The 108281-nt window shown below is 35.9% G+C and overlaps 1 protein-coding gene across 2 annotated transcripts; it reads left to right on the forward strand.

The window, feature by feature from the left end:
- The first annotated feature begins 20177 nt into the window (after positions 1-20177).
- On the forward strand, positions 20178-92186 carry LOC140163085 (dual specificity protein kinase CLK2-like). 2 transcript variants are annotated; one of them, XM_072186457.1, is made up of 13 exons: positions 20183-20378; positions 62960-63126; positions 66398-66668; positions 68731-68827; positions 69751-69832; positions 73934-74047; positions 80371-80461; positions 82347-82422; positions 82895-82989; positions 84099-84228; positions 85149-85231; positions 86436-86524; positions 87246-92186. In XM_072186457.1, the coding sequence occupies exons 2-13, from the start codon at positions 62966-62968 to the stop codon at positions 87517-87519; spliced, it is 1563 nt and encodes a 520-aa protein (XP_072042558.1). In that variant the 5' UTR covers positions 20183-20378; positions 62960-62965; the 3' UTR covers positions 87520-92186. The 2 variants fall into 2 exon arrangements, 1 of the variants encoding a protein (XP_072042558.1); XR_011860401.1 differs by lacking the exon at positions 87246-92186 and having other exon boundaries at positions 20178-20378; positions 84099-84575; positions 86436-86488.
- The last annotated feature ends 16095 nt before the right edge of the window (positions 92187-108281 follow it).

A 108281-nucleotide genomic window follows, 5' to 3' on the forward strand; every position in this document is an offset into this window, starting at 1 on the left:
TTTTGAAATGACTTATTTAAAAATGGCGAAATAACGTAAAATGCAATTTGAACACGAATTAGGCGAAATAGGGTATGCTTGAATTTTTAGAGAAAATGTGGATACAAATTCCAATTTTTTGTATTTCCCAAGTAAAACTTATAATTAAAAACAATTTAAAAAAAAAAAATATAAAAAATATTGCAATCACTTATTTCAAAATGGCGAAATAACGTAAAATGCAATTTGAACACGAATTAGGCGAAATTGGGTATGCTTGAATTTTTAGCAAAAATGTGGATACAAATTCAATTTTTTGTGTTTCCCCAGTTGAACTTATGATGTAGAACACATTGACAAGAAAAAAATTTTAAAATTTTGCAATGACTTATTTCAAAATGGCGAAATAACGTAAAATGCAATTTGAACACGAATTAGGCGAAATAGGGTATGCTTGAACTTTTAGCAAAAATTTGGAAACAAATTCAAATTTTTTTGTGTTTCCCCAGTAGAACTTATGATGTAGAACACATTGACAAGAAAAAAAATTAAAATTTTTGCAATGACTTATTTCAAAATGGCGAAATAACGTAAAATGCAAATTGAACACGAATTAGGCGAAATAGGGTATGCTTGAACTTTTAGCAAAAATTTGGAAACAAATTCCAATTTTTTTGTGTTTTCCCAGTGGAACTTATGATGTAGAACACATTGACAAGAAAAAAAATTAAAATTTTTGCAATGACTTATTTCAAAATGGCGAAATAACGTGTGGAAACAAATGCAATTTGAACACGAATTATTGGCGAAATTTAGGGTATGACTTATTTTTTAGCGAAAAAATGTGGAATTACAAATTAGCAATGTGGATACAAATTCCAATTTTTTGTGTTTCCCCAGTTGAACTTATGATGTAGAACACATTGACAAGAAAAAAAATTAAAAATTTTGCAATGACTTATTTCAAAATGGCGAAATAACGTAAAATGCAATTTGAACACGAATTAGGCGAAATAAGGTATGCTTGAACTTTTAGCAAAATTTGGAAACAAATTCCAATTTTTTGTGTTTCCCCAGTAGAACTTATGATGTAGAACACATTGACAAGAAAAAAAATTAAAAATTTTGCAATGACTTATTTCAAAATGGCGAAATAACGTAAAATGCAAATTGAACACGAATTAGGCGAAATAGGGTATGCTTGAATTTTTAGCAAAAATGTGGAAACAAATTCCAATTTTTGTGTGTTTCCCAGTAGAACTTATGATGTAGAACACATTGACAAGAAAAAAAATTAAAATTTTTGCAATGACTTATTTCAAAATGGCGAAATAACGTAAAATGCAAATTGAACACGAATTAGGCGAAATAGGGTATGCTTGAACTTTTAGCAAAATTTGGAAACAAATTCAATTTTTTGTGTTTCCCCAGTAGAACTTATGATGTAGAACACATTGACAAGAAAAAAATTAAAATTTTTGCAATGACTTATTTCAAAATGGCGAAATAACGTAAAATGTAATTTGAACACGAATTAGGCGAAATAGGGTATGTTTGAATTTTTAGCAAAAATGTGGAAACAAATTCCAATTTTTTTTGTGTTTCCCCAGTAGAACTTATGATGTAGAACACATTGACAAGAAAAAAAATTAAAAATTTTGCAATGACTTATTTTAAAAATGGCGAAATAACGTAAAATGCAATTTGAACACGAATTAGGCGAAATAGGGTATGCTTGAATTTTTAGAGAAAATGTGGATACAAATTCAATTTTTTGTATTTCCCCAGTTGAACTTATGATGTAGAACACATTGACAAGAAAAAAAAAAAATTTTACAATCACTTATTTCAAAATGGCGAAATAACGTAAAATGCAATTTGAACACGAATTAGGCGAAATTGGGTATGCTTGAATTTTTAGCAAAAATGTGGATACAAATTCCAATTTTTTTGTGTTTCCCCAGTTGAACTTATGATGTAGAACACATTGACAAGAAAAAAATTTTAAAATTTTGCAATGACTTATTTCAAAATGGCGAAATAACGTAAAATGCAATTTGAACACGAATTAGGCGAAATAGGGTATGCTTGAACTTTTAGCAAAAATTTGGAAACAAATTCAAATTTTTTGTGTTTCCCCAGTAGAACTTATGATGTAGAACACATTGACAAGAAAAAAAATTAAAATTTTGCAATGACTTATTTCAAAATCGGCGAAATGACCGAATATGCAAAAAGAACACGAATTAGGCGAAATAGGACATGCTTGAATTTTTAGCAAAAATGTGGAAACAAAATCCAATTTTTTTGTGTTTTCCCAGTAGAACTTATGATGTAGAACACATTGACAAGAAAAAAAATTAAAATTTTTGCAATGAGTTATTTCAAAATGGCGAAATAACGTAAAATGCAAATTGAACACGAATTAGGCGAAATAGGGTATGCTTGAATTTTTAGCAAAAATGTGGAAACAAATTCCAATTTTTTTGTGTTTCCCCAGTAGAACTTATGATGTAGAACACATTGACAAGAAAAAAAAATTAAAATTTTTGCAATGACTTATTTCAAAATGGCGAAATAACGTAAAATGTAATTTGAACACGAATTAGGCGAAATAGGGTATGTTTGAATTTTTAGCAAAAATGTGGAAACAAATTCAATTTTTTGTGTTTCCCCAGTAGAACTTATGATGTAGAACACATTGACAAGAAAAAAAAATTAAAAATTTTTGCAATGACTTATTTTAAAAATGGCGAAATAACGTAAAATGCAATTTGAACACGAATTAGGCGAAATAGGGTATGCTTGAATTTTTAGAGAAAATGTGGATACAAATTCCAATTTTTTTGTATTTCCCCAGTTGAACTTATGATGTAGAACACATTGACAAGAAAAAAAAAAATTTACAATCACTTATTTCAAAATGGCGAAATAACGTAAAATGCAATTTGAACACGAATTAGGCGAAATTGGGTATGCTTGAATTTTTAGCAAAATGTGGATACAAATTCCAATTTTTTGTGTTTCCCCAGTTGAACTTATGATGTAGAACACATTGACAAGAAAAAAATTTTAAAATTTTGCAATGACTTATTTCAAAATGGCGAAATAACGTAAAATGCAATTTGAACACGAATTAGGCGAAATAGGGTATGCTTGAACTTTTAGCAAAAATTTGGAAACAAATTCAAATTTTTTTTGTGTTTCCCCAGTAGAACTTATGATGTAGAACACATTGACAAGAAAAAAAAATTAAAATTTTGCAATGACTTATTTCAAAATGGCGAAATAACGTAAAATGCAAATTGAACACGAATTAGGCGAAATAGGACATGCTTGAATTTTTAGCAAAAATGTGTAAACAAATTCAATTTTTTTGTGTTTCCCCAGTAGAACTTATGATGTAGAACACATTGACAAGAAAAAAAATTAAATTTTTTGCAATGACTTATTTCAAAATGGCGAAATAACGTAAAATGCAATTTGAACACGAATTAGGCGAAATAGGGTATGTTTCAATTTTTAGCAAAAATGTGGAAACAAATTCCAATTTTTTTGTGTTTCCCCAGTTGAACTTATGATGTAAAACACATTGACAAGAAAAAAATTAAAATTTTTGCAATGACTTATTTCAAAATGGCGAAATAACGTAAAATGCAATTTGAACACGAATTAGGCGAAATTGGGTATGCTTGAATTTTTAGCAAAAATGTGGATACAAATTCCAATTTTTTGTGTTTCCCCAGTTGAACTTATGATGTAGAACACATTGACAAGACAAAAAATCAAAATTTTTGCAATGACTTATTTCAAAATGGCGAAATAACGTAAAATGCAATTTGAACACGAATTAGGCGAAATAAGGTATGCTTGAATTTATAGCAAAAAAGTGGAAACAAATTCGAATTTTTTTGTGTTTCCCCAGTAGAACTTATGATGTAGAACACATTGACAAGAAAAAAAATTAAAATTTTCGCAAGACTGATTTCAATATGGAGAAATAACGTAAAATGCAATTTGAACACGAATTAGGCGAAATAGGGTATGCTTGAATTTTTAGCAAAATTTGGAAACAAATTCAATTTTTTGTGTTTTCCCAGTAGAACTTATGATGTAGAACACATTAACAAGAAAAAAAATCAAAATTTTGCAAAAACTTATTTCAAAATGGCGAAATAACGTAAAATGCAAATTGAACACGAATTAGGCGAAATAGGGTATGCTTGAACTTTTAGCAAAAATTTGGAAACAAATTCAATTTTTTGTGTTTCCCCAGTAGAACTTATGATGTAGAACACATTGACAAGAAAACAAAGTTGAAATTTTTGCAATGACTTATTTCAAAATGGCGAAATAACGTAAAATGTAATTTGAACACGAATTAGGCGAAATAGGGTATGTTTGAATTTTTAGCAAAAATTGTGGAAACAAATTCAATTTTTTGTGTTTCCCCAGTAGAACTTATGATGTAGAACACATTGACAAGAAAAAAAATTAAAAATTTTGCAATGACTTATTTTAAAAATGGCGAAATAACGTAAAATGCAATTTGAACACGAATTAGGCGAAATAGGGTATGCTTGAATTTTTAGAGAAAATGTGGATACAAATTCCAATTTGTTTGTGTTTTCCCAGTTGAACTTATGATGTAGAACACATTGACAAGAAAAAAAAATTTACAATCACTTATTTCAAAATGGCGAAATAACGTAAAATGCAATTTGAACACGAATTAGGCGAAATTGGGTATGCTTGAATTTTTAGCAAAAATGTGGATACAAATTCCAATTTTTTTGTGTTTCCCCAGTTGAACTTATGATGTAGAACACATTGACAAGAAAAAAATTTTAAAATTTTGCAATGACTTATTTCAAAATGGCGAAATAACGTAAAATGCAATTTGAACACGAATTAGGCGAAATAGGGTATGCTTGAACTTTTAGCAAAAATTTGGAAACAAATTCAAATTTTTTGTGTTTCCCCAGTAGAACTTATGATGTAGAACACATTGACAAGAAAAAAAAATTAAAATTTTTGCAATGACTTATTTCAAAATGGCGAAATAACGTAAAATGCAAATTTGAACACGAATTAGGCGAAATAGGGTATGCTTGAATTTTTAGCAAAAATGTGGAAACAAATTCCAATTTTTTGTGTTTTCCCAGTGGAACTTATGATGTAGAACACATTGACAAGAAAAAAAATTACAATTTTTGCAATCACTTATTTCAAAATGGCGAAATAACGTAAAATGCAATTTGAACACGAATTAGGCGAAATAGGACATGCTTCAATTTTTAGCAAAAATGTGGAATCAAATTCCAATTTTTTGTGTTTCCCCAGTTGAACTTATGATGTAAAACACATTGACAAGAAAAAAAATTAAAATTTTTGCAATGACTTATTTCAAAATGGCGAAATAACGTAAAATGCAATTTGAACACGAATTAGGCGAAATTGGGTATGCTTGAATTTTTAGCAAAAATGTGGATACAAATTCCAATTTTTTGTGTTTCCCCAGTTGAACTTATGATGTAGAACACATTGACAAGAAAAAAAAATTAAAAATTTTGCAATGACTTATTTCAAAATGGCGAAATAACGTAAAATGCAATTTGAACACGAATTAGGCGAAATAAGGTATGCTTGAACTTTTAGCAAAATTTGGAAACAAATTCCAATTTTTTGTGTTTCCCCAGTAGAACTTATGATGTAGAACACATTGACAAGAAAAAAAATTAAAATTTTTGCAATGACTTATTTCAAAATGGCGAAATAACGTAAAATGCAAATTGAACACGAATTAGGCGAAATAGGGTATGCTTGAATTTTTAGCAAAAATTTGGAAAAATTTTCAATTTTTTTTGTGTTTTCCCAGTAGAACTTATGATGTAGAACACATTGACAAGAAAAAAAATTAAAATTTTTGCAATGACTTATTTCAAAATGGCGAAATAACGTAAAATGCAATTTGAACACGAATTAGGCGAAATAGGGTATGCTTGAACTTTTAGCAAAAATTTGGAAACAAATTCCAATTTTTTTGTGTTTCCCCAGTTGAACTTATGATGTAGAACACATTGACAAGAAAAAAAATTAAAAATTTTGCAATGACTTATTTCAAAATGGCGAAATAACGTAAAATGCAATTTGAACACGAATTAGGCGAAATAGGGTATGCTTGAATTTTTAGAGAAAATGTGGATACAAATTCCAATTTTTTTGTGTTTTCCAGTTGAACTTATGATGTAGAACATATTGACAAGAAAAAATTTGAAATTTTTGCAATCACTTATTTCAAAATGGCGAAATAACGTAAAATGCAATTTGAACACGAATTAGGCGAAATAGGGTATGCTTGAATTTGTAGCAAAAATGTGGATACAAATTCCAATTTTTTTGTGTTTCTCCAGTAGAACTTATTATGTAGAACACATTGACAAGAAAAAAAATTAAAATTTTTGCAATGACTTATTTCAAAATGGCGAAATAACGTAAAATGCAATTTGAACACGAATTAGGCGAAATAGGGTATGCTTGAATTTTTAGCAAAAATGTGGATACAATTTCAATTTTTTGTGTTTCCCCAGTTGAACTTATGATGTAGAACAGTAGAACACATTGACAAGAAAAAAAATTAAAAATTTTGCAATGACTTATTTCAAAATGGCGAAATAACGTAAAATGCAATTTGAACACGAATTAGGCGAAATAGGGTATGCTTGAATTTGTAGCAAAAATGTGGAAATACAAATTCCAATTTTTTTTTTGTGTTTTCCCAGTAGAACTTATGATGTAGAACACATTGACAAGAAAGAAAATTAAAAATTTTGCAATGACTTATTTCAAAATGGCGAAATAACATAAAATGCAATTTGAACACGAATTAGGCGAAATAGGGTATGCTTGAATTTTTAGCAAAAAATGTGGATACAAATTTGAATTTTTTTGTGTTTTCCCAGTAGAACTTATGATGTAGAACACATTGACAAGAAAAAAAATTAAAATTTTTGCAATCACTTATTTCAAAATGGCGAAATAACGTAAAATGCAATTTGAACACGAATTAGGCGAAATAGGGTATGTTTGAATTTTTAGCAAAAATGTAGAAGGAATGTCCTATTTTTTTGTGTTTCCCCAGTAGAACTTATGATGTAGAACACATTGACAAGAAAAAAAAATTAAAATTTTTGCAATGACTTATTTCAAAATGGCGAAATAACGTAAAATGCAATTTGAACACTAATTAGGCGAAATAGGGTAGGTTTGAATTTTTAGCAAAAATGTGGAAAAAATTTCCAATATTTTTGTGTTTGCCAAGTAAAAATTATGATGTAGAACACATTGACAAGAAAAAAAATTAAAATTTTTGCAATCACTTATTTCAAAATGGCGAAATAACGTAAAATGCAATTTGAACACGAATTAGGCGAAATTGGGTATGTTAGAATTTTAGCAAAAATGTGGATACAAATTCCAATTTTTTTGTGTTTCCCCAGTTGAACTTATGATGTAGAACACATTGACAAGAAAAAACAATTAAAAATTTGCAATGACTTATTTCAAAATGGCGAAATAACGTAAAATGCAAATTGAACACGAATTAGGCGAAATAGGGTATGCTTGAATTTTTAGCAAAAATGTGTAAACAAATTCCAATTTTTTTGTGTTTCCCAGTAGAACTTATGATGTAGAACACATTGACAAGAAAAAAAATTAAAATTTTTGCAATGACTTATTTCAAAATGGCGAAATAACGTAAAATGCAATTTGAACACGAATTAGGCGAAATAGGGTATGTTTGAATTTTTAGCAAAAATGTGGAAACAAATTCCAATTTTTTTGTGTTTCCCCAGTAGAACTTATGATGTAGAACACATTGACAAGAAAAAAAATTAAAATTTTTGCAATGACTTATTTCAAAATGGCGAAATAACGTAAAATGCAATTTGAACACTAATTAGGCGAAATAGGGTAGGTTTGAATTTTTAGCAAAAATGTGGAAACAAATTCCAATTTTTTTGTGTTTGCCAAGTAAAACTTATGATGTAGAACACATTGACAAGAAAAAAAAATAAAATTTTGCAATCACTTATTTCAAAATGGCGAAATAACGTAAAATGCAATTTGAACACGAATTAGGCGAAATAGGGTATGCTAGAATTTTTAGCAAAAATGTGGATACAAATTCCAATTTTTTTGTGTTTCCCCAGTTGAACTTATGATGTAGAACACATTGACAAGAAAAAAAATTAAAAATTTTGCAATGACTTATTTCAAAATGGCGAAATAACGTAAAATGCAAATTGAACACGAATTAGGCGAAATAGGGTATGCTTGAACTTTTAGCAAAAATTTGTAAACAAATTCCAATTTTTTGTGTTTCCCCAGTAGAACTTATGATGTAGAACACATTGACAAGAAAAAAAATTAAAATTTTGCAACGACTTATTTCAAAATGGCGAAATAACGTAAAATACAAATTGAACACGAATTAGGCGAAATTGGGTATGCTTGAATTTTTAAGAAAAATTTGGAAACAAATTCCAATTTTTTTGTATTTCTTCAGTTGAACTTATGATGTAGAACACATTGACAAGAAAAAAATTAAAATTTTTGCAATCACTTATTTCAAAAGGGCGAAATAACGTAAAATGCAATTTGAACACGAATTAGGCGAAATAGGGCATGCTTGAACTTTTAGCAAAAATTTGTAAACAAATTCCAATTTTTTTGTGTTTCCCCAGTAGAACTTATGATGTAGAACACATTGACAAGAAAAAAATAAAAATTTTGCAATCGCTTATTTCAAAATGGCGAAATAACGTAAAATGCAAATTGAACACGAATTAGGCGAAATTGGGTATGCTTGAATTTTTAAGAAAAATTTGGAAACAAATTCCAAATGTTTTGTATTTCCCCAGTTGAACTTATGATGTAGAACACATTGACAAGAAAAAAAATTAAAAATTTTGCAATGACTTATTTCAAAATGGCGAAATAACGTAAAATGCAATTTGAACACAAATTAGGCGAAATAGGGTATGCTTGAATTTTTAGCAAAAATGTGGATACAAATTCCAATTTTTTTGTTTTTCTCCAGTAGAACTTATGATGTAGAACACATTGACAAGAAAAAAATTGAAATTTTGCAATCACTTATTTCAAAATGGCGAAATAACGGAAAATGCAATTTAAACACGAAATAGGCGAAATTGGGTATGCTTGAATTTGTAGCAAAAATGTGGAAACAAATTCCATTTTTTTTGTGTTTCCCTAGTAGAACTTATAATGTAGAACACATTGACAAGAAAAAAAAATTAAAATTTTTGCAATCACTTATTTCAAAATGGCGAAATAACGTAAAATGCAATTTGAACACGAATTAGGCGAAATTGGGTATGCTTGAATTTTAACAAAAATTTGGAAACAAATTCCAATTTTTTTGTGTTTCCCCAGTAGAACTTATGATGTATAACACATTGACAAGAAAAAAAATTAAAATTTTTGCAATCACTTATTTCAAAATGGCGAAATAACGTAAAATGCAATTTGAACACGAATTAGGCGAAATAGGGTATGCTTGAATTTTTAGCAAAAATGTGGAAAAATTTTTCAATTTTTTTGTGTTTCCCCAGTACAACTTATGATGTAGAAGACATTGACAAGAAAAAAAATTAAAATTTTTGCAATCACTTATTTCAAAATGAAGAAATAACGTAAAATGCAATTTGAACACGAATTAGGCGAAATTGGGTATACTAGAATTTTTAGCAAAAATTTGGAAAAAAATTCCAATTTTTTTGTATTTCCCCAGTTGAACTTATGATGTAGAACATATTGACAAGAAAAAAAATTAAAAATTTTGCAATGACTTATTTCAAAATGGCGAAATAACGTAAAATGCAATTTGAACACGAATTAGGCGAAATAGGGTATGCTTGAATTTGTAGCAAAAATGTGGATACAAATTCCAATTTTTTGTGTTTTCCCAGTAGAACTTATGATGTAGAACACATTGACAAGAAAGAAAATTAAAATTTTGCAATGACTTATTTCCGATCTACACTACTCTTCCGACGCTCTACAAATAGGGTATGCTTGAATTTTTAGCAAAAATGTGGATACAAATTTGAATTTTTTTGTGTTTTCCCAGTAGAACTTATGATGTAGAACACATTGACAAGAAAAAAAATTGAAATTTTTGCAATTTTTTATTTCAAAATGGCGAAATGACGTATAATGCAATTTGAACACGAATTAGGCGAAATAGGGTATGTTTGAATTTTTAGCAAAATGTGGAAACAAATTCCAATTTTTTGTGTTTCCCCAGTAGAACTTATGATGTAGAACACATTGACAAGAAAAAAAATTAAAATTTTGCAATGACTTATTTCAAAATGGCGAAATAACGTAAAATGCAATTTGAACACTAATTAGGCGAAATAGGGTAGGTTTGAATTTTTAGCAAAAATGTGGAAACAAATTCCAATTTTTTTGTGTTTCCCTAGTAGAAATTATGATGTAGAACACATTGACAAGAAAAAAAATTAAAATTTTTGCAATCACTTATTTCAAAATGGCGAAATAACGTAAAATGCAATTTGAACACGAATTAGGCGAAATAGGGTATGTTAGAATTTTTAGCAAAAATGTGGATACAAATTCCAATTTTTTGTGTTTCCCCAGTTGAACTTATGATGTAGAACACATTGACAAGAAAAAATAATTAAAAATTTGCAATGACTTATTTCAAAATGGCGAAATAACGTAAAATGCAAATTGAACACGAATTAGGCGAAATAGGGTATGCTTGAACTTTTAGCAAAAATGTGTAAACAAATTCCAATTTTTTTGTGTTTCCCCAGTAGAACTTATGATGTAGAACACATTGACAAGAAAAAAATTAAAATTTTTGCAACGACTTATTTCAAAATGGCGAAATAACGTAAAATACAAATTGAACACGAATTAGGCGAAATTGGGTATGCTTGAATTTTTAAGAAAAATTTGGAAACAAATTCCAATTTTTTGTATTTCTTCAGTTGAACTTATGATGTAGAACACATTGACAAGAAAAAAAATTAAAATTTTTGAAATCACTTATTTCAAAATGGCGAAATAACGTAAAATGCAATTTGAACACGAATTAGGCGAAATAGGGCATGCTTGAATTTTTAGCAAAAATGTGTAAATAAATTCAAATTTTTTTGTGTTTCCCCAGTAGAACTTATGATGTAGAACACATTGACAAGAAAAAAAATTAAAATTTTTGCAACGACTTATTTCAAAATGGCGAAATAACGTAAAATGCAAATTGAACACGAATTAGGCGAAATTGGGGATGCTTGAATTTTTAACAAAAATTTGGAAACAAATTCCAATTTTTTTGTATTTCCCCAGTTGAACTTATGATGTAGAACACATTGACAAGAAAAAAAATTAAAAATTTTGCAATGACTTATTTCAAAATGGCGAAATAGGGTAGGTTTGAATTTTTAGCAAAAATGTGGAAACAAATTCCAATTTTTTTGTGTTTGCCAAGTAAAACTTATGATGTAGAACACATTGACAAGAAAAAAAATAAAATTTTTGCAATCACTTATTTCAAAATGGCGAAATAACGTAAAATGCAATTTGAACACGAATTAGGCGAAATTGGGTATGTTAGAATTTTTAGCAAAAATGTGGATACAAATTCCAATTTATTTGTGTTTCCCCAGTTGAACTTATGATGTAGAACACATTGACAAGAAAAAAAATTAAAATTTGCAATGACTTATTTCAAAATGGCGAAATAACGTAAAATGCAATTTGAACACGAATTAGGCGAAATAGGGTATGCTTGAATTTTTAGCAAAAATGTGGAAACAAATTCCAATTTTTTTGTGTTTCCCCAGTAGAACTTATGATGTAGAAGACATTGACAAGAAAAAAAGTTAAAATTTTGCAATGACTTATTTCAAAATGAAGAAATAACGTAAAATGCAATTTGAACACGAATTAGGCGAAATTGGGTATACTAGAATTTTTAGCAAAAATTTGGAAACAAATTCCAATTTTTTTGTGTTTCCCCAGTAGAACTTATGATGTAGAACATATTGACAAGAAAAAAATTAAAAATTTTGCAATGACTTATTTCAAAATGGCGAAATCACGTAAAATGCAATTTGAACACGAAGTAGGCGAAAAAGGGTATGCTTGAATTTGTAGCAAAAATGTGGATACAAATTCCAATTTTTTTGTGTTTTCCCAGTAGAACTTATGATGTAGAACACATTGACAAGAAAGAAAATTAAAAATTTTGCAATGACTTATTTCAAAATGGCGAAATAACGTAAAATGCAATTTGAACACGAATTAGGCGAAATAGGGTATGCTTGAATTTTTAGCAAAAATAATGTGGATACAAATTTGAATTTTTTGTGTTTTCCCAGTAGAACTTATGATGTTAAACACATTAACAAGAAAAAAAATAAAAATTTTTGCAAAATTTATTTCAAAATGGAAAAATAACGTAAAATGCAATTTGAACACTAATTAGGCGAAATAGGGTATGCTTGAAATTTTAGCAAAAATGTGGAAACAAATTCCAATTTTTTGTGTTTGCCAAGTAAAACTTATGATGTAGAACACATTGACAAGAAAAAAAAATAAAATTTTTGCAATCACTTATTTCAAAATGGCGAAATAACGTAAAATGCAATTTGAACACGAATTAGGCGAAATTGGGTATGTTAGAATTTTTAGCAAAAATGTGCAAAAATTCCAATTTTTTTGTGTTTCCCCAGTTGAACTTATGATGTAGAACACATTGACAAGAAAAAAAAATTAAAATTTTTGCAATGACTTATTTCAAAATGGCGAAATAACGTAAAATGCAAATTGAACACGAATTAGGCGAAATAGGGTATGCTTGAACTTTTAGCAAAAATTTGTAAACAAATTCCAATTTTTTTGTGTTTCCCCAGTAGAACTTATGATGTAGAACACATTGACAAGAAAAAAAATTAAAATTTTTGCAACGACTTATTTCAAAATGGCGAAATAACGTAAAATGCAAATTGAACACGAATTAGGCGAAATTGGGTATGCTTGAATTTTTAAGAAAAATTTGGGAACAAATTCCGATTTTTTTGTATTTCTTCAGTTGAACTTATGATGTAGAACACATTGACAAGAAAAAAAAAATTAAAATTTTGCAATGACTTATTTCAAAATGGCGAAATAACGTAAAATGCAATTTGAACACGAATTAGGCGAAATAGGGTATGCTTGAACTTTTAGCAAAATTTGTAAACAAATTCCAATTTTTTGTGTTTCCCCAGTAGAACTTATGATGTAGAACACATTGACAAGAAAAAAAATTAAAATTTTTGCAACGACTTATTTCAAAATGGCGAAATAACGTAAAATGCAAATTGAACACGAATTAGGCGAAATTGGGTATGCTTGAATTTTTAAGCAAAAATTTGGAAACAAATTCCAATTTTTTTGTATTTCTTCAGTTGAACTTATGATGTAGAACACATTGACAAGAAAAAAAATTAAAATTTTTGCAATGACTTATTTCAAAATGGCGAAATAACGTAAAATGCAAATTGAACACGAATTAGGCGAAATAGGGTATGCTTGAACTTTTAGCAAAAATTTGTAAACAAATTCCAATTTTTTGTGTTTCCCCAGTAGAACTTATGATGTAGAACACATTGACAAGAAAAAAATTAAAATTTTTGCAACGACTTATTTCAAAATGGCGAAATAACGTAAAATGCAAATTGAACACGAATTAGGCGAAATTGGGGATGCTTGAATTTTTAACAAAAATTTGGAAACAAATTCCAATTTTTTTGTGTTTCCCCAGTAGAACTTATGATGTAGAACACATTGACAAGAAAAAAATAAAAATTTTGCAATCACTTATTTCAAAATGGCGAAATAACGTAAAATGCAATTTGAACACGAATTAGGCGAAATTGGGTATGCTTGAATTTTGGCAAAAATGTGGAAATAAATTCCAATTTTTTTGTTTTTCCCCAGTAGAACTTGTGATGCAGAACACATTGACAAAAAAAAAAATTAAAATTTTTGCAATCGCTTATTTCAAAATGGCGAAATAACGTAAAATGCAAATTGAACACGAATTAGGCGAAATTGGGTATGCTTGAATTTTTAGCAAAAATGTGGAAACAAATTCCAATTTTTTTGTATTTCCCCAGTTGAACTTATGATGTAGAACACATTGACAAGAAAAAAAATTAAAAATTTTGCAATGACTTTATTTCAAAATGGCGAAATAACGTAAAATGCAATTTGAACACAAATTAGGCGAAATAGGGTATGCTTGAATTTTTAGCAAAAATGTGCAAAAAATTCCAATTTTTTTGTGTTTCCCCAGTAGAACTTATGATGTAGAACACATTGACAAGAAAAAAAATTGAAATTTTGCAATCACTTATTTCAAAATGGCGAAATAACGTAAAATGCAATTTGAACACGAATTAGGCGAAATTGGGTATGCTTGAATTTTTAGCAAAAATTTGGAAACAAATTCCAATTTTTTTGTGTTTCCCCAGTACAACTTATGATGTAGAAGACATTGACAAGAAAAAAATTTACAATTTTTGCAATCACTTATTTCAAAATGAAGAAATAACGTAAAATGCAATTTGAACACGAATTAGGCGAAATTGGGTATACTAGAATTTTTAGCAAAAATGTGGATACAAATTCCAATTTGTTTGTGTTTTCCCAGTTGAACTTATGATGTAGAACATATTGACAAGAAAAAAAATTAAAAATTTTGCAATGACTTATTTCAAAATGGCGAAATAACGTAAAATGCAATTTGAACACGAATTAGGCGAAATAGGGTATGCTTGAATTTGTAGCAAAAATGTGGATACAAATTCCAATTTTTTTGTGTTTTCCCAGTAGAACTTATGATGTAGAACACATTGACAAGAAAGAAAATTAAAAATTTTGCAATGACTTATTTCAAAATGGCGAAATAACGTAAAATGCAATTTGAACACGAATTAGGCGAAATAGGGTATGCTTGAATTTTTAGCAAAAATGTGGATACAAATTTCAATTTTTTTGTGTTTTCCCAGTAGAACTTATGATGTAGAACACATTGACAAGAAAAAAATTGAAATTTTGCAATCACTTATTTCAAAATGGCGAAATAACGTAAAATGCAATTTGAACACGAATTAGGCGAAATTGGGTATGCTTGAATTTTTAGCAAAAATGTGCAAACAATTTTCCAAAAAATTCCAATTTTTTTGTGTTTCCCCAGTAGAACTTATGATGTAGAACACATTGACAAGAAAAAAAATTAAAATTTTTGCAATCACTTATTTCCAAATGGCGAAATAACGTTTTTTGCAATCACAATAAAAAACAATAGGCCTACATAATAAATACATAAATAACAGGAGGAAAGAGAACAAATCCCCCAGGGAACAAATACACTTCAGCTTAAATATTCCAGGCTAATATCAACAACAACAACAAAAATAAATAATAATAATCTAGTTAATAATACTGGTAGTCTGTCTGTCTGTCTGTGACTCTGTCTGTCTGTCCACCTATAGACGAATCCAAATCCACGCATTCCTACACCTGACTAGCAGCCTTTAGTTGGGTAGCCGTCGGCTACAATGCACCCAAAATGTGAAATGATTCGGCCTTGGCGAAAATTTTAAACTTCATTCCATCACCCGTTTTACACCTTCCGCGAAAACACAGGTAGACAAAAGAATGATATTAAAGTTTACAACACAATAGGCCCTACAGTTCCCTTCGGCAAAACACACTATACATGGTCTATTTGCTGTTGAAGTGACATAATAATCGGATTAACTACACCATATCAAACGCTACAAATGAATGCACTTGCGAACAAAAGGACTATGTATGAATAGATGCGACGGGATTACCTGTGGAATTATCTCTATTGTATATATTATTCTATTAACCCTCCTCGTCCTTGCATCTTCTCTAGGTGTTAGGCGGCTTTTATTTGCACAATGGGGCGCTCAAAACACCAGGTTGGTGCTAGCGGCTACCCAAAGATGGCCGACCAAATCCTGACCATGACTTGGCTCGTTGGATTCGTCTATTTTCTCGGAGACTGGGGGTCGCCTGTTCCTCAAACTTGGTGGGTGGGTGCAGCTTGGTATGAGGAAGAACAAGTTTATATTTGTTAAGGTCAAAGGTCAAGGAAGGGATCCAGTTCAATTGAAGTCTAATTTCAAACACTTCAAATGGCAAATCTAGCCATGCCATATTGTGTTGACCTTGGACCTGAGACTATTATACCTGAATAATAGTCTCAGCCTTGAACTATCAAACAAAAGTTTCTACGGTGACCTTTTAGTCAAACCTACGGTTAAGAGGTCAAGAAAGGTAAAAATTTCAAATTGCCCCTATGAAGCTCAAACTTGGTGGGTGGGTGCGTGGACCTTGGACTAACAAATAAAAGTTTCCACGGTGACCTTTTTGTTAGACCTATTATGGTTAAGAGGTCATAGGTCAAGAAAGGTAAAAATTAAAATTGCCCCAATGGAGCTCAAACTTGGTGGGTGGGTGAACCTTGGACTAACAAACAAAAGTTCCCACGGTGACTTGTTCGTCAGACCTACGGTTAGGAGATCATAGGTCAAGAAAGGTAAAAATTTCAATTTGCCCCCTATGGAGCTCAAACTTGGTGGGTGAATGGACCTTGGACTAACAAACAAAAAATTTTCACGGTGACCTTTTTGTAAGACCAACGGTTAAGAGGTCATAGGTCAAAAAACATAAAGATTTCAAATTGCTCATGGAGCTCAAACTTGGTGGGGGTGTAACTTTGGCCAAGAAAGCTTAGGTCATCCATGGTCAAAGATTTTGAGATCTGCAAAAGCCAATAACCATGACAGCCGAGAACCGCGAAATACGGGTAATCGCCTAGTCAGTATAATTTTGAGTTCAACGGAATGCGTTCATCATGATTATAATAACATATTTTTATCAAAATTCGACTATGGCATAAGTAAGAGACCGTTCACAACACTTGTTGGAGGGGGGGCTGATGCAAAAGGGGGACCTGAAAATTGTTGACCCTCCTCATGGGGGGGGGGGAACCAGTGGCGTACCGTGGCCGCTCCTACCCGGGGGGCTGAAGAAAATCCAATTTTGCCGCCCCTAATTCCCCAACAGCCCTCAAAGGTTGACCCAATTTTTTTACGGTCGTTTGAAAAAGTGAAGAGCAAAGAAAAAAAAACATTCTTCTTCCGCCGCCCCTTCGTTTTGGCCGCCCCCTGCTTTTACCCCGGGGGCTGGCGCCCCAAAAGCTCCCTCCACTTGGGGACTGAAATGACCACAACATTTCCTGGGAAAATTGAGTTTATATGCTTTTCTATGGGGTTGACCCATAATTTTCATGTCAAAAAGGGGGCCCTGAAATTTTTGAGATCACAAAAGGGGGCCCAGAAAAATTTTTGCGATAAAATTTTTTGCATCAGGCCCCCCTTGCAAGTGTTTGTGAACGGTCCCTAAATATAGACCTATTTAGAACACATTTTTCAATTCAGCTTTCAACATGAAAATTCTTGAGTATTTCCTAGTATGTCATTGGTGGTATTTACCAATAACTACACAAAAAAATTACTATTGTCTGTCCAAATAACTTAGACACCCGGTTTTTAGGATATATTTCGAAAAGTTTTCACTTTGGCATAAAGTCATGAAAGAAAAGTTGCTAAACACGGTCAGACCTAACAGAAATTATTAGTAAAAGCGATGAAAAAATATTCTTCCTTGTCTACTTTTATTCAATTTTGACCGATTTACAGCAAGATATCTGGGTCCAGCCGAATATTCTTAATGACTTGAAACTTTTGATGGGATAATCTATTTACAGTAAGGGGTGTTTGAACATTGTAGTCATGCATATTGATCAGTGATGACACCCTTTTTCTTTGATCCTTTTACTAATTCACAATAATGGCGGTCTACTCAAATGCATTCAACAAAAGCATGTTTGCAATCACCGCGAGAGGTCGTCTCACACGCATAACAAATACACTACGATCAAATAGGTTGATGACAATATTTGATTGAATGGACTGTGGATTTCGGTGAAGAACACTGGTTCAAATCCTTTGTTTGGAGCCAATCAATAATTTCATAACTCAAAAGATGTCACAGTTGGTGCATTATAACAAATGATAGGGCAAGTTACTGTGTGTCTGGAGTGTATTGTGAATTATACTCCTCACCAATAACATCAGAACATTCATAGGGCATACAATTTGTATTTTCTTGGAATTGGGCCAAGCCAAAAGCATGCACAGAACAAGATTCAAATACCGCGCCGAATTGTTGTAATTGGTTGAGGGACAACTGGGATCACTGCGTTAATACACTAAGAATAAATATACCAGTAAGACACACTGTCTGCATTTTATGAACTGAATTATATTTTTCATTTTTATAAAATGTTTTTGGTGAGGAGTATAATTAATTTACTATTCATCCATTCATACATACACGCTATGTAACGGCGCGCGTGATTGGTCGAGAGCCGGGCATAAACAGCGTTTATGCCCGGTGTCCCGGATGTGCGATCGCCGGGTAGGAAAATCATGATTTTTAATAATGTTATTTGTAATTTTTTGTTATTATTTTGATGAAATAAGAATCACAAATGTTCTGGTATGTATGAACGGGGTTCATTCATATATTTTCATGACTAAACGGTTGTTTATGCCCTCGGGCCGCAAGCGGCCCCTCGGGCATAAACAACATGAACATATATGAATGTTCATACAATTCATACATACACGCTATGTAACAGCGCGCGTGATTGGTCGAGAGCCGGGCATAAACAGCGTTTATGCCCGGTGTCCCGGATGTTAGATCGCCGGGTATGGAAAATGCAGGAAAATCGTGTATTTTAATAACTTTTTTGTTATTATTTTGATGAAATAAGAATCACAAAATGTTCTAGTATGTATGAACAGGGGTTCATTCATATATTTTCATGACTAAACGGTTGTTTATGCCCTCGGGCCGCAAGCGGCCCCTCGGGCATAAACAACCGTTTAGTCATGAAAATATATGAATGAACCCCTAATTTAGTCATGAAAATATATGAATGAACCCCTAATTCACTATCCAAAATCACAATACCTACAAATCTTTATAATGAGACCTTCCAAAATAATGGTACCCAACTTCTACCGGATTATTTTTAAAGTGTTGAGAAAAACTTTCCAATTTCAATAGAATTTCTGGTAAACTCTTACTCAATGCTTTGGAAACACAAAAATCCCGGGCAAAAATCCCGTTAGGTCTCAGCGAATGTTAACACTTTTCTTTCATGACTTTCCTTGAAAGTGGATATTTTTTCAAATAAGTAACAAAAACTGGGTGTCTAAGTTAATTGGACAGACAATAGCATTCCAAGTAGGCGCCACTTGTCAATGTAAAATTATGAAACATGATCTTTATCCATGGCGTTGTCTTTTTTAAAGACACTTCTTGTTGTCCAAGGCTGTTCTGTATGTAGATTTTACTCCCTGATGTAGTACTCAAAAATACGTAATAAAACCATTCATTCTATAATCATGATCATACAAGAATTTTTAGTACAAGTCATGAAATAACAAATAAATATTTATCATATCTTTTTGGTGTAATTCGTAATTTTGTCATTCTTTTAAATGAACATAATTGAAATTTCAGCGTTGTAAGTAGAAACAATAAGCCAAATCGGCATTAGAAGTTTGCAATGCATTGTGGGACAGTTTTTGCATTTTTAGGACACTTTGTCCTTTGACCTATCAGATATATTGGTTTTTGTGCATACAAAAATAATTTTAAAAAGTTTTACTAGAATAAAAACAAATCCAAAAAATATATTTGTTGTATAAATTAATTATTTAAATATTTTTAATGATAACATTTTTACAATAATAGATAAATAAATAATAATTAGAGAAATTTCCCCGATATGTCAGAGGTCAAAGTGTCCTAAAAGTGCTCTCAAAAACCGGAAGTAACAATGGCGATTGGGCTTATTGTATAGTAATTCACATCCGATACCGTTGGCCGAGTCGCTGAGCAAGACTTCAAGCTATTGGACAAAAGCGGTAACATTCGCTTGTTAGGTTAGGTTACGTCCAATCAAATAACTCAATGCTTGTGTTTTGATAAATCAAACACAGCGGCCATGACGAAGCAACCAGAAAATTTTGGGAAATGCATGAATGTATGGCCAGTCATGTCAGTAGATAAACTAGTCTACTAGATCGTTGAAAACAAAAGTTAAATTTTCACCACATGAGAAAGCTTAGGAAGGAGCCACGGAGTTCTTATTTTCTACTGTGAGGGACTTCCTCACTCTTCAGGTAAAAAATATTTATGATTGACATACATCATGCATGTATGACCATTTTTTTTTATATCAGATAGCATGTACCATGATACCAGGCTAGCTCGTTCACGTAGCGGTTGTGTTGTCCCACTGGCCTACTACCATGACTACACCGCTACGTACAGTACGGGCGCATAGAGGATGTCTTGCAATAAACAGACATTAGGCAAAATAAAAAAATAAACATGTTTCACGTCCCCTCCCGCTTCCTTTTTTGAGGTTTCCTCAAATATATTTTTATTTTTTGAAATTCAGTTATAAGTTTTCTAAAAATATGTCTAGGAAGTTGGAATGCTTTCTATAGCCTTGTTAAGATACAAGAAACATTTTAGGAAGGTTTTGTGATCATTGGAGGAGGTGTAACTCTCAGAACAACAAATAAAAAAGGGCCTCCTCCTTTTTCCAGGCATTATTGTAATTTTTGTATACGCCAAAACAGCTCTAAGTATGGGTATTTACACCAATTTTGCGATAAAAAATAGAAAATAAAAAGCCCCCCTCCTCCTCCTTTTTTCGAAAACCCGGACGTGAAACATGTTTTATTTTTTACTTGGCCTTATTAAATATTAGCGGGATAGATGAGTAAATGGGAGCGTTCACTATAAGTATAACAGGAAGAATTCATGAATTACTGAACAGGTAGAATAATTGAAAAGGTACATTTTATTCATCTAAATCTGTCTCTTCTTACATTTCCTTTTTTCTTTCTTTTCAGTTTCTTCTACATGGGGCTATTTTGTTCCCATAATTTTAAAGAAATATTTGCTGCTTAGTTTCGTTTTCCATGTTATTTATTTATCTAACCTTGATCGAAAAATCTATAGTTTTATGCACGACGACACGATAGTATGTGTGCTTTATCATGTTTATGCACGACGACACGATAGTTATGTATGTGTGCATAAGATAGAACTTTCTGGTATATGAAAACACGTCTGCATAGCGTTGATATTTTTTAAACGCTTTAAAAAACATTCTTCCGAATGTCACTTTTGGCTACAATTTTCCTGGACTAACATAATGTATCTTTGGATTCAATGTGGCTTACTTTTAGAGAAAAAATACATCTTTGAAGTACATTCTGGAGAAGTTTTAGGTCACAGCAGTGCGATGTTCCGGCGAATGATCATGCCCGATTTACTGTCACCGATGTACACGCTAGAGATGACCTTGTTTATGACGTTTTCAATTGGGTACATCCGGGACATAAGGCAAAATAAAAAATAAACATGTTTCACGCCCCTCCGCTTCCTTTTTGAGGTTTCCTCAAATATATTTTTTTTTTGAAATTCAGTTATAAGTTTTCTAAAAATATGTCTAGGAAGTTGGAATGCTTTCTATAGCCTTGTTAAGATACAAGAAACATTTTAGGAAGGTTTTGTGATCATTGGTAGGCATGTTCACAAAATTTTCAAGTAGGATATTTCACATGGAAATTATTTTGTTTAAAAGGGTGATTATTTAACTTAAAAAATGAGGGGTCAACCATGTCTGTAGGTCCAAAATTAGCGAAGTTATGGGCAAATGTCTGTTTTTAAACAAAAACATGTAATGCATCATTTTTCACCACGGCGATCCATTTTACACAAAGGCGATTTTTTTTTATGAAATCTAACTTTCACTGCATGCTGACTTCTGTATCAAGGATAAAGTACCGGCACATTTTAGACTACGTCGTCAAGTTTCTGGTGTCCAAATTTCAAATTTTTGTATTTCCCTTTTTGGATTGAATGTCGCCCTCTATAATAAGGAATGTGGACATGTCTATCATTGGAGGAGGTGTAACTCTCAGAACAACAAATAAAAAAGGGCCTCCTCCTTTTTCCAGGCATTTTTATTGTAATTTTTGTATACGCTAAAACAGCTCTAAGTATGGGTATTTACACCAATTTTGCGATAAAAAATAGAAAATAAAAAGCCCCCTCCTCCTCCTTTTTTTGAAAACCCGGACGTGAAACACGTTTTATTTTTACTTGGCCTAATCAGTCACAGTACATGCGCAGTGTAGACGGCTGGTGGAATAAGCACATGCGGAGTTCAGGATTGGCAAAGCAGCGACTTAGTAGCCCAATAGGATGACTTTTGAAGATTTTCCTCACTACAGTTTCCTGTCCAATAGACACCAATTGATGGTTAAGAAAGTGAGCAACTTTTCAAATCTGGCGTAGGCAATTTATGGTATTTTGCTATCCCATAGATACCAATGTATGAATTTTAAAAACAATCGAGCGACTTTTTAATTATTTGCATGTTTGACTCGCGATTTGGGCTAACATTTTTGGGAACACTGCTGGAGGTCAGTGGGTGCATGTACAGCAGAAACACGGCGTTGATCGAAGCTGTTAGGAGAACAAATATTGACGTTTTTCGTAAGTAAAGGTATTAAGATTTATTCATAACCTCATTAATATACGCGAAGCCTGTAATCCAATCAAAAGAAATTGATTGCCTGACCGCGTGCATTTAATTGCGAGGTCATTAAAACTCACAATGACTCCGGACGCCGCAACAATGACTTCTGCACGCGTGCGCAGTATAAGCTACGCGTTATGGCAACGATACGCCACGCGATGCCGTCAGCGCTTCTGTGATTGGTAGCTCTTGTTGTCGGCGCTGAATGTTATTCGCCTGGTTGATTTTTTTTGTAGGGTAGGTTACAACAATGATTAAAACTGGTTATATTTAACAGCGTAAAATGGCATAAAATAACATAAAATGCCATTTTGATTTGTTCAAAATATTAGATACGACGGTAATGAATGACAATAATAACTTTGCACCATCTATTTTGAGGTCATTGTGTGAAATTGTCAGGTTTTGTTTTGGGCCTCGGTATTTTTCCTCGGGAGCTACCGCTCCCGAGGAAAAATACCTCAGCCCAAAAAAAACCCCTCCGATTTCACACAATGACCTCAAAATAGATGGTGCGCAGTTATTATTGTCTAAATAAAATATTATAGTACAATGTGTTGGTAATATGTCACGAACTATTTCATGATATTTTAGAGACAATAACTAACTTGAGGAAGAAGTTTTTATTCATATGCATGACATTGTACTCTGTATGGCAACTGGCCCATTTCACGGTTAGACGCCACTTTTTGATTTTCAACATATCTGGCCTGGTGTGTAAAAAATAATGGGGTTACAGAATTTACTGTTGGTGATTTTTCATTGTCTCTGTATGGCCTACCTCCATTAGCTTAATCGGCCTTTCTAGTTTTATCTTTCAGGGCTTATTAGGGGTCAGAAGTGGTCAAAAACCACATTTCACTAGCAACCTGGAAACAGACATTTATTTTCCAATGCTGCCACTTTTAACTATGTTGAGCCTACCAGCTGCTTTTGTTGTTTTTATGTACCGGTAGTGAACAAGTTGCACTATACAGCCATACATGAACAAAGTATTAGTTGTCAGTTAAACTAGCATGAGAACCATTTAAATTTCTGAATTCGGATGTGACATTTTCCGTTCACATCTATGTACCTTATTCGGAAACAGGACGGTTCGCATCCTTTCAATTTCGGACCCGTGCACTTTCGCCCCCTTTCAATTTCGCACCCGTGCACTTTCGCCCCCTTTTTAAACCGCGGGTAATGTGCTGCTGTTGATTGATGATGCACGATCGATCGCTTTAACTCCCGGCGGTACAGTGGGGTGTTGTATGTGTATAGTATTGGTTGACTTTTGAGTGTTGATTGTCTGTGTTTGCAGTACCGGTACTGGGTTCAGCGTGTACAAAAGCAAATAGTATGTTGATGGACTCTCCGGTTCGATTGAATTTAATAGGCCTATATTATTACGATATATTAAATGTGCTTCGACTAAAGATTGGTATTCATTATGTTTTTGATTTGTTATTTTGTTTTACTTAGGCCTATTTTATTTTATTTCATTTCTATTTTATTTTATTTTAAGCCTATTAATTATTTTTATTTTATTATTATTATTATTATTATTATTATTATTATTAATTATTATTATATTAATTATTATTATATTATTGTTATTAGAATTATGTTACCTTATTAGTAGTATAGTACTTTATAATAGGCTATATAATTTAGTATTCAATTATTTATGGCCTATAAAGTATAAAATTTATAGGGCCTAATATTGATATGGCCAAAAATATGATGGCTTATAATTTATAATTTTATCCCATCTTTATGTTGCCGACTTGATCTTCTTTGACATGACACTAATGGAAAAAAATATTTAGCAAATTTCTCAAAGACAAATGCGCACAAGCAAAACAAATGCCTGCAGCAGCTTTTGCGATAATGCTGTGCCGACTTTCACCACCTTTCTTCACCGCATGAGTATTACCTGCCACTAGTACGCCGAAAAGCGCCGGGCGTGACATGGGTTCAATCAATGCAATGGTAGAGCCTACGGTGACTAGGCAGTAGCACGCATATATTCGTCCCAGAACACACCCGCATCGGATCGATTGCTTGACAAGTCTCCGGCCACACGCTGCGTGATTGTATAAAGTGTGACTCCTTCAACCCATTATGTAATGAATGACTTACGCGAAAGCGCCGGGTATGGTGTGGGTCCAATCAATGGTAGGGTACCGTAAACAGACACGCAAAAGTGCCATATGCCTCTTGACGTACGATCGCAAAATATTATTAATCAGGAAAGTTTTCTGTTCGTTTTAATGAGAAATGTAAATAATGAACCAAATGTTTTAACTTTTATGTCTTTTAATGAATGATGTATTTTGTCTGTGTTCTTAATTAATTTAATATATATTTCTACAAGTGTTACGTAAATTGTATAAAACAAAGAAATGTCAATACTTTTAATGAATTTTGATATATTTGATGTATGATTTTTTGATGTTTATGCATTTTTATGTTTTTTAAAAATTCTTACATATATAGGGCTTATGTATAATTCTACAAATTGTTATGTATATTGTTTTTATGACACAGAGCCCCTGTAATAGCAGATTTATCTGAAAGGTAGCCCTGTATAAATATGGTTTTAATAAATAACATAAAGTAAATAAACAAAATTTGTGGAAAAATGCTATCCAATTCTGCATTGTAAATGATTGACATTTATGTGTTCATGATTCATTTTGTTTACTGGCCTGTCAATCACGGACTCATTATGACGATGCTTTATTAACACCACGGCACATCTTATATCTTAATCTGCTTAATATGCCGACAATTTTAAGGCGGGATGTTTGAACTCGAAGATGTCAATAATGTAATATAGCATCTATTTCTTTATAATAAAGATCGTAAAGGAGATGAATTTCTTTCTTTATTTTTCTTTTCTTTTTCCTTTTTTTTCGTTTTTATAGTGCCTTTTTTCTTCTTTTTTTTAATCAAGAAAGCTGCTTTGTCTTTTGAACCCTGTTTTGTTTTTTGGATGTTGCTGCACATAATAAACAGTTTTAAACAATCAATTTATTTCTATCAATTAGATTTGTTCAGTTCATCTTAATTTCTTTGGATTTCGTTTTTCTTTCCCTTTCTTTCTTTCTTTCTTTCCTTTCTTTCTTTTTTTTCGTTTGCATGATCAGGCTATAGGGGTCCGACGCATAAATGACATCTATCTTAAAGGAGTATTTCCATATGACATTGTTGTGTCATACTTTCATTGTTTTTAATTTTATCCATTGCTTGTTGACACTTGTATCCTTTTGGATCCATCCTTTGGTCGTCAGTTGGAACAAATTTTCACTGTTTTTATACATTTATAATTAATAATTAAATATAAATTTATTATTATTATTACTATTTATTATTATTACTATTTTTATCATTGAATTCTAATTATTTCATTATTTTGGGTAAGCCTGCTGCTAAAATATCTGGCCTGTAATATATAGGCCTACTGAGAAAAAAAAAAATCGTTCCTCTATTTTGTTATAAAATATCCTTTCTTTCCTTCCTTCCCGGGTTTATCATGACTTAATAAGTGCATGCCCGACGGCCCCAGCACTATAAACATACTACGCCGCACCGCCGGGAGTTCAAGCAATCGTCAATCGATCGTGCATCAATCAACAGCAGCACAATACCCGCGGTATAAAAAGGGGGCGAAAGTGCACGGGTGCGAAATAGAAAGGGGGCGAAAGTGCACGGGTCCGAAATTGAAAGGGTGCGAACCGTCCAGCATTCCCTTATTCAATGTGGAATAGATCGACTAATACTTAACATGAATGGCAAACTAATGTGTTTTAGTAAAGTTCAGAGTCTTGTTACTATTTGTTGAACAAATTACACTTGTTGCTCTTAATATGTAGATACAGCGATATTTTGAATTTTTGCCAACAAATTCCGTTCACAATTTTGTCACATCCGATTAATTTTCCAAATAGTATTTAATTTATTAACAAAATGTGGCAGAATTTTTTCTCCTTGATTTTTAAAAATCTCCTGCTATGAGCTATCTAACGACACCATTTAATGAAAACTCCTTCATCAACTTAGCTTGCAGATGTCATTTCAAAGTTTCCGTTCACATGTGTCACATCCATGGTACCTGTCACATCTAAAATAGTTTCTTCAAAGAACTAAGACAGGAATGGGACTAGGATGCCAGTTTGAAGTTATTTCATTACAGGTTTGTGGGGGATCAAAAGGCACAACAAATCTTTAATTCAGTATGCCTTCTTTAATTGTGACAGGAGATTCAAAAAGCTTCAATTTCCGTTCACATGTCACATCCTCAAAATTAGTAGTTTTAGGCCAAAATACTTAAACAACATGATATTTGACTTTCTAAAATAGGTTTATTATTTTGTACATGTCATATATGATTATTTCATAGCTTTGTCTTTGTCTTTAGAAGACAGTATTGTATAGAAATTACAGAAGCGGATGTGACATTTTCAATTGTGAACGGAATATTTCAGTAAATTATAAACATTTTGCTTGTCAAAAATATAAAGGGTCAGGAAAAACGTTTTAGCATTGCTCAATTCAATAGAATCTCACAAAATATATGTGTTAGAAGTGCCCAAAGCTTATATTTTTGACAAGCAAACTGTTTATCATAATGAAATATTCTGTTCACAATTGAAAATGTCACATCCACTTCTATAAATTGTAAACAATGTTTTAAAATGAACACTAACACAGGTTGATATGTTTCAATATATCCCATTTAATTCACTGAGTGTGTGAAAACTCTTTGAATCATTATTTTCTGAAACATACTCTGCTTTACAGTGTGTGGTTTCCGTTCACATTGACATCAGTCACATCCAAAATTGCACAAACATCAGAATCTTGAATTTGACCCGTGTTTTCAAACTGGCTGATATTATTTGTGAACAAACTACTCAAAGCAATTTGCTACCAGCTACAGAGAGTGATTTGCCAATAACGCCATTTCAAGGATCAGCTCCAAGTGAATGGACTGTCAGAGAAACAAGTCCAAATCTTCCGTCCCCAAGTGAAAGCACTAGTGACAAGACACCGGTAGATGTAAATGTTCCAAGTCTAGCGATAGTATCTCGCGGAACTGTTCCGGAAGCAGCAGCTCAAAGAAAGCACGGTCAAGTCCATCATCGGTGCCACGTCGCTCGCAGAGGAATGCACGGCCTCCGCGGAGACTAATTCAAGAGCTGTAACAATGTCACAGAAGAATTATGTATATACGTTTTAAAAGTTCAACTGTTTGGAGTTATGCACGTTAAAAGTTCAACTGTTTGGAGTTATGCACGTTTTTTTCATGTTTAAAAGACATTAAGAAGTTTTACGCAGAACTTTGTATTCATCGTTTTGGAAAGATAAGGATATCCAACATTGGCGACGAGATAAAACCGTTTTAAAAGTAGGTATATCACCTCAAAAATAATCGCAGCAGAAATGCGTTATTTAATGTTCCTACATTATTAAGCTTTATTAAAGCATCAAAAATCAAAAAACAGAATTGAAATTGGTCAATGCATTGTGATGTAATGTCAATTTAAAGATGCTCGTAGATGGTAGTATATGGGGAATTGTGTTTTTTCAAAACTTTCATACACAATCTTGCAAATTAGGTTTTTCTGAATCAAAATTTTGTGAGGATTCCAAAAATCATGGGTGTCATTTTTTTAAAGCTGTTCTTGGGTGTTTTTGGGCGGATTTTGGGCGAATTCTGATTTTCAGTATTTGGCATATATTATGGCATAAAAATCAACTTATTTAAGTCATATATTGCATTTAAAGGCTTTTATATTATCATTCCAAACTTTAAATACACTTTAATATGAACTACCTCAAATATTGAAGAAATGTGTTCAAATGTTTAAATTTTTGGGTGTTTTTTGGGCGGATTTTTTTTTTTTTTTTTTTTTTTCATTTTTGATGGGTGTTTGGGAGCTGGAAAGTTGCCTTGGCAAACTAAATCCTGTGGCCTTTTTTTGATGACAATGTGCCACCTATCCTGATATGTTGTTTAGGTCCGAAGTAACATATTTATAGCGGCCTACATGTCTACAAAATTCCAGATGCAGCAGTTGGTGGCCATCTTATTTTTCAAAACGGCGCCCATTTTGGCAATACATTCCCAATATTGTTCAAACTGACCCTTCCTATTGTGAATTTATTGGTACAGTAGCATTTGTTTTAAGCTTAGGATATTATTTATGACGTATGCACTAACATCGACGACTTTGATATTCAAAATGGCCTCCAAAAATTCAAAATGGCCGCCAAATTCAACTTATTTCCTCCAAACATTATAATGAGCATTGTAAAATATAAGTTTAAGCAAGTAACATGTTAATTAATATACCAACACATACACAAACTCCATAATACACTGCAAATACACACCACACCACCCCACACCCACATTCAAATGCTCACCTATAATTATGAATTCACTTTCTTCGATGACATTTTGTTATAAAATAGTTCCCGAATTTAAGATCTGTAACCTTATTCCACCTTAAATGTCTTCATCTGTCTCCTCAGGATATGATAATGATAATTATGTTCCCGCCAAGTTTGATGTACTCTGGGCCAGCGCATACCCATACCCTACTCCTACCCAGCCCTGGGACTCTTAGGCCCATCCATGGACCCAGTGGCCCATAACCTGATATGTACTCGGGGCCAGCTAGCACATAACCCCATCCTTGGCACCCCCCTGCCGCTATGACCCTACGCCACTGCTAACCACATCCTTAGTACCCTACGTCTCTTACTCCAGTACCCTTGCACAGTCGTCATTACTCCTAATCAGGGCCGTTCCTAGGGATTTTGCCGCCCTAGGCAAAGCCTCTCCCTGTCGCCCCACCAAAGCACACCAAAAGAGAGTTAAGGGGTTTACCCCCTTGAAAACTCATCATTTTTGACCTATTTGTATACTGCCTACGACAGTTTGAATTCAGCACTTTTTGGCAACTTATTAAGTTGGTGGTATAAAAGCGCGCGAGAAATTTTGCCATTTTGAATCTAAACTGTTGAAATGTGGTGCAAAAAAGGAATAAATTCGCGAGAAGCTCGAAAAAATTGCACTTTTGGGACTAATATGGCCAAATATGAAGTTAATTTGTCAGAAACCCACATACTGGCGTCAACATTGGGGGAGGGGGATGATTGTGTGGACCATCCCCCCTGGCAAAATCTTGGGGGGAATTTATCCCCCCATCTCCCGGGATCTACGCCTATGGTTTTCCTTCTTTTTGTCTCGCCTGAATGTTCAGGGAGAGACTTAGTAATCACTGGGGTGTGTGTGTGGGGGTGTGTGTGTGTGGGTGGGGGTGCGTGTGTGTGTTCGGAAAAAGCTTGTGAACGCGTTATCTTGAGAACCGTAAGTGCTATGATGATGAAACTTTACAGGGGGTAGCATAACCAGAGGGTGTCGACCTGATTAGATTTTGAGCGCAAAATATGGTAATTAAGTACCTAATTTGCATAATTTATGCGTAATAAGCAAAATACCTTGTGAACAGATTATCTGGAGATCCGTATGGGGTACAGTGACGTAACTTGGTGGGGAGTAGCGTGGCCAGATGTTCTCGACCTGATTAGATTTTCAGCGCAAAATATGCTAATTAAGTACCTAATTTGCATAATTTATGCGTATTTGATGCGTATCAAGCAAAAAAAAAAACTTGTGAACAGCTTATCTGGAGATCCGTATGGGGTACAGTGACGTAACTTGGTGGGGAGTAGCGTTGCCAGATGTTCTCGACCTGATTAGATTTTCAGCGCAAAATATGCTAATTAAGTACCTAATTTGCATAATTTATGCGTATTTGATGCGTATCAAGCAAAAACCCTTGTGAACAGCTTATCTGGAGATCCGTATGGGGTACAGTGACGTAACTTGGTGAGGAGTAGCGGGGCCAGAGGTTCTCGACCTGATTAGATTTTGAGCGTAAAATATGGTAATTAAGTACCTAATTTGCATAATATATGCGTAATAAGCAAAATACCTTGTGAACAGATTATCTGGAGATCCGTATGGGGTACAGTGACGTAACTTGGTGGGGGGTGCGTGGCCAGAGGTACTCGACCTGATTAGATTTTCATGAGGTCAAAGGTCACATACAAGGTCAAAGGTCAACTGAGGTCACCAAATCTTTTAATAATTAATTTTCAACTGTGCATCACATATCCCAATAACAGCTTCATCGGTCATGTAATTAAGGAAATATGACGACTTTAAGATAGTCGCTTTCTTTGTAAACTATAGCAAAGTAGCACTTTCAATGAGTGATAACTCGTAAAGGAAGCATCTTTCTGTTTTGATTTATTTGATGAAATAGTTCTTTGGTATTGCCAAATTTGATTTTTCAGCGCAACATACTTTTTCCAATTTCGCGAGGTCAAAGGTAACATACAAGGTCAAAGGTCAACTGAGGTCACCAAATCTTTTAATAATTAATTTTCAACTGTGCATCACATATCCCAATAACAGCTTGATCCGTCATGTAATTAAGGAAATATGACGACTTTAAGATAGTCGCTTTCCATGTAAAGTATAGCAAAGTAGCACTTTCAATGAGTGATAACTCGTAAAGGAAGCATCTTTCTGTTTTGATTTATTACTTTGATGAAATAGTTCTTTGGTTTTGCCAAATTTTTGGAAGGTCATTACGGGGTCATCCGAGGTCACTCAGGGGTCATCTGAGGTCAAGTGATTAAAAACTCGTATGGGCATGAAACTTGGTGGGTACAGTCATCATTTAAAGCCAAATTTTTGGAAGGTCATTTTGGGGTCACCAGGGGTCATCTGAGGTCAAATTAGTAAAAACTGTCGTATGGACATGAAACTTGGTGGGTACAGTCAACATTTAAAGCCACATTTTTGGAAGGTCATTTTGGGGTCACCAGGGGTCATCTGAGGTCAAATTAGTAAAACTGTCGTATGGACATGAAACTTGGTGGGTACAGTCAACATTTAAAGCCAAATTTTTGGAAGGTCATTTCGGGGTCATCTGAGGTCAAATTAGTAAAAACTGTTGGATGGACATGGAACTTGGTGGGTACAGTCAACATTTAAAGCCAAATATTTGGAAGGTAATTTCGGAGTCACTAGGGGTCATCTGAGGACAAATTAGTAAAAACTCGTATGGGCATGAAACTTAGCACGAGGGGTACAGTCAACATTTAGAGCCAAAATTTTAGAAGGTCATTTCAGGGCCACCAGGGGTCATCTGAGGTCATATTAGTCAAAACTGTTGCATGGGCATGAAACTTGGTGGGTACAGTTACCATCGGCCAGATAATCGTGCCCAGCCGATAACCGCCAAATTCATTTACCTCTCTACCAACAGTTATCGCTAAAGCAGGCGGTCACAAAAGCAGGCGAGACTCGTGGTTCGAGAACCGCCTTGTCTGTATTTTTTTATCTCATTTTTTGTTCTTCTTCGACACTTAGTGTTTCTGTTTCTTTTTTCCTCTCTTCTAGTTTTTCTTCTGTTTTTCTTTTTTCCTTCTGTTTTTTCACCGCCCATTTTCATCTTCATTTTCTCCGCCCGTAGTTTCTTTTTCTCCGCCCCGTTTCTTCTTTCTTTTTCTCTGCCCCGTGTCTTCTTTCCTTTTCTCTGCCCCCGTTTCTTTTCTTTTTCTCAGGTCCCCCTTTTCCTTTTCCGCCCTGTTTTCCATTTCTCTTTTCGATCCCTCTTTATTTTTCCTCCCATTTTTCTTTTTATCCGCCCTCATTTTTTCTCCCATTTTCTTTCTCCATTCCCGTTTCTTCTTTTTTTTGCGCCCCTCTATGTTTGCCGCCCTAGGCGACCGCCTTACCTGGCCTAATGGTCGGAACGGCCCTGCTCCTAATGTCATCCCTGGGACTCCTAACACCAAACCTGGAACCCCCAAACTCCATCCCCAGTACCCCTAACCCTATCCTAACCTTAAACCTACTACAGGACCTTTAACTCCATTCCTAGATCTAAAACCTAAAAAGTCTGTCCCGAGACTAGACAGACCCCTAATCCCATCTTCGGCACCTGTAACCCCACATACGGTTCCCCTTACCCAGTGCCCGGTACCCCTTTCCCCGTTCCTGTATGGTACCCAGTACCCCAACCCTGGGAACCCTAACTCAATCCCCAGTACCTCATCCTATCCCTGGGACCTCAAACATGACCATGTGACCTCTAACCCCAATCCTGGAACCCATGACTGGTCACTAGTCCCAGTAACCCTAACCCCTTCACCGGGACTCATAACCCGTTGTACCCTTTACCCTGCACAGTCCTCAGTACCATTAGTCCCATCCTCTGTCCCTGGTACCCATTATCCAAACCCTGAGGCTGAGGCACTTAACTCTATCCCCAGTCCCCTTACCATATCCCTAGATCCCCTAACACTGACCATGGGGCTCTCCCCATTCCTGGAACCCCTAACCCTCGTCTCCGGAATCCCTAACCCTGTTCCTTGATACCCCAGGCCCCATTGTTGATACCCCTAATCACATCCCTGGAAACACTAATCCCTTCACCTGGACCCATAAACTGTTGTCCCTGGGACCTTTGGGGAACCCTGTCATTGGTACACCTAACCTTCTTTCATGGTCAACCCTAAACATGTCCTTGGTATTTCTAACCCCATCCTTGATATACCTAATGTTGTCTCCGGTATTCTTTATCCCATCCCTGGTATCCCTAACTCCATCCCTAGAAACCCTATATAAGTCCATCCCCCAGGACCCATAACCCATGTGTGGGATCACTCGGTACCCTTTACCCTGCAGTTCTCAATACCCCTATTTATTTTTTTCTGTTTGAAGGTGTACAGGAAGTTGCCATGGTTTGGGGGTATATTTTTTAGCAATATTGATATATCGAGGGGTGGGTTTTCAGTGGAGACCAATGCAACCAAATGGGCACATCAGGACCAAAAGTGCCCTTAAATGCACCCAATTAGGGCAAATTTGGGTGCATTTTGTGAAAAATTGGTATACTGATGGGTTGCAGAAACAGCAAAAAGGTATAGAAAAGTCAGCATCCGAAAATCTGTGTGGCACATCTCCGTTCAAAATATTTGAAGAACCCCCTCCCCTGCTGCCATGGGCTTATGGATGTATTGATACAGCCTGCAGCCCAAACTAGCACCACCAACTGCTCTTGTTCTTGTATAAAGGATACACGTATGGGCCAATAAACATTTTCTATGACATTTTAAAATGTTATAATATGCAAAATGAAGTCATCATTTAAATGTGATAAACAGATATAGGTCAACTTACACAAGGGGTGGGGGTGCATTTAGTATCGGATTTGTGTGTGTTATTATTTTAATATTCATGGCACATGTCCAATCTCCTATTTTACCAACTTGATATAGGCTCATTGTATGATTGAAGGAAATAAATTGATTTCGGTGGCCATTTTGAATTCTTGGCGGCCATTTTGAATTTGAAAATCATCAATATTGGTGCTACTGCATGCCAACATGATAAAACTAATACAACAAGCCTAAAATTGGCTACTATGCCAATAAAACCATTGCTACTGTGCCAATAAACCACATTGGGAAGGGGCAGTTTGAAAAATATTGGAAATATTTTGCAAAATGGGCGCCAGTTTGAAAAACAAGATGGCCGCCTTCTGCTGCATCTGGATTTTTGTAAACATGTATAAATATGTTACTTGTGACCCACACAACATGCTAGGATAGGTGGCACATTGTCATTATCAAAAGGCCACAGGACTTATAAACTGGGTAGTAGGGCCTACGGTCGAGTTTTTGTATCAAAAAGTACCCGTACATGCATTCGCTATAAGTGACGTAAGGCTACCATAGCAACAGATGAATACAATTGTTGACTATATCGCTCTGCACTGTACAAAGTGTACGTGGTACATATGCATTGAACCATAGATGTCAAAGAACAGGGAAAGACCTGGACTGTAACTCTATAGAATATTCATATCATGCTGATCACTCGCACCTGTAAGATTAGTATTTTTGGAAAAGAGCGGTATTATATTCAATCTATGAATGCAGACATACACAGGAGATGAGTGCAACCTGTTTGTAGTGCAGGGCGATAGAGTCAAAAATTGTATATATCTATTACTATGGTAGTTAATCCAATTATGACGTCACTTCTACGGCGAAAAGTGAAAAACTTGTTATCTTTTCACATTTGAAAACACTCTATATATATACATTATAAATTGCACCCAAAAGCACCCAAAAAACACCCAAAAACACCTACAATCACCCAATTTGATAAAAGTGTCTGTCCAAATTTCTTCTGGGATAACATTTGACCATTAATTTTTATTAAAAAAATATTCAGCACACATTAGTTCATATAATACAGCAAATAAAATGGAAATCGGGCTGAAAACATATGAATTATTGAAAATATGATAGTTGCCAAAACTGCCAAAAAACACCCAAGAACAGTTTTTAAAAAATGACACCCATGATATTTTGATTCTACATAAAATTCTGCTTAAGAAAAACCTTGGTGGCAAGATTGTGTATGAAAAAAATGAAAGCAAAAAATAAATGACATTTCCCCATATACTATGGAATGAAATCCTGCCACAAATGGCTGTAATGACAAAATTGGCACATTTCGAGATTTTGAAGGTTTATTTGGACGCTTGCTTGGAAAAACAGGGTTAATTTAAATAGCACATGTTAAATGCCTATCTTTCCTGACTTCGTTACAGAAAACAAAATAAAAAAATCCATCATTGAATAATTATAATAAATTAATCAAATATACTATTTTAGCCATTTCGGCCAATCTGCAGACAAATTAAATCTCAAAAAATGACTAAGTTCAGCTTATTAATATGCAAAATTGATGCCAATAGAAAACCGTACATGATATAAAGGAGCGGTTTTTTTGCACACATATGTATACAAAGTTCTTTAAAAAAAAGAAAAAAAAAAAAAAAAAAGTAATTAATTATGCAAATTAGGTAATTACAGCTAATTATGTATTTATGATATTATTATGCAAATTAGGCATGAGTAATTTTGGGTTTTTTTCAATATTTAATGAACGTCTGTTCATTCATCATAAATCTTTTAAGTATGATCCTGTTATGAGGTTGAATAAATGAACTGCAGTTAATTATTTAAAAACAATACAAAAAAATTAAAAGTTTGACATTTTGACGGTGTCTGGAATATAATTTTCATTTTTACTGTAAACATGGTATGTGTCACCATTACTCAAAGCCAAGTCCGAAAAGTAAAAATTAAAATTCAGTTGCAATGAGACTTTAAATTAACATTTTGTCATCTGGATTAACAGGATAATCGGTAAAATGAACAGCAATTTTATTGTACCGCGTTTAGAAAAATAGTCTGGCCTTGGACACACACAATGGCTTAGAGCTATTGTGGTTTGGAAAATTACTCCCTAAAAAAAACATTGATTAATGTTTTGCTTTAACTGGTTTTAGGGAAGTGTTTCATTTGTTGTCGACGGAATTAATTTACATGCTAAGAAAGATTAGTATTTCAGCTAAATGGTGGTAGTTCCTTTACTTCAGTAGGCCTATATTTACTGATTTATGAGCGATCTTCAAAAATCCATAAAAACAGGCAGTAGTTCTTAAACAAAACAATTTTTAATTTGGGGGGACCCGATGGTAGCCTCGGGAAGGCTTCACACACCATATATTAAAAATTCAAACAATTTGGATAAATGAAGCATATCAAGAAATTCATTTATCGACATGGATGTTTTCTAAAATTGGCCAAATTTGAAGCGCGCCCTTTTCAATTCACTGTTATGCTTGCATGCACAGTGTAGCAGAATTATTGTGCAGCCACTGTGACATACCTATTAAAAGACTTTTGCGAAGGAATTTTGGTATTGGAAGGAAGCTTAAGTGTTATAGACAATAACAAACACCAGTGGAACTTTTGTGATCAAGGATAAGACGGATTTTGAACCATTCGAGTTTCGCGGTAAGCTTACCTTTTGCATTTCTTGAGCAGACGACATTTTGCAACAGCGGCGGTATCGCGGTAGTATTTGAACACTGACGAATTTTACGGACTTTACGGAATACGATTGTAGTAGTATTTGAACACTGACGAATTTTACGAACTATACGGAATACGGTTACTTGTTTCTCTTGTCACGATGGCAAAACAAACACCTATTTTTCATGAGTTTGATGCACAAGACGGCGATGTGGAGTGTTACTTGGATCAATTACAACAATATTTCATTGCGATGGACATTGAAGACAATGATGAAAATGCAAATAAAAGAAGAGCAATCCTTCTCTCCAGTGTGGGTACAGATGTGTACCAAACTTTACGGGATCTGAGTTACCCGCAGCAACCAAGTGGTAAGACTTACAAGCAACTTACAGACATGATGAAAAATCATTACAGACCACAGAGGTTAGTTGTGGCTGAGAGATTTCGATTTCATTCGACCAAACAGGCAAGTGGTCAGTCAATCACTGATTATTCTACGCAGTTGAAGAAGATGGCAGCGTTTTGCGAATTTGTGGGGATCAGCTAGAACAAAATTTACGAGACAGATTTATTTGTGGTTTGCAATCAGAGAATACACAACGGAAGCTACTATCCCGTAATTACACATTTAAAGAAGCGGTTGACATGGCTCTGGCGGAAGAGGCAGCACTGAAGGATGTACGAGATATGAGTGCCCGGGGACAGGGTTCAGTCAACAAAATTGGTAAGGGAAACCAATATCATAATAATAGATACAAGAAACGTGATCAACAACAGCAGACATGGCAGAGTAAACCAAACACGAGTGGTAACCGTCATGACCGTAAGCGCTGTGATAGATGTGGATTGAATAATCATACGAGAGATCAATGCAAATTCAAGACGTACACTTGCTACAATTGCAACGAAATGGGTCATTTGAAATCAGAATGTAAAGCTCCGAGAAGGAGGAAGCAACCAGCAAGTAATTATGTTGATGAAGATGAAGATCGTGACGATGATGAATATTATGGTACCTTAGGGGATTCTACTTTTATGATTGAAGGTGATGACGATGTGCAAGATGGAGATGGAATTCATTACTCCAAACCGGCAGTGATGGTTCAAGTTAACGTTCAAGGTATACCGTTGAATATGGAGGTAGATACTGGAGCATCATCATCAATGATAAGCTACAAGGTCTTTGAAAAACATTTCAAACATTTGCAATTGGGGCCAGTAGAACGTCCTTTACATGCATATTCTGGCACACCGTTGAATCTTGCAGGACAGATTGTAGTTGATGTTAAATATGATGGTCAGACAGCACAGTCGTTACCCCTCGTAGTCGTATATGCTGACAGATATGCACCCCCATTGTTTGGTAGAGATTGGTTGGCAGTCATCAGACTTGATTGGCCAAGTTTGTTTCCAGAAGCAGGACTATACAGCATCAGTCATTCATCAATGGACAAGTTGAAAGGAAAGTACAGTAAAAAATTTCAGTCGGGTCTAGGCACGGTGAACGGAGTGAAGGCGACGCTTCACGTCAAGGAGAATGCAGTTCCTATTTTTCACAAGGCTCGCTCTGTACCTTTTGCACTACGTCCAGCTGTTGACAAAGAGTTACAACGAATGCAAGACGAAGGCATTATTTTTCCGGTAGATTTCAGCGAATGGGCTACACCACTAGTTTGTGTACCGAAGGCTGACGGAAATGTGCGATTGTGCGGAGACTACAAGGTTTCAGTCAACAAATCCATCCACACCGATGAATTTCCAATGCCAACACCTGAGGAGGTTTTCAGCAAGATGGCAGGAGGTCAGAAGTTCTCCAAGATTGATCTGAAGTGTGCATATCAGCAAATGTTATTGGATGACAAATCACAAGAAACCAATATCATAATAATAGATACAAGAAACGTGATCAACAACAGCAGACATGGCAGAGTAAACCAAACACGAGTGGTAACCGTCATGACCGTAAGCGCTGTGATAGATGTGGATTGAATAATCATACGAGAGATCAATGCAAATTCAAGACGTACACTTGCTACAATTGCAACGAAATGGGTCATTTGAAATCAGAATGTAAAGCTCCGAGAAGGAGGAAGCAACCAGCAAGTAATTATGTTGATGAAGATGAAGATCGTGGGTCGCGCTAAGTTGCGTTCTTGCGCGCCACGCGCATTTTTTTAAGTTTGAGCGCATCTATTCATTTTTGCATACCAGTTCGGGGGTTTTCATGCGCGCAGAAAAATGAAAACATGTGAAAGAAAAATAAAAGCTTCGATCTCCAATATTTACGACCTGTCCAGAAATTATGTAACATAAAATGCAATAACATAAATGTTGATGTGAAGTCGCCGTAGCATTGTAACATAATTTAAAAATAAAAATAAAATACACACCTCCAGCGTAATTTAACACAGATTGTGATATTGTATAGAATCACTGATGAGTTTTATTGCAGTACTGAATGACGACACGTACGTGAGTTGGTAATTTCTAATTCTAGGGATCGGTAAGGAATGCTTCAAGGGTGGTGTGTAGAGATATGCCAGCGGTGAAATACGAGGCCGTAGAAGGAAAAGGTGACAAAATTTGCCCTTGAATTATGTTTTATAGTCAAAATACTCCAGTAATTCAATAAATATCATGATATTTGGCCTAAACTTGAACTCATTAGCAATGAAATGTCATTTTTTATTGAGTAAATCATGGCTTTTTCACTCGTCACATGTGACTTGCAATGCTGTTGAATTCTGCACTTTGCCAAAGTTGAACTGCATTTTATGGAATTCGGCGAACTTTTATGGCATAAAGCAACACTTTTATAGCAAGTACACTGCGTGGGAACTTTCTTTAAAAGCCAGATAGTTGGTTAGGGAGTGATCGTTATTTACGACAGGGGGTAATGGCCCGGGGTAATGGGCGTTTTGAGGGGGAATCCGAATTTTTTTGGGTCTTGAGCCTGAGGGGGGAACACAAAATTTTTTTTCGTTTTTTGAGGGGGGGACGCGAAATTTTTTGTCGATATTTTTTTGAAAGCGCCCATTATCCCCTGCCGTAAATAACGATCGGTCCCTTACATGACATTGCCTTAATAGCGAGAATCGCGGCGTGAAAGGGAGATCGCGTTTTTGCCAGGCCATAAACTATTTACACATAACCAAAATCACAAAATCTGATACTGATATATTGAAACGGGCATTCAATACTTGACTAGAGAACCCCTCATTTTAGGATTTGAGCGCATATTTTAACACTTTCAGGGGTTCAGGGGTTCTGAGAACCCCTGGATTTAAAACCTAGTGCTACCCCTGATTTCGTGACGATGATGAATATTATGGTACCTTAGGGGATTCTACTTTTATGATTGAAGGTGATGACGATGTGCAAGATGGAGATGGAATTCATTACTCCAAACCGGCAGTGATGGTTCAAGTTAACGTTCAAGGTATACCGTTGAATATGGAGGTAGATACTGGAGCATCATCATCAATGATAAGCTACAAGGTCTTTGAAAAACATTTCAAACATTTGCAATTGGGGCCAGTAGAACGTCCTTTACATGCATATTCTGGCACACCGTTGAATCTTGCAGGACAGATTGTAGTTGATGTTAAATATGATGGTCAGACAGCACAGTCGTTACCCCTCGTAGTCGTATATGCTGACAGATATGCACCCCCATTGTTTGGTAGAGATTGGTTGGCAGTCATCAGACTTGATTGGCCAAGTTTGTTTCCAGAAGCAGGACTATACAGCATCAGTCATTCATCAATGGACAAGTTGAAAGGAAAGTACAGTGAGATATTTCAGTCGGGTCTAGGCACGGTGAACGGAGTGAAGGCGACGCTTCACGTCAAGGAGAATGCAGTTCCTATTTTTCACAAGGCTCGCTCTGTACCATTTGCACTACGTCCAGCTGTTGACAAAGAGTTACAACGAATGCAAGACGAAGGCATTATTTTTCCGGTAGATTTCAGCGAATGGGCTACACCACTAGTTTGTGTACCGAAGGCTGACGGAAATGTGCGATTGTGCGGAGACTACAAGGTTTCAGTCAACAAATCCATCCACACCGATGAATTTCCAATGCCAACACCTGAGGAGGTTTTCAGCAAGATGGCAGGAGGTCAGAAGTTCTCCAAGATTGATCTGAAGTGTGCATATCAGCAAATGTTATTGGATGACAAATCACAAGAACTTGTTACGATAAATACGCAGAGAGGCCTATTTCGCTACACACGATTACCGTTTGGAATTTCTTCAAGTCCAGCGATTTGGCAACGCTTCATTGAGCAAGTGCTTGCAGATCTTGATTACACCTGTGCCATAATGGATGATGTGCTAGTGTCTGGCAAAGACGACACAGAACATCTTCGCAACGTGGAAAAAGTGTTCCAGCGATTTCAGAAGTACGGTCTGCGAGTCAAACCGGAGAAGTGTGTGTTCATGGGAGACAGAGTAGAGTACATGGGTAGGAGGATATCTGCGAAAGGCATTCAAGCGACTGATGAGAAGATCAAAGCCATCAAGGAGGCACCAGTACCGCAGAATATAACAGAGCTAAGATCGTTCTTAGGCATGGTGAATTTCCAAGCGCAGTTTGTTCCTCATCTATCGACTGTAGTTTATCCACTGAATGAGCTACTTGGCAACAAACCGTGGGAGTGGACAGAAGCTTGTACAAGGGCATTCAACACAGTGAAAGAAACGCTCTCATCAGATAAGTTACTTGTACATTACGATACCAAGTTACCATTGGAACTAGCAGCAGATGCTTCACCATACGGTCTAGGTGCAGTAATTATGCATGTATTTGACGACGGTTCACGACGAACAATTGCTTATGCATCAAGAAGCCTCAACAAGCACGAGAAAGGTTATGCACAGCTGGATAAGGAAGCACTGGCAATGATGTTTGGATTGAAGCGGTTCCACAAGTATCTGTATGGAAGATTCTTCACAATCTTGACGGATCACAAGCCTTTGGAACGGATATTAGGACCGAATAATGCCATACCAACGCTTGCTGCACAACGTCTACAGAGATGGGCAATCACTCTATCAGCATTCAACTATGATCTCAAGTTCATTCCATCTAAGCAGAATGCATTAGCCGATGCATTATCACGTCTACCTTTGCCTTTTGTGGATGAAGAGACCGACGCTATCTTCAAGGTGGAGGATAAGTTATTGGACAGTTTGCCCATCACTAGTAAGCTGATTAAACAGGCAACACAAACAGATCCAGTATTGTCTAGGGTATTGGAATTTACCAGAACCGGTTGGCCAGCAGAAGTTGAAGATTTACGATACAAACCATATTTCCACCGCAGATACGAGTTATCGGTCGAACAGGACTGTATTCTGTGGGGATTGAGGGTAATCGTTCCTGTGAAATATCAGAAAGATATCCTGGAGGAGTTACATGTTGCACACCCAGGAATGGTCAGAATGAAAGAAATGGCTCGTAGTTACGTATGGTGGCCTAACATGGATCAGGAAATTGAACAAACGGTTCGACAATGTACAAGTTGTCAGCAAACGAAGAATAGACCAGCTCCCGCCCCATTGACACCTTGGATGTGGCCCGGATCTCCATGGCAACGAGTGCATATTGACTATGCCGAGAAAGATGGTCGTCATTTCTTGGTTATCATAGACGCCTATTCAAAGTGGCCAGAAATCATCCTGATGAAAAACAACACATCAGCAAGCTCAACGATTAAAGTGCTTAAAGATTTGTTCAGCAGATATGGATTTCCGCTACAAATAGTCAGTGACAATGGTCCACAGTTCCGAAGTGAGGAGTTTCAGCATTTTCTGAAAGTTCATGGTGTGAAGAGTGTTAGAGTAGCGCCATATCAGCCGTCAAGTAATGGTGCTGCAGAGCGTATGGTGCAGTCTTTCAAGAGGAGTCTAAGTTCATCTAAGGATAGTAACCAAAGTTTGCAACAAAGGCTAGATAACTTCTTGATGATCTACAGAGCGACAAAGCATGCAACCACTGGTAGCACACCAGCCAGTTTATTTCTGGGCAGAGAGATTCGCACACGTTTGTCATTAGTACGGCCCAATTTACAAGATGCAGTGACAAATAAGCAGAGTGCACAGAAATCAGCACATGACGTCGGTACCAAATACAGAGAGTTCTTCCCTGGAGATTCTGTTGTGGTCAAAGATCTTCGCAAAGAGGAAACTTGGTGGCCTGGTATCGTGGCAGAGCGTACAGCGCCTAAGTCGTACATTGTGACGCTTACGGATGGAAGAGTATGGAAACGACATGTAGATCACTTACGGCGTGGAGAGGTGATGCCATCACGACAAACTACTCAAAGCAATTTGCTACCAGCTACAGAGAGTGATTTGCCAATAACGCCATTTCAAGGATCAGCTCCAAGTGAATGGACTGTCGACCATATTATGACCTTCAAAGCTGTGAAATATCAGAGTCATTCATTGATTATTAAAATTGTTGAGTAAACCTTTTCATGTCAATTTCCTTTTTTACCACAAAATTACATTAAAGTGGCCATAAATTTGTCATTACACAACAAAATTTGCCCAAATTTGGTCAGAAGGGAGCCTATGACATACTCGTTTATTTTAAATATCTATGATATATGTATTGGACAGTCAAAGTATAAATATACACTACTCAATATTGATCAAATTTGTTAAAAAATTACATAACATGAGATAATAAATCATAATTTTCTTCAAGAAGTAGAGAGATTTAAGCTGGGAATTGATATTTTTATGAAAATCTAGTCTTCTTTGGAAAAGAAAACCCATATTAAATTAAATTTAATCCATTTTGAAAATTTCGAGTTTTTTTCACTAAAAGTGGCGCCTAACCGTGAAATGGGCCAACTGCGTACATGTATCACACGTACATGTAAACAAGTACGTTACATACGATAACATCCTTGCAAGTTCTAACTTCGTATCACAAGCTATCGGTTGTTCATACGTAAGCTGGGAATTGATATTTTTATGAAAATCTAGTCTTCTTTGGAAAAGAAAACCCATATTAAATTAAATTTAATCCATTTTGAAAATTTCGAGTTTTTTTCACTAAAAGTGGCGCCTAACCGTGAAATGGGCCAACTGCGTACATGTATCACACGTACATGTAAACAAGTACGTTACATACGATAACATCCTTGCAAGTTCTAACTTCGTATCACAAGCTATCGGTTGTTCATACGTAAGTTAGAACATTTCGAACAAATTTAACCCCGTTCCCATTATTTTCTAAATCTGTTCTTTCTTACATTTCCCTTTTTTAGCTTCTTTTTTATTTGCTGCTTGTGATTTTCCGTTTCCATGTTTTTTATTTAATTCTGTTCTCATTATTTTAGCTTCTCTTTTTTCTTACATTTCCTGATTAGTTTCTTTCCTTTTTCCCCGTATTTATTACGTCCTCTTGATCTCTTGTCTCGGACGTGTTCACTCGTTATCATAATCCTGTGACCCGTCCATGTACCTTTAAATTGTCCTTTATTTTTCCTTCTTTCCGTATTATCATGTCCACTGGTCTCTGGCTCGCAAATCGCGTGGCTCTGCGCCGTTTACGCACGCATTGGCGTAGTGCGCATTACGCACGCGGCGCCGACGCGCTGCCTGCCAGCTGCAACCGATTTTCATAACAGAAACCCCGTTTTTACCCATATTTTGCAGCCAATTCTTGACCGTTTCCAACCAAATAAAGTACAATGCATTCCCTGTATAATCCTTGATCTCCTGTGTGAATTTGGCGACATTTGGATCCAAACTGACGGAGCCTTTCGATCTTCATACCCACATACAACATTAGCCTAAATAGTAAGATTCGTAATTATTATTTCCCACCGTAGGCCTACTCTAACTAAAGTTCGGTGATTGAAGGAAGTCCCGTTAGGCGTTACATGTATAACGTGAAAACTACCATGAGAGGACATTATCGAAGTATGCATTCGGCAGTGTGTAAATGGCCGCTGTTATTTTCACTTGGCGCAAGCGCAGATGGCTCATTTTTAGATGACGTCACCACCATAATCGGTTGGAAAAAGCTTCCTTATGAATGAAAATTAGCAGCGGAGTTTCCGGAGTTTTCCGAATTATGCAAATACGCAACCTATGTCCCTATGACCTTTTTACGTCAGAATATTAATAAGCATCATGGCGCCCACTGAAAGAAAACCTGATGGGAATTGATTCAGTTTTCAGCAAATTATGCTACTTTTTTGAGCAGCTTATCGATAAATAATTCCACGAATGTGAGCACGATATTTTGAAAATCTGTATAATGCAGTGGAATGTGGTTAAAAAAATTACTTAAATAAATTTTGTTTGGGAGTCGGGAAATTAACTGTAGTAAAATTTGACTCCTCAGTTGTTGGAAATTCTTTCTTGGAACAAATAAAATATATTTTGTTTGAAATAAGTCAAATAAAAAATTGTTTACGTTGCTTAATACGTATTGCATTGTTCGAATGGTCTATAGATATTTCAATGGAAAACAAGAAATAGCAAAATATCAGTAACATCCCATTTTGCCGTAACCCCCCGCCGTGGTCGACCTAGGGGTTCTTTTCACGCTGAACACGATGGCGCTATTCACAACATTCGAATCTTAATCGTTTAGCCCGAAGAGCATGTTAAAAACATAATGTCTTGTTATGACAGGATTACCCGATATTGCAGGGTTAGGGTAAAACTCTGTGCGCCTGTACTGACGTATAATAGTATAGGCGCATTCCGGGGCAGCTCCGCAGGTTTTCATGTGCGCAACCGATTTCTTCGAAACCTCATGCTCACCTCCTCCTGACTTGCTCCAGTAGTTGTTTCATATATTTTTTATAAGTCATCCATGGCCTTTAAAGAAAGTATTTCCTCTTATGAGCAGAAATTTAAGTTATATTAGCTCTGTTATATCTTGCACTGTCACGTACGATCAATTTTGTCAGGCGGCGGATGACATGATCGAGCCGGCAACTTATGAAACCGCCCGGCAGTATGGCGTTTTCCAATATACTCGGTTAGTTTTGTGGGGTTCATTATCGAACCCCAACGGTTTTAGCTTATATTATTTATCAACATAGGCCCATTTGTTCGTGATATTTCAAGCGTTTTAAAGTTTCAAAATAATCCCATTCAATTACACGGTTGACGATGAAAATTTACTGAATTTAGAGAATGCAATGCGGCCACCACCTGAATTTTGTGAAGTCATTTCCTGGTTTAGAGTTTAGGGTTGGGCGATATCGCAAAAAGATCGTACATGTTTGTTTTTGTTGTTGTTTTTTTTCTTTGTTTTTTTAGCTGATTAAATTGAAATAGCAGTGTTATACAAATGTAGTAATGTAAATGAATTATTTCTTGGGATAGGTATTCACATATTTTATCATGTATAAATATTTACTGTTTTTAAACTTTTTATTATTATTATTACTATTATTATTATTATTATTATTATTATTATCATCATCATATCTGTATTTAGGCCTATACTAAGTATTTACTTTTAATTATGTGAATATTTGTGCATTTTCTTTTCTTATTTAATTTTCTTTTCCCATTTTATAAATCTATTTATTTATGAAAAAGTAGTGTTTTTATTACAATGATTTATTAACTGTTATTTATTTATGTTTATGTGTTTAATAAATTAGACCAAGTAAAATAAAAAACAAATAATTATGAGCCCACCGGGGTAAAATTTCCAAACGGCCCGCCAAAATCCCTCCCCCTCCCCCATCTCGGCCTGCCAAAATCGCTTGCCACCTCCCCCCCCCCCTCGGGCCACCAAAAAATCTTTGCTCCCCCCCTTTGATTTTGAAAAAGTGGATTTTGTACAGAGTACATGTACCATAGATGACATTAAACAAATTATGGGTAATGTGCTATCTCCAACTTGAGAGGGGGAACCAGTGGCGTACGGTGCCGGAGGGGGGAATTGCCCCTGGCAAAAAATTGCCTATTTGGTACCCCTCCCCCTAGTATGCAAGGAAAAAAGAGAAAAAAAAGGAGGGAGAGAGAGAGGAAAAGAGAGAGGGAGAGGAGGGAAAGAGATGTGGGGAATCCATATGATATGCAGTACCATACGATTATTAAAGCCTGGCAAAAATTGATTTTTCATCAAATTTACCCCAACTTTTCATGCATAATCGAGGACAAAATTTTGCCAAAAACAACCACTTTTTTGTGGTTTTCAATGACAAGAATTTCAAACACCCCTTTTCAATGACACTTAATATTGACATAAACTTATCGCATTTTCCCAAGTACCCCTTTTATCCAAATGTCGCGGACAGTGCAAACTATGCCCCCTATTTTGATGATATCACGGTCAAAACAGTTAATGACTTGAACGTGAAATCCGTAAGTGTAAATCAAACCAATTTTTTAAGTTGCGGATCAAATCTCGACAGAGAATTCATGCCAATACAACATTTTAATAATTTGACCTCAGATGACCCCTGATGACCCCCTAATGACATTACCAAAATATGATTCTAAATGGTGACTGTATCCACCAAGTTTCATGCCCATATGACAGTTTTTACTAATTTGACCTCTGTTGACCCCGAAATTACCTTCAAAAAATTTGGCTCGGGGGAGGGGGGGGGGGGGGCACGGCGCAGCACAAATTCAGCGTCCCATAGGATAATGTGTGAATTCGGCCTTCTTCAAGCGCCATTTCTGGTGTCCCTGCAATACTTGGCAAAATAAATTTGGTATCAAATTAAAGCTCTGTTTCTCTAGATTCCAAAACTTTTGTCGGCATATATCGATGACCATTGACTTTTTTCGCTATTGCAAAAAATGCAAAAAAAATAGCTAAAAATATACTAAACTCACCACTCACATTTTCTTAATCCGCCACAGAGAATTGAATACCTGAGTGGAAGAAGGGCCCAACTCCATTTTTTTACGAAAATGAGTTAGACCCAGCATTTTATTGCCAGCAGATTGTGCTTCCTTGTGTGTGAAAGATGAGCCAAAATCCACCCTCCAAATAGTCTACCAAGTACGCCTAATCATGGTTTTCATGGAAGAAAGGCCCAACTCCATGGAGTTGGGCCCTTCTTCCACAAATATTTGGTTTAAGAGGAATTTTGTTCATCCATGATATCTGCTTTTCACTACAATGCTAACATATTACATGCTTCTACTTGTGCAATTAATAGATAATTATCGAATTTATGTACTGTTTATAACATATCTGCTTACGGAACTGGCACTTGCAGTATATTAGTGGAAGAAAGGCCCAACTCCAGCTCGTATTAAGACCTGTACCGTTGCCAAGGAAACATTATATATAATTTTGAATGTGTGTAATATTGTATGTTCATGTATTAAAGGTCCCTGAAGATGAAAATATTCTGCCTATAAAACTTTTCCAAATATTAAGTTTTTTCTTAATATCTCAAAAACAGTTTTGATGGAGTTGGGCCCTTCTTCCACTCAGGTATTCAATTGCTTTTGAGATCAATTGTCCATTTTTTTTCTGCATGTTATCATTAAAGACACTTGTCAAATTCATATGAGCCAATATTGAGTGATTTAAAGTGAACATGTCGGTAGATATGGTCGCTACAATCTCATATTCACTATGGACTATATTAGCCGAATTTCGTTGTTACATAAAATGCGGAGTGATTTAGTGTTGCGTCCTCTTATTTTCAAAATCCACATTTATTACTCATTAAGTAAACTAGAGAAAATTTGAAGCTCAACACCGAAGATTTCATGTCTCTGCAACATTCCGTTCAAGAGAAATGATGTTTTAAAGATCAGTACCGTACCGAAATGCCGAAAATCAAATATTTCGACTTTTCTTCACATATGAGCCAATATTGAGTGATTTAAAGTGAACATGTCGGTAGATATTGTTGCTACAATCTCATATTCACTATGGACTATATTAGCCGAATTTCGTTGTTACATAAAATGCGGAGTGATTTAGTGTTGCGTCCTCTTATTTTCAAAATCCACATTTATTACTCATTAAGTAAACTAGAGAAAATTTGAAGCTCAACACCGAAGATTTCATGTCTCTGCAACATTCCGTTCAAGAGAAATGATGTTTTAAAGATCAGTACCGTACCGAAATGCCGAAAATCAAATATTTCGACTTTTCTTCACAAACTTTTTCACAAACTTAGTGACAGACGAAAATTTGAGCACGTCTTTGAACCAAGTTTAATTTCTTTTCTAGATTATCAGTGTTCCTATTTTGTTTTGGAAATCATTTATAACTAAAGAAGTATAAATCCCCCCCCCCCCCCCCGTTCCAGTGGTAACAATTACAATCTTTTTGCGTAGGCCTACTGAACATTCAGCAAAACGGCTTCATGCAGATTAACAATGTCTATTAACCTTAAAATCCATTTTTGAGTATTTTTGGACGCATATCTAGACTTTGCAGGCGCCTACTCAGCCAATAAAGTGTTTTTTCCAATAATTTTTTCATGGGGATGACTTTTTAAGTTAGGCTGGCAGCCTAACTTATTTCTTTCTTGCCATTTCTTTAAGTAAGTTAGGCGGGCAGCCTAACTTATTTCTTTCTTAAGTTAGGCGGGCAGCCTAACTTATTTCTTTCTTGCCATTTCTTTTTCTTAAGTTAGGCGGGCAGCCTAACTTATTTCTTTCTTGCCGTTTCTTTCTTTCCTCTTTCTTTCTTCTTTCTCACAATTTGCTACTACTGCCACATGCTTGATCGGATTTTGACCAAACTCAGTCACAAGCAGTATTGGGTAGCTGGCTACAAAAGTTATGGGTTGTTTAACGTCAGAGGTCATCCAAGAGGTTACAGGGGTCAAAAAAGGTCATTTTAACAAAAAATGCTCCCATTGAGCTGAAATTTAAATGCAATGATCCTTATGACATTCTAAACATATTGAAAACATTTTAGAATTTATTGAAGGTCATTAAGGGGTCATAAAGGGGGTCAAATGTCAAGTTTTTTCAAAATGCTCCAATTGAGCTGAAATATAGATGCAATGATCCTTAAGACATTCTAAACATTTAAAAATATTTTAAAATTCATTTAAGGTCATTATAAGGGGTCATACAGAGGTCAAAGGTCAAGTTTTCAAAATGCAAGCTTTCCACGATCAAGGTATATTAAAACCGCAATTAATGAAACAGTCTTATTAAAATTAATACTATCCAGCACAGTATTGCTGCTTGATCAGATCGTCACAGTCATCCGCCTAACTTACCTCGTGCCCTTGCAAAGGGCACAGTTGCTCTAGTTCTTCTTCTTTCTTTCTTTCTTTCTTCTCACAATTTGCTACTACTTCCACATCCTTGATCGGATTTCGACCAAACTCAGTCACAAGCAGTATTGTGTAGCTGGCTACAAAAGTTATGGGTTGTTTAACGTCGGAGGTCATCCAAGGGGTCACAGGGGTCAAAAAAGGTCATGTTAACCGAAAATACTCCAATTGAGCTGAAATTTATATGCAATGATCCTTATGACATTCTAAACATGCTTAAAATATTTTAATATTCATTAAATGTCATTAAGGGTCATAAGGGGTCAAAGGTCAAGTTTTTGAAAATGCTCCAATTGAGCTGGAATTTAAATGCAATGATCCTTATGACATTCTTAACATGTTAAAAATATTTAAAAATTCATTTAAGATCATTAAGGGGCAACAAAGGGGTCAAAGGTCAAATTTTCAAAATGCTTCAATTGAGCTGAAATTTAAATGCAATGATCCTTATGACATTTTTTACATGTTTTAAATATTTCAAAATTCATTTCTGGTCATTAGGGGTTATACAGAGGTCAAAGGTCAAGTTTTCAAAATGCCAGCTTTCCACGATGAATGTACATTAAAACGGCAATTTATGAAACAGTCTTATTAAAATTAATACTATCCAGCACCCAGCACAGTATTGCTTGATCAAATCGTCACAATCATCCGCCTAACTTACCTCGTGCCCTTGCAAAGGGCACAGTTGCTCTAGTTAAGTTAGGCGGGCAGCCTAACTTATTTCTTTCTTGCCATTTCTTTCTTCTTTCCTCTTTCTTTCTTTCTTTCTTCTCACAATTTGCTACTACTTCCACATCCTTGATCGGATTTCGACCAAACTCAGTCACAAACAGTATTGGGTAGCTGGCTACAAGAGTTATGGGTTGTTTAAAGTCAGAGGTCATCCAAGGGGTCACAGGGGTCAAAAAAGGTCATTTTAACCCCAAATACTCCAATTGAGTTGAAATTTATATGCAATGATCCTTATGACATTCTAAACATGTTTGAAATATTTTAAAATTTATTTAAGGTCATTAAGGGGTCATAAAGGGGTCAAAGGTCAAGTTTTTCGAAATGCTCCAATTAAGCTGAAATTTAAATGCAATGATCCTTAGAACATTTTGAACATTTCAAAAATATTTTAAAATTCATTTAAGGTCATTAAGGGGTATAAAGGGGTCAAAGGTCAAGTTTTTGAAAATGGTCCAATTGAGCTGAAATTTAAATGCAATGATCCTAATGACATTCTAAACTTTTTAAAAACATTTAAAAATTCATTGAAAGTCATTAAGGGGTCAAAGGTCAAGTTTTCAAAATGCTTCAATTGAGCTGAAATTGAAATGCAATGATACTTATGACATTCTTAACACGTTTTAAATATTTTAAAATTCATTTAAGGTCATTAAGGGGGCCATACAGAGGTCAACGATCAAGGTATATTACAACGGCAATTAATGAAATAGTCTTATTAAAATTAATCCTTTCCAGCACAGTATTGCTGCTTGATCAGATTGTCACAGTCATCCGCCTAACTTACCTCGTGCCCTTGCAAAGGGCACAGTAGCTCTAGTTAAGTTAGGCGGGCAGCCTAACTTATTTCTTTCTTGCCATTTCTTCTTTCTTCTTTCTCACAATTTGCTACTACTTTCACATCCTTGATCGGATTTCGACCAAACTCAGTCACACGCAGTATTGGGTAGCTGGCTACAAAAGTTATGGGTTGTTTAACGTCAGAGGTCATCCAAGGGGTCACAGGGGTCAAAAAAGGTCATTTTAACCGAAATTGCTCCGATTGAGCTGAAATTTAAACGCGATGATCCGTATGACATTCTAAACATGTTTAAAATATTTTAAAATTTATTTAAGGTCATAAATGGGTCAAAGGTCAAGTTTTTCAAAATGCTCCAATTGAGCTGAAATTTAAATGCAATGATCCTTATGACATTCTAAACATTTTGAAAACATTTTAAAATTCATTTAAGTTAAATTCATTCAAGGTCAGTAAGGGTTCAAAGGTCAAGTGTCCCAAAATACTCCAATTGAGCTGAAATTTAAATGCAATGATCCTTATGACATTCTAAACATGTTAAAAATATTTTTAAAATTCATTTAAGGTCATTAAGGGGCAATAAAGGAGTCAAAGGTCAAGTTTTCAAAATGCTTCAATTGAGCTGAAATTTAAATGCAATGATCCTTATGACATTCTTATCATGTTTTGAATATTTTAAAATTCATTTAAGGTCATTAAGGGGGTCATACAGAGGTGAAAGGTAAAGTTTTCAAAATGCCAGCTTTCCACGATCAAGGTATATTAAAACGGCAATTAATGAAACAGTCTTATTAAAATTAATACTATCCAACACAGTGTTGCTGCTTGATCAGATCGTCACAATCATCCGCCTAACTTACCTCGTGCCCTTGCAAAGGGCACAGTTGCTCTAGTTGCCATTTCTTTCTTCCTCTTTCTTCCTCTTTCTTCTTTCTTCTCACAATTTGCTACTACTTCCACATCCTTGATCGGATTTCGACCAAACTCAGTCACAAGCAGTATTGGGTGGCTGGCTACAAAAGCTATGAGTTGTTTAACGTCAGAGGTCATCCAAGGGGTCGCAGGGGTCAAAAAAGGTCATTTTAACCGAAAATGCTCCGATTGAGCTGAAATTTAAATGCAATGATCCTTAGGACATTCTAAACATGTTTAAAATATTTTAAAATTTATTTAAGGTCATTAAGGGGTCATAAAGGGGTCAAAGGTCAAGTTTTTTCAAATTGCTCCAATTGAGCTGAAATTTAAATGCAATGATCCTTATGACATTCTAAACGTGTTTAAAATATTTTAAAATTCATTTGAGGTCATTAAGGGGCAATAATGAGGTCAAAGGTCAAGTTTTCAAAATGCCAGCTTTCCACGATCAAGGTATATTAAAACGGCAATTTATGAAACAGTCTTATTAAAATTAATACTATCCAGCACCCAGCACAGTATTGCTTGATCAGATCGTCACAATCATCCGCCTAACTTACCTCGTGCCCTTGCAAAGGGCACAGTTGCTCTAGTTCTTTCTTTCTTTCCTCTTTCTTCTTTCTTCTCACAATTTGCTACTACTTCCACATCCTTGATCGGATTTCGACCAAACTCAGTCACAAGCAGTATTGGGTAGCTGGCTACAAACGTTATGGGTTGTTTAACGTCAGAGGTCATCCAAGGGGTCACAGGGGTCAAAAAAGGTCATTTTAATGGAAAATGCTCTGATTGAGCTTAAATTTAAATGCAATGATCTTTATGACATTCTAAACATGTTTAAGATATTTAAAAATTTATTTAAGGTCATTAAGGGGTCATAAAGAGGTCAAAGGTCAAGTTTTTGTTAAAATGCTTCAATTGGGCTGAAATTTTAATGCAATGATCCTTATGACATTCTAAACATGTTTTAAATATTTTAAAATTCATTTAAGGTCATTAAGTGGGTCATACAGAGGTCATAGGTCAAGTTTTCAAAATACCAGCTTTCCACGATCAAGGTATATTAAAACGGCAATTAATGAAACAGTCTTATTAAAATTACTACTATCCAGTGTTGCTGCTTGATCAGATCGTCACAGTCATCCGCCTAACTTACCTCGTGCCCTTGCAAAGGGCACAGTTGCTCTAGTTCTTCTTTAAGTTAGGCGGGCAGCCTAACTTATTTCTTTCTTGCGATTTCTTTCTTTAAGTTAGGCGTGCAGCCTAACTTATTTCTTTCTTGCCATTTCTTTCTTTCCTCTTTCTTCTTTCTCACAATTTGCTACTACTGCCACATTCTTGATCGGATTTCGACCAAACTCAGTCACAAGCAGTATAGGGTAGCTGGCTACAAAAGTTATGGGTTGTTTAACGTCAGAGGTCATGCGAGAGGTCACAGGGGTCAAAAAAGGTCATTTCAACCGAAAATGCCCCGATTGAGCTGAAATTTGAATGCAATGATCCTTATGACATTCTAAACATGTTTAAAACATTTTAGAATTTATTGAAGGTCATTAAAGGGTCATAAAGGGGTCAAAGGTCAAGTTTTTCAAAATGCTCCAATTGAGCTGAAATTTAAATGCAATGATCCTTAAGACATTCTAAACATTTAAAAAATATTTTAAAATTCATTTAAGGTCATTAAGGGGTCATAAAGGGGTCAAAGGTCAAGTTTTTCAAAATGCTCCAATTGAGCTGAAATTTAAATGCAATGATCCTTTACACATTCTAAACATGTTGAAAACATTTTAAAATGCATTTAAGGTCATTAAGGGGGTCATACAGAGGTCAAAGGTCAAGTTTTCAAAATGCAAGCTTTCCACGATCAAGGTATATTAAAACCGCAATTAATGAAACAGTCTTATTAAAATTAATACTATCCAGCACAGTATTGCTGCTTGATCAGATCGTCACAGTCATCCGCCTAACTTACCTCGTGCCCTTGCAAAGGGCACAGTTGTTTCTAGTCTTTCTTTCTTTCTTTCTTCTTTCTTCTCACAATTTGCTACTACTTCCACATCCTTGATCGGATTTCGACCAAACTCAGTCACAAGCAGTATTGGGTAGCTGGCTACAAAAGTTATGGGTTGTTTAAAGTCAGAGGTCATCCAAGGGGTCACAGGGGTCAAAAAAGGTCATTTTAACCCAAAATACTCCAATCGAGCTGAAATTTATATGCAATGATCCTTATGACATTCTAAACATGTTTAAAATATTTTAAAATTTATTTACGGTCATTAAGGGGTCATAAAGGGGTCAAAGGTCAAGTTTTTCAAAATGCTCCAATTAAGCTGAAATTTAAATGCAATGATCCTTATCACATTCTAAACATTTCAAAAATATTTTAAAATTCATTTAAGGTCATTAAGGGGTCATAAAGGGGTCAAAGGTCAAGTTTTTTAAAATGCTTCAATTGAGCTGAAATTTAAATGCAATGATCCTTATGACATTCTAAACATGTTGAAAATATTTTGAAATTCATTTAAGGTCATTAAGGGGCAATAAGGGGGTCAAAGGTCAAGTTTTCAAAATGTTTCAATTGAGCTGAAATTTAAATGCAATGATCCTTATGACATTCTTAACATGTTTTAAATATTTTAAAATTCATTTAAGGTCATTAAGGATGTCATACAGAGGTCAAAGGTCAAGTTTTCAAAATACCAGCTTTCCACGATCAAGGTATATTAAAACGGCAATTAATGAAACAGTCTTATTAAAATTAATACTATCCATTCAGCAGTGTTGCTGCTGGATCAGATCGTCACAGTCATCCGCCTAACTTACATCGTGCCCTTGCAAAGGGCACAGTTGCTCTAGTTCTTCTTTCTTTCTTCTCACAATTTGCTACTACTTCCACATCCTTGATTGGATTTCGACCAAACTCAGTCACAAGCAGTATTGGGTACCTGGCTACAAAACTTATGGATTTGTTTTACGTCAGAGGTCACAGGGGTCAAAAAAGGTCATTTTAACCAAAAATGCTCCGATTGAGCTGAAATGTAAATGCAATGATCCTTATGATATTCTAAACATGTTTAAAATATTTTAAACTTCATTTAAGGTCATTAAGGGGCATAAAGGGGTCAAAGGTCAAGATTTTCAAAATGCTCCAATTGAGCTGAAATTTAAATGCAATGATCCTTATGACATTCTAAACATATTTTAAATATTTTAAAACTTATTTAAGGTCATTAAGGGGGTCATAAAGGGGATAAAGGTCAAGTTTTCAAAATGCTTCAATTGAGCTGAAATTTAAATGTAATGATCCTTATGACATTCTTAACATATTTTAAATATTTAAAAATTCATTTAAGGGGTCAAGTTTCAAAATGCAAGCTTTCCACGATCAATGTATACATATTAAAATGGCAATTAATGAAACAGTCTTATTAAAATTAATCTTATCCAGCACAGTATTGCTGCTTGATCAGATCGTCACAATCATCCGCCTAACTTACCTCGTGCCCTTGCAAAGGGCACAGTTGCTCTAGTTGTAATCTTTGTTTATCATCGTGATTGAAATAGAACACATTTTGTGAAGCGCATCTCTTATTTTGCGCGAAGAATGTAAAAGGAACGCGTTCATGATGCCGGCCGTTACAAGGGGGCGCAGCATTAATTCAGCGTCCATGATACAGGCGTTAACATTGGGGGATGATTGTATGGACCATCCCACTAGCAAAATATTGGGGGTATGGATTTTTTTTCCCAAAACACCAAAAAATATTAGGTCTTTTTGGGGGAAAAAATCCATATCTTCAATATGAAAGGTCAAAATTTTCAATTGACAGTCGGCTTTTCCTCCCTGCTACATACACTTTAAGAATATGTCATTAGATTTATATAATTTACTTCGAGGACTGTTATATATCAAAAATTTGAAAAATATTAAATTTTTATAATTTGTCATAAAATTTGTATTATATTGTGATTTTCAAAAAATGAAAATTATTTGATATCAGAAAGACATGCTTCGTATTCAGAATGCAATTCGATAGGTCTGAGGTGCTCTCATGTCCCACAAAAATACTGTCGAAACGCATAATAAACGCTCATTTTGGATCCTTAATTGCGCATATGTATATTGTATAATAAATTAAGAGGAGAGATTAAAATTTTATTTTCAGCTAAAAATAAAAATAAACGTTACTCGTAAATTCAGTGTTATTTATTTAAATGTCACACAGTACCACGGTATGATAAATGGGGGGGCATCGAGAACGAGGGATAGGGAGAGAGTGGTAGGAAGGGAGAGATACGCACCGGATACGCACATTTATTGCTTTAAAATTAGTTTATAATAAAAACATTACTTGACCAACATTTAAAAAAGCCTAATGTGTGAAATTGTGTTCATTAAACATTTTAAATACACCATGGTTAGGATGGTCAAATGGTAAAATGCAGCCCTCGAATTAAGGATCTGAAGGGGCACGGCAACTTTTTTAGGGCAAGTTGATAATTGCCGTGGATTTTCACTGAAAAGGCAAGGCAGCACGGCAATTTGTAATATTTCAAAAGGGCATCAAGGCAACTGTTGAAAATTTGAGAAGGGCACCAAGGCAATTTTTCAAAAGCGAATAGATGCATTGCCGTCAGCTGAAAATTCGACTCTCAACTTTACACTAAAATAATACAAAGCAATCAAAAATCAACAGTTTAATTTACTTAAATTTTGCGATCCCTAGTTCTGAGCTGCAAAACTGACTCGAAACAGCGATGAAACAGCTGTAACTTTGGTAATGATCAAATTCGCCGGTATAAAAACTATTTCGTGCAAAAAATATCTAGAGATGGGCTTACATGTACCAGATAAGACGATACCGGAAGGGTATCGCCATCAGTTTGCAATGGGAAGTCAATGTTTGCTAATCGAGAGATTAATTGATTTGCCCAGCGCTCAGATTTTGTTCACGACACGATGTCGAGGAAGCTTTACTGCTTAGTTACTAACAGCGTTTCTGATTGGTCGATAGTACGCTGAAGGTGTTTCTCTGACCAATCGAGAAAATTAAGTGATTTCTAGCAACCAGATAATGTATAAAAGCCGATGTGATTGGCTGAATATGGGTATAATCAGAAATAATGGCACCAAAGTGTGACAAAAGTGTCAAAATTACAAACAGTGTTCAGAGATGTAATTATTGTCTTATTGTAAGCAAAACATATCTTAATTCAAGAAAAAATAAAAAAATAACTTCAGTAATATTACTAAATATATTTTTTCAACTGGTTTATAGGCTAAAGTAGTCCAAAATCTTCAGAAACATAACACAAAAGATCCATGTCATTCCTTGTTATATTTTGACAAAATTATGCAAATATGTAATTCTTTGAGTTTTAATTAATTGCTTAGACACTATACTAAAATAGTCATGTAGAATTTTTGTCAAGGAAACAAAGTTTTGGAAAAAAAATTAAAATTTTCATTTGAACACCTAAAAATTTGTGGAAATCATGAACAAAAGTTTTTATTTGTCAAAAGAAACATCTTGAATTATTTTCTGTTTATGTTTATATCATGCAATATGATGTGCAAAAACTGTGTTGAAGTTTTTAGCATCACATTGTTCTTCAAATTGATGTAAGGAGCCATCAAAGTAGTACAGTTGTGTAACACTCCTGACACTGTACACTACCTGTATGGCCTGAAATATTTTATAAACTACATTTTCTAAAACAGTCTTTGTAATTTTTTGTTGACAACATCTATGGCCCTCTCAAAAAAGGCACAGAATGTAGGTGATTTACGTTCATTTTTGTTTTTCGAGCCCAGCTTACATGTTTTTGTAACACTCCTGACACTTCGCTATAGTAACTGTATAGCCTCAATATATATAAATTTGCAAATCACATTTTCTAAAGTAGTTTTTTTTTTTTTTTTGGTGACACTATCTATGGCTATCTCAAAAAGGGGCAAAAAATTGAATTACATTAGTTCAATTTTATAGTTGAGCCTATATTACTTACAATTGATTGTCAGGAGTGTAACATTTTGGTCGAGCTATGAAAACCATGTTTTTATGTACATATTTCTTGAATATGAAGGTCTTTACATCATGATTGCAGCAGTTTGGCTTCAGGAATATAGTTTCAGGGCTAAAAGAACACCAACAGACTGGTAATTTCTTCAGAAATTTGAATTATTGCCAATTAATTAATTCTGTGTAACACTCCTGACATTGACTATTTAGATAGCTGTAGCAAACATGTTCAAGCAATGGCAAATATTTTTCTTGTTTTTGAGTTCCTATCCCAATGCACTTATAAAATAAAAAGTAATGTATGAATATTGCCAACTTGGTGTATGAAAAAAATCAAGTTGAATTCTGATGTAACACTCCTGACGAGACAGAATTTCTCTTTTAAACCCGCTCTAAAAAGAAAACGGTTTTGATATCATGCAAGTTTTATTTTTTCCAAGTTTGGCCCAAATGTTGCTTTTACTTTAAACAGACTGAAATAGATTATTACTGTCATCATAACCTTACAATGCTACGTAATCTGGCGAGAAGTGATTTTTGGAACATATTTTATTTTTCGCACCATGTAGTCTTCACATGTTCCTAAGTAGACTATTAAGCGACTAATATGAAAGAATTTGGTACTTAATAATAGCAGACACTTCACAAAATGCCATGAAAACCCATGCTACACTTTGCAACTTGTATATTTTTTACAGTGCATGATTAAAAAACAAGTACCTCTTTTCTTGTCACGCTAAAGTGTAACACTCCTGACCCTATGGGGAAGAAAATTGGGCATATTATTTTTTACATGACAGCTATGACACTACAAATTGCTGTGGTTAAAGAGAAAATCATAACACACTTTTTGAAAGATGAATTTTTTTTTGTTTTTTTTCATTTGCACAGCAGGCATCGAAAACCAAACGGTGCCATTATTTTTGACTTTACCCATATGTAAGCTTACGTAATACGTAGGGGTAATGAATATTAATTCACAACAAACTATTGTGTATACTGTGATTGATAGCTGGGTTACGATGCTCAAAATAGCGATCGTGTTCAATATTTTCGATCTAATTTTCCACAATTTTGCGGGGATTTAACCAGTACTTGTTAATGATTTTATAATGAAGGGGCAGGGCTGGCGGCTAGGGCACCCACGGCAACTTCATTTAGGGCACGACAAGTGACTGCCGTCGGTAAAGGACATATTTTGAGGGCATTGCGGCAATGGGGGTGGGCACCCACGGCAATATGCCGTCGGTTAATTCGAGGGCTGGTAAAATGTAATGATTTACACACATAGACAAGCACGCATATCCATCGATTTACCATAATAGAAAATTAAATCCTATTATTCTTTATGTTTTGTGGTCAATCGTACATACTGTGCGTTTTCAATGGACAGATGAGCAACGATTTACCTTTACCATGAATAGGGTTTCACACTTTCAGTGTACATAGTTATACCCACAGAAGAGACAACGTAAATCATGTTTTAAAATGAACTTTGCCCATGTGAGATTGCATATATAGTGAACTGAAAATTGCTCCTTTGCAATGATTTTATTGATTTATAAGAGCCCATAATGTAGGCCTGCTCTAAGAATACGCGATTTTGGAGGCCAAAAAACGCACCCCGATTTTTAATTTTTTTTTCGCGGATTTGGAGAGTCCCTGGGCCTAACATCAAGTGCTACCATCATTAAAAAAAATTTGGAAAAAAAAAAAAGAAAAAAATAATAAAATTGCGTTTTAAAAAAAATATTTTGCGGATTTAGAGAGTCCCTTGACCTAGAGTGAAGTGCTACCATCATTTAAAAAAAAAAAAAAATTGGAAAAAAGTTACCAAAAAGTTACAAGTTTGTATCCAAATGGGATCAATTTGTAACTTGTGTTCACTGCAAAGTCTATTGAAGATATAAAAATGCATTGGTTTTGTACAAGTCTATATCTTAGATCGATTTTGAAGTGAACACAAGTTACAAATTGGTCCCATTTGGATACAAACTTGTAATTTTTTGGTAACTTTTTTAGATTTTTTCAAAAATTTCAAAAAACGCAATTGGAGCCAAAATACGCAAATTGCGGCGCAAATAACGCAATTGCGTATTCTTAGCAGCCCTACCATAATGCTACCCATGTTTGCTTCTTATTCCAGAACCACCCATGTGTAAAATGCACCCTATGCTGTTTTGGGCTTAAGGGGGTTCAAAACGATGTTTCTGGAAAACAGAAACTGAATTTAGAACCATTTGAATAGATTGAATAAGTTAAGCTAAATACACTGAGCAAAATAGTTTTTGTTTGAAGGAAATCGGTTGTCAAGATTATACATGTTTTTAGTTTCTTTGTATTCTATTGTTTTTGCCAATATATTGATGAAGTTAAAGGAGTATTTCGTGATCCTAGCATCCTCTTTTTATGACATTTTTCAGTACATATCCACGAAAAAGCATATTCCCAAAATTTCAGTTGATTCCGATATTGCGTTTGTGAGTTATGCATTATTATGTGTATTACACTGCTCCATAGACAATACGTTGTAATTTCGTTCTGGTGCACCAGAGCGAAATTCAAATTTCACGATATCTTTGCTAAGCGAATTAATGTGCAAGAAATATTTTGTACATAAACATTATGTAGCCAGAGGTTTTCAGTGATATAACGTTTTTTGAGAAAAGTGGGGGGATGAGGCTGTGGATCACGAAGTGCCCCTTTAATGAGGAAAATTGGCATAATGTGCTCATGAATATTCATGTTTGCCAATATTATACCAATATCTTATGAATAAACCTTCATACTATTATTTTATATGATTTTGACATGAAACTTTGCCAATGTGTTTCTATGGCCTAAAACATTAACATGTGATTTTCCCGCCCATCTAATTTGCATATTTGCATAATTAATTAGCATTATACTTAATGCAAATATGCAAATTAGATGGGCGGGAAAATCACATGTTAAAGGTTTAGGTCATAGAGACACATTGGCAAAGTTTCAGGTCAAAATTTTAAAGGTAAAAGTAGTATGAAGGTTTATTCATAAAATATTGGGAAAATATTGGCAAAAATTAATATTAATGAGCACATTTTGCCCATTTTCCTCATTAACTTCATCAATATATTGGCAAAAACAATAGAATACAAAGAATCTTTCAACAGCAATATCTCAAAAACCGTTTGTCCGATTTGGCTCAAATTTTGGAATTAAGATTATTTTGCATATCTCTCTGCAACAAGTCTATTTTAATCTCAATCAGAGCAACTTGATTTTGCCTTTCGTACCACCTTAAAGCGTCTAATTTTGAGTCTATTTATGAGACTGCATTTGAGGTCTGATCTTCTGGATTGTATACTCCCCAAATAGTGGTCTAAATTTGTGCCTATATTTAGTAATCCCTCATTGTTACTGCCAAACCAATTTTAGAGGATCTGCTGCAGCTGAAATATCTAGGCACTTTAGGTTTGCAGTGTGTGGTCCTAAACCCTCAATATAATTGTTTCTTGTTTCCCTTCTCACCCAGTTGTTGGTCTCCAAGATAAGTAGGCCTAATAGTGGTCCAATTAACATTATTGTTATCTTATTGACTATGCAGCTCTTAAAAATTTGGCCCTGCTTTATATTAAGGTGAGACAGGTGTAATCGGTTTTTGTGTGAAGATCATAGAAATTCAAAACTTGGTACAAAGTAACTGATATAAACAAAAAATACTCAAATGTTAAGCATATTAATTAGCTAATTTGCATATTTAATTAGGGAAAATGAGCTACAGCACCATTGGTACTATTGTTTTATTTTGTTCTTCTTTTTTTCCCATGCAAATGATTTATTCATCATAAAAAGTCAAAAAAAAAAAAAAAAAAAAAAAAAATATGGGGTCATACCCCTAGCCTATTCCCAGATCCCTCATTTTTGCTAAAAATGATTGTGCCGCGAGCCTGCAGCCAGCCCTTTTTTTAATAGACCTTTTCAAATCAAGATCAGAAAAGATTGTTAATATACAGTAAGCTAAGGGGTCAAATTGCCATTGGTGACAATGAATTAAGCGGAATCACATACCCTTTTGAGTGAAAATACAACATATTTGGCAAAAATCAACATGAGTCATCACAGAGAAATATTTTCTTTAGAAAGGTATTGAACTAACACTTCCACTATTTGGCACTTCACAATGTGACAGTAAAAGAAAGAAAATGCAACTGTTTATCGTCTGCGGCACATTTGATTTGGTCTTCAAGCCATACCCAACGCTTGACCATATCTTTCACACAGATTTGTGTTCAGACATAATAGTTGCGTTTGTGTCAGCGTCAATAACCCGGAATTGTAAACAGGGTCATCCATAACAAACTTTGGAAAACTTCAATATGAAAAGCTCTATTGGATAGTAAAATAAGCAGGCACTCAACTTGGGTTAGCTAACCCTATTTTTGGTTTTTGTTTCTTTCAGTACACCATGCCACGTTCAAATCACCGCCATAGATCACCAAGTTCCACTAGGTATTCAAACCATAGACACAGAAGGAGAAGGAGGTCATCAACACCAGAACCTCGTGCAAGTAGAGTGTATCAATATCAGAGTGAAGCATACAACACACGCTCATATAGGTCAAGGAGGTGGGTCAAAATATAACACTACATACCGTAAACTGGGCCTACATTGCCACTACCGGGGTAACTTTGCCACCCGACCGGTAAAATGATATGCCTTCAGTGCACAAAAATAACACAAGGATTCCAGTTAGCCCATGTGAAAATAGATTATGTGCCATATACATACATTGTATGTAGTTCATGTACAGTAAGCCAAAGAATTAAGGTACCAATTGTGTTCACCTCTGTATTTCCTAAATAAAGACAAATAATGTCAAAATAAAAACAAGCAGCCAATACCTGTACTCTTTAGCTCTGATTTAATACCTTATTACTGGTTGAGAATTAAAGACAATTGCGATCTAAAACCTAATGAAGAAACGAAATCAAAAGTTTCATGTTCTAATCAATGAAAGCACAACGCTAGTTTTAATATGCTAATCAATGGAAGCACGGCGCTAGTTCTCTTGTTCGCGAATGCTTTGTGTACAAATCAATTGGGCATGGAATGGAGCAAAGTGCAACTTTTAAATTGGCATCTTCCTTGGGGTTTTGGTTCATCGTGTCTTTATTTCTTAAACAATTTCAACGAATGAGGTCTTAAATTCAAGCTAAAGGATGCAGCTGTTTACTGCTGGTTCCAATTATGATACATCTGTCTTTGTTTAGGATATACAGGGGTGAACATAACTGGTACCATAATTTTTTGGCTTACTGTACATGTATATGGTGGTTAGTAACTTTGGAACATCATTTTTCAAATTTGGGGGTTTTTTTTACATGTTTTTAAATTTTGCGAAATATCGACCCCACAGCCGTAAGTACTGACTTTACAAATTCACCCAATGTATACTTTGATACTTTAATATGTCCTTACTACTGAGATAAAATATCAAAACCCTCAATCTATAGATTTGTACCCTGACCCTCACAGCCTAGTGAAGTGTTGGGGCTACATTGCCACCCCATATCGGGGTAACTTTGCCACCCTATGATTTGCCATTTATATGCTAGGCTGACAGTTTCGAATATATTCTGGAATACCCTTCAAACCAGAATGAAATCTACTAGTAAGATGGTTCTAAGGAAGTTCCCAAATTATCTATACTAATAGTTCTTATTATTTCAGATCAGGTCAGCAGTACCATGGGGCTACTTTGCCACCCAATGTATTGACTTCTAGATTGGTCAGATACAATGTACACTGTAGGTGTTTCATTATTGCTGTTATTTTTTAAAAACCCAAAGGGTGGCAAAGAAGCTCCAATCATTGGTAGCACTTGCTTCAAAATAGGCCTGGCTAAGTAGCCCCATCGGCACCCAATGTTTTTTTAAAAAAATGGTTTTCATACTAATTACTACATGTATATATCGTGCTATCGTGTGTGCAGTGTGCACCTTGGTAAGCTTACTACATGTACACACAAGATAGCATGGAAATATCAGCATTTTTGAAACATCTTCATTGAAAAAAAATTCAGTCCATTGCTACAATGTTATGTTATAACGCACATAATTTGTTAAACAGTTTCATCTGTAGGATTGGTTTGGTTATCAAAGGTTTAATTATGTAAACAAATCCAGTAAACTACTCACGTCTTTAGCTTTCGCCATCTTGTATGATGGCTTTCTCAAAAGTGACTTGGTTCACTGCTTCTCCCGCGGAAACCGGCTGTAGCCTCATTCAGCGAAAGCTAAAGACGTGAGTAGTTTACTGGATTTGTTTACATAATTAAAGATAATTTGTTGCATTAAATGAATAATTTAGTCAATTATTATGCGTACATGGGATGGCTATAAAATCAGCAAATTTCAACATGCCGATGCACCTCTAAATCAAGCGTCACATTGTTCAGTTGAACTTGAAATTAAAGCCTGCATCACCTAAGCAAAGTTGCTAAACTAAGCCGATACACATGCTATTGCTATGTTGGCATGTAACAAAAGTAGCTCAAAATTGTTACTTCAATCTGTACTTTTTACAAATTTGTACAAATATTTCTGAATATCTAAATCCTGAACAAAACTTGTTTGTTTTCTCTAGCTGTATTCCTTTTTCCTCTTCCAGTCGCTAACAAGCACTTTGGGCATTAGGGTTCAAATATTATCTATCATGTTTTAAGGGCAGAGTAATGGGAGAGAACACGGACCTTTTCGAGCATCATTATTTTTTAATTGTATGTCCAAAGTATATAAAACTATACATTTTTGGAAAGGAAATGAGTCAAGGAATCCCATGGTGACGTCAGATTTGTTCAAAAATCTCAAGTTTTTGAAAAAATCACAAAAATGCACTTTTTTACCCCATTTTTTTGTAAAAAACTAAAAAAAAAATCCATTCGGAGTAAAAAAAAAAATCAGTTAGTTTATCATGGAGAAGAGACATGAACCTCTAAAGGGAAGGTTTTTTTATTTTTTTCAAATTTGTCTTATTTTTCGAAATATTGCAAAAAACATGTGAAAAAAGCAATTTTGTAATTAAGCTAAAAATTGCACATAATGGTGCATATTTTTGTTCAAAACAAATATTTTGAAAAAATGAGAAAACCTTCCCTAAACTTTGATGTGCATATTTTTCGAGTTATCTTGTCACAAAAATCGTACAATATTGTTAAAAATGAACTCTGAGAAATCGACGTTTTAGTAAAAAAATGTCAAAATTATGCACAAAACGTCCTTATATTTTAAAACAGCAAGACTTTCACGCTTGTAAAAGCTGTATCTGGTGCATGGTCTAAATATGCATCTTTTTGCACCAATGAATCTATAATGTCTGTTTTTAGTGCGCCTAAATCCAAAATAATTAAAAAATCTTGGTGGCTTTTTCACTGCAAATTTTTGTTTTGTTTACATCACATTTGCTGGCGTTAATAACATACCGAATCGCCTTGTTTGCGTTGGACATACTGCGCAGAGTTGCGCGCGTCACTTGACGCGAATCGCTAGCAGTAATCAAAATATTTCGCATTAAGCGCATTGCCGACTCATTATTTCCCGCCAATTTACTAAGCTGTCTTGAGCCATGTGACTTTTTAGAGTTGAAAAGAGTGAAATAAATCAAGCAAAAATACAAGTAAATATTAGGAAGTTGTATTTTTATCAGTTTCAAGTGAAAGAATACATCTTAGTGTTGATAAATATCAAGAAATCTCAAATTCGGGTGTGGACAAATGTGTCTCCCCTTACTCTGGCCTTAAGGCATGAGAATTTGCAGACTTGGAAGTCCATAAGGATTGTTTACACAACTAGTGTAGTCTGTAATAATCTATCCCACTTAATGATTGGCTATTTGCAGTCGGAATTATCGTAGAGAGCGATCACCATCACCAGGAGGCCGAGGAGACATTTATCATGAAGACCAATACTACACACCAGTCGGGGGCTTCGACCCAGTGTATATACATCAAGACAGGGACAGCTACACCCACAGATCTAGAGGTAGTGGTGGTCATCGCCATGGAGCCAGTGGAAGGAGGGATGACATCAGTAGTGGTAACTGGCGGACACACCGTTCGTCCAGGAGACACAAGCAGCAATATCATACTTCGGATAGTCGTTCATCTGGGGTAGGTTTTGTTCCAATGTTTATTAAAATGATCCCCTTATCAATAACCCTTTTCTAGTCCAACACCTCACCCCATTACAGAAAAATGTTAGTTTCAGAGAGCTACATCACACAGCGTTCAACCAAAAATCCACTTGTTCATGTATGCCAAAATGTTACTTGAAAATATATTACACTCACATGTCAGAGATATATAGGTCAGCAATTTGAGTATTAGGAAGAATATTTCAGTTTGTGGTGTCATAAAGTGACTGTTCAGAGAGAGAAAGAAGGAAAAACAATATTACAAAAAAGCACAAATGCTTGTCAAGTTCCCTGTCCAATAAAACAATTAGGACAAAGCTCTAATCCTTATTGGATGATCAATGTGTCACTTAGAGATAATTGTATGAATTTCAATATTGGACTACCAGTTTATGTGTATACTTGGCGCATCTACACCACATAGCTGAAACATCTTGATAATTACATGTTGAATTGACATTGGCTATCAGTCCTAAATACTTTGCAATTTCAATAAGTGACATATTGTTCATCTTTGGTCCAGAGGGGTTATGTTTTTGTAACAATGCTGTAATTGATGTTCGCAGATTGAGAGCAGCAGGGTGAGTATTGATGTACCTACATTTGTAGAGATACATACATATCATAATATGTACTTACAAAATATCTCTTGATCAATGGCACATGTTCAATTTCATGAAAGTCCTGTGGACATTAGAGTTGTTTAAATCAGAGCTTAAATTAGGCACTTGTACATGTATGTTTGCAGTTGAGAGTTGTGCACCTACCCCAACTTGCCATAGCAGGTGTACATGTATAACTGTGAATTTAGAATGAAAAAATACTACGGCAATGCTGGGAGGCATGCAGGCAAGTTGTGAACTGCATTAACTGGTCCAATATGGCCAAATGGGCCAGTTTTAATGTAAAAGCTCATGTGAGCCCTGGTTGAATCTTGTGTAAACAAGCCGATCTATGGGTGATTTTCAGCAAACTGAAATTGAACTTTGTGCAATTTGCAAATCTTGATGCATGAGATATGATGACATCTTACATCATTCTAAGGCATACTTGCAAATGATAATATCAAAGAGCATGTACGGAAATCCCTTTTTATTTTTATTTCCCCCAAAGTACTCTGATTCTGTTTTTTTTATTTTAAAATGTGTACCAGTATTCAACCAAAAACTGCATGCAACGTATATACTTTCAATATTTTGACATTGTCATGTGATCAGATAGAATCAAATCAAACAAGATTTCCTCTTTTATGTTCAAAATGCTTTGAAGTTGTTTTTCAACTTTGTGGCATACATGTATGTTATTTAATATTATTTTCATCCAACATAGTTGGTACTATGTAATATAACAATATGTTGTGTTTTTTATACTTTACTTTCAAATTTCCTAATTAAGATATCTGCACATTTTGCTTATTGGATGCTAAAGAGTTCTATAGCTTAGTAAAGAGTTGCAAAGTTTTGTTACCAAGTGTTGACTGGAATGTAGTGCTCAAGTCTTAAAACCTTCAGTGGTTGCTTGTTGCCACAGTACACAAAGTGTATTAGATCAAAATGACTGCAGGAAGATGCTGTGATGTAAGAGGTGGGAGTTTATGTATTATGAATTATGAGAAAATGTGTGTGAAAGTGGTGTGCAGAAATGTTGGCCATATCAAATTATATGCCCAAATTGGGAAGTTTGTTATAGTTTTGATGTGGGTCTAGTGGGTCCTTGATGCAACAAAGCATGTTGTGTTTTTAACAGCCTATGATTATGTAGGCACAGTGGATTATAGATTGCTTATTTTTTTTCCATATGCATCCCCTTGTCTATCTTTTGTATTATATCATGTACCTCGATGATTAACGAATGATGAACAACACACGTACACGAACCTGTCCACCGCATCCATCTCGAAAACCTTTTCCCTGTTGTCATGTTCCGGCGTCGACTACCCGCTTATGATGATGATGATGATGACGACGACGACGAATCATGGTGTTGTGTTGGGTTTGGGGTGATGGTGATGATGTTGTCATAAATTGTCGCAAGAACAGAAGAGCCACAGAGAAGAAGGGCACAGTCGTACAAGTGTGATCGATGACGAACATGGTCATCTAGTTTATCGGCCGGGTGACACCTTACAAGCAAGATGTACTTCAAACCTTATCTTCGTAATTTTTTTTTATTTTTAAGTAAAACGTGCCCTCTATTTGCCTTAGACAGTTGAAGAAACACTAACAATTAACCAAACAACATTGAATTACATGAATTTGAGCAAAATTAATGGTTATACAACAGTTGTACACAAATAATGTAAATTTTCTTAAGCGAAAACACCTGTTTTGGACCTTGTAGACATATGGTGCTAAATGGGACGCTTTAATTTGTCATGTAATTCATCAACACTCACACATACATTAATGTTAATATTTCATGGGACTTTGTCACATTCAAGGCACAAACAACACACCATGCAGCATGCACTTTACACAGTGTACATCATAAATGTTTATTGTATACTGAACATAAACAAGCAGGTGTCCCCTTTCCTCACGTTTGAACCTGTCTGTCCGTCTGTCTTTCTATCTGTGTATAAAAATAGCACAAGTAACTTGGTGCTGTGTTCCATTTTATTTAATCAACTGTTAAGTAAAATTGGAAGGGTGAATCAAATCAATGTTCATGATTAGTAGAGATTTATTGATGAATGTTTGAATAAGTAGTTGTAAGATTCAAGGTTGCACAATTGTTACTTTCAAGTGCCCTAATGGTAGCACAATGTAAGATTTGTGTGATGTTGAAATTGGAAGCAACCTTTATTTTTTATCATGTCATTCCAACAACACGACACATTTTTGAAACGTCAGTTGGACATACATAGAACTTGTTGAAAGAAAAGAAAAGAAAACTTACTTGTCTCTTTTATTCTAGAAATGAACCTTTTTACAGACAGGGAATGGCTTGGTGTGTGTTAGCTTCTTAGTGATTTCTTATTATTATTACCACCTTTTTTTTCCCTCTTATGGAAGAATATCATTGTTAATGCAGTTTCATGTTTTTCCTCCCAAATATAGATGAAATCCTATCAACATTAGGTGAAGGCACATTTGGTAAAGTATGTGCTTGCCGAGACAAGGAAAAACATTCCAGTGATACGTAAGTAATGTTGCATCAGGAGAATGGCAACCCAAATAAGGGAACAAGGACCACTTGAACCCCAAACTGAGTCATACAATTTTGGTAACTTCTTTTATGGGCCCATGGTGCAGTTTTAAAATTTAAGCTAAAGTGTGAACCCTGCTCTGGTCTACATTGGTGAATATGTACGAGAGGGTATCAAAAAGTTTTTGAAATCGCCCAGAAGTGAACAAGCTATATCAATGAAATTTTGTCAGTGCAATCACTGGTCCTAAGTTATGTACACTATGGTGCAAAAATGGTCTCATAAGTATGTTTACTTTTTTTACAGGCGTTAGATGTCAGTAACTGCTTATGTAACCGCATAACCAGCAAAATGGAGAAAATGGAGGCATGTAGCATGATTAAGTTCCATTTTAAGGGTACAGTGCCCAGAAAATCTGTGATGAAATAAAAAAGCAACAGTGAGCACCGAAGATAACTTTCATTTCATCATCGATTTTCTAGGCACTGCAACCCTTCAAAAGCAGGATCTTAATAACGCTGCTTGCCTCAATCTTTCTCAATCTTGCAATTTATGTGTAGTAACTGGGGCAGCAGGTTATTGGCATCTAACGCCACCTGTAAAAAAGTAAACATACTTATGAGACCATTTTGAACCATAGTGTACAAAAGGACCAGTGATTGCACTGACAAAATTTCATATAGCTCTTTCACTTTTGGGCGAGTTCAAAAACTTTTTGATACCCCCTCGTATATGCCTTCCTTGGTGCCCCCAAGGGATTCAGACCTGTAGGTGGAGCAACACATCCACAAAGTGTCAAAAAGGTCTCTGTTCTAAACTTTGGGTGCCTGTCTCCTGATGAATGTCAATGTCATTGGAAGAGATTTTTGCAATTTGTGTTGAGGTCATAATTATATCATAAAAAGCAACTGATTGGAAATGAGTTGAACAGCTAGATATCGCCATAAAACACAACAATCAATCGCAAACTTGGCGCAAACAAACTTGTGATGTGTATTGTTCACACCAATCATGTACCATGGTGCTGCATTGCTCTTATTCACATGTAATGCAGCGTACAGAATGTGGTGTCCATATTCAAATCAGCAGAAATCAATATCTTGACAGATTATGATGGTCATGCACGTTCATTTTTTTTCATAAATTTCTGACTGAAAAGGTCTATTACCAACACAGTTGAACTCCATTCTACTATCTCTAGGCCTAGGCTAGGGTGCATCAAACTCCCCTCATGTCAACCATATTTTTTTGTACCTAGTGTCAAACTGTGCCATTTAACTAGAAAATCATCCCCTCCAAATTTAAATTCAATTGGAGGTCGGGAAGGGGGTTTAAAGTTCAGACAGGCAACCAGTAAAACTCCGGCCGGCAGCTATTGAATTATATATATACAGTTATACATACATTTTAATAGCTGCCATTAGTGAATGTTTTTACAGTACCTCATATCTCAGACAATACTCAATAAAATGCAAATCCATTTGAACTAAGCAAAAAGGCAGCTATTTTCAGACATATTTGAAGTCATAATAATAGCTGCCATGTGCATGTTTCTCTATTTACAGCCATTTCTGCATGGAAAATGGGTCCTTCACGTGCTGCTTGAGCTTAAAGTTTGCATGATAGATGCCTTTTACTTAATGACAAATCAATCAGGCAGCTATTTATTTTTCATTACTTTATACTGAACATCACTGTGGCTGCCATATGCATAACAATGTAATAAATGTACTTATGTTGCTTATCAGTCCATATGATATTGGTAAATTAGGTAGCATCATTCAGGTGTCCGTTTTCTATCTTGCTCCACCACTTGCAAGACATTTTGATAATGTTCCTAACTTTGGGGAGTCTCTGCACTGACTTTCACGCCAGAGGTAGCGCTAAGTTGCTTTTTGGGTTCCCGGACCCACCAAAATAGAGTTTGGACCCCCTGTTTTTAAAATTTTCTGCAAATTAGGGGTCCATGCAGACCCCAGTTTTTCAATCTAGCGCTATTGCAGACATACTATTTATGCTGCATTTGTGCAACTGGGACTCACCAAACTCTACTCCGGACCCCCTACTTTTTAATTTTCTGCAAATTTGGGGGTCCCTGCGGACACGGGAGAGTTTAGTTCTAGCACTACCCCTGTTTCACGCCACGTTCTGCTGCATCATTTACCACATTGACGGCTCTAACATTGCTAAGCGATTGCAGATAAACTGAGGACTCGGGCCAAGTGTCAACATTGTCTGCTAGAAATTTGTCATTGATCTGCAGGATGTTCATAGTGAACCAGGAGTCCTTGCCTGCAAAATCAGCTAGGACAACTGTTGAATAAGTGATATTCTCAGGGTCAGGGAACTTTGGCTTTCCAAAACCTATGCCAAGCGAATACATGGCTTTAATGCTGCTGCATCAGGTTTAAGTTCAAGTAGCCTTCTCGCAAAAGCTTGGCTCTCTTGTACTGCTACTGGTACGTTTCCACTGAAGAGAGCAAGCGGTGCCATCTCTTCGGTGAGATACCACAGATGTCTGTTCAGGGCTTTGTGGGCTTGCATGCACTTGTTGCAACACCAAAATTGATATTGGCATACTGTACAACTGACTATCGTTCCATGACGAAGCAACACTACATGTTATCCAGCAGGAACTTTAGATTATTGTTGCAAATACAACAAATTCACATATCTTTGGTAGCTGGTGCTTTTTTTGTCACAGTGCCTTGCGGAAGCTGTTCAATGTGATTCTGTATTAGAGAGATTTTGATGCTATACAGCAGTTTGGACATACATGACTGCTTGAATGTAATTGATTGGCCCGAGTCTTTAGCTTTACTGCTATCGCTTAGCAATGTTAGAGCCGTCAATGTGGTAAATGATGCAGCCAGAAAGTGTCGTGAAACTCATACAGATTTCCTAGCTATTGCCCAGAGTGAGGAACATAATCAAGTGTCTTGCAAGTGGTGGAGCAAGATAGAAAACAGACACCTAATCTGAGAAAGCATATGGACTGATAAATATTAAGCAATTTATTACATTGTTATTCATATGGCAGCCACAGTGATGTGCAGTATAAAGTAATGAAAACTAAATAGCTGCCTGATTGATTTGTCATTTAGTTAAAGGCACCTATCATACACAAACTTTAAGCTTGCAGCGCGTGATGGATCCATTTTCCATGCAGAAACAGCTGTAAATAGAGAAACATGCACATGGCAGCCATTATTATGACCTCATATATGTCTGAAAATAGCTGCCTTTTTGCTTAGTTCGAATGGATTTGCATTTGATTGAGTATTGGCCGAGATATAAAATAATTAAAAAACTTTCACTAAAGGCAGCTATTAATGTGTGTATAACTGTATGTATAATACAATAGCTGCCGGCCGGACTTTTATTGGTTGCCTCTGTCCGAACTCGATTAAATTTAAATTTGGAGGGGGTGATTTTCTAGTTAAATGGCACAGTTTGACACCTGTACAAAAAATATGGTTGAGGAGCGTTTGATGCACCCTAGCCTAGGCGCAGTCTTTGGAAGTAAACAACATCCAAAATATTAAAAAGGGAGAAAAGCTTGATTATCCCCCCAAAAAAATAGCACAAAAAGCTTCAAAAACGCTCGAAAATACAGGTGTGGGGTGGGAATTTAAAAAATCTTGCCCTCTATAGTTCATAACCAAAATTCTGCATGGTTGACCCGACCAACTCTATAGCGAACATGTTTTTGTGTACTTTATTACTGGCATTCAATTACTAAATGTTTATACTAGTAATTGCGCAGATGACCTTATCCTTCCATCACAATGTTCTTTTACACTGGTCTGGACCTTGGTGAGTTGGACCTTCAAATAATGGATTGTATTTCACTATAAAATGTGGAGCTTTTTGAAACACTTATAATGAATAAATCCAGATTTGTTATTTCCTCTTTAACTGTCACATAGTTGACTCTTCAATTATTATAGCCACAGTGTTGGTCTTTTAGGAGTAATTTTGCTAATTATAAATTGTACCTGAATTTAGGATTTCTTTATTTGACATTTTTTTAAACAAATTGAATGCATTGTACAATGTTTCTTTTTGGTGCCATACATTTATGTGTGAATCAGGTATGGAAAGATTGCACTGAAGATCATCAAGAACACTGATAAGTACAGGGAAGCAGCCAAGCTAGAGATCAATGTATTACAGAAGATACAGCAAAGAGACCCAGAGGGCAGATAGTAAGTGTGTGTACTGTACAAACTGTAAAACAATCAAAAAGTATTCAGTTTGCAACTACAAGTAGTGATAGGCTGTACAGCCCAAAAAAAGGGTGATGTTTCAAAAAGCTTAGGGTACCAGCTGAATTGAAGCAGCTAATCCTCCTGAGCATTTTGACACATTAAAAAAAAATCTGTTGAAAAATGACGGTTGAAAAATGACGCATAAGGGGGGTTTCTTGGGACCCCCCCTATTTTTCACTATTTTGACAATTATAAGCGTTTTCTTTGCTGTTTGTTGGATTCTAATGATTATTTACATGATTTTGGGCCCCCTGAATATATTTATGCAATTTTTACACAAATCGTATGTTTTGATGCAAGTTTAAGAACCAATTTAGGATGTGAGAGCGCTGTTCAGCCTAATAGCTGTTACGTATCCCCCCTACTAAAATTTTATCATTTCTTATTATCAAATCAAAGTTAGTACTGATAAATAACAGCATCTGTCCAAATTTGAACTATCAACCTTATTTCACTTGTGCGTGGTACCCATTTGAAAATGTGTAGAGACGCTTCCATTGACATGTGATACAAAGTTCGTTGACCCCTGTATATTGTATGGGCAGGTTTCCCCCGTATTAAAAGTTAGCACCACGGCCACACCAAATGTGATAAATGGCTGAAAATTGCAGAATATGGATGATTGATGATTATCTCTAGTATGATTAACTTAAAAATAAAAAATGGTTGTGAAAGGGGTCGCTAAAAGGAAAAGCGCCCTCACAGCCTAATTTTACCCAAAACCGTTAATTTTAAGGACACTAAAAAGTTTCATTTGACACAAAGTGCATAAATGACCTTCCTGGACCTAAAACTATGTAAGTAGATACCAAAAATGCATTACATAATCCTTAATGTGATAAAATTCCCTTAAAACTAGAAAATAAAGGTCAAATCTGCCCCCCCCCCTTGTGAGTCGTTATTTCCCCTGCACTGTTTCAATTTTTGGCCGATTTCAATCAAATTGGTGTCAAATTACTCATAACAACAAGCTGCATCAAATAAGCTGGTACCCTAAGCTGTTTGCAACTACACCCTTATACAGCCTATCACTACTACAAGTAAATTAAGTACTTCTTGGCTAAACTGGAACATGCATGTTGCATCCATGTAGCGTACTAAGCGTGTACACAATGTAAGGCGTGTCGGGGACTGTCTTTTGGAATTTGCAGGAGAGCATTAAATAGCTCTTCTGGAGCCTTCAAGGAGAGTTGTTTAGAGCATTTACAATAGAATGTAAGGAGAGAATGGTCAACTAAGGAGAGCTAAAAATCACTCTCCTATATCAGATTAAGGAGAGCAGTAGAGAGTGATTGCTCTCGCTCTCCTCAAAAGACAGTCCCTGGCGTGTGTATGCTTTCTTCTGCAGATCATGTTATGCTTGGAATGGACTCCCTCAAGATATTCATGGAAACTTGCCTTCAATGACTCTCCATACTTTTAAAAACTGTATTTCAGAATTGTGAATTTGTGATTATCAATTTTCACACATTTATCACTTCATCTTCGTGTCTGTTAATCTGTCAATTTGATTGTCTAATATGCACAATGTTAATATTCGCTATCGTAGTCCGACGTCACTTCCTGCCGATATTATACTTGATTCTGAGAAGATTTCAAATGAATTTAATGATTTTTTTGTCAATATAGGACCAAAATTAGCCTCCAATATCAAATGTACTGGGAAAAATTATCATGATTATTTAGAAAAACCATTCAGCAGCAGTATGTATATGAAACCAATCGTAAGTGAAGAAATTATAAAAATATCACAAACACCTCATCGATTCTTGAATTTGTATTGTTTGCCGACGATACCACCATCACCTATTCACATACAGACATTTTGTCTAAGTATGATCTAGTTAATAAAGAATTACTTGAAGTCAATAATTGGTTTAAGGCGAATAAGCTGTCAGTAAATGCAAGTAAGACAAATTATATGGTACTTGGAACTCACCATAAAACATCACGTATATCAAATAATGTAAAAAAAGATATCATATTGTACAATACTCCACTTAATCAGGTTGACAAGACCAAATTCCTAGGCGTGACAATTGACGAAAATTTGACATGGAAAACTCACATTGATAATATATCAAAGAATATTTCCAGAGGTATTGGAGTAATAAACCAAATTAAGCACTTTGTACCAGAGAAAGTTTTATTTTCACTATATTGCACATTAATTCTTCCTTATATAAATTATGCTATTTTAGCATGGGGAAATACATGTAAGAAATACTTAGAGAAGATTTTTGTACTGCAAAAAAAGGCACTTAGAATCATTTCAAATAGTCATTATTTATGTCACTCTGCTCCTATTTTTAAAAAGTATGAATTACTTAATGTTTATGACACATATCATATGGAATTAAGCATATTTATGTATAAACATTTTTCAAATCAGCTGCCTGTAGTATTCGACAACTATTTCATGCAGCAGATAAATCGACATAAGTATCACACAAGAAATGCCGATGACTATAATATATGTCATACAAAAACAGAATTTGCTCACAAAACAATAAGAGCTGCGGTCCTAGGAAATGGAATATTACTGATAAATATATAAAGATGGCAAAATCAGTAAACCAGTTTAAGTTACAAATAAAGAAAAGTCTAATAAAAAATTACATCTAATATTTAGGCATTATTTAATGACCTCCCCCAACCCCAACTATCAATTTCTTGTGTGAACTGTGGAATGTCTATTTATTGAAATGTTATAAATATTTATATTGGTTCTTTCTTTGCATGTTCTTCTCCTCTTTTTTTTTTCTTTTATTTGTTATTTTTGTGTACTTGTATGTTGTAACTTAGGGTAGTGTAAGGGGTGCTCGCTTCAGGCCTTTGGGCCTTTTGAGCATCTCCTCATTCAAATTTTTGTGTCTTTTATATATATTTTGTATGTTGATTTGAATGAAATAAAATGATGATGTATGTATGTATCTAAAACTACTGCAGCAACGTGTATCGTGTATGTCAACCGATGGAGAGTTGTGAACCGAGCTATCAATATCCTTACGCAGATTTTTGATCTTTGCATGAAAGAAGTCGGCAAACTTATTTGCCAAAGACTTGGCGTTATCATGAGATGGAAGAACACGCGATGAAGCCGTTTCTGGTCTGCACATTTTATCCACCAGCCTGAATAGCTGCCGATCATCGCATTCAGCAATCTTATTGCGGTGATAATCACACTTAGCTTTTTCAAGCTTGCGAGTGTAGATTTGACACTGATCAACAAAGATTTGGCGGTCTATCTCTAGTTTGGATTTACGCCATTTGCGCTCATGGCACCGTTTTAAGCGTTTTGCTGCACGCAGATCTTCCGTGTACCAGGGCGCATTTGGTAGAAATGACATAGTTCTCGTCTTAAGAGGAGCATGGCGATCGAGAAGCTCACTGAGAACTTGTTCATATTGAGATACAATGCAAGAAGGATCTTCCGATGGCGCTGTGTATAGCATCGAGGTCTTGATGTCGTCGTGGAACTTAGCAGCATCGATCTTGCGAAGCTCGCGGTAACACACTGTTTTCTTTACAGGTCCGGGACGCGAGAAATCAACGCTGCATTTTACTGCATAATGATCTGACGGTAGGCCTCGGACCACCTCTACCTCGAAACCAAATCTTCAACATTTCTGGTGATTAACAGGTCGAGGGTATGACCATGACGGTGCGTTGCTTCCATAACATGTTGCTGGAGACCAGCAGAGTCCAGAAGATCTTTCATGGCACTGGCGTTTCTATCATCACATACATCAACGTGGAAGTTGTAATCTCCAACCAATATGGTTCTGGTAGGGTCGACTGACACCATCTCGAGCAGCGTAGAAAAAAAAAAAAAAAACGCATTTACTGTCAGTTGGTTTTCTTTAGATGGCGGAGGCCTATATATGATGATAAGCCTGAGGAGCGATGAGTCACTAGCGACAACTGTGAAATCCATATGCTCGAAAGAGGGGAATGTCAGATTTTGGTTTTAATTAACATTAAATCCTTTGTGCGACAAAGACAAATTCCACCCCTCTTCTACCTGTGCGAGGTTGATGGTGCACACGAAAATGAGGCAGTGTGTTGTTCAGATCAGCCAGGGGTGGCTGTCACGATCGCTACCAGTCAACCAAGATTCTGTGACAGCAAGTAGGTCTACATTATGGTCTATGATAAAATCTGAAATTGAGGTGGTTTTGGTTTTCAGTGAGCGAAGCGTTCCATGTCATAAGACATGATTTCGGGAGAGACTTTCTCTTTGGCATGATTGCAGTTTTAATATTGATAAGATTCTTATCACATAACATCACGATGATTTGTGTTGGATTTTCTCTGTCTGACAATAACACGAGCTTGTCTCTGATTATTTATACCAGCACGGCAGCCGCGTCTCTTTGTTTCAATGTTCAGTTTCTTTAACTTCATAAACGTATCATCATTGAGACGATATAAATGTTTGAATGTTCTGACATGTTTGCCAATATTTAGCAGCTATTAGTGTACCAAATCTAAACCCTGTAGCTACTTTATTTGCTGAGAAACGACTGGCCCTTGTGTTAACATTTGGGCCTCTGGGGCCCCTAGCCTAAACCATCTGGGGCCAAAATGGGCAAAAGGCACATTTACAACTCAGGGCCCATACATGTGCCACATATGAGCCCTAGTGTCCTTGTAGTTTTATACATGTAGCTAGCCTTGTCAATCTGTTGCCCCTTATTTTAACATTTGGGGCCCTGGGGCCCATAATATATGACATATGGGGCTCATGTATACTTGTATATATACCCCTGGCGCTATCAGTGTACTAACTCTGGGCCCTGAGGCTGCTTCATTTGATGAGAAACAGCATGCTTTGTATTTTTACATTTGGGCCCGTGACCTTTGACCTCTGGGGCCAAGATGTGCAAAAGATAAATCTACGGGGTAAGGCCCATAAGTGTACCACATATGGGCCCTAGGACCCTTGTAGTTTTAGCGTTGTCAATCTGTTGCCCCTTATTTTAACATTTGGGGCCCATAATATATGACATATGGGGCTCATGTATACTTATATATATAGAGTACCACTGGAGCTATCTGTACTAACTCAGGGGCTTGAGGCTGCTTCATTTGATGAGAAACAACATGCTTTGTATTTATACATTTGGGCCCCTGGGGCCCGTGACCTTTGACCTCTGGGGCCAAGATGTGCAAAAGATAAATCTACGGGGTAAGGCCCATAAGTGTACCACATATGGGCCCTGGGGCCTTTATAGTTTTAGCGCTAGCTTTGTCAATCTGTTGCCCCTTATTTTAACATTTGGGGCCCTGGGGCCCATAATATATGACATATGGGGCTCATGTATACTTGTATATATAGAGTACTACTGGGAGCTATCAGTGTACCAACTCAGGCCCCTGAGGCTGCTTCATTTGATGAGAAACAGCATACTTTGTATTTTCACATTTGGGCCCCTGGGGCCCGTGACCTTTGACCTCTGGGGCCAAGATGTGCAAAGGATAAATCTACGGGGTAGGCACCATAAGTGTACCACATATTGGCCCTGGGGCCCTTGTAGTTTTAGCGCTAGCCTTGACAGAATGATGTGTTTGATGGAGGAGGAAAAGGAGAAGGAGGAGAAGAAACCATAGGATGGCAATATACCCGTCCATGCTTCGCATGCGGGTATAAATATCCAATGTGGTCATATGAACCAGATACAATAAAGAGTTAATAGTAATTTTGCATAAGATGTTTTTTAAATACATGGCGGAATTGATTAATCGATGATGAGCTTTTAATGCTGTTAACATTATTCCATAATTTAGTAGCTGCATATTTAGTAGATTTTTCACAGAAAGCTCTTTTGATAAAAGGAAGCCTCAGACGATCTTTATTTCTGGTGTTTAAGTCATGGATCTTAGACTGTTTTACAAACAAATCATCAAAAACATTTGGTAAAAATCCATTTTCATGCTTGTACATAAATAACCCAAGTTCAAATGTATACATATCCCTGACACTTAAAGTATTATACCTAATCAGTAAGGGATTAGTGCTACTTCTATAATCACTTGCACTTATAATACAAAGTGCCCTCTTTTGAATTTTAAAAAGATCATTTATGTATGATGAACATGCACATCCCCAAGCTAAAATACCATAGTTGATATACGGTAATATCAACGAACAATACAATATATTATTATATAATAAAAACATTTATAATGTATACATTGCATATACTGCACAATGCAATTACAAAATAACCATTGTACTTTTGTTTTTTTCCTTACAGTCTTTGTGTGAAGATGTTAGACTGGTTTGATTACCATGGGCACATGTGTATGTCCTTTGAGATCCTGGGTCTCAGTATATTTGACTTCTTGGTGAGTAAAAGTGAATTTAAGATGGAAATGAAAATATGACTTATACCCACAGAGGAGTAAGATAAGACAGAGCGCGTACCATCAGTCAAAGTCCCCGTGTATTGTATACGGTAAGTTCTCGCATATTCATGAGGGCCGATTGTTCGATCGTGCAGTGTCTAACAATCACGCCAGCGCAGCGTGCCTTCGCAGATACGCAATATAGCGTTGCGTGCTTTTCGCTGATACGCGATAGACCATGAAAATCGCGGTAATTGCGTAGCAGTCTCGCCTGTCGCATTTCATGGAACAATCGGCCCTCATTATCGGATGAGGCGGAGACTTTGACTGGTGGTACGCGCTCTGTCTTATCTTACTCCTCTGTGCTTATACCATATAGCCTATAACGTGGCTGCAAAGTAAATAATGTATGATCAATTATTTTCCCCTTGGAGTGTTTAGCCATGAGTGGCATTTTGCAATAGTGTATTTCTTCTGTAAATGGCCATGCGCCATGAACTGATATGTCATTTAGAGTGGTTATGTTTCATTGTGCTGTAAATTTTGAGTTGTTCCCATTTTTATCAAATAAGCACTTTCAAAACTTCGAAAGTTTCCTAGAATTTGACACCAAAACAATTACAATCAGACCAAAAATATATTAATTTGCACTAATTAAACTAACGAAGATGCAAAGTGGAGGAGGGACACGGTACCACGTAATGTCTGGGAGGGAGGAGCCCGTGCTCATTTTGATTTTCTTGATCAGAAGAATAGATAGAGCTGTTAAATATGGTTTGATTTGATATTCAGTCATAAATTTTGTCTAATTATGTTTACAAGTACTCACTGAGAACCGCAAGTCACAAGAATCACAATTTGTCCATATTCACTACACACAAATGGCAAGAGTTTCAGTCGCAATGTGCGTTTTGGCTTTAGGGATCTTGAGAATTATACACCCTACGTTTTTGTAAAGCTTTTACCACAGGAATTCAAATATGCAGTTAAAATAAATGTGGGATACACTCTAAATAAAATATTTAAAAAAATGTAAAAACATTCAGTGCATGAACTAGCTTATTTTACACACCCTGTATCACCACTTCAGTCAATGATAACATGTATGTAGCAAAACTACATTTTATTAAAGCTCATAGTGTGGCCTGCAACAAAAACTTTTTTGAGGTGTTTCAGTTAAGCAAATGTAATAAATTATCAATTTAATATTAAAATCAGTGTTTTTCATGATATCACCCTATATTTTTTCTTACACACCCTGTATACCAACTTGATTTTTGCACAGTTGGATTCCTTGGAACCAAGGCTTCCCAAAAATGTATACTTTTGCTGTAATTGGGTCTTTAGTTTTAAAGATACATTTCAATAACCAAAAATAGATGTGTAAGTGTCTAAATTTAGTGATGAAACAAAAATTATGACCACTTAGGGGTGGAAGATTTTTACAATTTTGATTCTAGGTTTTTCTTTTTTCCAAATATCTGGAAGGTGTTTTTTTTCACATCTGGAGATCCATATGGGGTGCAGTGACATACCATGCTAAGTAAAATATGCCAAGTAGCTGATTTACATAATTTATGTGAATGTAAAGTTTTCTTTCTTGACATGCCTGAAGTGTGCGATACTAGACACGCTTCATAGCGTGACGCACTGACTGCGTCTAAGGAGGGATCGATGCGTTATAGTGTAATTATCATGCAGAATTGTTTTCGTTCGTTTCCATGTCCCGTCAGCAAGGACCCGAATTGTTTTCTTCATAAATGATTGCCATTGTTTTTTAATAGCACATGTTTAAATGCTTTTCAATATAATTAAATGAAATGTAAATTAAAAATCTACTCAGTACTGTGCCTTCAAGAAAGTCAATATTTTGTTAACACTACAGAAAGACAACAATTACGAGCCCTACACAATGGACCAAATCAGACACATATCCTACCAAATGTGCTATGCAGTGAAATGTAAGTATGTGAGAATTAGGCTCAAAAAATATTGCCTTCAGAGACCGACCCAAAAAATAATGTGTAGAGATTCTTGATCATTCAGCCATGCAAATCCCCTTGGTGCAGAGCTCAGCACAGTGAGTTATAAGGTGGCCAGTTCCATTCCTTGTCCCAATACACCTTGCAGTTACCAAGCATATAGGCCTACTTTGTGACTTTTGGAAAGGGCAGTTTTTGTCTTCAATTGGGTTCATTCAGCCATGAAGTCATGGACATCTTTTGTTTTCACACAACACTTAGTAAACAATCATATAATTATTTCTAAGTTTTATTGGAAGTTTTACTGTAAGATGTTATGACATAATTTTCAGAGGAGGACTTATTTCTTGTGATGTGTTTAGTTGTAGAAACCCTGTATTTTTGTGGAGCATGTTAATTAGAGATGATGCAGTGTATTTATATTATCATTCCTATTTCTTTGCTCCTCTAGTTATGCATGACATGAAGTTAACACACACAGACTTGAAACCAGAAAATGTTCTCTTTGTGAATTCAGACTACAATTTGCACTACAATCCAAGCAAGGTAGGTTTGAATATGGAGCTATACTTTGATCAGCTCGTAATCGGCGGGAATTGTTAGGCTTTTATCATTTTGCCGAAGAGTAATATAATTGATCTGTTTGGCCTATATTGTGTGTGCTAGATAATGTAGACAAAGTATATGGCTTCAATTAATAATTTGTGATGCTTCTGGGCTGTTTTGGCGAGATGTCGCAAGGCAGTTCTCAAAATTAAATATATTTATATTAATCTGCCAATTAGGAGCTGATCAAATTGTAGCCTGCATCTTTTCCTGCAGGACTTTGCACATTTTGAAAGTGTTTCAGACAATTACCTTGCCAAGTATTTCATATAAGACCCAGGTTTTAGGGAATTTAAGACATTTTACCAGGAAAATGCTTCCATCCCAATTTATTTTTGTGGCTCAGCTGCAGAAAGATATATGTATTTATGCTTATTGGTTAAAATCTGTATTGTTACTTGTGGAGAGAGAAATAAGACAAATCATATTATATGACAAAATATTCACTGAAACTGTCAGGAAGGTTGAAAAATACACTTGTGTGTCACATAATACATATTTTGACTCATCCACTGTCTCAAAATGGCGTATTGACACAGAACATCTACATAAATGTAATTAGAAAAACGTATACTATTACTTCTTGTACATACATTCACACATGTATGGATACACAGTTGTAGGCTAAATAAATGTTTTAAAACAATGTTCAGTATAAGTTATGTCACATAAAAATTCAATGTTAAACCTTTTAAAACATGTCCCAGTATTGCTGTAATTTTGAAATTATGTGTCTAAATTATTGAAGTCCAGAGTTGTGCAGTGCAAGTTAAGGATAACAATGTTTTCGTAAAACATCCTGATAGTCAATGTTAAAACATTTGGAATACCATGAGGACCGTTACATGGTAGTATAATCAGTTTGGGACATCCTGGACAGCAGCTGATGGACAAAGGCCTTTCTGCTGCTCAACTAATCGATGTTAACTATAAAGACTAAAGTCCTATCTAAGATTCTTTTGGTTAAAATTTCATGCGTAAGTGCGCTATTTGTGAAAAAGATTGCAAACAGAATGCATGATTTGCTGATGTCTTTTTCTACTTAACAGAAACGTGATGAAAGGATTATTAAGAAGACAGATGTGAGGCTAATTGACTTTGGCTCAGCAACATTTGACCATGAGCACCACAGCACAATAGTCTCCACAAGGCATTACAGAGCATTAGAGGTCATATTAGGTAAGAAACTAGCAACATTTGACCATGAGCACCACAGCACAATAGTCTCCACAAGGCATTACAGAGCATTAGAGGTCATATTAGGTAAGAAACTAGCAACATTTGACCATGAGCATCACAGCACAATAGTCTCCACAAGGCATTACAGAGCATTAGAGGTCATATTAGGTAAGAAACTAGCAACATTTGACCATGAGCACCACAGCACAATAGTCTCCACAAGGCATTACAGAGCATTAGAGGTCATATTAGGTAAGAAACTAGCTTTGGCTCAGCAACATTTGACCATGAGCACCACAGCACAATAGTCTCCACAAGGCATTACAGAGCATTAGAGGTCATATTAGGTAAGATAAAGAATAAACCAATGTTTTAAAGTTTGACATTACTTTTGCCAAACTTTTTATTTTTTGGAAGGTTTTGGGGGAAATTGTATTTGTTAACTAAATTGGTGATCTATGAATGTACCTGAGAGCCTAAAATGCCAGTGCTCTTATGAGCCGCAGATCACATAGCCACCTGTCCACAAAAAGCCATCCCCAGGGGACAGGTATGCCATGCTAGTGATGGCAGAGAACTCAAATAAATAGGAATATAAGTACACCACTTTGCCCCACCATTGATTCTTTCAAGAGACTTTTGAAATCATATTTATTCTGATGTATTATGTTTTTATGATATTTGTAAACGCTATGGTACTTTTGTGTATAGCGTTCTAAATGCAGTGTATTATATTATTATTAAATGTTTACAGATCCAGACTTTGTCTGCGTAAAGCAGTAATATATGATATATCAAAAATTGTTAAACCACATAGGTGTGTTACTTGACAATATTAAAGTACGCATTAAGTCATTGCATTTAAGGTCCTTGTGCATTATTATCGTTAGTAATATACGTATGTTTGATTTTCTTTTCAGAACTTGGATGGAGTCAACCATGTGATGTGTGGAGTATTGGTGCTATTATGTTTGAACTCTACACTGGTTTCACACTGTTTCAGGTAAGCCATGGCAGTCACACCGAGATTTATCAGTCTATCTAACTTACTTGGTAACTCACCTTTTGCTCTAGCACAATATATTCCATTGTTGCACAAGATACTAGTCTATTAGCTGCTTCCTGTTCACTAACCCCATGTGCAATAGACATGTTTCATTATGCTTTGATGAATTCACAGAAAGTGGACCAATATTCAAACAGATCGATATGTGTCTGTCATTATTATGATACTGTCTATTTAGGTTTTGGGTGAATAACAGATATTTACCTTTTGCGTTCATAGTGAGGATTAATTGTGGAATCCACTGTGGAATTTCCCAGGCAGGATTTAGCTATGCGACAGGTAATTAACCAGTTGTAGCTTACCATATACTGCTAAAGCCCCATGGTTCAGCTGTGGTTCAGAAACTACTCTAGTTTTGATATATATACATAGCTTGTCCATAAACAGAGCTTGTCCATAAACAGGTAATGTGGCCTACAGTTCATAGCCCAAGTGTATGATTCGAAGAATTTCATTTGAGCTAACAAAATAATCATAATAACATATTATCTGAAATTGTGTGCCTGTGACAAATGTTTCTATGCAAAACCTAATATAGTAAACATGGCCAACCCCTCAAATTTGAGGCCAAATTTTTGGAAAAGTTGCTCATGAATAAAAAAAATACTAGAACAACATTTTCAAAATATTGTTAACATGTTATTGGAAAATATTGTTTGGCAAACATTTTACAAAATACTTTGTCAACATTTAGTTACATGATGTTAAAGTGATTTGCATCACATTTTCACAAATGTTTTCTGAATGTTATTTTAACGTTTTATACCCTTTATATAAAAATTTTTACAATACATTTTACAGTATACGCCAGCAATCGCAAATGCTATTGTGGCCTTGCCAAAACGTTGCAAGAAATTTGTGGTTGTCTTGACCTCCCTCCTGTGAAATTTAAATTTTGTCTAGCCCTGAGCTGTAGTGCAGACCTTGTTAGATAGATGACTGCGAAATCATGTGAACGCTTTTCAATGGGTCATGAATTTTGCGGCTTGGATTATGTTGCATCAAGGGCACGCTTTATTCCCTATTGAAAACATTGTCACATGATTTTGCACCCCCAGAAGCCTCTTGAAGGTGCATATATGCCATAGTTAACTTTGTATCACACATACTCACATAGTACCATTTTATTGTACTTTTATAGACACATGACAACAGAGAACATTTAGCAATGATGGAGACCATCTTGGGACCTATGCCGAAATGGATGTTGAAGAGAATGAAGAGAACAAGGTAATCACAGTGTTATTTACTTACTAACAGACATTTAGGTAGAGAATGGGGATATGTGTATGAAAAACGGAAGACATTTATAAAAAGGCTAAATATAAAGTCTTCATTTTCCTCAGTACGCCCCATCCAATTACATGCACCCCTCTGGTCTGCACCCTTGTATAACATGTACAATGGGGATATTACGATTTGCATATGTGACATGATCAAGGTTATTGAAAACACCAAGGTCTGTATGCACAAAAGATTTAGACCTGGTCTAAGTGGAATTTAGTCCCAGGTGAAAAGACATTTTCCTTAACATTTGCTATATAACATAAGTTATTTTGTATTAATTCTGAACTTTGCATTTAAATCTTTAAAATTTGCAAGTTACTCTAGGAAGGAATAAGAGTAAAGGACTATTCCTGATGGAACTAAAAAATTCCACTCAGACCAGGTCTAACTTTAAACCCGGTCTAACTATTTTGTGCATACAGAACCAAAGGTCGGTCATTCATGGTTCTAAAGTTATGAAGTTTTGTGATGTCTATTTTCTTATGTATTTTATTGTTTTTTACTTCATATATTTGACTGTATCTCAATTTCATATATTTTTGCCGCCTATGGCCCCCATGGACTAGATCGTGTCATATATTGTGTATATGAAATCTGTTTTTATTTTGATTCAGCATGATTTGTTTTAATTTTAATATAGCATATTTGTTTTTGTTTTTTGTAGGAAAACTAAGTATTTTGATAACAACCAAGTAATCTGGGACCCAAGCAGCTCATCCGGTCGATATGTGCGTGAAAACTGCAAATCACTGCGGCAGTATGCCACTTCCAACAGTGAAGAGCACTTCCACTTCTTCAAGCTGATCGAAGCCATGCTAGAGTATGACCCCAATAAGCGAATCACATTACGGGAAGCAATAGAACATAATTACTTCACGCTGCTTCCCCAGCACCAGAGACTACACTCGCCGAGGGCGGCCCACGGTTTGAGCAGGTGACGGTTGGACAGTGCAAGGCTATAGGATTAGGGACTTTTTTTATTGCAGCTTATAATACAACCTCTTTGTATAATGTAGAAATGAGAATAGGATTTTTTACCTCTGGGTTTATAATTATAGGCTACTGATTTGAATTTCTGTATGATGCACAAATTTGAATCAACAGACATTATACAATCAAATTGAAAGGTGCACAACCACATGAAAATAGCACCAAAATTAAAAGAGAAACAAAGAAAAGATTCTGCATGCAAGTAGTACTACACTATTGAGCTATGTTGTCTTCATGTCTGAATTAGTCAGTTTCAAACAAAGATATGCAATAAACAATTTTGACTCAAATTGCTCCATACGTGACGTTATCATGGTAAATCTGCCATCTTTGTTTGTTACTCATGGAGGGCAGATAATATACCTCTGGCATTCATCGAAAAAAAGCCACGAATTAATGATACTTTAAGCTTTTGTTTGTTTGTTTTATTTCTTCTTTTGCCTGGGTTTCTCATTCAGTGGATGTTTTAAGGTATCCTCTGTTCCTCCATGAGGCCTTTGTATTTCAAAGGTCTGCATGTGCACGTTTTGCAATACATTACACACAGAATGCAAGCAACCACACATTTTTGATCAAAAGTTTACCAGGTGCACAGCAAAATAATAATGATTAAGTTGCCTCTCTCCATGAGCTACACTCAAACATGGTTGAGTTGCCTCTCTCCATGAGCTACACTCAAACATGGTTGAGTTGCCTCTCTCCATGAGCTACACTCAAACATGGTTGAGTTGCCTCTCTCCATGAGCTACACTCAAACATGGTTGAGTTGTCTCTCTCCATGAGCTACACTCAAACATGGTTGAGTTGCCTCTCTCCATGAGCTACACTCAAACATGGTTGAGTTGCCTCTCTCCATGAGCTACACTCAAACATGGTTGAGTTGTCTCTCTCCATGAGCTACACTCAAACATGGTTGAGTTGCCTCTCTCCATGAGCTACACTCAAACATGGTTGAGTTGCCTCTCTCCATGAGCTACACTCAAACATGGTTGAGTTGGTACTTTTTGATTCTACCTCATTGGTTTCATATGGAAGCAGTGTAACAAGACTTGCCATTGAGAATTGGGCTATTCCACTTGAAATCCTTACACCCCCTATGGAAGACATGATCTTAACCTTCTGGCACACAAGGGATCTGAATTTCAAATGGGTTACCTGAATGGGTGGCTCCATTTGAAATCTACACTCTATGTATGGGAGATTACGGTTGTGTCTTCCATAGGGGGTGTATGGATTTCAACTGAAATATCACAATGTGTATGGGTGGAGGAACACAGGATTGAATTTTCATTATTTCTATGCCAATTTCACCCATAGCTATTTTTACAATGTGGTAGTGTGCCCCTTCCTATCACCTGTGTGCCTGCCTGTCAATGCGTTGACTGAAGTTAGAACAAGTGTAAAAGGTTAGTCACAATTCACATAAGGAAAATAAAATCCATGCAGAGAGATGTATTTCAATGAAAGCAAAGCAATATTTTGTCTGTCAAGAATTATTATATTACTGAAGCGTCTTATCAATGATAAAGTAAGGCATGGTAATTTTAAACAAAATGTAGCATTAAAGAAAAAAAATGCTTACATATGTGGAATGAATTATTTTAATATACCAAAGCTAGCTGTGTTTTACAAGAATGAATCATGTGGCTGGTTCCGATGTATTGCAGGTGTAAAACTGATTCAATTTTTGTAGTATTCTCCAAGTTAGTCAGTGATAGCAGATATGTAAACATCAACAGAATATTCTAATATGCTCTGTGATTGTGGCTAATCGTTGTTTGATTTCTTTACAAAAAACTTGTGTTTTTTTTAAGTATCCATTTCCAAAGTATCCATTATGCCATAAATTTCAGCATTGCAAATCAATATTTGCCAAGTACAATGAAATCATATTTATTGGCAGGAAAATAAAATGTTTGTAGCAAGAAGCACAAGCTAATTATTGCACCCTGATGCTTAAATCAGTCCCTCTCAGGAGGTATTAAAATGATTAAATGATAGGCAAATTGGGGAATTGCCACATTATAAACAATGTATCTTTAGTCCTAATCCTATTAGCAGGTGAGCTTAGATGGTACTGCATGTAGACATTTGACAGAAGCAAGTCAAACATATGCATTGAAAAGGGGCACATCATTTGAAACAATTCTGTAGGGGATGGCTTGGTGCTATAGTCTGTATACTTTTCTCAAGTCCGTAATTTAGACATTGCTTTTTATTGTATCTATAAATGTAATAATGAGAAGTACATAAAAGTATACATTTCCCAAAAAGAAATGATGCATTGAATCCAATTAGCACAGCAGATTTCTGCCTATATTAACAGTATTTGAGGAAGTCTCACAATTTGATTTTACTTAACTGACTTGAGGAAGGTATATGGACTATAATAATGAGTATGGTACTCTGATTTGAAGTTGTATGTCAGTGGTAAAGCTAGATTTTGTATCTGGTAACAGGAGCATTATACATATTTTGATCAAACAAGTTATTAGTAATGTAGTGGATGCATCTCAAATAGAAACTGACAAGCAGCATTCAGACTACTGTGATCTAGAGATGTTAAGGTGAATTTGTTGTTGAATTGCTGCTGGCAAGCTACCAGTTGTTTTTAGCAGCTTTGAGTATTATTGTATATTGTGTAAAAGGCAAGAAAAAAGGTTTGTCTCGGGTCAACCACGGGCATTCATAAAATCATGCAGGTATACAATATATAAGTGGGATTTTTTTTCTATTTGCTTCTTTTTTTGTCGAACAAGTAACCAGCAGAAAAAAGTCAAAAGGTAATCAATAAAAAAAGCATTCAGGGTTGCATTTCTAACCAGCTGTGAGACCGCAGACAAACCTTTTTTTTTTTTTTTGGCGTGACAAGGCAGGAGATGGCCAAATGAAGATATATTGTAGAAAATGTTTAATGTATATATGTATGAATTTATTTATAATGGTCCAGTGCTGGCATTGTAAAGGTACGCACAAATTTGTTGTGACCAAGCAAAATGGATTATATAGGTCAAATTTGTTATAATGAAAATATGCAATTTGATTGTGGTTTTTTGATCTACTGACCTAGTGATTGTCATTTGGAACTGAAGGTTAATTTTATGATAGGTGATAGGATTATCAACTTCATCAATAATAATACAACTTCTGAAACTTCATTAACTCAGTAATATGAAAATATTTGTAGCTCAAGAGACTTTTTTACCGGATTTTGTTCAAATCTAATCGAACTTTTTTTTTCCACTTCTATGATTGTCATGATTTACGTCAGTGAATTGGCTCTGTCAGTGATCCATGCAAAGCATTTTTAGGAATGGCTGAAAAGCGAGTAAGTCAATTAAATTATTAGGTGTTTTTTCTCTGAGAGTTTTGTCAAAGGAAGAAAACAGCAGTGTTGATATGATGCTACGTTCATTGCATGTATCTACAAGTGTACCAGATTAACAAATTAAACAAAAGTATGGCCTTTACCTTTATCAGGTTGAGTTCAGTCTGGGGAGTTCTCAGTACAAATGACCATACAGGGATGTGCCACAAATATGGTCAAATTTTCACCCATTTGGTGTAATAGTGACCCCTTTTTCTAGGCCAAATTTGGTATATGGATGAGTCAATGGTTTTTTGTTTTGGAAAATAGCCCAATTTTGCCTCACTGTAGCCACAATTTTGGGGAAAATTGAAAAAACTGACCATTTATTAAATTGACCGAAAATGTTTATATGGATGGGTACAAATAGTAATGAATCCTTTTTCAGATTGTGAGCAGCACCTCCCTGCCCAAACCAAACTAAAGTGACCCTCTCCCGGGCCTACCCAAACCAAACTAAAGTGACCCTCCCCCGGCCCTGCCCAAACCAAACTAAAGTGGCCCTCTCCCGGGCCTGCCCAAACCAAACTAAAGTGACCCTCCCCCGGCCCTGCCCAAACCAAACTAAAGTGACACTCTCCCGGGCCTGCCCAAACCAAACTAAAGTGACCCTCTCCCGGGCCTGCCCAAACCAAACTAAAGTGACCCTCCCCCGGGTCCCGGTTCAGCAGGAAAACAAGACAGTAGAATATCTCACAAGTATGCAATGTTTCCCTTTCTTTTCAGACCAGCAATTTCTGCTTATATTTGTGATGCGATCAAGCAAAATCAGTCGAAACTCAGAAATATTGATTTTGAGATATAGCCAAACAAAGGAAGTATTTACTTTTGTTTCCTCTTGTTTTGGAAACTCTTACGTTGCTCATATCGTTGGTTGTTCAGTTTCATTTAATAGGGTTTTCTGCAAAATGTAGCTTTGTTAATGTTTTTTACTATCATATAAGAAACTGAATATTTAATATTTCTGAGTTGCGACTGATTTTGCTTGATCGCATCACATTTGATGAAATCTTACCAGTGTTTGTCATAGTTTGTGGCAACTTTTATGACCATTGCTTCAAATTGAAGAAATTGGCAATCTATACATCCATGAGCTCTGCATGTTTTATATCTAGAATATTTCCATATAGGTTTGTCAGGAACAATACTGATACATTTATGTGAGAGTCAATGCATATAGATGAGCTCAATGTCTTGTATTTATTTAAAGCATTTGTATTGTGTAAATAAACTTTCCTAAAAAAGATATTGTGAAGATTTGCGATTAGTCTTTATTAATGTGATGTTACCATAGTTATCCCTGTATGTAGGGTATATGATCATGAGTCTTGGCATAATTTAACTGCCCATTGAGTCCAATTAATGTTGACATATTTCCCACCGTTACCTAGGTAACGAAATATACATAGTGGAAAACTGTTCTGGCATAGCGAAAACTATTCTTTTACACCAACCTCCCTCCCCCATGTTACAAAGAAATTTATTACCCCCCCCCCACACACACACACCCACCCACCTGAAGTCCTGCACCGTCATCACTGATCAAAGGGGCCGGTGCGTTCACATTGCCCCCGGGCCCGTAATGGCTCTCGGCGGCACTGTTCGGAACTGCACCAAATATTTTGCAGTTCCGCATGCGGACATTCGAAATTATATGTTCACTACCGCATGGGGAACTGTACCAAAACATTTAGCAGTTCCGCATGCGGACATGCAACAAAATATGTTCACTAGAGCTCAACTGATCATACTTTTCCTACATTCGACCTTTCATGATTTTTGAGTTGACACAGTCATGAAAATAACTAGAGATACTTGACAGACCACTAGTAGCCCAGTTCTGAACCTTTACATTGATCATTCATAACAATAGGTATCTGATGGATCAGTGAAGATAAGAAGTGATTATAATATCGTTATGAACACGGCAGAGTGCCGAATACGCAAAATTGCTGTTCTGAGTAAACGGCGTTTGAAAATATTGGTACTATTCCATTGATCCTTATAAAAATTTAGAACATTCGTGAGCACTCATTTGAAATGTATATTATAGAAGTGAATGTACACGAATTATTTACAATACTTGCATGTTCTGAAACAATCGATATATCCCTCAAAACGCGTTTTAACAGCTATTCGGCTTTATGCTGTAGCCAAAATCATCATAATGTCTCTATCACTGCGCAGAGAGAGGTCGAATACGCATTCAACTACGTGTAAACCATAGCACGCATTCTTGATTTGGGACTTTTGTGTATAAATTACTGGTTGTCTTAAGGCTATGTAGACTTGCCAGACAGCCAGCCATAGGCCAAAAAGATGTTCAGAAATGTTTTTTCAGGCATAGTTTGTTACAAGCTGGCATCGATGTTATATCAAGTCCTTATATAGTAAAGTTTCACATCAGGGGCGTTGCCAAAAAGAAAATTCAATTTTTGGCCGTTTATGGGCCAAAAAACCCCATTTTTGGTCAAAAAAGGGTCTAAATTTTAAAAGTGGTCCAATCTTCTTGAAATGCATTTCAAATTACTCGTCTTGACGAGTAGAGTTGAAAAATGTTACGTCACAATGACCGAAAACGTGGAAAGGTCAATGCACTTTTGGTAATGGGTCAAATTCGTAAAATCTAGTATCAAGGTCCGATTTTGATAATTTTGGTGTCTAAGTATATGTTTTCTTGCATGAAGAAACCAATGGAATAACTTTTAAAGACCATTTGGACAATCTTAGCTATGAAAATACAATTATGTCAGATTAGATAGGTGTATTGTGCAACTTTATCGAACTTCAGAAGTGAATATGACAACAAAATTGAACATAATTGGCATATTTTACATCAAGCACATTAATTGTATGTAATATTATGTAATACTGAAGTATATTTTGGTAAATATAAAGAAAAAACAGTACAAAAACTTATCTTAGAGTAGATAATGGCAAATTGTTTAGAATCATATTTTATGAGAAAAAACAGTGGCATAATGATCTATACCAATTAGGTATCATCGGGTGAGGTTGCCTTCGTAATGAACATGAAATATAAGAAAAGTAATAAAATTGTAACAAGAACCATGATATTAACATATTAGTTAATCTTCTAAAAAATCTAAAAATTCATTTTGAGAAATAGATATTATATACTTGTGCACAAAACTGAGAGGGGGGTGAAGGGGGTAGCAGAACTTCCAGCCAAACTGATAAAAGTCCAAATCGGTATTTTGTCTCTCTATCCCATAAAAGAGTACGTACCCGTAGCTAGGTTATATAAAGTAAAAAATTCTTTTTCGGTTCATTAGTACAAAGCAGTAATATGGATGGGTGTGCTTGAAGAATCGGTCATATTGTTCTCCTTTTTGTGTCGTATACATGCAGATGTTTTAAATGTTAATTTCATAGAAATTAAAGAAAATGTAGTTGTCATCCTTGTTGGGTCTTGGTTCTGATGCTGCATCCTTGACTATTTTGTGAGAGGTATATGTGCACGTATTTCGCGCATGGTGCGTATAAACGCAATCAAACGTGCATGCTCGCTAGTGTCGGAAACGGAGATAACGCATATAGTAATTAACTATAGGCCTATAGTTAGCTCCAAAATGGAAGAGATCCATAGGATTAGAAATCCCCGCCATTTGAGTTTCTTATTAGAGACTTCGTGTAATAGGGAGATCGTCGGTTTCTGTGTCCACTTGTTGATTACGACAAGGTGGGTCACATATCCTGAGATATGGGACCAGAGTATAGCTGGATACTGCGACTCTTAGGCTCCATTCTGGAGTCTGAAAACTGTTACTCGGTGAAACATGAATTGTATGTGATTCACTAGGGGTTGTTATCTTGTAACATTTAACAGGGTCGAGTCCAGGCTATATATAGCAGCTTGCTAGACACATGTTTCTGGACCATGTAAACGGAATACGATAGTCCTTCATCAGTAGCTTGCTGGAGGCCCTAGTATTTCTTTGGAACCTCTTTGATGAGCTTGTCTATTCCTGGTTTAGGTCGGTGCTCGGGTGACTTTGTGTGTTTGGTATAGGTCTGTAGGCCTATCTGTTGCCTCTTCCCTGTGTATATTTGACAGATCTTTGTGGAATTATAGGTTAGCCATTTTGTTGGTGTTGAAGTCATGTTGTCACATAACAAGGTGTTGTGTAGGCCTATATGTCTTCGTGCATATTTTCTTAATGTTTGCGATTAAGAAGAGTTGTTGGATACCTCATCTCTTCAAGTTCTTCAGATGGAGAGATCTATTATGTGTGGGTGGATCATCTTCTTCTGGAGATGGAAGTTTGGCCTTTACTAGTGAGTCTTGCAAGTTTTCAGCTCTGCTGTAGGCTATTATTGGTGGTTTGGGGAATGTTATTTTCAGCTTCTGATTGTTGCTGATAATATTCCAATGTTTTGTATAGCCTGTTTTATGTGCTTTCCCATGAAATGCGGGGCATATTTGGTCTTGAAAACCAAAGGTATTTCTCGAGATTTTGGTTTTTCCTCGAGGAATAAATGGCGGTCCTCAAAGTTGATTGAGGAACCCGCCTTGAGAAGTTCAGCTTCGCTGTAGCCTCTGGTGGAAGGTTTCTCCATGAAGAAATCTTTCTTTTCCAAGAATGTTTCATAGTTATTATTTCTTGCATATATCGCATGACTTCAGCCCGTACGAAACCATCGAAGACTGGTGGCATTTGATGTCCAGGATACCTTTCTCTTTAAAGCGTTTGCCAGGTCTAGGAATTGGATGGTGTCCTCGGAAGCTTCATAACTTCAAAGTGGTGTGGAAGGTGTTCACCTGCTGGTGTCATTCATATACCTGTATAAGGTGTGGATGTGTGTAGTCAATTTGTAAGATCTTGTTTTCCAATTCATGGACTACAAGGTTACAGATGCTACCTGCTGATCTTTGGCCCATAGGTACCCCTGAGGTTTGTAGGAAATATTCGTTATTGAATTCAAAATAATTCCTGTATAACATTAACACCAGGCATAGGAGTTCTGCCATGTATTTCATATGTGGATTGATTGGGTCGTAATCAAAAGGGTCCAGATATGCAAGTGTCTCCAAAGTAACTCGAAAAGCTTGATCTTGTGGGACCGATGTGAACATCGAATCCACATCCAGGCTGGCTAAAATGATGCCTTGAGGTAGAGTCAAGTTTTCGATCTTCCTGCTGGTATCTCCTGTATCCTTCAGGTAAGTGGGTTGGGATCTCACCACTGGTGTAAGGTAGAAGTCTATGAGTTCTGAGGCCCTCTCCAGTGGAGAGGAGCAGTTGAAGACAACTGGTCTTCCTACAAAACGTACTCCTGGTGGAATATATGGGCCGTAATAAGTACTAAGTTGTCAGCAAAGAATGCCCTTTTAAGGCACCTAAAACTTTAATTTGGTACTTATGAAAAAAAATGTGTGAATGGGTGTATTAAACCTATTTTGAATGGTTCTGATACTTGGAAGGTCCAAGTTTATGTTGGGAAAAGGAAACAAATGATAGTAAAATATGATTCTTAGAAACTTGTCATCAACTCTAAAATGTCTTTATTTTCTGTTTGTGTACTTTTAGTTTCTTTATATCCACCAAAATATACTTCAATGTAAGGTAATGTTTATGTACATTACTGTGCTCATGTAAAATAAGCCAATTATGATCAATTTCAATGTCATATTCATTCCTGAGTTGAGTATAGTTACACAATACAGTCAGCTTTATCTGACATAATAGTATTTTCATAGCTAAGACTGTCCAAATGGTCTTTGAAAGTTGTTTTATTGGCTTCTTCATGCAAGAAAACATATAATTAGACATCAAAATTGTCAAAATCAGTCCTTTATAACAGATTTTATGAATTTGACACTTTACCAAAAGTGCGTTGACCTTTCCACGTTTCCAGTCATTGTGACGTAATACAAGGTCGGAGATAGGTATAACTATACATTTTTCAACTCTACTCGTCAAGACGAGTAATTTGATATGCATTTCAAGAAGATTGGACCACTTTTAACATTTTGACCCTTTTTGACCAAAAATGGGGTTTTTTGGCCCATAAACGGCCAAAAATTGAATTTTATTTTTGGCAACGCCCCTGATGTGAAACTTTACTATATAAGGACTTGATATAACATCGATGCCAGCTTGTAACAAACTATGCCTGAAAAAAAAATTTCTGAACATCTTTTTGGCCTATGGCTGGCTGTCTGTGCTATAAAAGTTATAAATAATCATCAATGTAATATTTAGCAAAAACTTGAAGATTTTAAAGCAGAAATAACAATATTGGCCTATATTTTGCTATATTTTCCAATTTCACGGGAGCGCACTCACATTATTAAACCACAGCAATATCATGTGGGGAATGTTTGTACTTATTTTGGTACCACTGGATAGAAGATACCTACAGCTATACGTTGGTATCAAATATATCAGTACAGGACATGTAATATAGAAAATTCAGGGTTTCCCACTATACAATACTATAGATCAACCTGATTTGTACAGCTAAGTATACGATTCGTCTCTCTGCCGAATTCATTTATCGCACTTAGGCGCGATTCGTCCAAATCAAAATTTCAATTACTACGTCGGGTGAGTAAGATTTACCATTAATTTTTGGTGGAAATAAAAGACAACCTGAAACATAATCATAAGCATACAAAAACTCAATTTACTCAAAATTCTCGATTCGTCACTCTGCCGAATTCATAACGATATATCCGTAACCTTGATATTATAGTAGGCCTATATCTCGAGGAAAAAGTGCAATGGACATGTTAGTATGTTTCAAATATCCCGCGCATGAAAATTGAGTATTTAACCCAAAATGGAAAATGGAACAATTTATTGGAAATCTGTTTAACAGATTTTTGACATCTTTTCTGCACTGTATTATACCTAAATTAAGAAATTTTTATAAATATTCAAAATATAGGTCATCCAAAAAATTGTGATTTTTACACATTTTGGGGCAAAAAAGGAAAAATAAGCAAAAATATCAAAATCTGTTTAACAGCTTCATTCATCAAGTCATAACAAACGGCCTACATGCTTCATCATCATCAGTCGGCTGCGGAGCAGGCGACTACAAGCTTTCTCCAACTAATGCGATCTTGGGCAAGCGAAACAATTTTGTTTGGCTGCAGCAACCCTTCAGTATCTCCCAGGAGGTGCTGGACATACTGTAAGTACAGTGTGCGCGGCCGTCCCGGTTTCCTCTTCCCATGTGGTGGAATATAAAGCGCATATTCTTTCACAGGCTCGCCATCTTCAAGACGCAGTATATGGCCGAGAAATTTGAGTTGATGAATCTTGACTCTGGCAACCAGTGGAGTGGTGTTGGTCAGGTTGTAAATGGTTTCGTTTGGAATCCGATCCACACGCTTGATGTTTAACATGACTCTGTAGCAAGATGTTGCAAATGCATTGATCTTGTTTTCCATGTCCTTGGTAATTACTTAATTTCTAATAAAATATTGAAATTGTGAAAAATATAGGTATTTATTGATGTTCATGTTTTTTCTTGCAAATATGCTAATGATATGCAAATTATGAAATTGCAAAATAAAGTTTCTACGTAGCATACATCTTTCAAGTGTGATGTTCAAAATGACAGACATCAAAAAGAGATTCGATGAAATGTAAAGGTGTAACAATTTTGGCATGGACTGTCTGGTCAGGAAAAGTAGGCCTACGGTAAGTTGAGCTGTACCGCATTTGGAACGCATGCCTGTATATTGATATGACCGATCGTAGGCCTATATGGTATTAATTATATGTACAAATTGGATGACAAAAATTTAGTAGGCCTACATTCATGGTGAAAAGTACGTCAGGCCCTTAGGTGTTTTTACTTTTTTTTAGTAATTCGTTTTAGACAATCAATGATCGTCGCGTGTAATTAATGTCGTATATTCGCATGTAGATAGGAATATTAATTCAATATTATGCCTAGGCCTACCATCGTTTTACTTTCCGTTTCATTATTTGTATTTAAAAGAGAGTCTTGGAAAAAGTCTTGTCCGAAAGGTCGGCATAGTATAGCAACCTGAGCTAATAGTTATTGTATGAAATTAATTTTATTAAAATCAATTTCACACGCCTCTTTAATGATAACTATTATATATTCAACTTGACATTGTGCCACTTTCTATTAAAGTTCCAACGGAGAATTTCTCAAGTGGATCGATTATCAATTAAAGGAGGATAATAATTTAATTTAGCATGATGAAATGTATAGGGGAGACCGGGGCAAGTCCGCCCTCGGGGCAAGTCCGCCCACCCCATGTTTCTGATCTCGTGACTGCTGGAAAAGTACAATGATGATGTAATAAGCTGGCACACGTCATAGCTAAGTACCCAAGAAAACAAGACAGTTCGACACATTTCGCCACAGTAATTATCGTCAAAAAGCGTTTTTGAGTCAAGGAAGTTTATATTTTTAAAATTAGTAATATTGTAATAATCCCAATACCTTGCAGAGACGGTTTTCGTTCTTATATTCATTTGGAAGGTGAACGTTTAGCCCAACATATTATGCAATTAAAAGATCGACATATTGTATTTAGTAGGCATAACACGAGGTAAAGAAAAAAGTACCGTTGGGGCAAGTCCGCCCTGTATGTGAAGGGGCAAGTCCGCCCTGTGTTTTCCCCAGGCGGACTCCCGGGCAGATCGGCGTATTATGCAAAATATTGATAATAATACCTTTAAGAAAGGTAAAACCACATGCAAGCATATCTTTTAAAGTTAAGTGGTATCAGTATTACTCATACCACCGTTTATGCCCTAAAGCCATTAATGTCGAAGTTGTAAATAAAGGTTTTGCTCATTTTGATCCCCTACATTTATTAGCTTACATTATACCCCTCCATTAAATTTAGTAGACTCTTTGGAAGAGAGTGAGTGCCTAATATACCCGTTACTAAACGTTTGCATTAAATTTATAATTGTTTTGCAATATTATAACCTTTCGTTTTTATCAGGGCGAACTTACCCCCACCATAGGGGCGGACTTGCCCCAGCACGGGGCAAGTCCGCCCTGCCATCGTGATTTTTATTTTCCCTTCTCCTGCCGTTACTGAAAGCTCAATGTCCTTATAAATGTGGTAGTATTTAGCTATAGTATACAGCTTAAAAATGTAAAAACTATAGCCTTCTAACATGAAAATTGCCCTCTCTAGGCGAGATTGAAGAAAATAGGGCGGACACGCCCCGGTCTCCCCTATATATTTACTGCATGTCAAAACATGTAGCCATCTCACGTAAACTAAGAAACAAATTAAATAGATGACTAGCTATAGCTATAAGTAGATCTAAGTAGGCCCAAATAATTACCTTTCTAACTTATATTATTACCAAGTTCGACACAAAAAGTATATCCCCACGTAAACCAAGCGGAAAAACACCAAAAATATTGAACATCCCCATGCGGATAAACACCAAAAATATTGTACATCCCCTAACGGAAATGCACCAAAAATATTGCACATCCCCATACGGATAAACACCAAAAATATTGCACATCCCCATGCGGATAAACACCAAAAATATTGTACATCCCCTAACGGAAATGCACCAAAAATATTGCACATCCCCATACGGATAAACACCAAAAATATTGCACATCCCCATGCGGATAAACACCAAAAATATTGCGCATCCCCTAACGGAAATGCACCAAAAATATTGCAGTTCCCCATGCGGAAAAACACCAAAAATATTGCACATCCCCATGCGGATAAACACCAAAAATATTGTACATCCCCTAACGGAATAGCAACCTATGCCTCTGAAGCTTGGACAATCAAAAAACGTGATGAGCAGCGACTTCTGGTATTTGAAATGGCTTGTCTCAGAAAAATCCTGGGTGTTACTAGAAGGGACAGGATTAGGAACACCTCAATCAGAGACACCCTTGATTACCAGTGCACTGTAATGAACAAGATCCGTGCAAAACAGCTGTCCTACTATGGCCATGTGAAAAGAATGCCTCCATCCAGATATCCAAAAATCGTATTAGAAGGAAGAATCCCAGGGAAACGACCTAAAGGAAGACCCCAATGCGCTGGATGGACAACATCAAAGCAAACTGCAGTGCAGTGGGAATCCAATCCGTAGTAGAAGCCGGTCGGATGGCAAACAACAGAGCTGAGTGGCGAAGCATAGTGGCTAGGCAGCTATCTCCAGGACCTACCTGTGTCATGGGAGGAAAGTTTTACTCAAAGTAAGTCAAGTAACGGAAATGCACCAAAAATATTGCAGTTCCCCATGCGAAAAAACACCAAAAATATTGCACATGCCCATGTGGATAAACACCAAAAATATTGTACTTCCCCTAACGGAAAAACACCAAAAATATTGCACATCCCCATGCGGATAAACACCAAAAATATTGTACATTCTCTAACGGAAATGCACCAAAAAATATTACAGTTCCCCATGCGGAAAAACACCAACAAGAATTTGTCTTTAAAAAAGACAAGTTCACGGATCAGGTGTATAGTAGGGCCTACATGTACTTTGAGCTACTTTGATCTAACATTTAATATTCATATCTAACCTACTCTGCACGTATTTGACAATAAAATAAGTGATATGAGGCTTAATAAGGGGCCGTCCATAATTTTCGCCATTTTCTCTTACGTACAAAGCGTACGTAAGAGGGAGGGAGGGGGTAAAAATCATGGGCATGTGTACGTAAGAAAAATGGCGATTTGTTTGAGCAATAAACAAAAATGAAAGTGAAAAATTATGCTATTTTTCAATATTTTATTCACAACTTATAACCAATTGACCTAAAATATTGTTCAATTTGTTGTGACGATAATTCAGTCAATAATTGATTATTGATCATAGAGCAGAAAGCCATGAATAACCATTCATCAAGTGAACGTTTTTATATCCAATTCTGTGCATCAATTGCACTGAGTGAACCACTGTTTTGTTTCTCCGTTAATAAATTCGTCACTCCTTGCTAGCCTTGCGACTGATGCAGGTCTACTCTACTTTGGTTCACGATGGATAGTTAGACTGGTAACATGATGACGATTCTAATGTCATCATGTCTTGCACGTGATTCATATTAAATTATACTACTTATGTGATGTAACTCTGGTAAGATTTTATATTAATTCATACACCTTGTATTTTGATCAGTTTAACGTAAATTCATAATAAATTCTATGATACGTAATTTCTGTTTCATCTTGTTCATTTAGAGATTGTCATTCCCGTTTCCGTCCATTCCCTCATCCCTTGGGACTCCAAATCTGGTACCTCGCTCTTCCTTCCCATGACTAATTCCCCAAAATAAAATTCATAACACATGGTGGAAGAATCCTTTCGGTCAATCATTTTTATGTTATTTGGAGTCCCGTTTGCATTTTGTTCATTTCTCGCATACATTCACTTACACATTATACACACAAGGGTATTTTGAGTTACATGACAGCATTTTTCGTCACAAGAATGGACAGCTTGGCTGGCAGGGAGGCCGTGTATTGCACGTAAAACATGTAAGTCTGTTGTTTTGTCTTATTTATCGTTTATGGCAAACTAGAATTTATATTTATTTTATTATGTATTGGCGAGCTAGCAAAAATATTGTTGTATATGCATTGTGATCAAGCAGACATTTAGGCCTTTTCAATTTCAGAAGCGTATATAGTGTTTGGGGGCAATGCCCTATAAGTTCTTTGTTTGGTGAAGTATACAGATTCGTTCTTTGTCAGTTTCTGTCAGCTTGATCTCATTATGCATAATCTCAGCCACTTCATGTGAAATTATTGATGATGTTCTGTTTGGACTCAATCCTATTGATTGACACACCTTGATTTACCTTTGTTATATTGTTATCATTGATTTGAGATACATGCAGTAATTCTTTAAATTGAATAGGGCGCGTGGTACTTCTGATTTTCTGAGCGCTTGACTGATTGTCTGTTGAATGAAACATTGGTTCATCGTCCTATTAACTTAGAATATTTTTGCAGTCATTTATTTTTGTAATCCTTCACTGTTTGGACTTTGACAATTTTTCGTAGTGAAATATTTGTTTCATTCTTTACCGTCTGGACTTAGAAAATTTTTGATTTTAATTTTCAAATCGTTACGCGGCTGGACTTAGTTTATTTTCATTGATCATATCTAAACTGTCAGCTCTATTCAATGTTCAAACGGGAAATTTTCTGCGTATGCTGTGAGTAATATATTATAAACCACGTTATATTGTAGGTGATCCGATGATCACCGTGTATTATTTTATGTTATATGATACGATGATCGTGTATATTTTTTTTATTATGAATGATGATGATGCAGTGATACCGGTAGTATTGTAGAGTATTCAAACATGTCTTTCAAATATGACATGCGTGGTTTTGGTCTCAAATATTCAGGGGGTCCTAAGGATGATCTTGATACTTTTATTCGCAAATTCAATAATTATGCGCAGTTGAGAGATTATACCGATGCAAAATCCCTCTTGGCTTTAAATGCAGTCATTGATGGTCACGCTAGTGTTTATTTGGAAAGAATTGAGGAGTCTGACAAAAACACTGTTGATAAAATACACAAGTTACTCAAAGATCACTTTGAAGGTCAATCATGGTTATGGGGCATTGAGTCGCAATTGTTAACCCGTCGTCAACAGGTGTCCGAATCTATTGATGACTATGCCTCTGATATTATGTTGTGGGGTAGGCAGGCAAAGAAGACAGACGCTGAGCTTTTGTCAATTTTCATTCGAAATTTATTGCCAAAAGTGCGGGCTTTTGTATTCTCGAAACAGCCCGAATCATTCACGGCTGCCCTTGAAGCAGCGAGACTTGCCATTTCAGTAGAGCTTTCAGCAAATGAGCCTGCAAATGAGTCTCTTATTTCACATCATGACAAAGCTAAACAGTTGCCTGTCTCCTCTGTTGATCCTACAACTTCGGCCTTAGACAAAATTACTGGTTTGGTGGCAAATATCTCTTCAAGATTGGAAAATGTAGAGAAAAATGTAAATACCACTCCAAGTCCCAGTAGAAATTCTAGGCCTACTAGGTCAATTGTATGTTTCCGTTGTGGCTATACAGGTCACAAATGGAGGAATTGTTATGCACGAAAAGGCATAGACGGTAAACAGTTAAACTAACATCCCCATTTGCCAAGTTTGAAGGGAAATATGTTGGGAAACATGCAAGTGGGGAAGATAGAAATTCTTCTCAACATGAACGTAAATCAAGAGTAAAACAAAGATGTGATAATGCGCGCTCAGTCCGCCCACCTTCACAAAGTCCAGAACGATCGCGTAGACAATCAAAATCTTCCAGGCATGACCGCAAGATCGATATTAAATTATCTGAGTGGAATACCATCTCAGCGTCTATTCAAAACAGATCAGTTCAATGTCTGGTAGATACTGGTGCGTCAATAAATTTAATTGATTATGATTGGCTAATTGCAAATTTGCCTATGGGTTCTTACAAAATGGAACAATCGCGTATAAGTCTAGCTCGAGCAGCAAACGGTAGTGATATGCATATTGCTGGTTTTGTAACCCTTCCATTGTCAATAGATGGTAGTATTTTTGTCACACCTTTGAATGTTGCTCATAACCTTTCTGAGACTGTTATTTTGGGATCCATGTTTTTAAGGAAACACGGCGCTGTGATTAATTGTGCGACAGACACGCTTACTCTAAACAAAAAGAGCCAAATTCGTGTTCTTGAAAAACAAGAAATCCCTCCGCACACTCAATCAATTGTTCGCACCAAACTTTCCAATAAATTGCCAGTGTTATCGACAATTGTGCGCATTTACTAGTTATGAATGCTACTGATGATCCAATTACTTTGTATCCCCGCACCAAGTTGGGTACATTTTCTCGTGTTCTTCCAAAACTTGTAACTCCATTTTCATCAGTAACATGTGAAAAGGTCAATAGTGTAAATATGTCTTCTAAAGAAAGTAGTAAAATTGATCAAATGAAAAATAATATGGAGTCTAAAGATACTAAACTCGATACTATTAATCCACAAGTGCAAGAAGTTATGTCTAAAGTGAAACTAAATGAAAATCATTTGTCAAAAAATGAAATGTCTGAAATTACAGGGTTGATATCAGATTATGTTGATATTTTCCAAGTAGATGGTGGGCCACTTGGCAATTATTCAGGAATTAAACATGAAATTCATACCGATAGTCCCCCAGTTCGTTCCCGGCCGTATAGACATGCACCTCATGTTCAAGCAGAAGTTCGAAGGCAAGTTGATGTAATGTTAGACCAGGGAGTTATTCGTGAATCAACTAGCCCTTGGAGTTTTCCCGTGTGCATGATACCTAAACCAGGGACAAATACTTGGCGTTTTTGTATCGATTTTAGGAAATTGAATAGTTTAGAGCCGCGTCAGAATTGGCCGATTGCTCATATACATGACGCTCTAGACAGTTTGGGGTCTAACGAACCAAAATACTTTACAACTTTGGACTTAGCCTCTGGCTACTGGCAAATAGGCCTTGAGGAGCAATCTAAGCCTAAAACCGCATTTATAACCCAAGACGGTCTGTATGAATTCAATGTTATGCCATTTGGCCTCCATAATGCGCCGGCAACCTTCCAGCGAGCGATGCAAGAAGTATTGCGTGGGTTAAATTGGAAATTTGTATTCTGTTACTTAGACGATGTGATTATCTTTAGTAGAAGTTTTGAAGAACATTTGGATCATTTAAAACAAGTATTTGATAGACTAAGAGAAGCAGGATTAAAGTTACAACCCAAGAAATGCACTTTTGGACAAACTGAAGTCAAGTATTTAGGGCACATCGCACTACTCCAACCAAAGTTTCTGAAGTTCGTTCTTTTTTAGGTTTTGTGGGGTATTATCGCAGATATATCAAAGATTTCTGTAAAATTGCTGACCCACTCACAAATTTAACCAGAAAGAATATTCCTTTTCGTTGGGATGCAAAATGCATTGAAGCATTAGAAACTTTGAAGCAGAAACTGCTGGAGCCTCCAATTCTGGCCTATCCAAGATTTGATGGTACTGAATTCATTCTTCAAACTGATGCCTGTTATACAGGGCTAGGTTATATATTGGCCCAGAAACAAGACGACAAAGAAAGAGTTATTTCATACGGTGGTCGAGCATTACATGATTCAGAGCGCAATTATACCACCACTGAGTTAGAGGCTTTAGCAGTAGTCGAAGGCGTGAAGAAATATGCGCCATATCTTCAGCATACTGTCAATTTCGTCGTGGTCACGGACCATTGTGCCCTAAAATGGCTATTTTCGAATAAACCATCCGGGGGACGCCTAGCTCGATGGGCCCTTAAACTTCAGTCTTACAATTTTGAAGTTGTGCATATTCGCGGACGTAACAATACCAATGCAGACGCTCTTAGTAGACTTAATTATGCAAATTTAGACAATTGTGCTTGCTGTTCTCATAGTCATTCCCCTGAATCCTTACAGACAGAGTGGGAAAAGTCTGATTTTGATGATATGGCAGATGACGTTTTGCAAGTACCGCAAAACCCTCAAGTTCATCCTCAAGTTGATGCCATAAGAAATTTGCACTACAAGCACGGTAAACGGATGAAGATTGACGATGAAACAGCAGCACAAAAGGCCCCCTCCATTCCCAGTGATATAGATTTGGGGAAATTCAAAGAGGCATTGTTGACGGATGGGTTTGCTAGTTCAATGTTGGCTTATTTAGATCATGATGAGTTGCCTAAAGATGCATCAAAGGCTAGAGATATTGTTCTACAGTCAGAACAATATTTTGCTCTGGGTGGTTTGTTATATCAGATATGGCACACCCCTCCAAGACGACATTTACCAGAAAGAAATGTCGTACGTCTTTATGTTCCTATCATATTTATTGATACAATTTTGAATAATTGTCACGATCATGTACTAGCCGCTCATTTTGGTTTCCAACGAACTTATGATCGAATCCGTCAGCGATATTTCTGGAAGGGCATGTACCGAGATATAGACAATTGGGTTAGGTCATGTATTTCTTGTTCACAAAGGAAAACTCATAGACACAAAGTTTTGGCACCCTTGGTCACAATGAAAGTCCCGGGAGCATTTGAACGGGTTAGTGTAGATGTGCTAGGACCATTGCCAATTACTGTATCGGGAAACCGTTATGTTTTATGTTTCACAGACCCTTGCACAAGATGGCCTATCTTAGTTCCATTAAAAGAAACCGATGCATCTACAGTGGCTAGAGTTTTCTTTGACTATGTAATTTGTGAACATGGCTGCCCAAATTCCTTACTAAGTGACAGAGGGACAAACTTTCTTAGCAAAGTGGTACTTGAAGTATGTCGCATTATGCGTACCCAGAAACTAAATACTAGTTCATATCACCCACAATGCAATGCAATTCAAGAAAGGTACAATGCAGTGATATTAGATACTATTTCACATTATGTAAATCAATTTCATAATGACTGGGATAGATACTTATCAGCGATACAATTTGCATATCGTACCACTCCTGCAACAAATTCTGTTGGTTTTAGTCCCTTCTTCCTATTGTATGGCAGGGAAGCAAGACTTCCCATTGACGTTACTTTACTAAAAGAATGTCAATATCCTGACAAGACATTAAGAGATCATATACATGTTCTTATTAGCCAATTAGAGGTATTCAGAGCAGTTTCCAAATCTCATGCCGAAGAGCATCAAGCAAATATGAAAGATCGGTATGATGAACGTTCACATGAAGTTGAATATCAGATAGGGGATACTGTTTGGATATATATCCCAGCTTTGCAAAAGGTCTCTCCGCAAATTGATGAAGTTTTGGTCTGGTCCTTACTTGTTGGTTGAGAAAACGGGTCCCGTTAATTTTCGAGTCAGAAACTTGGAAAACAACAAGTTAATCAGTACGCCGATTCACGTGAATCGAATGAAATATGCGTACGATAGGTATGTTAGGCCAAGCAACCAAGATCTTCCCTTAGACCAAAATCAAAGAGATGAAGTACCAGGTCTAATACCGGATGACTGTCCTGATGATTCATTTGAACCTCTCTTAGCAACTCAGGAAGCACACAAGACAGTTATCCCCATTATTCCAGGTCTTCCCGCGGTTCAGGAACCTGCTCTGGAATACGAAGTTGAACAAATTGTGAGAGGACGTTACCGAAACAAACGTCTTGAATATCTGATCAAATGGAAACATTTTCCTCACTCCAGAAATACTTGGGAACCTGAGTGTAATTTAAATGCTGCTGCATTAAACTTTCTCAAGGAAAATCCTGTCAAAATTACAGGTAAAATGTAAACTGGAGTCAGAGACAAATAATTAAGAGTCATTTTTGTTACTTGATATTAAAAGTGAATAAGTGTAAA

This window comes from Amphiura filiformis, chromosome 10 (genome assembly GCF_039555335.1).
Source record: "Amphiura filiformis chromosome 10, Afil_fr2py, whole genome shotgun sequence".
In the NCBI taxonomy this organism is placed as follows: Eukaryota; Metazoa; Echinodermata; class Ophiuroidea; order Amphilepidida; family Amphiuridae; genus Amphiura; species Amphiura filiformis.

Coding starts and splice junctions, on each gene's coding strand:
- LOC140163085 (XM_072186457.1), top strand. CDS start 62,966: ATGCCACGTTCAAATCACCGCCATAGATCACCAAGTTCCACTAGGTAT. Junction 63,127..66,397: donor CGCTCATATAGGTCAAGGAG/GTGGGTCAAAAT, acceptor GGCTATTTGCAG/TCGGAATTATCGTAGAGAGC. Junction 82,423..82,894: donor AATGTGCTATGCAGTGAAAT/GTAAGTATGTGA, acceptor TTGCTCCTCTAG/TTATGCATGACATGAAGTTA.